Source organism: Spea bombifrons, chromosome 7, assembly GCF_027358695.1.
Source record: "Spea bombifrons isolate aSpeBom1 chromosome 7, aSpeBom1.2.pri, whole genome shotgun sequence".
NCBI lineage: Eukaryota > Metazoa > Chordata > Amphibia > Anura > Pelobatidae > Spea > Spea bombifrons.
Genome location: NC_071093.1, coordinates 29576466 through 29720644, shown reverse-complemented (window position 1 = coordinate 29720644; position 144179 = coordinate 29576466). Strand labels below are relative to the sequence as shown.

The window sequence follows — 144179 nt, the reverse complement described above, 5'->3', positions numbered from 1 at the left end:
GTTTCCTGTGGGCCATTTTGTCTCTACTGTAGATCACAATGCAACTGCACCTGATTACTTATTGCATTACAGACATTTATCATTATTTGATCATGCATTCATGCTTATTTACTTAAGTGTGCATAAAAATATAGGTGAAATAAATAATAATACTGCACTCACTAAAAAAACAAGCTATATTTCAATGTCTCTATGAATCTTAGAGTGGGTTAAAAAAATAGATTTACTTTTGGGAATGTGTTCATACATTGTAGTACTTTTTGTTATCACCATCGCTTATAGCGATGTGATGTAATTACCAGACTAACAGAATGTTCACAATCATCAACCGTAGTCTATAATTTGGGACAATGTTGATCATTATTTTTTTCCTACATTCATTTTAAATGATATCTCTTTTTAAGAGAAATATTAAATTTGGTTGGTTTGGCTGGCCGAGGCATTGTAATGATAGGACTACCTGAAATATATTTGAAGCACCAATAGGCGTGACCTAAGGCTGTGTCTAACTGTTGACACTACGGACTCTACACTAGCCATAGACCTCTGTAGAGTAGATGGACTGCTTACAAGGGAGATCACTGAGGCACTAGACATAGACATAGTCAACATAGACATAAGCCTAGTTAGCCTAGGCTAGTATATTCAGGGCACACATCCTGGGACAAATAGAGACCTAGGGGCAAGAAGTCACAATTTGGGGACTCACCAAAAACAGTGATACCCGATCACCCTGCTGTATATGGGTAAAGGAGATTGTACAGAAAATCAAAGCAGAAATCTCAATGGACAGAAGGAAAACAAAGCTGTTAAATACACCAACTAGGTCACAAATGGAAGGAAAGGAAACATCTGTCAGCAGATCTGCTAATGACATCTGCGTTTGCTGCCAGTTAAGCCTAACACGGATTCCGACAAAAGAGTTATTAAGGACATTGAAATTGTTACTTGCAGAACCCCCCCCCAAAAAAATCAGTAAGGCCTAATTTAATTATTGATTACTAAACATAAGTCATACAAACTTAGTGCATTAACACCTTAAAAATATGTATCTATACATCTCAGGAAAGCAACAGACATTAGGGGAAGTTTAAAAATGGCTTAGACATCTACATTACATACAGCATTTTCCAGACAATATGTCCGGAGTAAAGATGCAGCAGTGTTAGAGAAGTAATTATTCATCTATTTATATATTAACCTCTCCAAAATGGAGAATTGTATACAATGCCTGACCTTTTCAGACAAGGGCCTAGATGCCATTCCAGACAAAGTGACATTTGGGGATGTTAATAGCAATAATCACAATTATTCCATTATAGACATTCTTAAAAGCAGTTGCACACAAGAAAATGTAAGGGTGGCATTAATGAGTAAAGTTAAGTTATGCTAGACAAGTTGGTCTGACAAACTGACTGTTGGCTAACAAAGATGACCTTATCTAGGAGATCTCTCACACGCCAGGTGTTTGCGTGCCACCTAAACCTGCACGGTTCCACTCCATTTGTGAAGAGGCCATCATCATACCCCTGTGTCTGGCTAGCCTATTCCCCTCATACTGCCTCCAGTTCAATAATAAATTAGTTATCCACTAATACATTCCAGGTTTACAAATCTTTTGTCCATTTCACCAGGGAACTCCATATCCCTGGAAGGGGAAGCCGCCACATATGAAGGCATGCTGACATGCATGGTGCTGTGTAAATTGTTGGCGCTATATAAATAAAAGATAATAATAATAATAATAATAATAATAATAATAATACATTTATTCCTAAAATAATATGGCCCCTGTCATGACCGGGACATTGGATTCTGGGGCCCTTTCTTGCATACACTTACTAACATAGTAAAGATCCTGATGGCACGGCCCTCTACAAGAACAGCCCCTGAGCAGCTGCTCAGTTTGTCTCCATGGCAGAGGTGGACCTGTTCCTTATCAACATTCTGCTTTATTATCATGACAAATTCATCCATGAAAATGTAGGGCTGTCACAACCTAGAAGAGTTTATTTAAGTTTCCTGCACTTCCTGCTAATTTAAGTGTGTGATTTTTAATCATTTAACGGAAAACCTTTCATTAAAAAGGGCTTTATTTTTGTCTGGAATGGTTCTGGCAGAAAGTGTGAAATCCAAACATCATACGCCTAGGTATTGTACATAATACCTGGATAGCTTTAGGTAAAGCAAAAAAAAAAAAACTAAATGGAAGAACCCAATTGATAGTTTACCATATGATACTAGAGTAATAAGCAATTGATTTATTTATCACTATTTTGTTCCATTTCACACATTGCCTGCATTCTTTCAGGCATTCTATGTACTTCAGGCATTGTATACAAAATTATTAAAAATAAATAATAAGATCATGAAAATAGATACATATTTACATGCATGTGGGAGAATTAAAGCATGAAAATAAAGGTGTATATGATATTGGCACTTTTGTGAATAATTTGAGAATGTAGCTATATTTCTGTTGTCATACACTATGTACAAAATTCCTCATGGGCAGCAAAAAAAAATATAAACCCATCTGAGTGCCAGAGAGGTAAGTCATTGAATGTTTTCCTCACTAATCTGGCACAAAGAAAGGGTTAAACTAGTTTATTTCTTAAAATACATATGCATTTACAATATATACTTTAATAAAAGTGTATGTTTTTTGGTTTCAAGCATACAAACCTCAGATCACACTTGGGTTGTGCCAAAATTTCCTGCATGAACATGCTCAGTCTGCCATAATAATGTTTGCAAGAACAACGTGCCTACCCTACATGCTAGAAAAAGTGGGAGAATAAATATACATATATCTAAATATATCTACAGATATATAAAGATATATTTATATACATTTGATTTTTCCATACACATAAAGCTTTTGTTGTCAGAAAAACGTTCAGTTAATATGTTAAAGTCGCCTATTTTCATATGTACATATTTCTTAGTGTTCATATTCTATTTTCATATCATCTCTTAAAAAAAGCAGAGAAATCATGGCTTGGGTTTCAGAAGGAAGTGGCGTTCAGGGTTACAGCCGGCTTTGGCTCGGCGCTCGATGAGGATTTGAAGACAGATCGCGATGCACGGATGAAACCGATCTTCACGGAAGCTCCCTATTTATGTTCTTTGTTTTTTTCGTTTTCTATATCTGCTGCGTTTTTTTTTGTAATGGTTATTTCAATATATTTTTGTAGAATGTTTTTTGCAATTTGCCATGCAGTTTTATCCTTTGTAGAACAGAGTTTTTCATGCCAGCGGGTTGTTGGTTTTTCCCCCCTCATATTCTTTAGGAGAGGATAGGCTTCATGCTTGAGCCTGATGATGCTTATTGATTTCCACATTTGCTCTATCTTTGCTCAAAAAAGATATTGCATTTGAATTTCCTTTCAATTTCATATTTTCAATGGGATTTCGTGTAACCGTTTCAGCTGACAAATCTGTATTTCTGAGGAAAGAGCATATATTTGAAATCCCTGGTATTTCTTGAAATATATCTATTCTGAAAAACCCAAGCAATCAGTGTTTAAATATAGTTTTTGATTATTTTTATAGATGAGATAGAGATTTCCAGTGTCCCTGTACCAACAGTGCAGGAAGACAGTTTCCAAAATGTGCTACTTCATATTCCCGACTGAGATGGATCATATCGCCTCTTTTTGACGTTTCTTCCAGATTGCATTAAAGGAAAAGCATAAAACAATAGTTATATTTCATTAACAAATAACAATAGTTATGTTCATGACTAAGAGCTCAATTCACCAAGATGCAGTTTTAGGAAGCACCTGTTACAGTAATGCTTTCAAATGTGAATATAGTTGGTGATATCTTGCTTTATAAACTTGAAAATAGACATTCATCACATGTGTTGTGGATCCGTAGACCGGACAAAACACAGTGACCGCTTAAATAGAAAATGGAAACATGGAATCATAGAAGACTCCGCAGTGCTGCTTGGTGAACCTTACCCTGCCATGGAAAGAAAAAGGTCTTCTACTGAGAGAACATCATGGATAGCTTATACAAAGACAACGCACACCAAGGAGAATGGGATCAGGAAGGGGTTAGTAAGGTTTAATTGCAGTTATGTGTTTGGTTAATTGGTAAGTATGCAGTGCACTGAAGCCCATTCTCCTTATACAATATAACCTCATACTTTAATTTAGCAATACATTACAAGGCAACAACGAACATTGGGTGCAACCACCTCCCCATAATCTGGCTTTATGTGGGGCATCAAGCAAAGGGCTCATGCATTCAGTCTGGTAACACTTGGCATATGCACTGCTAGGGCCACCAAGTTGGCATGCAGAAACACAGAACGGTAGTTTCAAAATATGCATATGTGGCCTTGTGTTCTGTGAAATATTTGTGATTCGTTGAGGAAAAAAATATTTATTTTACTACAAGTCCTACTTTAAAGCTGATACAACAATACGAGTTGATTACGAGATAAATGTAGACATCACCTAGACACACTAGAAGTTACTGTTCAAGCCAGTCAATATTATAACACTTATTTTTAATATATCTTCAACTTTTATATAATGATGTATCATCTCCTATGGGTTATGAACACTGGAAACCATGCCTACATATCTGGATCTAACAGTACTGAACTTGTACAATAAGTCATATACTAATTTGGATTTCGCACATAAAGGAATGGTCTCTGTACAGAGTTCCCGACCCAGCTACGTATTTCGGCTTTGGTGACCTACACTTGTGCTGGGGAAAAAGATAACTAGATTATCTTATCTAGAAATATCTAGAAACCACTAACTTCCCTTGAAGTTACATAAATTGTTGTAGATAACACCAAGCCGAAATCAATCTGATGTAATTTATCCTTATTGGTCAAAACACAAACCTAGAATGAATTTCAAGTTTACCTGAAACGAATCTTAAGAATTGTGTTTATAAATGTAAGCAAGCAATATACAGGTTATTATATCCCATCTGCAAATTTACCGGTTAATAAACAACTAGGGTAAAAGAAGACTTTTTAAAAATACTTTTATTTATTAATTGACAATATTTAAAAAGAAATCTTATGGGCCAAAGAAAAAAATGTAACATTACCTAACATTAAAATAATATTAAATAAAATATGAATTATTAAATAATATTATAATAATAAAAGTAACTTTTTGTGATCATTTGTATTCTTGCTTTAGTAGTGAATGCACTGCTCTCAAAATATTTCCATTTGGCAGTGAATTACACATTTTAATAACTGTAAAAAATGTTATTATAATACATAAAACTCTTGTTTTTCTAACATTAATTTAAAAGTGGCATTTTGTCTGCTCAACACAAAACAGATGCATGAAGATAACATTCCTTTTGATACTTGTTTTGCAAATGTCAAATAAAAAATATACTAACCTGCTATAAATAAACTGAAAATGTATTTGCTATATAATGCCATTTTAGAGACTTTGGAAAACAAATTTGATTCCAGGTAAGCCTCACAAAGACTCCAGTCTTTTTAATCATCATGTATTTATTTACCTATTGATGAAAATCTAGGATTTGTAGGTATTTGGGTAGTAAGCTTTGACTTTTTTTATTGATTTAATAATTTAAAAATAAATACATTAATAATAAATCTTTTCTTGAAATCATGAATTTTGTCTGAAAACATACAGAAAATAACAAAATGTTGCTTCGATTGAATGAAATATACTGGACTGTCCATTGTGCTAAAAACCTAGATGTGAAAAAGAGTCACTAGGTCATGGAACAGAAAGAATTAGATCAGTAAATAACTTCAAAAAGTATTATCTCACTAAATATATCAAAAGTCAAAATTTGTTTTAGAACACCAATATAAAAACAATGTTTATTCATGTTTTACGTTTTAACTAACCATCTAAAATTGCTGTGGGTACAGTTCTAGATATACTTCTAAATTCACCACTCTAAATGCAGTGTTAGAAACATAATTCCTAGTATGTTCAAATCTTTCACAAAATAATTACTTAATCATGCAAAAGGGAATCTCTATAATGGACCCCTACCTAATACAGTCTCTGTGAACCACCCAGCCCCCAGCCACTGATCACAAATCAGGAAAACAGGACTGTAAAGAAGAGATCAGAGTGAGAAGAAGAGGAATCTGTTTCTCTACCTTCAAAAATGAAAAAAAACAATAAAAAGTAAAATAAAATATAAATAAGCATCAGTACCTTAGTGATGTCATTATGACATCATCAGGACTATCCTCTAGATCAGGCATGTCCAAACTTTTTTCGAAGAGTGCCAGATTTGATGAAGTGAACATGTGCGAGGGCCGACCATTTTGCGTGACATTTTCTGAACCATTAAAATTAAATGTAAATTAACTATTTTATGCAAAGTTTATTGAAAACCGCATACCACATCTATCCCTTTCTCACTATCTCCCCTCCCTACCCCCCCTTCTTATAATCTCCCCTCTCCCTTCCTACCCCCCTTCTCACAATCTCCCCTCTCCCTCCCTACCCCCCCTTCTCACAATCTCCCCTCTCCCTCCCTACCCCCCTTCTCACAATCTCCCCTCTCCCTCTCCCTACCCCCTCTTCTCACAATCTCCCCTCTCCCTCCCTCCCCCCTTCTCACAATCTCCCCTCTCCCTCCCTACCCCCCTTCTCACAATCTCCCCTCTCCCTCCCTACCCCCCCTTTTCACAATCTCCCCTCTCCCTCCCTACCCCCCCTTATCACAATCTCCCCTCTCCCTCCCTACCCCCCCTTCTCACAATCTCCCCTCTCCCTCCCTACCCCCCCTTCTCACAATCTCCCCTCTCCCTCCTTACCCCCTTCTCACAATCTCCCCTCTTCCTCCCTACCCCTCCTTCTCACACACTCCCCTCTTCCTCCCTACTCCTCCTTCTCACAATCTCCCCTCTCCCTCCCTACCCTTCTCACGATCTACCCTCTCCATCCCTACCCCCCCTTCTTATAATCTCCCCTCTCCCTTCCTACCCCCCTTCTCACAATCTCCCCTCTCCCTCCCTACCCCCCTTCTCACAATCTCCCCTCTCCCTCCCTACCCCCCTTCTCACAATCTCCCCTCTCCCTCTCCCTACCCCCTCTTCTCACAATCTCCCCTCTCCCTCCCTCCCCCCTTCTCACAATCTCCCCTCTCCCTCCCTCCCCCCTTCTCACAATCTCCCCTCTCCCTCCCTAACCCCCTTCTCACAATCTCCCCTCTCCCTCCCTCCCCCCCTTCTCACAATCTCCCCTCTCCCTCCCTACCCCCCTTCTCACAATCTCCCCTCTCCCTCCCTACCCCCCCTTCTCACAATCTCCCCTCTCCCTCCCTACCCCCCCTTCTCACAATCTCCCCTCTCCCTCCCTACCCCCCCTTCTCACAATCTCCCCTCTCCCTCCCTACCCCCCTTCTCAAAATCTCCCCACTCCCTCCCTACCCCCCTTCTCACAATCTCCCCTCTCCCTCCCTACCCCCCTTCTCACAATCTCCCCTCTTCCTCCCTACCCCTCCTTCTCACACACTCCCCTCTTCCTCCCTACTCCTCCTTCTCACAATCTCCCCTCTCCCTCCCTACCCTTCTCACGATCTACCCTCTCCCTCCCTACCCCCCTTCTAACGATCTACCCTCTCCCTCCCCCCTTCTCACGATCTACCCACTCCCTCCCTACTCCCCTTTGTAGGTCACTTACCGTCAACTCCTGTGTTGGGAGCGTGAGGCGTTTGTCTCGGGTGCCGGCGCTCAGCGTGAAGCGCCGGCACCCAAGACAAACGCCTCACGCTTCCAACACTGCACTCTGGGCAGTGCAGAGGCAGGCGGCGGCGGCAGCAGCGAGCAGAGGAGTCCTGGATTTCTGTCAGTCAGGGGGGCCCAAGAGGTGCCGAGTGGTCGTTTTCAGCAACCGCTCGGCACCCCTTGGGCCCCCCTGACTGGCAGAACTCCAGGGCCCAGTCGCAGTCGCGACCCCGGTAGTTCCGCCACTGCCTACAATGTCTTCATCAGATGCCCTTGTGGCTGTGTGTGCTGGCGCAGGGAGAAGGAAAGCCCAAATCTAGCGACGTCCGAGATCGCAAGATTTGGGCTTTCCTTCTCCCCGCGCCGGCCCACACAGCCACAAGGGCATCTGATGAAGAAATTGTGTAGGGGAGGGTTAGATTTCAACCCTCGTCTACAGTCAAACATGAACCCTTTTTAAAGTTACTGTAGACGAGGGTTGAAATCAAACCCTCCCCTACACAATTTCTTTATCATATGCCCTTGTGGCTGTGTGTGCCGGCGCAGGGAGAAGGAAAGCCCAAATCTCGCACTTTCTTTCTCCCTGCGCCGGCTGATGACGCCAAGTCCCGTGGCTCACTTGGGGGGCCGTATCAGTCCGGAACGTGGGCCGCAATTGGCATGCCTGCTCTAGATTCAAAAGAAAACCCTAAGGTCTAAAATAGAAAATGAAACAATATAAAAAATGAAAATATGAGTAAAATGGTCCTCCAACATCTCACCACTAAAGGTATAAAATAAAACGAAAAAACTTTGCTAATCTGCTAAAAAGATTTTAAAAACTGTAGTCAAAGGAGCTTTTTGGCTCTCAAAAAAAAGCCACATATAGCCTGTGTGGGTACACTAAAAATGGAAAAGGGGAATTGCGGTCAAATAAACATATGGTGAAAATTGCAAAAAAAAAAAAAGTTTCAGCATTTATATCAAATCCAAGTCATGAAGTAGATTCTACGGATGTGAGCCTGGAGGCTGTGAGGTTAGATATCACCTTTAGGATAATAAATTATTGGCACGGACACCAAACAAAGTTCTGCACAATAAGAAACCCATAATCTATGCGAAATCCACTAAACCTGATATGAAATGTTCCTAGATGATATATAGTAAATATTACAATGATAAGATGTTAAAGCCAATTCTGTTACCATGACAATGTGTGTTTTTATATGGTCATGGATATAGTACATTTACTATCAAAATGTACCTCCAATTCAACTTTAACCAGTTATGTTTGAGCAACCCATTGAATTTCTTCTTCTTTTTCTCATTCCTTGTTTTACTTCTTATTATGTGGATAGTTTATAATTACTCATACAGCTGCCTCTTTAGAAAAAAGAAAAAAAATACCCACTTTTTGAGATATTAAGCTCTGGCCCTTGAGCCACCTTCTCATGTTATGGGAAATCCATGTTTATTCAGAAGCATTTGTTTGTCATGCAAAAATGCCTCTAGGATGGATTTAATATGGAGCTTAATATCTCAGTATTGGGGCGGTGGACAATTGAGGAAAAACCTTGTTTGCTGGAATGTGGGGCATTTATAATACATAATATATATTCATAAAGTTAATGTTGCCTCCATCTTTCACGTATGAAATGTGACTGCATTTATGTAAAGATTTTGTTATTCATTCTCTTTAACACAGCTTTTTAGGTTTTGGGACTGTGGTAATAGAGTAAAAAGATGTACATAAATAACATTTTAGAACAGATTGTATTATAGTTGAATATAACTTGAATTGTAAGCTGACGATCTATATAAAACTTAAGTCGTAATTTATCACAAACACAAAATAACTTAGAACTCTGCTTCGTATCACTACATTTGGAGCTACTCTTCGGCGAGCCTAGCCGGCCTTCTACTTGAATGCTAAATTTAAGTATATTTTCAATTTGCCCATCCCTTCAAAGTAACATGCACTTCAAGCTGTGAGTTAGGCCACTTCAATGTGATTGAGGTTCTGCTACAGCATGTAAATAATGTATTCTATGGTTTCCCAACAAAAAGGATACGTTTTCTTTTAATATGATTACAACAGTCTACGTTATTTTACATTAAAGAAATAGTGACACATTGGATGAAGAGATAAGGTGATTACATGATATCCCAATTTTGAAAGATTCCTTTCCATCGAGTAACTTGTGGCGCTAATTTATTATTAAAACAAAGGATTGTGGAAGTAAGCAATTGTTTCCGGCACCACGGAAAAAGGTGGTGACAGAATCAATCAAAAGCAATACCGGTACATATCACATGTCCTATAAATAATGCAATAAAACAGAATTTTTATTTAATTCTGATAAATGTTTTAGGCTTGCACTTTATTTTCTGGAATATATTTACTCCATATCCATTTCAGTGCAGAACTGATTTAATGGTACTTTTCTCTTAAATTAATGTTTTAGGTATTACTGTATAAAGCAATAAATCTTATGTGCATAATAAAGTTGCAATAACTTTTCAAAATCATATAAATCAAATGCCATTTGGCAATTATAATTCAAGTATGGTGAATAATTGGTCTTTTTTTCCCATTACGCTTCTAATATATATCACTAAAAACATAAACCAAGAAATAACACTGATGAATAAATGGGATTGTGGGACAAATAGTTATTTTTAATAATGTATTTGTTCGTCATAATGTCCAAAACGCTCCTTTAACATTTAAGCTAAAAAACTCTTATGTAATTGTTTTATTTGCAGCTGTCTATATAATATATATATAATCATTAATTAATGAAGTAGTTTATTTGCCAAAGCTCAATTTTATTTTTAAATATATTAAACTCTATTTTTCATCCTTACCGTTATTCACAATATTCTGAGTCTGAGCAGCGGTTTGAAACTGGGATATATTTATCTTGTTCCTAATTCTTGTGGCTTTGATCAACAATGTTTATTCCTTGTTGCTTCCCTTATCTTTTCACCCATGTGACATATTTCCTTTTTTCTGATGTATAAATCTATTCAAATATTTTGCAAATTCCATAGGTATTTTCATTTTGTCAATGGAAGCTGTGGATTTAGAATTCTCTGTGACAAGAAACATGTAGCAGAAACTCAAAGCCTTGTGAGATACAGTAAGCAGAGTAAATTATGGCATAGCCATTGAAGAGAAGACATGCGTTGTTGCTTACTTAAAGCCCCATCCAGTCCCCCCAAGGACAATAGCTGCTACCAGGATGGCTCCAGCGATGGAGCCTATTATAAGATTGGTGGCACTAGGACCTGCGATAAAGCATTATTGGAAGAAAAACATAAGAACCAACCACAGAAGGGACAAAAAGAATACAAATCATATTGTAATGTGATCTAACACATAAAATAGTCTATATATTATACTGTATAAAATGGACTGCCTTGTAAATTCGTGGTGTTAGCTATTTATCATTTACCTAACTGATGCATTAAGCAATTGATTCTTCACTGAGACGGGAACACAGTTTGCAATAGTACTTGCTCTTACTAGCTGAATAAAAGATTAGTTTAATACACTATTTGTTACTATCTGTCTATTATATACTTTCCTAGATGATTTTCATAGGGGTATGGATACAATATATGGAGAGTGATGTGTTTCAAAATCCGGGCTATGGTCATCCATGCCACAAAATGGTATAGAGGGTCAACTAATAATTCAGGAACCCTAGGCCGTAAACACAAGACATTGCCAGTCACTGAATCTTCTTTTACTGTTGTTTATTGCTGGAGAGGTCAACAACATATTGAACTTGAGAAAGTAATTGGTAACTTATTTAAAACCCTTTTAATGTTGTTACCACTAATTGGCCCACTCACTTAAAATGCTTGTAGAGCCAATGGCATGATATCTTACACATCATTGCCTCTTCAGAGGCCCTTGGATTAATTTTTATTTATACATTTTAAAAGTTCAAAAGGGGTCTTGAAAAATTCAAAGGGATAATTAAAACATCTGAACACTTCACTCTCATCGGCAGATTCCACACATCAAAGACATCTCTTCGGGATACAAGTACTGTAACTATCAGATAGGTAAGGCATCCAGATTTGTGTAAGGGTGGCATAAGGAAAAATCCATCTGTGCAATTTTCTCTTAATACCACACAGGCCACTTGAATCAAAGTGAAGACCTCTCATTATTGTCAGCTCGAGACAGCATCTTGATGTTTTTTTCTGAAGCAGGACATTATTTTTGCAATTTCTTCTCATGATACTTTGTATCCATGGTCAACATTGTTTAGCACCCTCCCTTTTGTGTAACCCTTAACAAATGGACTGGTACATCACTCAAAAGTTTCAATGAAAAGGCTGACCAGAACAAAGATCAAGTTTTAATGTCTCACAAGGTCATACAATACGAGGTAGATTTAATGTCTTATAACCATGAAACGTAATAATATCCAACATATTGGATATTAAGAATAAGAATGCCATTTTTGGAATTTATGTCAATTTAGGAATACACATGATTAGAATTTCATTGCTCTCTAAGACACATGCAAAGAGCGTGGATCAAAAGTGCTCATGTTATATAGCAAGCTTGTGGTTTCCTAGTATAATAAAAAATCTTGCAGAACTTACCTGTTGAAGACATAGTTGGTTCAAACCAAAATACAGTCCAGTGTTAAATGTTGACTGAATGGTTCATTGTTTGGGGAAATCAATCACACATTATTCTTCATTGAGGTTTATAACAGGGCCAGTCAACCTCTGTAAGGATGGATGATAGAATGCATAGACCAAGAACGGCTACACTGCCATTGGGTCTCCAACATAAAGAAGCCAATATTCTAGTAATATAAATGTGGAGTTTGTTGATATCTCACTGGGGTTTGAAGGTTATTTCAGATCTCGCCATCAGACTAAATACAGCAATCTAAAATCAAGGCACTTCACTAGTACAGAGCTAAAGGTCTTTCGATACCTAACCTGCATATGTGTTTCACCTTTAGTGACTCAGAATTAGTAAAGTCCAAGACTCCTTTTATCTGCTTAAGGTAGAATTAATGCCCCAGTCCATGAACATCCGCGTCAGACAATAACAAGAACTCATCACTATATTCACAATGGACTATGAAAACCAAAACTACACTTATTAATTATACGCCATTTGTAATGCTACATAGAACAAGTAATAGCGTCTCCAACAGTGGCGGAATCAAGGTTACAAACATAAATAACTTGTAGGCAGACGACTCAAATTTAACAGCACAAAACATTGTTTTCACTAAATGATTTAAGAAACAAATATAAATAAACAAGCTGCCATGTTTTTCAGGGGATACATTTTTTGTATGATTTTATTGCTTCTATGTTCAGTTCTCAACTGGCATACAGGGAAATATATCTTTAATAGGAACCCTGTGGGTAACAGATGCTATCATTTGTAATTCCGTAAAGTATTTTAAGCCTCCAACAGGACAGTCTCAATCTAAGGATGCTTTGATGAAACAATGAAAATATTTTCAGATTAGTTTTTTTTTAAGAATAAAATAATGAATATATGAAAAATACCATTTACCTGTATTTTTAAGCAAAAACCATTGTGTGAAGGATGTATTTTAGTTAAAAATAATGGCCTTTAGGTTTTAAGATAAAAAAACAGAAAATACAAAGACGTCTAGTTCTCATTTGGTCAGGGAAATTTCACTGTATGCCCCACATTGTCCCAGACAGGAGAGGGTCAACACTGCATGAGCAAATCACATGACAAGGACACGTCAAAATCACATGACTGGTACGGTCATCACCACATGACACAAAGCCAATGGGACAAGTACACAGAAGGCTCAGACACAGTATATTACACCTTGCACACTGGGCACCAAACATGAATTTTTGAAAAAATGCTTACTCTATTCCCCACCCTGTGCCTCCAAAAATGACCCCCAGAGCCAGAATGGTCCCTGCCACTGCACCTATAAGTCTGTTAGTGGCCATGCTCACTGTATGGAGGGAAGACGGAGATTTTGACGAAATGAATAACTTTTCAATAAGGTTAACAAAGCACGATCAGAATTCCACGTACAACGGTGGCGCCCTAGACAGAGGGAATGGTTTACTTCTTTATTGACATTGGTGGCTACTTATAAAAACCCTATTTATTATCCACTAGCTGCAGCCACCAATGGAATACCTCTATTGACTCTTCTGCTTTTACAAATTTCCACCAGAATTGGGCTTAATTCTTAATATATGACATATAGATAATATGATTTGCAAGGTGAACGTATTCCAAAACACAACTTTGTTTTTAATTAATGAGTTCTAGAAAGGATTGGTTTATAATTTTGTTGTTATGATGAAAGGATTGGTTTATAATTTTGTTGTTATGATGTAAGGATTGGTCCATTATTTGTGTCCACTTTGTAGAAGTCACCTCGCAAACCCTCCTGCAGGAGGCTTATACTAGATTGGCATCTATAGCTTATTGGTATATATAACGTGTATAACACTAACCCATTGATTACCATTACATCAAGTACTTTATTTAGATAAAAAATAAACTTTTAAAATGTTTTCTGCAACTGTTATGGGGCATTCAATCAGAACATTAAGATTTCTACCAGGAGATCTACAGATCATTGACGTAGGATTGTAGTGGACCATAGTTCAGTACAAACAACTTATATCCCTAACTCTTAAAAGGTTCTCATTGATGAGAGCGCTAACCATTTTTTTTGTCTGGGCAGGAAGTGACATCTTTGACATGCGGTAATCATGGAGGCACCAGAAAGAGAACACCACTTAGTAGTAACACAAGCCAGTTTTTGTTATATCCAACTGAGTTTCAGCCAGGACCTTATTTGTCACTTTTATTGGATCTACAAAAAGTCTCACCACTGAAAGGCATTGTAAGCTATTGTGCTTCCCTAAAGGTCTCATGCATTTGAGTTAGTCATATACGACTTGATGTGAAGTTTAAAAAAACATTTTGTTTACTTGTCCAGTGGTTCCGTTTTATCCAGTGTATAATTATACTATTATTCTTCAAAAATGACTTAAAACACATTATTTATTGGCTGTCCGGTTGTACTTTTACTAACAGCACTCAGTAATGTTTTGCTATTTTCTGCTTTGTTTTATACATTTTAACTGGAGAGACATGGCGTTTTATACTACTGTGAATTAATAGATGTAGTTATTCTTCTAAAAATGTTTCCAAACAAAACAGATCATTTTTAGTACTATATATATATATATATATATATATACGCCAGTGGGTCTTCTGTTTCATCTTTAACAATGGGTATTTACAGTAATTAGCATTTAGCTAGTGAAGCCTAATAATGTATTTGGGAGTTTTTAAATAGCAAATGGTTGCTCAGAAGAGCAGGTAAACCATGTTGAAAATTGACCTCAGTGTAAGAGGAAAAACAGACGTCACCAATTAAGGTATTATGCGTAGGAAAGTAAGACGATAAACATATTCAAGCAGCTGCCTAGGGCCTATGTTATCATTTCTGCTTTAATGTATTTCTCTATTAACTCATTCTATTCTGGTTCCACGTTTGGTAGCTCCGTCTCAACATAAGTGAGAAACTATGCACTGGACCACTGCTGGTGTCCACCGGCTAGTCTGCCTTATCTTTAAGTATTTTCCTGTTTTGGGGGTCTTTCCTTCCCATCCGACCGAAAAATAAAACAGTGTATCTGCATGTCGGTGCGCTAACGCTCTAAAGCATGTGCTTATGTCAGATTTGAGATAACAAGACAAATATGTACTCTGTCATTGATTTAAAAAGGTCCTTGAGCCTTATTTAACCCTAAGCTCCAAACAATTATATGTACAAAAATAGATTAAATAGAAACATAGATACAGACATATATCTTTTAGTATATCTCACACAGAGGAATTGAATTCTGAGACAAAGGATTCTACCATTTAAGTTAAGGCGTGAATAGTAACTATTGCTTTATCTTTAAATTGACAAAATGTACATTTATTACTTAAAAGGGCCAATATCCTTCTTTTTACATCAGCAACCTTCAAAATTGAATATTTTGATTGTATCCTTCTTATCATCCTATCGCAACTACCTCAAGTTGGTACCTTGACACAACACACAGGTAATTAAAGAGAACAAACCCTTTGGTACGTCTTTCTTCTTGTTGTTGGACTCTTTCTTTGGGTCATAGATACTGCAGTCCGTTCCGGCCCAAGTGGAACTGCATATACAGGTAGCCTCACTGCTACAAACCTAGAATGGAAGCATAAGCCGCATGGGGTTATCACTAGTCAACCATTCTCAGAGCGTTTCTATTTTAAGGGGCAAGCTTTCAAACCACCACATGTGGAAAGGTAAGAATTCTGGTATTGTTAATTACCACAGCTGCCTGTGATGAGATACTGCTATACTTCTTTGCCTAAAATCACTTCCAGTGTTACTAATCCACTTACCCCGTGTCCGGAGCAAACTTTCCAGTTAGACCCCATGGGACAGCTGCTAATGTTTAGTGACTGAATTGGTAGACACTTTCTGTCTAAACACATCATTGATGGGCCACATGGAGTCCCATCTTCCACGTATCCCATATCAGTTTCGTCATCCAAAAGAACATGTGCACCGCTGTTGAATCAAAAACACAAATATAAAACAAACCCTTCTGCTGCAGAACAGGTTGGCATCCTAACAAAATCTGCAACGAGGACCTCTTACGCAGCTGACTCAAGTTTAGTTTATGTCGAAAGTCAAATGCTGATTCATTAATAAGGTCAGTATTAGTATTTGTTTTATCACACTATAGACGTACGTATGTATGTATGTATGTATACATTGTAAACAAATGCACAAAATCTATTTGGAGGATAATAAATAAGATAATGAAAGAAGGGTGCACCCAACAGTTACATAGATGATGGATGCTGATCTCTCTCATTTGACTCCTTTCTCTCTCTCTCTCTCCCACAAGAACAAACTTGCACTTACTTCATCACACTGTGAAACTGCACCAACACTTACATATACCCTAGAATTATACCTGGGAACTTCCAGGCTCCAGCTATCTGGAGCCCTTTCTCTTTGAGTAGGCCGATAATGTCAGTAGACATTAAAAGGAGACAGGGACAGGGGGACATTGCGAGTGGGACCCAGAGATTTCAGGGCCGTGGGCCAGAGACCCAGAGAAGCAGCACATTACCCGAAGTCTCCCAGTGAAATCCAGAAAGTTCCCAGTTACGCCCAGAACGCATTACAGACCCAATCTTCCATGGCAAGTATCCTACTCAATAACAATATGCATCAAAACTTTTACACAAACATCCACCACACACATTCACCAACACTACTTCAAACAGGATCAAATGCATCACTCCCTATTGCGTCCATATGTATACATTTAGTCCTTCCCTAATGGCCGATACTAATCAACCCAATGCAACTTAATTCTATTTATCATTTGTCATTCACATTGACAAAGTAGATGGAAAGACAGATCGGCAGATAGACAGACAAATAGATATACAGACAGATAGAGGCTGACCTAGTACATTTTTCTGGATTATGTTACCTGCAGTCTACCACTCTCCCTTGGTGATTAATATACGTAGGAGATATGTCGCTTTTTAACTGGCCAATACGTGGAATCTTGGATACATTTGTGCAAAGCAAAAACCCACAGAATACGTCACTGTAACATAAAAACAAAGAGAAGACATCACTAAAATGAAATCTTACATCCAAAAGCATATTATTATTATCTAATAAACTATGAGATAATAGTTATTTCAGAGTAAATTGGGATATAGTCTGAGAATGTATGAAGGGAAGCTACTGAAAGCATGCCGAGCACAAATAGCCATAAAACAGAATATGTGCTTTTTAAGGGGTTCAGCAGGAGGTAAAGAGAGGGGCATAGGGGTGGCCAAACCTACCAGGACACATGCCCAGTTTTTACCAAGGCCAACTCCCTTTCAGTCATCCTCCCAACCTCCCCTTTCTGTTTAATAGTGCCGTTCCCTTTAATTCCAACTTACTGTTTGCTGCACTGGATCCAGCGCTCCCCATCTTTCCCACAGTTGCCTTTCTCCGTGCCTTCTGTATTAAGCTTCTCGTAGCAGAACTTGTCTGAACCTGCAGCTTCTACAAGTTGGAAAAAGAAAAACAGAAAAGAGTTGTCTCATACCATGCTTTGTTCACCATGTTGTCCATGATACAATCCGACAACAAACTGTAATGGTACATCCAACAACTGTAAGGGTTCTCACAAACATACCAGATTTTTTGGCATTAAAACAGGTTCTAAGAGAAATAATAGAGGGCCTCCTAACTGCATTGCTTTTAAATGTGGAAAGGGGGTTTTCCTAGACTCCTACAAGATGTGAGACACCCATACTAACGTTAAACAGGACTTCACAAGCTTACCATGAATACACCCCACGCATAAACTAAATGCTCAATATATAAACCATACACATGACAGCCATGCAGTTCACATGGTTAGTTAGGGGTTTCATATGTGTCAATAGAATATTCTGTGCACATGGATTGCGTCTCTTTTAGAAATACCAAACTTGCCAACTTAAGGGTTTGCCAACTGGAATTGAAGGAATAGAGCAGGGAGAAATTGTAAAAATGCATTTGTAGGAGTCCCTACATTACATTAAGAATGGAAAGATAACTGAGTGAAATGTATAATTCCATTAAACTGTAACAATACAGTATGATATACTAAAGGTACATACATTTAACAGGGTGCATGACTTATTTTCTATGGCGATAATGTGTTTTTGATATATTACAAAGGTTTTGCTGGTTGTAAATGATCGAAATGGATTCGTTTGGTCATGTGCAGGCAGTACAGTTACATAGAATCGGTGTACTGATCATCTAAAGCCCAGGCAGGATAGGCTTGAGTTGTATACATTGGAGTCGATTAAAATAACATGCTGCGTGCAGATTATCAGCAACTGATAGAAAAAAACCTGTATGTATATTACACATCTGTACAACCAATGTCATATATGTATAAATGTCTCATAGCATTGGTTTCTTTTTAGTGAACAGCCCTGATTTTTAAAAATCATTGAAGACTGATATGCTTGGCCCGTGGCAGCTAATATCAGCATATACTGGAGAAATTGTGGTGCCCCAAATGTGCTCCAGGTTGCCTTAGGTGGCCCTAAGTATCTTATTGTTAAAATAACAAGAAATGGCAATTTGTTTCCACGTCTCAATCTTCATACATAAAATGCAATGCATTACTGACACCAAACAGTGATGACAATTCATAAAACGCACAAAAAAGAACAAAGTGTAAAACCTACTAGATCCCCAGATGTGTTTGCATTGATTGTCTCTTGTCTTGCATTCCCCGTTGTAACAGCGTCCCTACGATATAGTTAAATTATAGTTAGATGACACACAAAACGACATGATGTTTCAAATAGACCTAAAAGAACTTTTTGTTTAAAACTTAAAAAGTGATTTGCAATAAGGGGATGGGTCCTGAAGAGTTATTTTCAATTTTTTTAATTTTTTTTACATTTTTTAATACATTTTAAGACATCTCACTCTTAGCCTATGTTGGTGTACAACAAAAGATAGTAGCATATTATTCTAAGATTCTAAGAAACTGATAGAACGATAAGAGTAAGCAAATAGATGTCTTTGATCTTTAAGACACATAAAACACTACAGAGGTTAAAACTAATAATAAAAGCCAGAAACATGTATGTATGTGTATGTAACCCAAGCTGGGATGACTTCACCTGGTTGGAATCACAGGAGTATCCATCTTGTTTATGAAGGTTAGGCGGACACTAGAAATAAACCAACAGGACCACGTCAAAAGCAATCAACAATATAATTGTCCCTGTCACGTGGAAGGAATCATGTTTGACCATGTATAAAATGGGAAATCTATGGGGTTTTTTTATTTCTACCATATATTTTTCCACAAACTGTTCATGAGATCCAGTAAAACCTGTTTTTAGTAGAGTCATTTTATCAAGATTTTGTGTTTATTAAACCATAAAACAATGTAAAGCAAATTAAATGAGTGAATAAAAAACATAAATTAGATTTAAAATATCCTGTAAGCTTAATAAAAAGGGAAATGTATATTTTTATTGCCAGGAGCCATGGGGCTTTAAACTAGATACCCTGTATGGTAGGTTTTACAACTAACCATTACACCACAGAGTGGCTTTTGGATCGGTGGAGTCTCTGCCTTCCCATGGACACTGGATGCCTACCTGCACCCGTCACACCTGTCCCTCATTCTGGCAATTAATGGTCTATATAACTTGCGCATGCACCCAGCCTCTTTGCTACAGCATTGAACTTCCTGGCCTTGTGTGTTGATGGATTTTGATAACAGAGCTGATTCTCTGTTTGGACTCTGACAACGAACCTGGTTTCCTTTTGTACTGTGTTAATTCTGCCTACCTGTTATCTCCCCAGCTTGCCTACAGACCAACCCTGCCTTCTCCAGTCCTTTGACTTTGTCTCTGACCATGGTTATATATTGTATGTATATATATATATATATATATATATATATATATATATATATATATATTCTGATACTTCAGTGACTCGTGGGGCCTACCTGATACCCAAAGAATTCCACTTCTCTGTCTAGAGACATTTGTATCTATCTGCTCCTAAGCTGGACAGACAGCGGTGAAGACCCTTCACTATCCTGACTAGGTTCTACCTCCGCTTCTCTACACCCCATTGCCTTTTTTACAGACCCCACTGCCGTCTGCCTATACCTGGGAATCTCTTCCGACCCTCCCTGCTTCTACAGCAGACAGCTATCTGCAACTAGGCACTTTATCACCTTTCTGCCACCAGCTGAGTTCTGCCCCTGCACCGAGACTCCAATCTGACCCAGTACCCCCAGTTGTGACATTTATAGGCAGCAAACTAGTTTAATAAGAGGCCTTAACATGTTTTTGTTACTGAATAGTATACCTTATTTTAACATACACTACTAATTAAATTACTTCTTATCTCTATTATTAAAATATTAAAACAGAAAAAGTCCATAAAAGCAAACTTTTTAAAAGATTCTATGCTATTACAGGTAAAGTATGATAAAGTGCTAGTGAAATGACTATACTAAACCGTAATCATAGGTTTTCAGCAGTACCTGCCCTGAATCCCCGGTGCAGTACTCCGTAATATCGCAGTCATTCACCGCGTTGCGACAATCATACTCCCTCGGAAGGAACTGCAAAGCAGGCAGCATGTGAGACCTGAGAACAGAAATTCTCGTTCCTGCAGGATTTCTCATAATCAACATCATTTTAGTATGCACGGAAAAGGTTCACGGTATATGAAGGTGACGGCGAATGAACAGTAAACAAGATATTGCAGGATTATTTTCTGAAGGTCATTGACAAATTAGAAAGTAACATACAGTATATAAGATGAAAACTACTTTAAATGACATGAGTGCTGCTGCCCTGCTATCAGTTTGTGTGTATATATAATGTATATACATTAAACTGTTAGATAGGGTCAAATAAGATAAGGTGAATTTATTATTATTAAAGACCCAAAGTGTGCAATAGATAGAAAAGTTAGGGAGATAAAATGTTTCATCTATTTTAAGGATTTCAGTGGTCTTCCAAACCTGTCCTGTAGCAGATTGCATTTTAGGTTAAAACGCCTCTGTCTTCGGCACTTCTACTCACCAAGCATGATGTGTTACAGCAGGGTCCATCGCTACAATGAGCTCCATTAGACAGGGAGCATTTCTTACAGCAATCTCCAAAGCAATCCTGAGAGAATCCAAGAGGAAGACATTACATAGTGGGAATAATGTAGGGCACTTTATAGTATAGTTGGCAGTTTAAAGCTGCAGTTTCACTTATGCTCAGAATACATTGGAAATATTCTTTAAGAATTTTGTTTATCTACAGACCTCTTGGGTTGCCGTAGTTGGCAGCCATGTGATATCTTGGGTAACGTTCCTGCTCAAGTACCACACTGCCCTGATTCTTTACGGCAATGCTAAAGCAGTCCTGCTTAATTCTTCCCTCTATAGACTCTCACTAGTTAAGACTGAGCTATTCTATAACAGTTGAGTGGGCAAAGATAACAGAGCGGCACATGGCAAATATTTAGATGTGAAAAACTTTGCATTATGTCAAAACTAGAGAAAAAATATTTTAATGTTATACTAGTGATAAATTATTTTGGCAGGAGTTCTCCTTTGGACAAGTAGATCTGTACAAATCTGTAAGATCTGCAAAATCTGTAAATAAGAAAAATATTCAAACGATCAAAAAATTATTTCCACAAAAGGGTTTGAGTCTTTAATAAAAGAATGTAAAGTATTTCTTATAATTCAATGAGTACATAAAACAAAATTAAACATGGAGCCACCACTTTTGTTTTGATAAGCAGTGCTTTTATCTGAGACATCTCTAGTACAAAGCTGAATATACTGAAAAAACATTTGTTTAAAACCCACCAATTATGTAGGTAACGGAACTACCTGAATGCAGCACAACATTACGAAACCATACTGCAAATATCTGTGTGTAATATTTGATAAAATGAAATCAAGGACATGCCTAGTAGTATGTGCTTTGTTTATCCATCATGGGGACAGCTAGCACACAAACTGGCCTGGGATAGGTTTCACCTGGTCTTTCTATATAGTGGAGATCACTATTTGTTCCTATTTTCGTACCACGCCATGGTAACAATATATTGTTTTGCTTATAACAGAACCAAATCTCAGGGCCCAGCAGGATCATAGGGTTTGTAGAACAAAGTATTAGAATCACACCTGTTTGCAGACATAGCAATATTAGAATAGATTGGGATGATTCAACATTATAACATTCTAGTTGAGTTAATTGCACTTACTAATCGGAAACCGCAGTCACACTCTTCTCCTGCCTCCACATAACCATTTCCACATTCTGCCGTCTCAAACAGCTGATGGAGAGAAATATAAAAATATGTTAAAAACTGAATGGTGGTGCCATGGCGTGGCTGTTGGTGCCTCTTTAGATGGTTATTACTTGCACCTTTACCTCCAAACCTCCAAAATCATCATGGAAACTCTGCCATAGACAGGCCTAACTTGTTATTGGCCATAAATTAGACTTGGCCATCTGCTAATGATGGCTCATCTAGGACAATCGATTGTTTGTGGGAGCCACCTTGGCCGGATACCCTCAAACAAGTAATATGGGAATGAAGATATTACACGTTCCAAAGGTGTATTCTCCATTGTTTCTGAACTAATGTAAGTCATTGGATAAAATCTGCCATTCAAGAAATTGATTAGTTGCCATACTTTCCAAATGTGAAGTACGACATGCCATTTGTGCACTACGGAAGGCCATGTGACATGAAAAGTTAATAACTTTTCCATAAGTATATATTTATGCAAGAAACATGTAGTTACAATACAGATGATTATATACCTTAGTTGGTCTATTAAAAAGACAGGCTCCTCCACCACGGACGAGGAATTCTTTGTACTCAGCGATGCTACATTTTGAAAACTTTCGTGAATGGTACACTCTAAAAAGTAGAAAGAAAAAATGGGGTGAAACAAATAGATTATCATCTCTCGTATTATTACATGCATTGTGATTTGTATGTCCATCGCCAGCTGTGATAAGGATTATAGTGGACACAGAGCTATCCATGGAAATTCTATAACCTTGCTAAGGGCTCGGCCTTAAGTTCCCTGTTTAAGCCTTGATCATAGTTTGGACTGAATGAATACCACCTTATTTTAGAAGCACCTTGGACTTTTTATATACACAGTATTCATGTTTCACAACAAAGCCAAGATGGTGATCACTGCCATAGTATACAGCTTATGAAAGTAGTCACTTGTATTATGCTATAAAAAGTCTCCATAAACGTATAAATGCAAGGTTACGAAACACACCAAGTGCATACTATAGGAACGCTTTTCTCAGGAGGTCAGCAGATTCTTACCCTGTCTCCTCCATGATGCATCCCCCAAAGTTTTCTGTACAGTCACATTCTTCTAAAAGACCATTCACAACCAGAAGCATTAGAAAACAATAAAAAAAGAACAGTGAAAAAGAAGATAAGAAGGGTAAGTGAAAATCATGAAACTTGATGAATAAATAACTATTACATACATTGTATAGAGGAGGCAGAGTAAACTTAAACTATTGCCACCATGATTATGCTCTTTCATAGATTTGCTATAAAACACTCCAGACATGAATCTGGATTGAAAGTGTAATTTACTTTTAAGCAGGGTACAGATATCCCAAGCAGAGAGACAAAACCTCATTCGGCGGGAACCTTGTTGTCCAAAATAGAAGCTGCTGCCATGCATATGGAAAACCCCATAACCACATCTGAGAGCTACTGGTTCCAAGGGTAGACTGGCAAATTGCAAGCCCAACAAAATGTAGCGGACCAAAGAACATTTGCCACACAGGCAGTGACGTATTCTGGCCTAGGCCGACTAAGCGGCAGTCCCCCTGCTGTCAAACCGGGGGGCAAATCGCCCTTGTTCAATGGACCTGCCCATTTACCCTATGGTGGCAGTGTTGACTCAGCACAGCCCCCGTAGTCCTCATTAAAAGGCACTGTGCGGCTTTAAGAGGTTATGTCATATCCAGACGGGTCTTTTAAGGCAGTGCGTACTCGATGAGGTTGGGCCTAGGACAGCGCAGAAGGTAAATCAGGGTTTAGTACTGGACAAAAAGGCTGCTTAACAAACTGGCTGAAAGTGTTTCCAGAATGCAGCCTTGGTACAGGTAAAGAAGAACAGGTAGCATTGCCATATCACAGGAGCCTGATGAGTAATTGTCACCCCAAACTTCCTAATGTTAGGACCTATTTTACTAATCTGGCCATTCAGTTGCCAAAAGTTTTCCACTAGATTGGAATGGCCAATCTGAGTCAATCTGTTTCAAAATGTCCCCGCTTTAATTAGGTTGAAAAAGAAAAAAGTTCTGACCTCGTACTTACTTGGTTTCAGTTTTCGTGACGCTGGCTCCCACTGAATGCCAAGGTTTTGTGCTAGACTTTGGGCCAATTGTTGTGCCATTGACAACAGAATCCCATACTGTGGACAAAACAAAAAGGGCTAATGTTTTCCATAGCTTAGTAAGTACTGTTTAAAACAGCACGTAGCTAACTACCAATTAACTAACGGCATTATACTGAGCCATAATCACTACTGTGTATATAATTTACATGTATATCAATTAAATAGCTCGATAGCACACTAATCAATATAATACATACATGTTAACACTAGAATCGTAAACACAACAAGAGACAGAAAGAGAAAACAAGAACAAATAGTATTAAGATGAAATAAAACCCTCTACAACTTAATTTTTAAACATTTTCATGAAATCTTGCTCAAACAACTTCTAATAAAAAAATAAAACATTATAGGTCTTTAATTGTACTGTATATATACAAGGAAGATAGAACGCCAAAGTTTTGACAGTTTACTGTGAATATGTATCCTCTCTTATTCGATCAATAAATACATCACAATAACTAATCTTTGTTTTTGCTGTGCATTATATGGGCTATTCTACCAAATATTACATTCGTAGACAGCCATAATGCAAGAAACACATGCGACTTGGGCATTTATGTATTTAATTTTACTGGAGATAGTGGATTAATCTCAGTATCAGATTCATTTATTTTGGCAATTACCTCATTCACCCCAACTCCTCTGGAGATGGAGCATACTCCTCCAAAGTAGCTCATGCTGCTCCTTTTGTAATGAAATGTTCCGTTCCTTAACAGAAAGGGCAAGACACACTGATATTATAGCATTCTTGCAATAATAAAGGAATATGCACTGTAAGTAAACAAGACCGTGAATACATGTTACATTAGTAGAAAACGTGGCCATCATCATCATCCACAGAACATTAAAGGTCAGTAGGTACATACGACAAAAGATGCACAGCATCGGCGTGCTGTTTGATGTGGTTCTGTCGATATTTAGAGAAGTCACGTAGCATCTTCATAGGGTCAGGACCAATAGGGATACGATCCTTGTCTGTCCACGTTTCAACAGCAACCAAAACCACGCGTGTGTTCAACTGCTCCTTGTAAATCTGAAGGCACAGAAGGGGTGGGTATAGGAACAGAACACTGGGTGAAAATAACACAACTAATCCATTACTAATGGAGGAACAACAAACAGTGGGAAAAGCTAAAGGAATGGTAAGGAGAATGGGTGTGTATAATTGGTATAGAACAGGGTTACCCAAATTTAATAAAGATACATAAAAAGATAGGACGTGAGGATAGATTGAAGACCATAAATGAAGGGTCTAAATCCAGCTCTGGTCAATAACCCTTGTTTGCAATTTACAAGTACAAAGTGACAAGATCTTTCCCACATCTTCTAAATATTCCGTACTAGGTTTAAAAAATTGATAGTTCACAGCTTACGTTGTATGACATGGAAAGCATCTTATGAGATCTTTAATAATGGGGTTTGGGATGCAATCATTTCATAACACAATCATCATTAATCAATGCACTTGATCTCAGCGCATCCATCATTATTGTATCAAGGAACTTTCAGAGATAATGTCTATGTGTTACTCCAACTTCATGGTTTCATGGTGATTTTCACTCAGTTAAATGTACTCCTATAATAGACTGATGTGATAATATTTTATATATATATTTTAGATAATATGGGAGTCATTTCTGTGGGGGTCAGATTATCGTACTGCACTACGGAATATAACGGCACTATATAAATCAATAAATGATAACAATATAACTCCAAAGACGGAAGATTTTAGTAAGTAATGTTAAGTTAAGTTGGTTTCATTAATAAATGGCAGTAACCAAATAGACTATAAATACTACATTTATCACAACACATGTGCAAATTCACGTAAACATAGTTACTTTCATCAATACTCTTTGATAATATCAATTGCCCATAATAACCCTCATTTTAAATTGCTCTGAATTATCAAGAGTGGCCAACGCAGTTCTGAAGAACCAAATTATAAGCACAGAACATCAGTTTCATGAATCGAGAACAAGCACCCCATTATATTTATGGTATAATTACAGGAACTCTCTGCTTCAATGTCGTCGATAGATTTTCAGCTCTTAAAAACATAATTGGCCTATTCCTCTCTTCACTACTTTTAATAGTATGTTTTTTCTTTGACCCGGACAATAACATGACATCATTGTATTTGTTTTGCCCCACCAAATATGAATGTTGTATCGATAAAGAATTTAAGAAAAATACTTAAATACTGTATACAACACATTTTGAATAAACCCATAAAATCACAGTTGATGGGAACCCCCTTTTATTGTACAGTATGGGTGTTGATTTTTAGTATTGTAAATTCCTATCAGTCATGAAATTATATTTGATGAGCACTTAGAGAGAGAAAAAATACCGCTTTGGTGTGTGGCAGTATAGTGTCATGTCTGGCAGTATAGTGTCAAAGTGCATTAAAAAATCATTTTTATTAATATTTTTGCTTTGTGGAACTCTGAATCCAACTCAAAGCTGAACAATAAGACATATATTCGGGGTTAAATATAAAAAACAACCAATTGTACACTGGTCTTCTCAGCATTGCAACTAGTGAAATGTTCATGTATTTTATTTATACTCTGAACAAAAGCTCCAGACAAGTTAATTAGGGCATTTTGAAGGCATATACAATAAATGTATACATTCTCTGGACAATAAAGGAAAAAAAAGGAGACTAAGATTAAGATGGGCCAGAAAGGGATCAGATAATCGTACTTCACTACAGAATATAACAATATAGCACCAAAGATGGAAGATTGGACCATTCCATTAGTTCCTCTGGTGATAGCCCCATTTTTTAAACATAATTAACACACTCATGGTGCTGAGTTATCTGAATGCACCCTCCACATTGACAATTTATTTAACAAAAAGTTGAAGAGATATGGATGGGTTATCTGTGAGTTTTTAACCAAAATTTGCAAGAAAGAAGAGTATTAAAAACATTAAAACTTACCGAATCAACTAGATTTACTACTGATTTTGCAAAGTTGTTGGTATACATGTCATTGGAACGGTGCTTCTTGTACTGAAAAGGGAAATAAAACCAAAGTCAGCTTACAGTATATATTGTGGGCATTTAAAAACATCTGGCTCAGTACTAGTTACCAATAAAAAAAGATATTTAAGCTATTTGCTATGGATGTGTTGGCCTTCAATTACATTTGGAAAGATAGCTCTCAAAAGGTGTCCAGATCAGCCCAACTCAGCTGCCCCAAACATAGACTTTTTAAACATGTGTCCTTTAAGCTCAGGTCTGGAGATTTACCCCAAGTGAAACACCTGAGCCAACGCGTCTTTAACATTAACGAAGACTCACCTTAACTCACCATAAGCCAATCTCAGAAGATGACTTTGATACAGAACTTGTTGGTAATGGAATAGAACAGATGTAACAATAGCACATTATTTGTACTAGTTGTGTAAAAGTACAACCTTCCACCTCTAATGCCAGGAGAAAAATGATCATACGATAAAGACATGTTATTTAGCAGTCTTGTTTCTCACCCTTAATGATTTATGCAAATATTTTAGGGAGAGTATATTCTATCGTGTCACTTGGGTATAAACAGATCCATTTGATTTGGTTAAGAAACTTTATGCAGGAATTCATCCAATTAGTAAAGTGTTTTCTGCCGAACTTAAACAACCATTTAACTATTAGCTAGCACGTTTCTAGGCATGGCGTGTAAGCAAATAAATATGGTTATTTACAAAGTGCAGTTCTGATGCAAAGGATTGGAAAAATTGTCTAATCACCATGGAAACTAGTGTCCAATCATCAGCCTCTCTTACAAATAACCAGAACTTCATTGAGTGTCCACATCTGATGTTCCTCAACATGGCTATGATCTCATGACAAAAAATTCTCATTTCACTTGAATAACTAATCCAACAAATACCTTTTAAAGGCAGAGATCATGGCAACTGTGTATTCTTTCCTTTTAATTCACATATTAATAAATATAGGCCTTGGGGTACAATAATATTTGTAGTTGGATAGAAAACCAAGGGCGTGAGACACAATGGATCAGTTCACCCGGCTGAGGAGGTCTATAACATCGATGTAGTCTAATTGGTTTGAATGAGTTGAAGTGTAAGCTTAGACTGCCACCTACTGGTAAAGACAGAGTTTGTATGTATTTTTATTTAATCACACCAAATAATTAGAAACCTTTGGGACTTACGAGCAAAATCGGTGATTTCGAAAAAATGGCAACTCTAAAGACAATATTTTATTAACACGACAAAAGAAAGCAGTGTGCGTGCCAGAAGTAGCCAGATGTGCTTCTGAATGTGTTGGTTATGAACGATAGTAAACCTACGGCAATCCAGCTGTTCTAGGACAATAATAGGTGGAGGAGACTTGTAGTTTATCAAACCTGGAAAAAAATCGATAGATGCTACTGTATAGACAGTATTATTATAATTAGGGGGAGATTGAGACATACATAGCACATCTGAACGGCCAAAGTGGGTGTTAAAAAGCAAGACTTTCTCAGTCCTACTTTATATAATTGAGTAGGACATTTATAAGAATAAGAATCCAGTTTATTTTCACAATTTCATTTATAAACACATTTTCTGCTGTTTCTACACATATTGCTACTTTTAGGCTGAAGACTACTGTGATATTCTGATAACCATCAAACAACAAAGGAGGGACATCAGAAAGGCAGATAGACAGTGTCTATTCATTAAAACTATGTTATGGATGAAGTTAAAGGAGTCATGTTGTATTGGTGTGGCAAGGTGTTTCCAGTGCGCACATAATGTCTACATACTGCTGACAGCAAGTTCACCTCAAATGCTACTAAAAAAAATGGTAAACTCAACAGTCAGGCTGCTCGGCCCACAAAACCTGTGAAAATAAAATATTATTCCTAGGCCACAGGTTTCAATCCAATAATATTGTTTAGTTTTTTAATTCTAGACATATATTTGGTCTATTTCGTTAGATAAGTATAAAATATCCACTCCATAATGCTTACCATCTGATGGTCATTCACGATCATAAGCTCCACATACTTTGTCTCCTCAAATATTCCACGGTGTGCCTGCTGTGGAAACATATTGCGTTAAAACCAAAGAACCTTAAATTGGTAAAACAATCTAATTTTACATAACAGCTCCTTTGATTACTATAGATGGATTAAAAAGGGGTGTTTGGATTAATAAAATGGATTTAATTGTCCCTTTAATCTCATATGCATATGCACAAACATTTCACTACTGAATAACCCGATTTCCATACCTGGGAACTTTTCGGGTTTTTGCCCTAATCCTATTCTACTCTGCTGCGATATCATATGTAGTCATATGTAAGACTCCCAATTAGTGCTTTTGTTACCAGTATGTTATGGCTGATATCCCTGCTTGAATGCAGATGACTACATTTAGTATATCTTTAAATAATGGTTACCTCAAGGACAGCCATTAGGTTAACAAATTTGGCTAATAACTACATAAAATCGTCACAATGGGCTATCAAATGGTTAATATTTCAAGAGTCTCGTGGTCAGCTCATTTAGAAAGTTGGCGAGTTTCTTACATTTAGCGCTCTTTTCCTTCTTCGTCTTCTTAGCCATTGTGCTTGCTTAAAGGGTGTTTGCAGGATGCCAACTTGTCTTTCTGTATCTGAAATAAAGTGCGGGAGAGCAGTGACAGGACATTCCACTCAAGCGCTTGACTAATTTCCAAATGTATAATGGGTATTATAGCTCAGCAGCAGAAAAAACACAGATATATAATTTCATCCCTATTTCATTCATAGACAACAAAACGTACAACAACGCCAACGCTGCAGTGATATTATCATTAAGAGAGGAGGGTGGGCAACTCTTGGACCAAAAGTCAAGTCCAGCCAAGTGGCCTATTAGTAAAGTATCCCAAAACCCACGTGGCAGATTTACAGGAAGATAATGTATAGAAAAGGTTCCGAAAAGGCAGAAATGTCACTTGAAGGCCTCCTTAACCTAGACATCCTAGTGTCTGTATTAGGAATTCAACAAAAAGTTGCTATTGGGAGTTCCTATTGGTTAACTTTGACACCCAGCCAGCCAATAAGAAACTGAGCTCTCTTGCAGGGGTCCAAGGACCAGAAGGTGGTGAAGTTTATATTTTATACTTCTTGTGTCTCTTGTATAGGACTTCTTAAGAAGTTCTACACAAACAACAGAACTGTAACACATGTAAAGCATTAGATTGGTTTTACTTTCTTTTCAGAGAGAATCTTGATTTATTTGTCTAGCGGATGATCTAAAGTACTGAAAATGTTGGAAAACATTAATTTTAAATGTACTCAAAAGGTATCAGTTTTAATTCTTATTGGAACATGTAACCAAGGGTGATTTGTAGCCCACCCTGCAGCTTTGTCTTCTGTGTGCCAGTCAGCCTAGTAGGAAGTGTGCAGGTCCCAACCCGCCATCTTATTAAAAGAACAGCCATTTTGTTTTTTAATTAACTGTTTCATTAATTGAAATAACTTCCCAAGCCCCTCTTTTGGCTTATTGGCATAAGATCATTCAACAGACTAGTGCCCAACTTCACAGACGTCAGCAAGGGTCCCGAACTTATTATTAGCAGGAGCCCAAACTGTCAGAAAACCCATCAGAAGTACACATTTCATGCATCTAAACATTTTTTTAGAAATGTCAGTCTTTGTTGTGATATGGCCTAGAGAGTTACGATCATCCTTGGCATGGTCAACATACCTAAATTATTTGCTTGCGTGGAGATTTGGGACCCTGGAGTTCTCTCGATGATATGCGGTCGACTTGTGCTTTCCTGTAAACAGAAAGTACGGACTTGTGAACAAATTAAACCAATTCAGGTAGTTTGTACAGTGGATCATATAGCTTATTGTACAGTAAGTGGATATTAGCCTTTGCTGAACATAAATTCACAGGCCATTTTGTATTGGCCCTCTGAAACTGTATTGTGATCTTCTCAGAAAGTATTACTGAAGCCAACAGTTTTTTTAAAACAAGCTCAAATAAGTTATTTACTATGGAAACCTCTATGTTTAACTAAACTATTTTATATCAACATAATTGATCACATGTATTAAAATTCTGTGTTTTTGAACTGTTTTGACCAAATTGTTGTTTTATTGTTGTTATGTCTTCGTACTTTATGTTGGTACGTATAAAACTTTATAATGTGTCACATCTGGACCACAGGGACTGAATGTAGACCAGAGAGGTATGCCCTCCAGTAACTGGACCCATACCATGTGTAACGACATTGCAGTGTCGGTATAGTCGATAAACAACTCTTCCCACTACAACACTGATGCTTATATTTAATAAAAACAATTAGCTAGTAAGTATTTTAATAACACATATATTTTTGAATAATGGTTATTTACACAAGAGACCTAAAACATAATTTAGGGAACATTACCGGGAATATATAGAAATCAGGGACAAAATCTCAATCTGGAGACTGTCCCCTAAAGATGGGGACATCTGGTCACCCTACCCCTCAAGGAGGGTGACAACAGCTTGCTTGACTGGTACATCAGGCCTGAGTGGTGGTCTGGCACCCTGCAAAAATGCCTGGTGGGCCAGTGCACAACAGTGTAATGTGAGGTTGCATACCTGTGATTTATTGGCCGCTGGCCTTAAAGTACCAGGAGCGATTTTACCTCTCTAGTCCTTTACTACTGGGACACTACTGCGCCCCAAGTTTTGTTGATCGGTCCTATAAACATCCAGAGGAGTGTTTTGGGGCTGATGCGGTACTTTGTGAAAGTAACAATTTCTGTTTAATTGTTTATTCACGTGGGATTTTGGTTTTTATACTTTCTACTGGGACATTATCCCTGCATCCTTTGCGAGAAGATAGAGTTGCAAACCCAGTAGGAGAGAAACATTTGTTAATGTATGTTTGTATATAAAATGTAAGCCTATATGTATATTTGAAATTATATAATATTTTAGTATTTTATAAATAACCAATAATTAACTATACTAAAACTATACTAACTAGCGCTATTTATCTCCTTTGGTTCCAGATATGATTTATCCAATACAAAACAAATTCAGGGATCTGACGCATGGCTTTATCTTTAAATTAAATTATCCTCCCAGATGATAGTCTTTTTCATGTGAAAAGCATATAATGGCGAGTACATCCATGATTAATAAGATGTGTAAAGATTACATAGCAGCATAAGATTTGGTCCTAGGACCACAAGCAGCCTTTGATTCATTTTGCCTGCAATGGCATTCTGTAAGAAGCCATAAAATCCCATTTCATACGTGCGTATTACAATGTATGGTGTGAACGCGTGAACACCGGGCTCTGGAAGCAGAGTGGTTAATTTATACAGAATGAATGCTAAATTTAACCAGACACAGAACATTTAGCACTATGATCTATGTCGCTGTCAGTATGATTAATAACTTCAACCTAAAAATGTAGTAACAAAGGGACCAAATGTGTTGGGGTAATGAAGACTATTCATTTTTTAATGCTGATAAACAGAAAACTAGCACGTGTGCTTCCATGCAGAGAGCTCTACTTTTAAACACCTGGAAATCAGGGTCGGAGCTCAATGAGGATTTTTCTACATGTATAGATATGAATATATATATATATATAGATATAGATAGTTAGCTATATATGGATATATATATATACATATATATATATCCATATATATATATAGATAGATCTATATGTATATATATATATATATATATATATATATATATATATATATACATATATGATTTTCATTATCTGGACCCCAAGAATTTGGATTAAATAAGTCTAATTAAGTAAGTTAATAGGAAGCACCCCAGAAAAGGCTTGTGCTAAAAAGTGAGCTTTATTCGGTTTACCTAATTAAGAAACCTTTTATTGTAATTATTCTTTTATTAGAATTGGATTAGTAAGTGTGTTGCAGTTGACTTGTATAGTTGCCACCACTACCCCCTCTGTTAACATATGCGCTAGCACACACAATGACGGATTCAGGCCTAGACTGTCTAGGCCTAGACAGATGGTGGCAGGTTCAGTCATTTGCCTCAGAACTGAGGAGGGTCAGACCGGCCCCTGGTGTGTTCCATGGGCCATTAACCAGCACATTTACGCTGTGGCACAGGCTTCCATAGACACCGTTCAATACATGGCAAGGAAGCAGCATTTTTTTAATTATTTTCATAAGCACTCATTGTCCAGGGTTCCTTCAACTGTTCCTATATATTGTTCCTAGTATGTATCTCCAGCTTTGGATGAAGACACTTGTAGACAAAAAAACATATTTCTTTGCTTCCAAAGTTTCAAAAAACATATTTCTTTGCTTCCATTCTCAAGAGTTTCAATGAGTTTCAATCGACACAAGCAGAAAGAACGACCGGCTAACATAATTCTCACCAATGCCCTGATTGCCTTTAGACAAATTGTTTTTATTTGGCACCTTAAATGAAATGTAAAATCACACAACTGAAAATGTTTTCTGTTGGTACAGTTTTCTTTATTCTTTACGGATCTGTGGCAGAATAAAAACCTTTAGCTAAACATACGGATATACTTACAGTACTGTGAGCTATGTCCACAGGATAAATGGAGTAAGTGTTGATGCCATCGTCAAATATGCCACTGTAAAAGAGAGACATAAGAATTAGGACTCCCACATACGGTTTGTTACACATGCCGCATAAGACTAGATGTCTAAGGGTCCCAGGTCAATTACATTTACATAGTTGGCCATTTTGAAATGGTCGGAGGCATTATGTCCAGTCTTGTTTACATCAATTCAATATATTAAGTAACTTTCACCTGTCATGTGAACTGGTAAAGACAAACCAAATATAATTTTTGTGTCCCAGCGGATTCTTACAAAACGTAATTTTAATAACAACTCAGTTCATTTGGCCCAATTATGATAAACTAATGAGCAATGCTATTAATAATTCATGCTAGAATTACATAGCACAATAGTAGGAAAGACATTAAGTTCAATAGTAATATACGCAATAGCATCGGCGTCTATGAAATTGCATGAATAATTAAATGAGGATCAAGCAAGTCGTGAGAAGAGGAAGCTGGGATGGGGGCTCCATGCTAAACATGGATAAAGCCCAGAGCGTTGTGCTCACATTCGCTTGATCACACAGCACGTGTCCCTCTTTAATATGGACCATCCATTTTAGAGCCCCAAGTCCTCTTTCAACAACCAATGTTTCTTTTATCGTAGGAACTCAAAATGTTTGTTCTATAGCCTCTTTAACAGCCTCACTAAGTTAGATAGCCATACACTTATAACAAAATATCTCTCTTTTTCTATTTAAAAGCTTGATAGCTGCATAAAGATCTCTCCAAAAGAGGTCCAAACAGCACAGACGGACATCGGGCCAACGAATGTGGTCCTCAGAAAAACAATTCATTTAATCTACAAAGACTGATCATATATGAAATTTTTTTAAAGTGTTAATTTCTATTTGGATTTGTGAAAATGATAAGCAAGTATTCCAGGAGATCAATGGCTATCTGTCCATAGAAAAAATACTGTATTAGCTAGACGTCTTGCTTCTTCAACGTCCTTGAGCATTGAGGTCATGTAGTAAAATGTATCTGGGGATACTCAAGTTGAATGCCTAGTGAGATACAATTTCCTGTCTGGAACAGCTCAAGCAGGGTGCTCTGAAAGCTATTATTTCCAAACAATCACAATGAAACATTATTGTGTCGAAATACAGTAATTCCAACAACTTGATTCAAATAATTTCAATACATTTATCCGGTCACTTTTATAACTATATGTACGTTTTACCAGTCAATGGAAATCATGCTTGTTTTGAAATAATAAAGTGTACTTCTCATCTTGTACATTTATCAATCAAATGTATAATTTGCAAATACACAAAACATAACGGTGTCCCTCTAACATAGTAATAACATTTTATAAACAAAAATATTTCAACCGGAGCCCTAGAAATCTTCTGCTGAAATGAATGTTATGTGCTATAGAAACCTATTTGGTATGCCTAATATATTTCATATTTAATATTTAAATGAAACAATGTGGTCATATACCTACCTGACCCCAAAATATCCACATATTGCTAATATAACTGGCTCCTGAATCCTGCCTAGAACACTAAATGAACTGATAATTATTGTTCAGGAAAGTACCAAATGTCTCTTTTTAAACAGGACAGCCCCCCTTGGACAACAAACACCCCATAAACACCCCAAAGCGTCCCTCTTTTCTAGGGGAGTGGAAAGTATTGCCTTAAAAGTCACAATAATATAATTAAGAAGTTGTTTAAACACAATATATTTTATTGTTCATGTTAATACCAAAGACAAAACAAATTGTTTTGTTCTAAATTTGGCGGAAACCACTGAGTTTTTTTCAGTAAATGCTTTCTGGTTTTTTTTACTGATTGTTCCTTTTGTATTATTAGAATTGCTACCGTTTTGATTGTACACGGTGTCCAAGGAGTCTTAGGGAAAACACTTTGTTCAAAGCGCTTTCTGATTAGTGGGTAACAGAGTAACATAGCAGGAAGTCAGAAGAGCAGTGAAAATTGCTTTTTTCCCTCCAATACATTCTATTGCAAATACCTCACATCTTGTAGTTCTGTGACCCTGCAGTGCAAACAGTTATTACAAAAGGCTCAGAACAAGGTAAAGGGGTAAGGAACTGAGTGAGCGAGGGAGTATGTATGTATATATGTATGTTACAGTGAGTGTGTATGCATAAGTGGGTGTGTTAACATGAGTGTGTATGTGTAAGTGTGTGTTAGCATAACTGTGTGTACGTTTGAGAGTGTGTGTATAAATATTATGCCAGAATATATTTCAGTTGATGGAAGGGAACAATGGGACCACTTGGCTTTACTTGCCTGAAAGGCAAAAAGGTGCCAGCTCCCCCTGTCAGTGTCTGATAATAAATTCTATGAGGTTTTAGTTAACCAAGAGCCAACATTTTCTTGGTCACAATGTGGAATATAAGGTTTATTAAACCTAATAAAAAAGGAAGGCAGTACTGATAATTTACTTCAGTATAGGTAAAACTAAAGGCAACATTTAAAACACAAGTGGAGTTGCTGCACATTGATATGGTATGAGTGGTGGTCTCACTCCTCTACTCTTCATGTGCCAGATGCAAGCCCATGCCAGCTCGCCAAGCTGTACTTCACCATCCTATCTCCTGATAAATAGGACCCTGACCCAAAAACTTCACAATCAACTACAATTTTGTTTTCTCTGGGTCAAATCTGAAAATTCAGAGGTATTAGAGATTGCATTTATTACTGTATTCCACCGCAATGTGCTATTAATTATATTTTAAATTGTATTAAAGACAAATTTAACGCATCGCAACAATTCAAAGTCCTGTTCTAGCTCCATGGCTACTTCTATCTTGTTTTGTTTGATTTGACCCTATATTACCGGTATATCAGCTGTGTATTCTGTAAGTTTGACATCAATGCTTTTGAAATAATGCTGAATCTATGGTATTATCTGATAAAGTTAAAGAAACTTTCTCCTTACTGTAAACCATTGCATGTAGAAATAGCCACTCTTGAGTTCTGGACACCTCTGATCGTTCCATGATAGTAACAATGTTCTCCTCCCTGTGGAATAAGAGACAGACTTGTTAAAAAAAACTTGTAAAAGTACTTAATTCTGCCTTTTTAAAAAGAAAAATCTAAATGTTTTGAACTTTGTTTCAACAGAAATCAATCACAAGATACATTGTGAATAGAAGGATGTGAGTCTGTTACTGCTTCCCATACCCTTGACCTTAAACATCCTTATCAACTAGACAATATCGACAAAGGGAGAAAAGGCCATAAATAAACACAAAAGGCAGACAATGGAGGAAATATATTACTATGGGAGAAGGAAAATAACAGACACACGGAGGAAAAATCTCAAGGTATTTGGGTGTAAATATTCGATAATGATGTTTCCCAACAAAATAAAACTACCGTATTTGTTCGATTATAAGACAAGGTTTTCTTCAGAGCAAATGCTCTGAAAAATACCCCTCGTCTTATAATTGGGGTTGTCTTATAATCAGACCTCAAATAGGTCTGACTATGAGACGACTAAGATCCAGATCCCCCGCAGCTGCAGGGGACCTGGATCCTCCTGCCCCCCCCCGCCCCACTTACCGGTGCTTCTGAGTCTCCGGTGTGTAGCTGGGGCAGCGTGTAGATGTCTACGCGATTCGCGTAGACAACTTACGCTGCAGCCAGAAGGAGGTGTGGCTAGTAGCGGGGGTTGTCTGCGTCCATCGCGCAGACCTTCCCCGGCTGTCAGAGATCAGAGTTCCCGGCACCGGCACCGGTGCGGGGAATTCTCTCTGACAGTCGGGGAAGGTCTGCGCGATGGACGCAGACAACCCCCGCTGCTAGCCACACCTCCTTCCGGCTGCAGCGTAAGCGTAAGACATCTACACGCTGCCCTGGCTACATGACAGGGGACTCAGAAGCACCGGTAAATTTGGAGTAGGGAGGGGGAGGGAGTGTTAAATGGGGGTATAAGGCATTTCTGGAGGCAGAGTGCTCTATGAAATGCCTTTTAACCCCCTTAATGCCACTCTGCCTACAGAAATGCCTTTTTAACTCTCTATACGCCACTCTGCCTCCTGAAATGCCTTAAACCTCCCTATATGCCACTCTGCCCCATAATATACCTTTTAACCCCCTTAATGCCAGAGTGACATATAGGGGTATAAGGCTTTTCTGGAGGCAGAGTAGCACATAGGGGGTCAAAAGGCATATCATGGGGCACAGTGGCATATAGGGTTAAAAGGCATATCATGGGGCACAGTGGCATATAGGGGGTATAAGGCATTTCTGGGGCAGATGTGCATAACTGGGGGGGCATGTTGGAAAATAGAAGGAAATAAAACCAAAATATTTTTCTCAATCATAGCTTTTATTAAAAAAAATAGTTTACATGAATTAACATTTACTGGTAAAACTTTTTTCCTATAGGGTCATCTGATGTTCAGGCTTTTTCTTTTTTTCCTAAATTAATATTCAGATTTGGGGGGTCGTCTTATAATCAGGGTCGTCTTATAATAGAGCAAATACGGTATTATTAATATTATTACTTGCATGACAGAGTTTAAATGAAGCAAATCTTCTTTAAATACTACGTTCCGCACGCAGACCTTTGGTGATCATCTTATGTTAGTCACAGGATGAGTAATGGTATTCACTTTTAACAATGATATATCTTAATGGCTTTCATTGTATGAAACAAAAAATGACGCTTCATTCTACACAGCCAGTAAGGCTAAACGGTGGTCATTATAAGTGTATTAGGCTTTATGCTGTAGCATGCAAGTTACAGATAGTGGTTTGGAATAGAACTAGAAAAAGCTTTTACACACAGCAATAAATCAAAACCCTTACCTGGAATGACTTCTTCTAATGTGTCTGACGTAAGTAGCTTCGTCTTGAGTGATTTACTATATTAAACATACCTATATAGGGCTATTATATGTTATCTTAATCCTATGCTGAAAGTAGTTTTGTGTTCTAATTGTACATGAATACAGAATGTTCATGTAATGATTGACATTGGTAATAATATAACATAGGCTGGATTCACTAGTGAGGACAGAAGTATTGGGCTGTCATATCATATCTTCATAACTCTTTTTTGAACTCCTTTAGTTCCATGATTTTCTGTAGCATTGTTTCAACCATATGTATATGTTATTGTCATAATACTTTCAGTGTCTCACTTTGAGTTTAAATTTAAATACAGCCGCTGCCCTTACCGCGTTCAGTCTCTGAACTAAGAGTGCTACATTGCATTGTGGTTTGGTTATCTTGCTTATCTGCTCTCCGTTGCTGTCTGTACCATTGGGGGAGTGGAACTGTCATCTCATTAGATAAAATCGCAATTACACCCGTCATAAACTTGTGTCTGCGAATTTATAATGAACTACCGAAATGTACCATATTACAGATTTTAGTGATTACTAACATAATGGATTACACATGTCACTTCTCTTAAAATCTATGATTTACGGGCTTTTGTAAAAACCTTGACACATCATAAACAATGCAGCAACAATGATGCTTTTAACACATTAGCTTCTTATCGCAGGAAACCGAGTTGGCGTCACATGGATCTCACGTAATCTATCACGTTTATTCATGATTCAGCAGCCGCGATGCCCGTGCTGTAGCAGGCTGCGTCCGACCCACACCATACACTGCGATAACATCGCGTTCTGCTTTATTTAGCCATTCTACCTGTTCCCAGCAGTGCAGAACGTTCACAAGACGTAATTAAGAACGCTCCTTGTGTACTTGTTTGCTTCTTGCTGTACTGTTTAAAACAAACCCCAAGGGAAAAAAACAACAATTTAATGCACTGCAGTCAATGTGTTGTGTAAACCCCGTTCCTGCTGTTCTGTTTTAGTTAGGATGACCACGTCAGCATTTTTGGTTTTTACCTTTGGCTTTAATTGGGGTCCAACGACAGCTTTGAAGGCAAATTATAACCAGATTCGGAAGTCTTAATCAGGGAACCGACAACTTCCCTGAATCCTTGTTCTGTTTGATTCGCTGAGTATCATTATAATTCTTGTGTCCGCATTGTTAACTAACAATTGTTTAATTACATTTTTAAAAAGTCACTAGTATGCTGTATTTTGAATCTGCACATATGCCTTAGGTATTTCTTGTAAATTTTAGAAAAAAACAATGACTGTTAGTATATCTGTGTGAGTTTGTGTAATATATTACCTTGCTCTGTTTTGGCTTTCCTTCTTGGTATTTAATCTCCGTGTAATCTGACGACAACAGGTCACTGTAAGAAATCAATAGCATTTAATATGATTAATTAAAAAGATATGACACAAAGCCACAAAATGTGCTCAGAAAATTTTAGTTTTCATTGAAGTCTCACAGGCAGAGGGAAATTAGTTAACTCTCAAAGACTCAGGTTAGTGTTTCTTTTTCTAAAATCATCTTAATATTTTGTATCATCCTAGATGGCATACGTCTGTAAAAATGCACGCGATAACTAGACTCTGAAGGGGACATACCAAAACATTTTGGACAATGCTATGCTTCTAAATGTGGTAACAGTTTGGGGAAGACCCTTTTCTATTCCACCATGTCTGTGCCCCAGTGCACAAAGCAAGGTCAATAAAGACATGGTTGGATGAGTTTGACCGATACACACAGACCCCAGACCTCAATCCCATCAAACACCTTTGGGATGAACTGAAACGGAGATTGCGAGCCAGGCCTTCTCAACCAACATCAGTGCCGGACCTCACAAATGCTCTACTGGCTGAATGGGCAAAACCTCCCACAGAAACACCCCCAAAATCTCGTGGACAGCCTTCCCAGAAGAGTGGAAGCTGTTATAGCTGCAGGGGGGGGGGGCAACTACATATTAATGTCTATGTACTTAGAATAGGATGTCATAAAAGTCCCTGTTGATATGATGGTCAGGAGTCCCAATACTTTTGCACATATAATGTATATAAAGAAGATTAAACAACCATGTATTCTTTTGCGATCATGAGTATTTGCGTATATGTTATTTAGTGAAAAAGGGGCAACAACTAAAGAGAGAATATTGTATAGAGTGATAGATGTTTTGATAAATCTATAGGTAAAGAGAGTTAAAAAGGAATAACGATAAGACAGAAAAGTTTACGCTTTTTCCCTTTCTACAAAAACAACTTATCAGTGCGTGTTTTTATGTCACATGACAATTAATTGTTTCCAGTAAAAATTGTACATGATTAAAGAATTATTTTTGGAAAATGACTGAACATTTGACAGTACTGGCAATGATCTTTCTAATACTGTATCTGGCACAAAAGTGTCAACAGAGTGAGTGGAACAGTATCTTTAAACTTTGTTACGTCAAAGGAGGGGGGTTTCTCAATTTAAAATTGGCTTTGTTCCCGGCTTGGACAACTGCTGAAGTGAAAACTTAATCATTTATAGCATCTCGGGCCCATCTTATTTTAATGCTTGCAATTATGGAAATGTAACATGGGTTGATTCAGTGAGAAAGCTTTTATAAATCTATAACACTTAAATAATAAAGCATCTTTTTTGTTTTAGCAAATGTTTCATAAAGTGTGGAACCGGCTGAAAAGCCACCTGACTTTATCAATGGGACTGTACAAAAAGGATGGGTATAGAGAGAACAGCAGTCCCGGTTATCATTTTACCATCAATTCTAATTTATTAGTGGACAACTATGATAGCAATACATTAGGAAAGGATCACTGCTCATATTGTTCACCTCCTGGACATAGAGCTTAGAAGAGTCCTAAAGAATGAACAAGTGTATGGAACGAGCTAAACAGGGTCCAGAACTACTTCATGGAAGTCATTTAAAGTTTCTGATGCAACTGTTGCTTTATATTAGATCACCCCCAAGCCTCTACCTTCTGAGTAAGCTGCTTGGCTCAGCCCTTTGAGACTAATGGCATGTTAGCTTTTTCTAGCAGACATATATAAACTGCTTTCAGGTGCTAAACAATGCCACAAGGGAAGGAGCATTGGGAACATGCAAATGTACACCTCAATGTCTGTGCAAGGAGGCAGCAACAGCTGCCGGTAAACTAAACGAGAGCTGGTCCATTGAAACACCAATCTTCCAATGGTCGGAAGGAGATCGGTGACTCAAGCATTGCTTACAGAGTTTTCCTCTCCTTACTGTTTGAATTAGGGCAATAGGGTAAGCACCTGCTGGGCATACGGAGAAGGATCTTAGAAGATCTTAGATTATTCACAATGTTTAAGAACATTGAATGAATAAAGAAGCCTCCAACATGCTTTATTCATGTTAATGTAATTGGTCACTTTGTGTTGGTTTTATCAGACAACAAACAAGAAAAGTCAGGGAAATCGAAAAAGCCAAATCCTCAAGTGTCCTTATGTGGTCATTACTTTAAATAACATTAGCTAAATCACATCTACATAAACACTTGAAATAGATTATTGTGCCTTTTTTTCTAGCTCGAGAAGCAGGCTTGTCATAATTACTAGTGCTTGAAGGATTAAAATAGACACTTACGCCACCAGCAACAAATGGAAGGAACTCCGCTTGAAGCTTTTTTAATCATTCAGCTGTGTTCCATTTTTTATGAGTGCGGTATATTAGTGCCAGAGTGCTTTAATACTATTGGCACTAGTTATAAGATATCTATTTCATGTACACATCCCCAGGAAAACCATAGTGTATCTCTGCTCTATGGAACCTTTAACATTCAGGTCCCAAATAATAGTTATTGTATGAGATGAGGGTCAATAAGAAATGTTTCAATAATTTTTTGTCAGCTTCTGCCTGCTTTGATTCTTGAACTCCTCACTTGACCTCTTCGACCTGCTATGGCCTAAAGGCCACTTTGTGAAAAAGAATGCAAACTAACTTGGTGATTCAAGGCACTACAACCATGGTCTACAGACCAGATCAAAATAGAAACCACTCATGTCTTAGAATCTCAAACAGCTGAGTTAATTGGGCAGGTCCCAGGCACTTTAGAGTATATTCATCTTCTCCGGCTTTGATATTGTCTTCAAAAGCATTACCTACTTTATCAATACAGAAGCAGGTACGTGAAAATGTATTTTTAGGATTCCATATCTGCAAAGGCAATCCAGATTAAGAAAAAACGAATAGAGAATGAAAGGTGGAAAAAAGTATTGCACACCCTAAATTATGTATATTTGTAGACATGTTGGTCACTGAATGACCATTTACTATGTAGATTACTAGTAATCTATTGCATATGAGTTACCCACTTCGTGGTTTTTGATGTAGAAAAGCATATGATATACCGTATTTGCTTGATTATAAGACACAGTTTTTTCCACAAAAATACCCCTCGTCTTATATTCGAGGCCGTCTTATAAGAAGACCTCAAATACATCCAGATCCCCCGCAGCGCTGCAGAGGACCTGGATCCTCCTCTCTGGTAACCTCCGCTGCTGCAGGCACTTCCTCTGGGGGCTTCTATCACGGAGCGCCAGGGTGATGTGACCTTCCGGTGCTCCATCATAGAAGCCCCGGCAGGCAGCAGATGTTGTCTGCGCGATGCACCCTGGCGGAACTAACGGGCAGCAGAGGTTGTCTACGCGCACTGCACAGACGTCCTCCAGCTGCCCCCACTAGACACCAGGGAGTCTGAAGCACAAGGAACAAGTCTGGAGAAGCATTGGTAAGTCGGGTTGAGTGGCATATGGGGGGATATAAGGCATTCCTCTAGCCAGAGTGGCATATAGGTAGGTATAAGGCATATCTGGGGGGGCAGAGTGGCATATAGGGGTGTAAGGCATATCTGGGGGGCAGAGTAGCAAGCTGTGGGGCAGATGTGCATAACTGGGGGGGGCAGTAAAGGAAATAAAAACAAAAAAAAATCATTTTTCTCAATTATAGTTTTTATTAAATATGAAAAATAGTTCACATGTGAATTAATATTTACCAATAAAAAATTTTTCCTAAACAGTAGTCTTATTTTCAGGCTTTTTATTTTTTCCTAAATTAATATTCAAATTTGGGGGGGGGGTTGTCTTATAATTGAGCAAATACTGTATTCTAGAGGTTTTCAAATTTAAACAATTGGATCTAAAGATCTGACCCTCTAGTTTTAGACTATCACCTCTAGTTTTAACATTTCTCCTCCCTTTTAATATTCTAAATCCCTTTAACTATTGAACTGTTTCTATCAGATCTTCCATCTCTCTTCTTTCATCCAAGATATACACATTGAGCTCCCATAGTCTTTCAGGGTATTTTTTATCCTCCAAACCATTCACTATTTTTGTAGCCGTCTTCCGAATGTCTCCCCAAAATGTCTCTGGACATGAGATCATCTCTCATAATTCTGATTGCCTGTAACACTATAATATATAGTCTTTCCAAACCAAAGGGGGCAGAAATTTAATATCTTAAGAAATGATCCATACCTAATCTGGGAGTGAAGAGTTAACTTGAAAGAAATTTAAATACTTTACACAGGAGCGGGGAACATCTGCACTGTTTTCCCAGCTCATCTCCTTGGTGTTAGCAGCTTTGCCCCATGGAACCCAATAGGATAGATTAATTGCTTTGCAACACAGCAAAACACTAATGTTGTTACCCTGGCAGTGAGGAACTGTGCACCTGCTTCTACCATCTGCGTGACGGGAACATGCAGAGCTCATATACCCAGCGTGACTGACCTTCAACCACATTTGGCTCTTACAAGTAATGCCTGCCAGATACAGAGGGGAATCACTATTCTTTTAGAATCTAGAAAATGAAATTTGAGTCCTGTGACTGATTTCATAGTTAATCACTCCCTAAACATGTCACTCACTAGACATGTTAGTCCATACCTTACTTCCAGACCCCCCCAAGAAAAAGCCTGAATATAAGAGTACCCTATGAGAAAAAAGTTTTACGAGTAAATATTAATTCACTTGTAAAAAAAAAGTTCATATTTAATAAAAACTATGATTGCGAAAAATGTATTTTTTGCTTTTATTTCCTTTTATTTGCCAACCTGCCCCCAGTTATGCACATCTGCCCCCCAGATATGCCTTATACACCCCTATATGCCACTCTGCCTCCCTGATATGCCACTCTGCCACCAGATATGTCTTACACCCCCAATATGCCACTCTGCCCCCCCAGATATGCTTTATACCCCCTATATGCCACTCTGCCTGATATTCATTTTAACCCCCTATTTGCTGCTGCTAGCACCGGGGCTTCTATGAATGAGCACCAGAAGGTCATGTGATGCCGGCACTCCGTTATAGAAGCCCCAGAGGAAATATCGGCAGCAGCGGAGGTTGTCTGTGCGCATCACACAGACCTCCACCAGCTGCCAGAGAGGAGGGTCTGGGTCCCCTGCAGCGCTGCGGGGAACCTGAATCTTAGTCTTGTAGTCAGACCTTTATTTGAGGTCTGATTAGAAGACGACGGCAAATGCTCTGAAATATACCTTGTCTTATGATCGATCAAATATGGTACTTGTTTATCTTACCTTAAACCAAAATGTTTGATACAGTAGGTGGATTTAAGCATGTATGGGATAGGCATATGATGCGTTTTTCCATTAGGAAAAATGGGCAGAATAGGTGTATGTCGTCTTTAGTTTAGTTTTTATACTTTGCCCATAGCTGCTCATGCACTGCATCCACTATCCAAGATCTAGTATGAAAGACATGTTACCTACAATGGCCAGGAATTGTGTACAATGCTAAAACCAGTAAATTATATGGTTGCAACTAGACTTGTGCATTCGTATTTGGTCGAACATGAAAACAAACACGAAGGGTGTGTTTTCGCTCTTTAGCCCAAATACCAAACATAAGAACATGGAGGCGGCAAAAGGTATACGAAGACTCACAACACGAACAATCTTTATGTTCGTCTTTGTTTACTAATCTCCCTGGTCCCTTCCCCATCTAGCCTACCTTATCTATGCCGTGCGAACAGTTCTATTGGTCGCCTGCAGGGGACTCCTCTGGCATCAACCAATTGGTTCATGCTAGGGGAGGCCCCTGCCTGCAAGCAATAAAGTCGTTCTTATGGCCCTTTAACTCGTGACGGCGAACCTACGGATTTCTGCTCCTGTTAACCCGTGCGATGCTGCGTAGATAACAGGAGCGAAAATCCGTAGGTTCGACGTCACGAGTTAAAGACCTTAAACTCTTGGAGCGGGGAGATAGGCCAAGTTCCCCGTCAGGAGTTCAAAAACCATGCAGGTGAGTCTATTGGTCGCCTGCAGGGGCCTTTTCTGGCATCAACCAATTAATGGTTGATTGAATTGATGGATGCCCCCTGCAGACGGAACTTGGCCTGGGAAGACCATGGTCTCCCCATTCCAAGAGTTAAAGGTCTGTACAAGCGACTCCATTGGTTGTTCGTATGGACCTTTAACTCTTGGAGTGGGGAGACCAGTGGTCTCTCCCGTCCAAGTTGCGGCACCAGAATTTTAAAAGTCTCTACGAGCGACTCTATTGGTCACCAACAGGGGGCTCATCTGCCATCAACCAATAAAGTACAGTTGCACTTCATTGGTTGATGGCATCTGCCCGCAACCAATAGAGTTTTTTGCACGGACATTTAAAATCCTGGCGCCAAAGCGTGCCGTTACCCCATATTAACCCCTTCTACAAAAAAAAGGCAAAAAACAAAGAAAAAAATGAACATGAAGAATGTATACGAATATTCGCCCGAACCGAACACAGGAACGGGCGAATATTCGTGGAATATGATACCGCCATAGGCATTTGCCCATTCTCCCAGCTTTTTACATGCAGGTATTCAGCCTTGCAAGTGATAAACTTACTGCTAGTCAGCTCTGCCTCTGGGTACACTGCTGCCTATTCAGAGCCCCATGCACATCCGCAGCAAGCGCTCCCAGTTTCTTCAAGCAGTAAATCAGTGGCAAGAGGAGGAGGAGGAGGGCAGTGGCAGTAACATGGCTGCAAGTGTTTTATTTGCATATTTACATCCACACAATTTTAATATGCATTCTTCTTCAATGGCTTGTCATGGACATTAAACTGTCCCTTTAAGAGGTTTAGTTATTGCCCAACTTAACACTTGATGCATGACCAAAGCGATTTTGACCATGGTATGATTAGTGGTATCAGGAACGATGGATAGAAATTGCTGGTCTCCTGGGATTTTCAAACATTTCAATCTCCAGAGTTAACAGAGAATGATGCAATAAACAAACAACATCCAGTGCTAGCAGCGGTGTGGATGAAACACTTTGTTGTTGAGAGGAGTCAGAGGGGAATGGATAGGCTTGTTCGAGACAGAATGGCAAGAAATACTCAACCACTCTTTCCACAATGATGTACAGAAGGGCATCTCTGACATGTCAATCGTCAAAGTGGATGATGTAAATTACATAAGTGTACCTAATAAAGGGTGGTGCTGGGTAAATGCCCCAAATAATGGATCTGGAAAATTTCTGGTTTTCACCCAGAGTGTCCAAGTGAAGTCTATAGGTAATTTTCTTCTTTCTTCATGTAGGAGAGCTGTGTTTGATCATGCATACTCTCTGTCCGCTTTCACCCTACTCCTTGCCCACTCTCCTGCCCACCCAGCCAAGGGCTGGTCTTCGACTGACATTGCCCCTATGTGCAGCTAGCCCTGCCTCTGCAAGCAATTAACACCACCACAAAGCCAATACCCAGAAGAGGGAAAACTCTTGGGTAGGCTACTCTGGGAGGTTCCTTGATGTGTAAATTACACAATATTCCAAACAAGGATACCGTGTACTGTGACCATCAAAAACAGGCAGCACACTTTTTCAGAACCTTATCTGCAGCAACGTATACCGGCCTGGGCCAACTAGGCTTGACGCAGCAGATCCAATATGTGCAATGGTGCAGATAACGTTATAAAAAAACATCTAGGATAGAGGAAGGAAGGCTGCTACAATTCCCTGGTTAGCTCTTAAAAAGAAACAACACTCATGAGCCACATGTTTATTTCCTGTGATGGACACAGATGTAGAGCAATTCCACAGGGGAGAATAAGTCAAAGATACTTCACGTGTGTTGTAAATCAAAATCCACTGTCAGGATAGACGTTTGCATAAAATGTGTACATATTTGTTTTGTATTTGCTAAAAAAAAAAACAATTTTCCAAAAATCCACAACATAGACATTTACTACCACCTTTTAAACCTTCTTGATTTATTTAGTCCAACACATCTTAATAGTCTAGTCAGGGGTGTTGGAATATCATTATCTCACACTACTCTATTTTAAGACTATCCACTGGATAAGAATGCTAAATCATTTAAATTATATATCAAAGTCCTGGAGAACAAAACTAAAAAGTTTTTTAACCAAATTGGCTTAGCCATCTGGCACACTGTGCTACTGTCCGGCAGGCTGCTGGCTGATATCGCATCATACTCACACTGTATATTATATTTCTATACACTATATAAATGTATGTAACAGTGTACAGATTAAAAGAAGCACCTTCGTACGTATAAGGGAAGGTATCTTAACTAGCTCTTCTCATGAAGCACATCATTGTTTCTCCCCTGTTACATTGCTGGTAGTCGTTCTGGCAGCTTCTGTAAAGCAGGAACGAGGAGAGTACTTCATGACCATTGATTAGATTACTCTGGCTCTGCTACTCTGAGGCGCAGCTTCCACAAAGTTAACATTTAAAAGAAATATGTCCAAAACAATTACGCTGATTGTCAAAACAAAAACAATGTGGCTTCTCTGGTACTCCAACACAGTGAAAGATGCTGGACTTGTGCTGCGGGTCACATAATGTGGTCCCACTGAGCATCCACTCCACCCTCAGCTTCAGAAACCCGGACAGTGGGGTTATCACTATTTGTCTGGTGGTGGAACCTTAGCACATACCAAGTTGCGGCACCAGGATTTTAAAAGTCTGTACGAGCAACTCTATTGGTCTATTGAAGTACAGATGCACTTTATTGGTTGATGGCAGAGGAGGCCCCTGCCGGCGACCAATAGAGTTCCTATTATGCATGTGCACTGTGACATGTACGGTTAACATATTCATTTAGCTATAATACAAGCTGTAACAGTTATCCCTTAACAGAGTTGATTAGTAAATTAGTTATATGCCAGATTCGGTCCTAGCCAGTTTAATGAATTCCGTAAAACAGATGAGCTGATTTTGTCACATTGTATAACCTTTTTTTTCTCCACTGCCAACTCAACTCAGGCTGAATTTATTTGAATAGACCAGTTCCTACGCTTTACATCTGGCAGTCAAGTCGATTTTCGAGTTGGCACTTGACTTTAATCTAGATGGACAGACTGAAACATTTGTGAATAGACTCAACAGTTTAGTTTATAAATGCCAGGGCTCTTTGACTGCATTCAGTAAAGTCAACTCATAGAACATACAGCTGATCTGTGCGTATTCAAAGCTACGCTGTGCCTTTTTCATATACTGGCTATCACTTGTATATTCTATAATTGTATTAGCCTCTAGAACATCTCTTAGACACGGTGTTCCATTTGCTTTACTCACCCTTTTGGCAATGAAAGTTAACACAGTCTCAGCTCTATTAAACAATTCAATTAACATAATTCTATGCTACCTTTTGTATAACACAAAATGCAGCTTTCCTGTGATCTTAAACATCCACTTTTGCTGAATCACTTTTTTTATTATAACATGCTGAAACAGGAGAGTGAGAGCAGAGTCAGCACAATGGTTCTGTTCTGCAAGAGCAGCAAGCACAATAAATAAATAAAAATGTACGGTATTACATTTATTTATTTATTTTAATCTGACTGGTCCCAAAAATAGAATCCCCATCATCTGAATCAGCCAGGGCAACAATATTTGCATTGATACAGTTGGAACACCTTTATGTGTGATATACTTTATCCGTAAACCAAAATGTTGATTGTTAATACCGAACCACTTTTAGAACGTATATTATACATATACACACATGCTACCGTTCAACAAGTTTGGGGTCACTTCGCTGTTTTCATGTAACATACTTGTAAAAGGGGTTTCTAATGATCAATTAGCCATTTAAACGTAAACCTGAATTAGCTAACACAACGTGCTATTGGAATACAGAGTGATGGCTGCTGATAAAGGTCCTCTGTACGCCTATGAAGATACTCCATTAAACACAACCGCTTTCCTACAATAGTTATTTACATCATTAACAATATCTACACCGTATTCCTGACCCATTATAATTTGCCATTCTATGCCATGTCTGGACAAGCGAGGAACCAGTTAGTCGTGATGTCCTAACCCTGTGCAATCACTGTGTGAGAGGCCTCTGTGTAAGCAGAGATTAGAGATCCTCCTGCCCGCCAACATAGACATCATGGGTCACATGTAGTGTACAAGCGCACACCACCCTGATGACTACAGTTGCACCACAGATGAGGGATAGCTTCTCCACAATATGTATCAGCAAGAATGAGTATGTCTTATTATTTGTTTTAAACATTTAAGCATTTTATTAAACTTTGCCCTGATGACTGGTAACCTCTAAAAGCTACAGAGGTAGAAAGTCTGTGAAATACACCTCTGTGCCATAATTCCTGTTATCAACATTACCAGTCTTTATAATACCGTCAACTTCTATTTATAAAATAATTCCTCAAATTTCTGCCAAATTCTCACCCTCCTACTCCTATCCACATACTCCTCCGGTTTCCATAATAAAAAATCTTTGGATTCTTTGGATTTAAATATCTAGTTACACAACTTAATAGTAATGCCTGATTATGAAGAGTCACTACGACGCACATATATTATCTGACTGGGGAAAAACACTTTTTCCAAAATGCTCTGTTTTTCACTTAGCAAGGAGCTGATGATTCCAACTTCCTGTTTGAAAGGCGTGTGGCTGCAATGAACTTCCTGATTGTCAGTGCTGCCCTCTAATGCACGTACATTACAACAGCATTTTGAGTTTTACTTTGGAGCTTTCGAATGTGCTCAGTATCTTCGTTGGGACACTGCTGCCTAGCTTTCTGGCAAATTATTCCAGGGCAACATTTAGTACCAAAGTTAGTACCACTGATAAAGCATTATTTTTAAATTTTAAAACCCACATTGAAAAGTGCTTTCCTTTTTTCAACAGCGACAGGCATACATGATAGTACGGTAGATGTTTATCACGCCAGTACTGAGAATTTACATTTGGTGTTGAAACTTATTTTCAAGAAAAGAAGAAGTGTCACAACCCTCCTCAAACAGAATTAGTAAAAATAGTTACAGAAGAATACTAAAGCATGTCTCTAACTCAGGGAACTATATATGAATATACTTACTTGTTCAATGTTAGGTCAAGGATAAACGTGGTGCCAAATGCCTCTATCTGGAAGCTCGTCTGAGCAAGATGCACAGCCTGAAAATAAGAAAAGATACAGTGAAACTGGGCCTCTCTTTTTGAAACATCAAAGAGGAGCTTGGTGATAGCTCCAACCATTTATGTCTACATACCAGTGTAAGTATGTGTGTTAGCATGAGTGTGTAAGTTTCTATAAGTGTGTGTACTGGGGCGGGGTACAGAAGGTGACATATAATGAGTGTTCTTAGAATGACTGTTGCATATTTCATGGTTATTTACACCATGAGGAACTCTGGAAATAAGACTGTGATTCTCTAAAACCTTGATATTAGCTTTATGACATAAGTTGTATATGTTTCCCAAAGACCTGGTAGGCGAGGCTGCTCACTGACAGTACAGGTCACTATCTATTGGGAAATTGGGTCCCACCTAAGCACCAATTTCATAAATGCATTCCATTAAATAGCATGAAATAACTCCTCTGTGGGTTTTTTTTTTGCTGGAAGCGCTAAACTGATTGGTCAACAAAATCTGATTTCATTCTCAACCCTCCCAGGTTACATCAACAATTATGGTCCTTGACTGTCTTCCAAGATCACTCACAGCTACTTTATCACTTTATCAAAGTCTTCTTAATATAATAAGATCTCTTGATAAACAGCCAGGTTTTTCCTGCTTATTAAAAAATGTAGAGATTTCCCAGAAAGGCAACAAGATGTAATAACTTTATTTTGTTAGCTATTGAATGTTCCCTAATTAACAATATACTAGGTTCCCTCATATTTTAGTCGCTATCTGAGTCACAAACTCAGTTGTCTCCTATCACCCATGTTTGATGTAGCCAGAGAAGAAAAATGGATCAAGAACGATGCCCCTTCCCCTTTTTAAGAATTTTCTAAATTTTGTTACATTTTTAATTTCTTTCTCCTTTTTTCTCCTTTTTTGGCACTCCGGTAATCATATGTGTTTTAATACATATGATAGCTGAGAGGTACCTTACAACTTGCAAATGCCTGGGGTTCAGCAGGATTTCAATGGGGGTGCTTTCCTGTCACTGATTGGCTGCGTCAAGCTTTTTTAAAAACATTTTGAACAACGCATACACTTACAAAGTCCTTTCATATTCATTGATTGATTAGGGACCTCCTCGGATGCTGAAATGTCATTTTAAGAGATCCCCATATCTTCAAAGCTAGAGGGGAACCTCTGGTGGCATCCCCAGAGAGGTCCATTTAAAAAAGTATTATTGTTATTGAGGTATTATTGCAATTAAATTGTCCCTTAGCAGGCTCAATTCACCAAAGAGATTCTGGGGTATAGTTCCCCTTGGGGCAACTCGGTCAACATAAAGATCCTACCTATTCAATGAAAAAGAAAGTTGAAATCTGCTACTTGCACAACGTATACATCTGGCTGCTGCCTACAGAAACTGGCAATTCACACATAATGCAATGTGGGCCACAGCTGACAACATAAGGCCATTCATACGTACAGTGTAATGGTGCAAGGATGAGAACCCAAAACTGGCACCTTGTCTAGGGCTATTTGGAGTCTATCTTTGCATTTACAGGATTATTAATCTATGATCAGTCCTGTAAATTAGTCTTGCAACTTGTTTATGTTCATTAGGACAATGCCAGGTGAAAAAACAAAAAGGGGCCCAGACACCATATGGGGCCCCAAAGGTGGACTCAAACACCAGATGTCATATAGGATTAGGTTCAGACTAGCCCTTCTGTCTTGCTTTTAAATATATAAAATGCAGACAGTACACAATACTTGAAACCGTGCCCCATATGAATAAAAGGGATACCTTCTGTAATGTAGTAGGAAACCTATTATTGGTGTTTATTTTATAAATATACTTGATTTCTATGACTCAAACCTCTTCTTCACCCTTAACATTTGGTCCCTCGTCAGATCCTCAACCTCTCGCATCCGCTCATTCCACACCAAAGAAGCCACAAAACGTATTTTACTCCTTTATCATTTCCCGTCTTTACTATTACAATACTCTTCTGGACGACATTTTCAACTCCTTCCTCTGCAATCTATCCAAAATGCTGCTGTTAGGTTTATCTTCCGAACTTTCTTCATCCCATTCTCCACTCTGTGGAACCCTCCACTGGCTTTATATTACCTCAATAATTAAATTTAAAATACTTTGACTAACATATAAAGCCATCGATTACACTGTTCCTCCATACATTTTTACCCTCGTAACAAAATACTCCCCTACTCAACCTTTATATTCTTGCCATGGGCTAAGGCTTTCCTCCTCGCTTGTCACCTCTTCCTTTTCCCGTCTACAAGACTCCCCTGTTGCTGCCCCAAACCTATAAACCTCTAAATTCACTTCCACTTCATCTCCAGCTTCCACCCTCCCTCCCAACATTAAAGAGACAACCCACTTCTTCAGAGAAGAGTACCATCTCAGTAGCTACACCTGCCATTAATACAACCCCACACTACCTTTCTCCATACCTAATGTTTCTCCTCACCCCATTCCCTCTAGTTTGTTAGCTTGCAAGCAGTGCCCCTTTACCTAATGTATCTTTTTTTCCCTTGAATATATGTAAGAATCACAGGGTAAGTTGTTAGGACTACATAAGTAAAAAATAATAATATATAATAATAATAATAATAATAATAATAATAATGTGTGACATCATTGTAAGGTATGTGTAATACCAGTAGAATATTAGGGTACAAAAAGAAAAAGAGTCATATGAGAGAGCGGAACGGTATTCTAAACAACTTTTTGAAGAGTCATGTAAGGTAAGATTATTATATAAAAGGCTTTTAGGCAACTGTGTATATGCAATAGGTTTGTGTTCTAGCCAAACGTACAAGGCAACAACCCTGACTTTATCATATTTCCTTGTGGTGAACAATAGAATTGTAATAACCCTGAGGAACCCTCCACCTCATGAAAGATCTGTGGAAGAAAGGACCTCATTAGCATTGCTATAAAGAATCAGCTCATGGGAAAGTCACCCATAATATCACGCGACCTGAAGGTAAAAGAGGTTTATAGAAAAATAAATAAAGAATACTTTTCCTCAATGTTCACAGTAAAATATATATTTTTACGAGACTTCTCATTAAAGAGGTTTCACAAACTCAAAATCCGCATTGCTATTTATTTACTTAATAATGGTACCTGCAACTTTCATAAATGTTTGGGGACATTAGTTATCCAAGGCAACGTTCTTGGTAATAAAATAATATTTTTAGCATTCGTTACCTGACTTACATCTATGGTAAGGCATTTAAAGAAAAGATAGCAGAAATGTTATATACATGGCATACATCAAAAAAAGTTAAAAAAAAATAAAACCATGACATTGTGTAAGTCTTGGACAGCTCGGTTAACCAGTTAACAGAAATCCTACTGCTTAATAACCGGCAGACACGGGTTTACTCCGAGGGCTAAAAAGCTTTAGAGCACTCCTGGGGAGAGAGCGAGCACTGAAACATGCAACGCAGCAAAAACCTCTCTCCTGTCTGCCGGGAAGCAGGCGGATACTACATAATAGATACTAAAAATGTCTACTACAGCAAGACTGTGATGAGATGGGCTCGATCTAAGTGATGGTCAACTCGACTCTGTTAAAGGAAAATTTATTGATAAATGATTTGTATAAATTTCAAATGATTTCAAGAGTAGCAACTGCTATTGCTACGAGAAATGCTCTAGAGATCCTTATTCTCCTCATTCCCCTGACATAAATACCCAAGGTACATGCAAAACATGTAACGTATATGGCTATAATACCAAAATGCTTCTTAGATATAATCATTTTATATTATTTTTTTTTACATTACAAAAAGGGTGGTATACAGTGTACTGTAAAACAACCTCCCACCAGAATCATTACAGGAAATGTAAAAATGGTATGGTTATATGGCTATATCGAAGAGACTTAGGACTGAATAGGGTTAGAGAAAGAATGGGCAGACTAGATTGGCCATCAGTTCTTATCTTAGCCGTCAAATTCTATGTTTCACCATTTCTATGTCTCTATTTTATTTATGGAGCAAAAGCCTGGCCATCAGACAAACCAGGCAAATGTACTGTGGGTTGGGGTCCAATGGTCCCTCACATGTACGTTTATTTTAAGCTTGTGCGTCAGATCCCGTTGCTTTAGTATGCGGCCACTAGCTGGATGCGGCAAAATGGTAATAGCGTATGGTGCAGCCATGTTTATCTAGCAGGGGATGTATTGGTATTTATAAAGTTATAAAGGGACACAATATGTATATAGGTTGAACTTGATGGACTTTGGTCTTTTTTCAACCTTATGAACTATGTTACTATGTTCTATAAGGTAGGCTACGTTTAGCCAAAATAGTGGTCAGATTTAGATCTGTACGAAAGTGTTCGCTGCTAACTCATCCCTTGCTACATTGGTGTTAATAATAGAATACTTGGGTGCTGCCAGCATGATCTCTGTACAGGTGGATTGTGTATTTGAGTCATCAACCACCTTGATGACCTACAAGACAACAGCATTTCAATAAATCAAATCAGTGATCAGCGGAAGGTCACTAGGACAGTCAATGGATGTGCAATTCTGCAGAGCTGGTAAATGAAATCATGCATGGTTTGCACACAAAAGACCTTGAAATTACCTTGGAGCTAGTCAATCCCCCTGAAATATCTGTCATTTTAATGAGTGGAAATCATTTTTCATGTGATCTGTTTTTTTATGTTATTTATCTCTCTTTCTTCATCACATCAACACTGAAGGTACATGAGATGTTCAGCTGAAGGTCACCATGATTTTTTCTAGGACAATTCATTAGAATATTATATCAAGAAAGGAAAAGTATATACAGCACTATATGATAATATATGCCAAATTTACTAAATTAAATGAAAAGGAAAGCTAAGTATATAAGTTAAATGTTTCTTAATGGGGGAGTGATGGCTGGGTATTGGCTGGGTATTTGCTACATTCCATGTTCCTTTTGGATAAATCTACATCTGTAGGCTTGACTCTTCTTGATTTAATGTGATTCATTCTAACACATTTCTATGATTTGTGTATTACAGATCTATACTTCTGATTTAATTTTTAGGTAGAGATTTAGGAGTAGAGTTTGGATTGAGGCTATGTTGTTCTGTTTTGTTCTGGCAATTTGAGCCATATTTTTGGTTTTTTTCTCTAATTTTGCATAGGGTGTGATTGATTTGCAAAATACTTTTTACTTTACTGATAAAAGTTTCCTTTCTCATGTTCTCTGTATTTTATGATTAACAAGAGAACCAGGATATATGGGCGTGAGAAGAATTTGAGATGGGAGAAGTAAGGCGATAGGGTTTGAGGGAAGAATGAGATGAAATAAGACCACCACTTGAAGAAGGTCTACCACGAGCGCTAAAATAAATTCATGCCTAGTGCAGTGAGAGGGGTTTTACAGGCTGTATTCACAGTCATCTCGCCCATTTAGACTATACATTAGGACTGTCTGTGGATAGTGTAAGTGCAAAAAACACAATCATGAGCCTCAAGCCTAATTTCCAGTCCAGTTCTGTATTGACACTTGCAAAGTCAGCAATATATTCCTTTTAAGAACAACTAGCTTTGTAAACTGTCGTAAAAAAACACTGTACAGAAGAGAGGTCCATTTGTAACTCAATCATTTCAACAACTGCCATATGGATTACTCTGGGGTGAGAAGAGTGTCTTACATCTTGTTGCTTGTTAATGTGGAGTCTGCTTGGCTTACCCTTTCACTTACAGTAATACCAATCGGTAGATATCCTATTATCACCAAGACACAAGGCTTCCTGATCCCGTTATTATTCAACAATAACTGAATGTTTCAACACAAAATGTGCCGCTACAGCCCTGGCATTCTCTTGTTCATTATGTTAAAAAATCAAATCAGCATTTTTTAAAGTAGAAAATGTGACCTCGAGAGTGATCAGGACAGGTATACACAGCATAAATCTGTAATTTCAGCAGCCTGGACTCTTATAAGGAACAGTCATTTATTTTTGTGCCTGGAAGCCAGGTTTACTACCCAAGATCTATTTTCTAATGTTAGGAAAAGGTAGAATTGCTGGAGGCAGAGTGAGCTAAAAGTGGAAGGGTGGTCAGAGGGAGGTGAGCGGAGAAGGAGGTGGAATCAGCCGTAAAGCCAGTGGAACAAGGCATGGTGTAGACAGGGACAGATATCGGCCCCTCCATCTGACAGATACCATTCTACAGGCCACTATTCCATCCCAAATCAGTATCTGACACATATTCCTTCTTATGCTGTGGTTAATGGCAAACCAGTACATTTAATTTATATCATCAGTACTGATTAATAATTGATGAAGGGAGGAGGCACCTCACAAAAGTTCACCCAAAATGTAGAAAAAGAATTCTTAAGTGCTAACTGGCAAAAGTACAGATAAAGTGAAAAATGGGATTGAATTCTGAATTCAAATTATTTGTCATACTGAAGAATAACTGATTTACATGTATTAGCATCAAAGTTGCTGTGACAATGTCACACACAAGGCCAATCAAGCAAATGTATGATCATTAATATTCTCAAAATAAAATGTAAAAATATACCTTTCTCTAAAAAAACAATCGATAATTAGTTAATAAGTTAATATTTACCTATTAAATTAATTTTAGGCAAAATCACTAGCCAACTTTGTGCTTCAAAATGTTATTAAAATCCTCTAGCTGAACTGTATCTGAACATCTGATTGATTTCCAAAATGTAATAATACGGCATAATTTTGAAATTAATGATTTGTTTAGAATGTACTCAATATCATAAAATGGATTTGTTTTATTTTTTTTTTATTTATATTTATTATAGCCACTATTTAAACAGAATTCTCAGATGCCAAAATGGCATAATGCTCTTGGCCAGCGCTCATTAAAACTGTGCTTAGTAGGGTAGGGACATAGTGCATGTGTCTGCAAGATACACTAACTGGAATATTTGCTGTTGGCATTAAATGTCATTCATGATCCAAAGCATACGGCATAAGTGACAGGAGCAGAATCTGATGGCAATGTCTGCTGGGAGCACAAGGGGACTGTAGGGAAAACACCAAATGTTCGATTTAACAATTAAAATCAACTCAGCCATTTGTATAAAAGCTCAGTCTCTGGTTCACAGGATGTCTTAGTACAGCGTGGACTTGCATCTTGTCCATTGTGATTGTTCTATACTTAAATGTTTGTTCCTAAATCATCCTTTCTTAATATGACTCAGTATTTTATGGTATGTACTTGTATAAAGAGAACTCTCACCAAATTGTAGTACTAGTATTACTAGTACCAGATTGGGGGGGGGCATTTATTTTTTTAAGCAGGTCTGATCATTTTTTCCAGACAGAAACATTATACAATTGCAGAAGAGGCATTTGCGTTTGTTTTAGCTGTTTGAGGCTTATCATACTGCCTTGTAGTAAACAACAGAATGGCTCAGTCTCAATCACACACTCTGACTAACTGAAATATATGGAGAAAAGGTCTTCATTAAGGTCGCTATAAAGAATCAGCTCAGTGTGATGTTGATGATGATGATCAGCAAAAGCCATTCAAACTATCAAATGCCTGACCACAATGGCAACCCCGAGGTGTTGATATTGAATGGTATTCGCTGGGTATGCTCAGAATTCTTGCTTTGTTTCTTGTACTTATTGTAATTATTATTCTAGCAGTAACCTGGTAATCTAAATGTGTATGTCTTTTTAGTTTGTGCTCTATGCTTTTCTGTATGTTTTGTGTTGTGCATAGTTGCAGGTTCTGACCAAACCTTAGGGGTGCACAGCCCCTCCTGCCACAAAGTCGCCTCACTAATGGTGTCCAGAGAAGGCTTTACATTGCATGAAAGTCTCATTGGATTCAAATGTAATCTAATTCAGCTCCTTGGTAAGCAATATAGCCATGAAACATTAGATAGAACTTGCCAAACTTGGGGTACTTTGACTTGTGGCGGTCTAGCAATATATGGCCATTTAGTGTGACAGAATCCCCAATATTGATGCCTTAGATTAGGTTTTTTTGAATGGTATTCACTGGGTTTGCGTTGAATTCTTGCTTTGTTTTATTATGGTCACTGTAAATGGGGCATTCATTCATCTCACTGATTATCTGCCTTTGTTCACGGAAGCGTTACCACAGCAGAGTATGGCGTATTTCAATTATTTGCTCATTCCACTTAAGTATGCAACTAATTAATTTTGCTATAGAACTGCCTGGTGTTCCTTTTCCCCACAAAGTGCTTTCAGGTTTCAGGTTTACTTGATATGTGTTACAAATTGAATTTGGCTTGATTAAAAAAAAAAACGACTTCTCTGAACAAATTACACCACAGTGGAATGGCCTGATCAGATTTGAACTTTCAAAACTGTAACTTTTGAAAGTTCAAATCTGTAACTTTTTCATTAGTGTGTTGGACAGGGCTGGCTCTTGTCCCTTGTGCCCTCACCTGGCCCTGTTATACATACATTACTGTGTCATCGTTCATCGTCATCGTCCATATCGCCGCTCTGCTCCTAAATAACTCAAATTATGTAAATTCAGTACTACTCTGCTTGTACACCTTCAACGCAGAGTAAGGAAGATGAACCACAACATATCAATTGTATAAAGTTAATGAGTGACTATGTATCGGCATCCCGCGTTTATCAACTTCATCAGCCACTTATGCAGTTTGAGTGAAAGTTAACAGTAAAAAGAATATCCTCACATCTACCTGCGCATAGGATAGCCATATAATATTTTGCATAATATCGCCAAAAAATGAAAAAGTATGTATATATTCCATTAATTTATATTGCCACATATCTACAGAATTTATAATCGAGGACATGATGAAATATGTGATTTGATAATGAAGGCAATCATAAATCTAAATTGATAATTACAGGGGAAATCAATTAACAAAAATTATAATAAATATACAGCATGGCACAAACTCTGATTTTGAACAAAATCTGAAAAGTAATTTGGAGAAAGTTAAGGATCAAATTAAAGATCGTAAGCTCAGATAGATCTAAGCGTTCAACCAACATGGCGAAAATCCTACATCCAGAAGGCAGAAATAAAGGATACTTAGACCATAAATCTTTTGGGGGAATCATTAAATAAAAATCATGTTGCCATTTTTAAGAAGGGTTATCATTCATCGGTACATCTAAATTTGATTGTTTTCAATGGGTCAAAGATATTAATCTTTCTACTAGGAAATTGGCCCTATATAAGTTCTTTGAAAATAAACGATATAAGAGAAGCAAAACAAATCGGACTTTCAAAGGCCGATTATCTCTGTCTCAGGGACTTATGGGTTTTGGAAAAAGAGTCTGAAGGTAACCCAGAGACATTTTCTCTATATATATATATATATATATATATATATATTTGTTAAAACTAAAGTTTTATTCAGGTGTTGTATTTATATTTTTCCTTCAGTGGAATTATTTCTTCAGTGGAATAAGTTCAAGCATATTTGCAGTGAGGCTTTTTCTTTTTGTGCTGTAAAACATTCTCATCAACAAAATGTGGTAAAGTAAAGGTAAAAGTTAATAAAGTTCTCCTTCAGCATACCAAGACATTTTGGACAATGCTCTGCTTCCAACTTTGTGTGTCAGTTTGGCTGATGGCCCTTATTTATTCGAGCATGTCTGTGCCCCAGCGCACAAAGCAAGGTCCATAAGACATGGTTGGATGAGTTTGATGCGGAAGAACGTGACCTCAGTTCTTCCCCCACAGAAACACTCAAAAATCATATGGAAAACCTTTCCCAGAAGGGAAGCTGCAAGGGTTGAACCAACTGCATATTAATGTCTATGTAGTTAGAATGCAATGTCATCAAAGTCCCTGCTGATGTAACAGTTAGGTGTCCCAATATTTTGGTCCATATATTGTATATACTAAAAAAATTGCTAAACAATTACGATTCACTAACAAAAAAGCAAAAGATACAGGTAGTTTCAATATATGAATTTAGTTTCCTTTTAAGGACTACCACTGATTCCTTGTCAGCGGATTCCATATGTTTACTGCCATCACTAATACAACCATTTCCTTTATATATATATATATATATATATATATATATATATATATATATATATATATATATATATATATATAATCAGCTCAATCAATGTATTAGCTGATATATGTATCTATTTGTAAGTATCAGGTTGGATTATTTCCTGTTTGTCTGTAAATAGTCACATGCATTTTACGAGGTGCTTATCTGGTGCTTTTTAAAGCAGCTGTATAACAGTTCCATTTTCTATTTACAACTGCTCAGACTTCCATTTTTCATTTGCAAATGCTTACTTGTGGTGACCTAAAAACACACTTAAGGATCAATGTGACTTGTTAAAGCACCTGCGAAAATCACTGCTCAACATCAGCTAATGAAAGCCATAACCAAATAGTGAATCAAATATAATAGGAGATACAATAAGTTGCAACTGTTACTTTAAGAAAGCAGTTACACGAGAGGAAATATTGAAAATCACATCTGCGAGTTTCACCTGCTTCTCAGTTAACTCTTGAAATACCAATAACAAAAGTTATGGTGGGTAAAGGTGATGAAAAACCCTTCCACTTAAAATTAAGGGGTAGTAGAAGCATTATTAAACACTCGTCTACAGACACCAGACAAGCCAGAAGGCTTGTTTTTTCCCTCAAGGTGATCATTGTTGACCTTATTTGCATGCGCCTACCCAGAATCCCTTGTGTTGTGGCAGCACCATGGGATTTGAGGGAAAAAACAAGCCTTCTGGCTTGTCTGGTGTCTGGAGTTAACTCCTGAGCAGAAACACACAATTTTCACCTACCATTGTCAAGCCACATGGCACACTTACTGGTGTTGTGTCCCCATGGGCAGCCGTGACACCTAGCATGTGGCAATAAGACTGAGGTGACTCACCTGGACGTTAGCAAGACCCCAGTTTTCACCTGAATTCACCACAATACAAATATGAAAATAAAGTGACTTAGACAGTGTGCAAATATATATTAATTTATTAGGAAGGATGTCTTGGGTTTATCAACTCAGAACACCATCCTAATTCACCAATATTCCTCATCCTAGTGGCAGATCTAATCACTGTTTTGTTCCAACTAGAACTCTATCCGTTGTTACCCTCGAGTATTCACGTGATTTACCTTTTATAAAATAGGATTAATTCTTCTGTTGAAATAAGTGAATTGAGTTGGCAAAATGACAATCGCAGATCATGCCAGGCAAGGAATCACTGGTTAATCTGTTATTCTGATGCCATTTCACAGTCTTACCTTATTATGCTTTTGCTGATCCCTTGCTCTGGTATCCAACACATGATGTGGACTTTCGGATTCTTTGTTAATATAATAGACAAGTCTCGAGGGCAATGTGATTTCTTTGTGCACTCCATTGTTCATACTGTGGTTACCGCTATCACTACTGCTGCTTCTGTGTTGAGACGGCTGTTCATCATCTGCCAGTGTGCCAGCGGTGCCTCCCGCAGTCTCATTGCAGTGTGGAGCTGACGGAGAGCAAAAAACAGCATAAAGCACATGCAGCACTGATGTAGGAAAGCAGAGGTGTTAACTGGTAGCTGCAGGCTGATTTAGTCTGATGATATCTATAGTGCAGCATTAGCTACAGTGATACCGAGGGCATTTATCAGTAATAAGCCATTAAGCTAAAAAGGGGCCTGAGAAGGACTGCAGTGCAGGTTACTGCTTCCCGAAACTAGTCACTGCAAGATTTCAAGACATTATTAAGTAAAACAAATGTGTCACTATCTTCTAACTGGGATGGTAGCCTAATGCACATACAAGTATACCTTCACAACTTCCTATTATAGAGGTAAGGGATCAAAAGAATACAGTTCTCTATACTCACACCACAGCACCAAGACAAGAGGCTACAGGGGTTGTAGATGACACCTCCTACCGAGGAAAGCGGTACAAGAGTATGTTGGCTGATTTGTACTCAATACTGTGTATTGCTATAAGGCATCTGTTCCATACTTTGCAGCAATCTGCCCCGCCATCACCTTGCTTCTCTTTACTTTCCTACGTGACACATACATCTCAATCTCATCTTTACTGACCAATCAAAACAGGACTCATTCTCCTTTTAACCAAAATAGAACATCATCAAGCAGGCAAACCAGACACAACCATATTTTGTAAATGTCTACAAACAGTGAGTGTGTGTGTGTATATGTGTGTCTGTTATTTTTTAATTATCATGAGTACAGAGAATACTAGGTAACTAAAGTTTGACATCATGGTCAATAGGGTTTTAGTCTTTAGTGAGAGGATGATACTTCTGCATATGTAGAACTTGGGGCCTAAAGAAAATATTAGGAGCCTGCTTAATTTTCTAGTGTAGGAAATGATTCATCCATGGGGACACAATAAATGAGTAGAAGGACACTGGTGTCCCGTCGCGATATTGAATACTATGCATTCGTAGAAAACAGTAGAAGGTGCCACAAATGGTTACACTACCTGGTATTTCTCAGGTCCTGTGTTTAGATATAACATGCTGCGTGATCAAATTCTATAATGTGATACACACCCACCGACGGACAGCTTTTGTGAGCTAAGGAGAGGATTAAAGCCTGAGAAAATATTTGGACTGGTGTTCTCTTAAGATATCAGCATAAATATCACTGTATTCTCTCAAGGTTGAGATGACTTGTGTTAGATTTAATGGATCAGTTTGTGTATTCACTAAATTAAGTAGAAAAGGGTTCAAACTTAATAAAGAAATTAACTCAACTCCTAAGTAGAAAGTATAAAGACCCTGAAAGTGGTCAAACGTTTAATACATTAAACATTCTTCTATAATGGAATAGTTCTTATGATAAAAATATTTTTTTTACTTAATTCTGCCTACATGTATGGCCACATTAAAATAGCTGTACTTCCAATCATCTTCTCCACATATGAAGTGCATGTGCTCATCAGAAGACAGGGCTGTCCATTCTGGATGTGGGTCTGCTGAATACCCACTGAGTGAGATTGTAAAATATCCATCGCCATGTTGATTATTAGAATTATTCCTTTTTATCTGTTATATTTACTCAGTTTTAGTTCAGTTCATGTCTTGCAGTTGTTTTGAATGCGACTAATCCACTTAAGCACCAACTTGTCTAACCAACTAACCTAGCGCAACTCAACATAACTTTATGAGAGACTGGAAATTACAAACCCAACAGTGCCTGATGCATTTCTACTTGAATCAATAACTCAACTTGCAGCAAATAGTCAAGTTGTTCTATAAGTCCATTTGGCGAGTGCAACTCAAAACATTAGATTTTTTTGGTTAGTTATTACTCACACTTTCTAGCTGATGGATTTCAGGTTATATAGTTAAAATACAAGTGAATTAATTTTATATATATATATTCATCTTGTTCGAGCTTGACATGAGGTTAGATTGAAGATGACTTATAAATGGTGACTGCATAAAATATTTAAGACATGCTATATGGAAGTTAACAAGAAGACAGTTTTTTTTGTTTGTTTTTTTTTATCAAGAACAGCATAAACACCATTAATAATAAATTATAAGCATTCACATAAATAGTTATCCATTCAGTTGTCTGAAATTGAACATATTCCAGAACTTAAGAACTGGTTTGTCCCGAGACTCTTACAACAGTTCTTCACGAAGACCGTTCCATCACAGGAGCAGCCAAGTACCACTGTGGAATTAATGTTCCTGTGATACTCAAATATCTTTCTTTTACTATACTGTTTCAGTACTTGTAGTTCATAATAGCCATATGGCTTCCAGTTGGCTACCACTGTTCCCGAGTGACTTGAAGTTCACTTGCACACCCTGATATGGAAAAAAAAATTCAAACTCAAGATGGACAACCTTATGGTTTCTATATACTTGCATACTACAACCTACAATAACTGAATTTATATCTTGTGTAATACTTTATCTAATATGAATACTATATAATAATAGAATTTCTTGATGAGAAAAAAGAACATTCAATAAGACACCGCATCTAAAGGCTTGGTGGGTTGCCTGTTCATTCCTAGACACATCCTAATTCATTTTACAAACAAAAATGACAAGTTAGACTCCAGCTCTTAACATCTTCTATCATCTTCGTATTCAGCTCTGCAGCAAATCCTTTGATGCATAAAATTATACACATCCAAGGAGAACATGAAGTAATTTAAATGCATGGATGTCTTTTTGTGTGTCAGGATAGAATGTCTGCTGGTTAAATAAATTTAAAGTGTAACAGATAGAGAAGAGGTTTAAAAAGAAGAACAATGAAGCCCTGAAATCAACCAAGGGAGCAAGAAGTAGACATAATATATGCAATAGAGCATATGTTTATTACTTGCAAATACTATTTACATTAATATATGTATAGAGCAGGGATGATTTTCAGCAGGTCCATTCCAGATTGACAATATGCATAAAATAAATGAAATCAAACCGAGAACCGAGTGTGACTGCCCAAAATCAAGTAAACTGGTCTTGTTCTACAAAATCATGCTCTTTTATATACACACGGATGTGCACATACCAACAATGTAAATCCAAACCAAAATCGTACGCAGATTTATGTTATTATGAATACTCTAGTATATACTACGGTAGCAGGGTGGGCCTGTCCCAACGCTAAGCTAAGACATCTCCCTTTGCCCCAAACCTAAGAGGTTTCCTATCTGAACCAAGCTAAGCCGAGCATTGACATGTATGTGACAGCACTAACAGGGAGTTACTGAATCACTTGTATACGGCCCATAATGTCTAGGCTCTAGTGTCACATACGCGAGTACAAGAGTCCCCAGCTTGTTTTATATACAAACTGCAGACTTACAGGAAATGTCCATTGCAGGTCCGTGTCAAGGTCTAGCGTTGCTTTTCTAAGTTTTTTAACTTACTTAACCATACATAAAGGTTACAAAGTTTGTTTTGTTTGTACAGTGAAACACATATCATATATATATATATATATATATATATATATATATATATATATATATATATATATATATATATATATACATATATCATCACAAGCCCAACATATATCAATAGGCCCTTAATAAAAAAATATTTTTAGCACCAAAAAAGCAATCCTGTCATTCTCAGTTTCACAGATGACAAACATTTGGAGTCAAAGAACCTTTTCCGTTAAAAAAGGATGGGACAGACAGTTCTGCACTAGTTATTTGTGTTTATATAGGATATTAGTAGAAAAAAGGCATATTTTAATAAAGGTAAAAACCTAATAGTTTTCTATATAAAAAAAACACATACTTTACAATGCATTGCAGTAGGCCCCTTAGAATTTAAGAGCACTTAGTTCAAGTGCAGCCTTGTGCAAATTGTAATACCCTGACCTACAGATCAATGCAAAATGTACAGCAAAGGATGCCGCTAACCTCAGCTGTGTTAAGTCATCTATACTTGCACCGAATCAGGAGGTGCCGTTCATTAACCTATTCAAGGACAGGACAGCAGGTCATTGAAGTCATTCAATGCACTGCAGGTGGTAGCAAATAGGTTTAAGAAAAATATCAATGTTCTCTAATGCTGCAGTGGAGTACATGGAGTAGAATGACTGTGTGACATAAATGGCAGGGGACATCCTGCAATGATTTTCTCTGATCCAATCCACATTATACTTACTGCAGTGATTTCCCTATGCAAAATCAATCAGACACTGTTAGGAAGTTCGCTTGTCACAATTCTATATTTAGGACTTGATTGTGCAGCTGTTGTACCTTCCATAATTTTGGACGGTGTACAAGAACTAATGCACTGTATTTTGCCTGTCTGGATGTTGACTGTCTGGTGGCGGGGGGGAAGAAGGACCCCCCCATGAGCCACAACCAGTCCGATGAGGGTTATGGTCCCACAAAAAACAGTGAGGCTGATATCTATCCAAGTAGTAACCAGGGGTCACTGGATGCAGTCATGGCAGAGGATCCATCACCTATAAGAGGTCATGTTATCTAAGGACAATCCCAAAGCAGAAATACACATAAGGTCCTTTAATTCTAAGACCCTCTATATATTAAACAGCACAAAAGCTAAGATCATCATTTATCATTTACAAGTTACCAAGCAGGCCTGTGAAGTTTGATTCATTATTTAATGGCATAATACTGATGTAAGCAGTGCATGGCATTCATTCACAGTCCTCGGGGCACTGCAGGGCTGTTACCTGCAGAGGAATATGCTGACAATGCTGTGATAATGATGATCACCGAGTCCTGGCTGCAGAAGAGAGTTCCTTACCTGTCTGTGATACTGCAGCTGCCCAAGGAGGGGCACAGGAGAGAAGCAGCAGGCAGAAGAGGTGTAAGAGAGCAGGGCAGGAGAGGTGGGCAGGTAGCAGGGTAGTGGGTGAAGATGGTCGGGGATGCCGCAGGGAGCTGCCTGCCTCCTCCATAGCTCATAGCTCTGCAGATCTGGGATACAGCACACACAGCAAGACTCAGTCTTTATCTTGTACCAACGATCTGGTCATTTGCATACTCCTCTCCTTAAGCAGCAAGGGGGGTCAAAACCCCACTAGGGGTTATCTGGCTCCCATTTGGATTTTCTCTTAATGTACAGCTGCTACTGCAGCACTCGCATCCTCCTTCAAGGAGTATCCACCCGTCTGGCTCTCCCTCCTAGATTTTCTGCACTTTGCACCTCCTCCCCCCACCCCTTCCTTAGCGCATGACAGAGGAATAAGGCAGCCTCCTCCCCCAGTTACTACTCAATGCAACACAAGCTGCTGCCTCTCCCTCCCCGGGGCTGGTGCTGATGCTGATGCTTCTGTTGCTAGGAGAGAAGGATGCTAGAGCACATGCGTGCTGCAGTGCTACAGGAGGATCCCTAAAGGATGCAGTACACCAACCTGGGGAGCAAATAAGCATCCTCACTACTATACCATACACAGCTCCACATAGATATACATGGACCACTCACTGGTTATTAAAAAATGCCATTAACATTCCATTGATACTTAGAATCCAATATAAACACTGGCATTCCTGTGTAAAGTATTTTAGAATATGGCTTAAGGCTGGTACTCATTAAGGTTACGGTCCAGCTCATTAAGAAGTTGTCTCCAGCTCTCTGCCACCATATTTCAGACAGTTCATGCTAAAGTGGTGGACATCTTATTAAACCATGCGGGTCTCAAAAATGGAAAAATGGAAATAATTTCTACAAGAAAACGTTCTTGCTGGTACCATGAAAGATACTTTAAATAGCCCTAATAATATAAGAACACAGGAAATAAGAAGATGAAGATATCTGGTACATAATGGAATGTAAAATTATTTTGTAGTGGTAACACAACAGACGGTTTGGTGGATATATAGATACTGTAGAGGTATTACCTAGGTTATAGATCCCTTTTAAGAACTTCTCAAATGACTAAAGTTGGCTCGGTTATTTCAGACAAGATTCCCACTTTAATAAATGACTTGTTTGGGTACATTTGGCTAATTTTACAATGAACATATAGTAATTATAAAGTGATCATAATGATAACTTTTTTTTTTTATATCATATTATTTTTATATTTGCATCATGACATAGTACAATGGGTTTCATATAACTAGCTTACATCCTGTACTAGATATGAAGTCATTTTCTTTAGCAGTAATAGACTATCTTTTTTTCTTTTCATTCAATATGACATTTTACATGACCTAGAACATATTATGCTGTTGATGTAGCTAGAACACAAATTAAACTGTCTTCTCTTGAAGTCCTTCACCAGTTGTATCCCACATCGCACAGATTTATAACTACCCGGAACCTAGTCATATGGACATGGTGTGGTCCATGTTTGCAGAGATTATGATGAAGCCTGCCATCAAGCTTGTGTAACCAGTATTCGTGTATGGGGCCTGGGCAAACACGTGTCCCCCTTCATTGGCCACCTGCCTGTGTCTTGGCCCATGTGGGATTTGGGGCCCAGATTGCATCTTACCAGGCACTGGAGCCTGGTGGACCCTTTCCAGGCTCTAGGGGCCTACTGGCCCCATTCCGAGTATGGGCTAGGACAGTAGGAGGAGAATGGAGCAGCAGAAGGCGCATAAGATTTGGGGGGAGGGCAGCCTTCACGTATGTACTTGGCCCTACAATTTCTAATGGCAGCCCTTATTATGATATAGGAAAGCTAAGCAGAAGATTCAGTTGTGGAAAACTGATTTTTTTTTAAATATGCCTTAATATGCCTGTTTTGTGCAACGTTTTATCCAATGTAAAAAAAATGTTTAATGAATCTTAACATGTTACAGGTTGTAGAAGTATTTTAAAACAAGACTGCATCAGCCAAAGAAAACACATAGGTACATCCTTCCAACTGCTAAATTGTTATCTGTCTAATAGAGGTTTTGTATAAAAAGTGGGGCTATCTCTGAGATCCTTTAGTGTAATGTTTACATGAAAAACAAAATTGGAACAATTACAACTTTTTTCTCACAATGGTTTTCAGCCTGAAGCACAAATAACACACTGATAATGCAATACAGATTTCTAGCACACTAAAGACAGCTACAAAATGGTGCACATTTGCAACTTTTTGTATACATAATCTGCAATACAATTATTAACTTTGAATTAGATCATTTTCCTCTACAGACAAGATAAAACTGGGTTTTGGGGGAAAAACAGGCACCAATTCTAATGTATCACATATTAATATATGATTTTGTGCTCCTGGTTTATGTAACCAGCAGCAGTGCCATTTTTCATGGGGCTTTCACTAAGCTAACCCATTATTTACCAAGGATCTTACTACTTATTTAGAGTATAATGTAGAATGTTTGGTCTCTGAGGACAAATCTACACCATATGGACAAAAGTATTGGGACACACCACATAATTATTGAATTCAGGCGTTTCAATCAATTTCATTGCCACAGGTATATACAATCTATCAGCTAGACATGCAGTCTGCACTTACATGTGAAAAAATTGGTTCGTTCTGAAGAGCTCAGTGAATTCAAGCGTAGTAGTGTGATAGGAAGCCACCTTTGCAATAAGTCCGTTCGTGAAATTTCATCCCTGCTAGATATTCCACGGTCAGCTGTAAGTGGTATTATTGGAAGGGTTTAGGAACAGTAGCAACTGAGCCTTGAAGCAGAAGAACCTCTTAAGAGGTTTCTGGTGGCTCTGCCAACAATCTTTTCACCATAGTGTGTTTACACATATCCCATACAAATCCTATTCTAATCCTAATCCACGCTGAGCCCTCCTTCTGTCATGACTTGCTTTTTTTATGGTTAATGTCCCATGAGATGAAAAATCAGGATCAGATCTTTCATGTCATTCATTGAACTCTTGCATATAGTACCGTCTATGGTAGCTGCAAAGAATAGGTGGGTGTAGTAAATGGTAGCGGTGCACCTTAAAATGTGTATGCTCCACTCATACTCCATCCATTTTGTCTTTAATATTAGAGTTTATGCCAAAACGTCCCTGACAATTACGATTAGGTTTTTGACCCAAGAACATTTCAATACACCTTATATAATAAATTATGCTAATGTGTTCCTTAATAAAATTCATGTTGCCTTATATTAGAATGTTGCCAATGTACATCTGGATATTAGTGAACCTATGTACATGGAATGAAAAGCTAGAGTAAAATATGCTGCATACAGTTGAATGGTAATTGTGCCTTGGTTGTTTTACAGGGTATAATTTCCAATTAGGAAAGAGGCGGATTACCATTAATCAATTTTTACAGCTGTTTTAAAATAACTTTTGGTGGAGAGATGTTTCCTCCCCTCCACTAAATATATCTGGCTTTGTTAATCCATGAAATCATTAATGAGTAGCCATATGAAATTGAATATAAACAGCTGATTGTGGCAATGAGAACATCTATGTAGTGATTGTATGACGGTATTTGGTGATGTTGCATGATGCTGTGTGAGACTGCATCATGAAATGCAATAATGAATACTACTAACAACAAAACTGCAGCATCTTCAGGAAAGGCTCACAGCTGAATGATATTTTATGTATAGGGAAGGATGGTCTGGCTAAAAGAACACATCAACCAGAGCTGACACAGGAGTTCTCTAATGGTTTTAAGAGTCTCCCAGTGATGGATTAAAACTGCATGAGTTGTATGGTATATGTGGATGGAAGGCTTTAGCAGGGCATCGGGTCCTGATTTAGTGGGGGTTTTCTGTAGGGGTGTAGGAAACATATTGCCCTGAGATTCTGGATAATTTAGCACAGTCTTAAATTCTGGAAGGAGGAACGAGGCCCATCACTGTCCTTCCAGAATTTAAGACTTTGCAAGTCTGTGGTCAGTGAAGAAGAATCAAAGAAAACCAATATCTCCTACACCATCCGCTTGTCACCTGGGATGCAATTAGAGTTCTCCCATGCCCCCTTCAGCACTGCAAGGTATGCTGATGCATTCAGATTTTGAGGTTACAGGGAAGCCCCAAGGTATAGCTGCTCATGGTGGCCCCCAACATCGGTCATCTACTGGTTAGACATCCTTTGTTTAAGCTTTGAAGATCACTAAATGCCATGTGCAGCATTTCTGATGCTACAGGGTACGAAATCGTCAAAAAGTAAAACAACTTTAAGGTAAATGGCCCCACTCTACCTTTTAAGCAATTCTTCAATGTATAAGTATAATGTATATGTTTAAATACCTGCTCTAGTTTTTGGTGTATGATCTCTCCATTATACAATAGTTCTGCAGATATTGAAACCTTAGTGCTAAAATGGCAGTGCAGTACATTTAAACCAATACATCAATCTACATTTGGCTTGAATTGGATGTCAACTTAAAGTTATTTATAGTACATTTAATGTCTTAATGAAAGAACTATGCTTATCCAAATAATATGATGCATGCACATGTAACAAATCATAGAAATATGATGCCATATACAAATTTTACACGAAGACTGGAATTTGCCGAGCATCACACAGCAGCACTGTCCTAGTTTCTGGATAACACATGGCTCTTACGAACGGTTGTTCTTTATACTCACAAGTCAGAAGCAATAAGCTGTGAGTTTCCTGAGTTTAGTTATTATTATATTAGAATCTGTAATTTCGGCAAAATCATAATGCTATACAAGTGGTGTTTGGGTATGTTGATCTATGTTAAACTAAGCCTATGTACTGCTGTACCGGCCGTCAACTATGCATATGGGTTAAATCTGAATGATACATCTCTTTGGCTGGAAAAGACATGAAGCTAGTGGACACATGAATGAACGTTACATAGATAGTCTTTTCCTAAGCAGATGGCATGTCATCTGCTCCCATCTGTTACCATAAACATTTCCAGGCATGAATATGAGACAAGCCTCTTTCCCAAACTGGTCTCTGTACATTGCTAACGGTGACATTTAGTGCCACTGACATCACCATAAGCCATTTTAAGAAAATGAACCGTTGTGCAGACATGCAGATGGTTGACTCTTTTGAGGACCGTTTCCTGACTAACTCTTGTTGGCAGAGAAATATACACCCTTCTGGCACTCAAAGAGTTAGGATAGAAGCTTGTATCAGCTCAGTCTATCGTAACCAAGTTAACATTCTGCTGATGAGACAACACGGCTCCTTATCTGAAAATCGACATCTTGCATTATGTTACCCTTGCTGTCATTTTTTTAGTAATTGTTTTGGCCTTCACTTGGAGCGTAATGATTAAGCCCTCATCCTTACTGCATCTAACTGAATGCCCTGGGAAAACTCCTCCATGTGTTGTTTCCTCCACCCACATAACCATCATCCAAATGTCTGTAAAATAGGATCCCGTAGGATCTGTATACCAATAACAAAAGTTATGGTGGGTAAAGGTGATGGAAAACACTTCCACTTAAATTAAGGGGGTAGTAGAAGCATTATTAAAAAAATAATCTACATCCAACAGGCAAGCCAGAAGGCTTGTCCCTCAGAAAATGCCACAACCACAAGGGATTCTGGGTTGGCGCATGCAAATAAGGTCAACTATTATACATGGATCCCTTGAAAATAAATGCCCGCTGTACAAGATAGCCTTTAGACAAAACTCGGGAAAGAGGTGCAGTAGCCAGGTCACCACTCATGGAAGTCTTGTGCAGAAACACAAATGCATCTGGTAATGTTATAAATGCTGCATAAACCCTTTGTAACTGAACCATCATAATGGCTGTGTAGACAACTCGCATGTACAACTGACACAAACATGTATAATCTGCATCCTGCTTTCTGACCCTTGCTCTAAAAGCCCCAAGTCTTCAAAATCGCCTATCACACAAATACAGTTGTCATACAAAGACTTTTAATGGATATATTTCCATAAGTAGGCTAACAAAAGAAGTAAACCAAGAGACATGGTTGTCTACTGGGAAGTGGTCCCAGTATACATATTGTCTACTGGGAAGTGGTCATATATATTACCACTGCATTTGCTGAAGGCACCTTATATAATCCACAGAATCAAAAATGTGTTGATCATGGGTCTGTAAATAAGTTACTATTGTTTTAAAAGAAAGGTCTTTAAAGAAAGAGTGGGAACCGTTGTCTTGAGATAAAAGGTTAATGCACTGATATACGTAATACAGTGTTAAAGCATAAATTACTCTATTTAGCTATGAATTATTTCATGTACCATGTAGTATAGAAAAAAAAAGTAAAATAGCTAAAGATGTGAAGAAACAGGAATAAAAATTTGACTTAGTCCTCAAGGACTTCCAGCATGAAGGTTAGATACACAAATATAAAGTAGACTACACAAGTAATTTTCATGTACCGGCAATGTTCACATCTGCATATTTCTATCTCGTGATAGATGAGATGGGATCAAACAAGGTTCAAGGAGGCTCATATGTCCTAACTAGTATTTATAATTATTTATTATATAATGTTCCACGGTACATTTAGTAGGCACACCCCATGCAGTCCAGTCTTGTGCAGAAACACAAATGCATCTGGTAATGTTAGAAATGCTACATAAGCCATACATCATAATGGCTGTGTAGACAACTCAGCATGTACAACTGACACAAACATTTCCGGCAGTGGCCCCAAATCAGCTCTCATTGGAATTGCCCCCTTCTTTCACACCCACCTTAGCAACTCTCATTTGCCCTTCTAAAGGCTATTTTGGGAAACAAACGATCTCTCACCACACACAAAGGACACCCAAGATTAATGTCAGTATTGGAATTGGAAAACCCATTACCTATTTCCTACCTTGAGTAATTAACACGTCTTAGTCCAGAAGGATACATCCTTGTTGTCTTAATAAACTGGTGTGGTCATCAATCATGTTCTCCCGGTGTGTAATTGTTGGTAATTAAAAGTACAGAGCCTCCTGGCCCTTGAAAAACAAGTACACTTCAACACGAAGCTGAAACATAGAATTTGACGGCAGACAACGGCCATTTTTCTACCCAGTGTGACATCAAACCATGACACATAGTAATACACACAGCAACACAGCTTACACTCACAAACAGTAACACACTTACACACACAGTACGGATAATATGCTGGTGAACTAAACAGTAGATAGAAATCTAAAATATGTCTCTGATTTAATCCAAATGTTGTTGCTGTGCTTTTGTAATATAGAAAGCCACAAAATAAAGAAAAGCCAAAGCTTTTCCTACAATTTTCCCTATGGGTTTGTATAGGGAGTCCTAGAGCCAAACTATGGAGAGCTCTCGGTCATTAACTGGACAACAATGGGTTAAAACAATAGAACATGCATACTACTTTTTCCCGAGGTATGACCAGTTAAAGCCCCGCCATGCTAGATTTTTTTTCCATTTTTTCTTGTTAAAGCCACACCCACTTTAACTCATAAAGGTCAGTGTGTTATAATGGCTGAAGTAGCCGAGATATATAAGCTTTTCCATATAAGGCTTATCAGAGCCTCACCCACATTACATCATAACGCTTGGCCGTGTCATAACAGGTCGGAGCTATAAAAGCAGGAGTCGCCAGTGTTTAGAGCTCAGAGGTAGATAGAGAATCTTGAGCTATTTAGGCCATCAACGTTTTTAGTGTCAGGGTTTGGGGATCTCTCCGTTCTTCGCACTCGGGCGGCACAACACATTATCAGTTCTTGATTAATGTTTGTGTGGATCTATGATTCCTCTTCTATCCAGGGAGTAGTAACCGATCCCCTATTCAAGGGGTCTTGGAATACAGTGACAGCCTTTTTTGTCATCCAAGTTTTTTCTCCTTCCTCTGGATCACTAGGTAGGGAGTTTAGGATCAAACTATAAGGGCTGTTTAATTGCCCAAAAATGTTTTCTCTTATAATGTAAATAAAATGTTTTCTTGTTTTCAAAAATGTAAACTCTTGTGTGTTTTCATTTGAATCTGTCCTTAACATCAATGATGTGTGATGTCATAGGCCAATGTTCATAACAAACGTATGCCTCTCCCTGACACATGTTTAAATGACCACATTGTATTAATCTGTGTCTACCACCATCTTAGTCAAGATATACCTAAGACTATGTTGAAAAAACTGACTTCTTTCTTTAATTTAAATGCTTCTAGCATATCTTCTGTCTCTGTCTTCTTTACTCCAAACTTCAAATGTTGAATAATTAATATTGATGGTGAATAGTTAAAAATTAGAAAATTGAATATAATTGATATATGTGCTCTTATTTTAAATTATTTCATAATTTTTAGCATTTTCTAAATACTAAATTTCATCTTAGATGCTACCAGTCTATACTACAAATATTCAAGTCATTTATAAGTGTATTGAGATTGTACATTGAAATAAATGATTATTGGTTATATACAGTCATGAAAATGAAGACAGACTGTAGGGAAAATGTGTACAGATATTTAAATCTATGTTAATATATGCCAAAAAAAACACATATATGCAAATTAGTACAGACATGTAGATTTACAAAACGCATTGTACTTCCAGGATGAAAACAAGGTCTTATTGGAGTTGGTGGTAGAGGTTGAGGATAATTAATTGCATTTCAGCTGCCATGTCAAAAGAAACAGAGAAAATGCAATTGTCTGATTGGTGGACTGCAAAACCTTCTGACCTAGAACAGTTCTAATTCACGGGGAATCTGAAATGACTTTAGTGCTGTCTATGAAGTGTATCATGTATTACTGATGTCCCTTCAGAGACGCATAGGCAACTCTTATGAAGTCACAGAAGACTATTCTAAGTGATGTGTCTGATCATGGATCGCATGCTGGATCATTAATAATATTTCTGACTATTATTCAGTATATTTGAGAACACTTATGCTCAGTATTTATACCTGCATTTATCCCTTTGCAATTTACTGATGATAAACTCAAGTAAGGAGGGGAAGCTCCTGGAAAAATAAATATTTTTAAAAAAGAATTTTAATTAATTAATATAATAAACGTTTAAGCATTATCTGCAGGCCTGGAGGCTGCCATTGTTTTCAGTCATGTGATATTGTGTGTGTATTTCCCTACTTAAACGCAACACTGAGCTGATTTAAAAAGATGGCACTTTTATTAGTCTGAGTGCCCGTGTCTGTGTATTAATGATTGAGCCGTTGTGTTGTTTAACAGGAGGCTGGGTGTTTGTCTCAAAACATAGCTAGTACCATACCCGGGAACTCTCTGGGTTTGAACCGGAGATTGCCGGGTGATCGCTGCTCCTCCGGTTCTCCGGGTCAAGACCCGAATCCTCTGGGCCGCGGGGTCTTGACACACCCCGCCCATTTTTCCCTTGAAATGGGGGTGTTTCCCGCTGCCGTCAGCGGGACCACCCACCTACCGCAGCGGGACTGCCCACCAACATCAGTGGGACCGTCAGTGTGCAGTCCTAGCCAGGTATGGCTAGTACACATAAATGATATGCAGCTGTCTGATGGCCGGACTAGTCCTGGTCTCAATCATAAGTATTCTGAAACTTTTGAAAGTCTCACTAGAAAAGGAATAATTGACAAGTGGCTTCGCTGAGGAGTTTCAAGCATGCTATATCTGCTTTTGGACTCGAAGCACTGTGGTTTGGCCCAAAGCCTTTATGACATTTTTGTCTGAACTGATCACAAACCAAGATGTAAGCAATATCTGCAAAACCCAAGCAAGTGTACACTTTCATTTTTACAGTAAAACACATCTCTTCTACAATGTTTATGAACCCTCCACTACACAATAAGTTGGATACTGTCAGAAAAACTGCTCATGTTTATTGTTTTATTGCTCTAAAACATTTAAAGGAAAGGATGCAAAAAAGCTATTTACATGAAGCTATGAGGCAACCAATTTTATTATTTTTTTCAAGAATGTGAATACACCACAGCATTGATAGAAATGTGATTTAAAGAAAACCTAATCAGTAGTTGAGATGGATCACCAAGGTAAGCAGCCATCTGTCCAGGCATTTACAGTTTCACATTCAGTAAGGGCACACAACCTTATAGTATGCATTTAAACCAATGGATCTTAAAATATATGACTCAAGTACTACATATATGGGATACTGACGTTGTTACGGCAACCAAGGATACAATGACAAGATAATGATTGTATAACAAAACATAGAATGTGGTTCACAGGTACTGCATGTAAGTATATATAAGTGAGTGTGTGTGTATATATATATATATATATATATCTATATATATATATATATATATATATATATATATAGATATAGATATATATATATATATATATATATATATATATATATATATATATGGCCGCCATTGGGGGGCTCACCCATTAATTGTATACCATTGTATAGTAGCCAATGCACTCAGCGAGGTCACATAATGTACAGGCAGTGGTGCTACAGAAAGCGCGAGCTGCCCTGAATTCAGGTAAAAGGGAGAGGAAGTTTTGTGCGTGTGTGCATAGTGTAAGTCTGTGCGTGATTCGATGTGCATATTGTTAGTGTTGCGTTTGTCTGTGTTTTTGTGCATATTCTCTATGCATGTGTAGTGAATGTGTATGTATAGAGTTAGAGTCAGTGTGTGTGCATGTGTATAAGAGTTTAGTTTGGGCATGTATGAAGGTATGGTGTTGTATATTAATGTATGGCATTAGCTTGTGTGTGTATGTCAGTATAAAATGTTAGAACATTTGTATACATGTATAGTGTTAGTATGAATGTGCATGACTGTACAGTGTTAGTGTGTGTGTCTTACTGTAAGCTGTTGGTATTTGTAAGCATACAATGTTATCATGTCTGTTACTGTATGGTGTTAGAATGAGTGTGTGGGCATCAACATATGGCCTTAGAGTGTGTAAAAGTGTATATTATTGTATTTGGTGCAAGCATGTGTATATGGGTGGAGGTCAGCGTACTATGTTCAAGGGTAAGTGAGCTTAGGGATAGTGGCACCTGGGAGATGGAGAGGCGGATCAAGAGAAAGAATACGTGTGTATATAAGTGTATGGTGTTAGAGTGATTAGATGTTAGAATGAGTTTGCATGTTAGTATGTATGCTTATTAGTTATGGGGGTCCAACTCGTAGGCTCCACTAACACTAGGCTTGCCTTTGCTCTGATAAAGTGTATTTATGGAAGGCTCATAAGGCTTGGGTAGGAAAGTGGTGTTGACATGGGGCATGTTGATGTGAGGGGCTTATGGGTCTAGGCTTTAAGTCTGTACTGGGCCCAAAGATTTCTGACGGTGGCCATGTACACATTCATACTTACCTGAATGTGGTCAGTGCCAGTTCCTGGGGTACCATGGCCTTTACAGAATTGTGTGACGTAGCAGAGAGGATTTTGCAAGCAGCCCACCCAGCAGCCATGTTTGCTGTTTTTATCCCTTTGCAAGCTTATTGCCAACACACTAATAATGGGGGGGGTTATATAATCGTTCTCCTGTACATTTCCTAGCCTACTGTTTAGCGCAGTGTTTAGGTGAAATGTTACCCCTACAGAGTGGCACCTTGTAATTTTTCAATGACAGGTGCACTTTATGCATTCGATTTTAAGCAACTCGCCAGGTTAAGAGCACATTGACCAGTCTGTGAAACAAACAGCAGTAAAGGAGTGGAGATTTGTTGATCACGCTCCATTTATAATATGTAAGTTCATCAATTATTGAAAGCTATATGGGTTTTTCTCTTTCCATCAATCAATTTCTGAAGCCATGAAATATATAAATGCATATTCCCAGAACCAGGCAAAAGGCCTCAAGGACAGATTTTGACAACATTAAAAGTTCTAGGAATTATCAAAAGAAAAGTAATCTTTATTAACTATATATACAGTATATATATATATATATATATATATATATATATATATATATATATATATATATATATATATATATATATATATACACGTAGGAGATTAAGGGGATCATTTCCCCATGAACATTGATTAATTCAGTGGAATCAAGTGTATTTTTACATAGTGGGCATAGTGGACATAGTACTGATTTTAAAGGGAATGGATAATGGGAGAAAGGCGAGTCCTATAATCCAATGTTTTAAGAGGGTGATATCGTCGATTTCAGAAAATGCACATAAAGATGAATTTTAAATTTTATACTTACAAAATACGCTGCATTGGGTGGCTTAAATTACCAAGGAGCCTCAAGTCCCTGATGTCCAGTGTGTAGGAAGAGAGCACATAATACTAGTGATTGGCAAATAGAAGCACTGGATATGAGGTAACATCCTATACTTCTATTGATCACAATACAAAAAGGATATGATGATGAGGTCAAGGAAGATCCCTCAGATAAGATCACTTGATGTGTGGGGCAGAAGCCAGCAGCGCTCTGCCCTGTTGCCAGCTCTTCAGCTGGGTGGGAGCTAGCGGAGACCGCAGTCCCATCCACTACCCCCAGAAAACTTTCTTCCTTTCCCTGGGAAGGAAAGCCAATTGCAAGCCCTCCCGGACCAACATCCTCAAATGTAAAATCAATTAGATCCACAATCTCTGGATCCGGTTGTGGTGTAAAGTCACATAGCTCTGGTATCGAATCTGGATTAGCTGCCCAGTATCCCTGTGACTCAGGGGTGGAGACCGCAGTCCCATCCACCCCGCCTGGGTTAACATCCTCATATGACCACTCAATAACAGCCACAAAATCCCTGGACACTGGGGCATTCTGTTGAACACGGTCAAACAGTTTTATACGCCTTCTCCAGTTCCCACTCCTGCGTAATTAAAAAGTCTAAATCACCTTTAAGTCCTAGTGCATCTGGGAGGTCCCAGTCCCTGAAATCCCGGATGTCCTCAATCCGCTACTCCGCTGTACTTCCGAAGTCCGGATCCTCCTAAAGACTATCCCATAATAATCCGGGGCCACCAAAGTCATAGTCCTCTGGAGAACATTCTTTCGCAGTTCCCCAATATGCTTGCTCGGTATACCACTGCAGAGCCCTATAGTGATCTTCCAGCTCTACCTCCTATTGGACCAGCTTGTCCAATTCGGATACCCATTGCTCCTGGGGTTGCTGTCCCAGGAATGACATCCGTAGTTCCCGCTGGTCTCTAATCTTTTGTTCGGAGCTTGGAAGACACTGACCCCGGCATATAACAGCCCTCTGCCATAGTGACCGTCGAACCAGTTGCCTCAGATTCTGGTATTGTTCTGCTAGTGATGTAACAGGAGAGGATGACCCGCAGTAGCCCCTGGAATTCTGATACCACATCCATGTCCTCGTCAAGACGACCAAAGCCTGCCGTCCTGTCGGTCAATCCCGGTAAAAAGGAAGTGTGCCTCAGACTAAGAAGCAATCCCGCCACTGTCACCAATGTCACGGAGCTGGCTAGTCCGACCGACTACCTCCGCTGTCTTGTGCTCCCTTAGCCTGGGACAACACACTTTCCCCGGTTCCCCAGTCACTAGCCGAGACTCAGTGTAGGTAGACTGATTTATTTTGGACACACAGAGCTGGATATATCCATCAAAACACACATTAACATAAAACAAGATATTGGGACACAAACCGCCCCCTTAATCTGCCTCCCAGAGACAACAGGGGTAGTAACAATATTAACAATACAATAGGGGGGAGACTGATTTATACAACATTTAACTGAAAGAATGGTGGTCACTCCCTGGTGGCAGATCCTGGCTGTCTGCTGGAGATAATCCCCTCAGCCAGTGATGAGATGATACTGCTGGGGGTAGCCACAGAGGCCTTTACAAACCCAGGGCCCATAGTCAATAGGGAGGAGGCTGGCAGTCAGGCCTCTCCAGTGGTCCCAGTGATGGAGGCTTCCATCACAATACACAAAAATGTGTGTCACCTATGACGTGAGAGCCTGAGGAAGCCAGTCACAATAGATACTATGGCAGCGAGGGATTCCTCCATTAGCATCCCTACTGCATTTACTTTTCAGTGGGGGAAGGGGGAGCGGAGGGCTCTCTGGGGGCTGTTAGTCCCCAGTGGCCCAGCTGATGGCCAGGAGATATGTGTCTCCACCAGCAATAGCTGTGCTTTCTGTATTCGTTGCAAGGTTTCAAGAGCAGGAAAAGAAGATATTGTCATAATTTAAAATGCTTGTAAGAAAATATTGTAGAATTGGGATTGAGTGCCTGATGGATTCCATTGGGGAAAACATTATAAAGAAGGAAAATTTGTAATCCCCAACTTTGCAAAGCATAGCAAATTGTAGGCATGTGCATGGCAGGGACTGACAGCAGTTCTGCCCAAATGTCATTTAACAAAATAGAAAGTTAGTGAACAGAAGAAAAATCAAATCAATATATATTGATTTGATTTAGATATATATATTTGCACAGTACTGTAGGTGTAGTCAATCACTTATACGCATAATTTATATTAAAAAAGAGGGAAACTGAAAGCTAGGATTACTTACACATAGGCAACTGCCAATAAAAATAATAAGCATTCCACCCAACTGCCCTCGCAAAAAAATAGCTGTGTACAAAAGACATAGAAGCAATGAATTTCATATTACATAAATGACTTGTGTGGGTACACTAAATGAGAAAGAGGTTGCAAACAACCATGCAAGCAAATTGCAGAAGTGGGAGAAATACAAAGAAGAGGATACTTTTTCTTTGGATAATATAAAAATAGGAATATAATTTTCCAAATAAACAAGATCATTGGATGCTTTAAAAGGTTTATTGCTGAGTAAGCTAACTCTTTAGTTTTATCATTATTGGGACCAAGTTTTTTTAAGTGCCTTAGAGATTTTTTGTTTTAATCAATAAATAAGCAAAACAGGGAAGCAAGAAGATAGATCTACCTAAACGCTTTGGAACATCTTAAAACATATCAAAACACTTAAGAGTATATAACAAAAGGAAAATTGTTTATGATTTCCTGCTATTGACTTTTTGGGTGGGTTGCTACTGAAACCCATCAAATATTTATGCATGGAATGCGCTACCCATTTATTAGTTGACGTTACTATTGTATTCCTGAAAACTTTGATACAAAACAATTTTTACATCGATGCAAATTTCCATGTTTTATACCTGCTAAATCTTTATATATCACTCCCTTTTTTTTAGATTAATAACAAAATATTGTTTTGTTGGAAGTCTGAATAAAAGTTTCACCAATGCATTTGTATCATAACCATCCTATTTAATTCTTTGACACAATATAATATTTTTTTAGGATAGCTCCACAATTTAAAAAGACCCTTTACAGCTTTTATTCTACATTATTTAGAACCACACAATTCAATTAGGATCCCTAAAATAAAATGTGCCGTTTCCCCTAGATGTTTTCCCAAATAATTATTATGAAGTAATAATGTTAGATAAACGTATTACTGTTTTAAAATAATGTACCATTCATCTGTAGTGTATGAATGTGCTCTCTCTGCCTGCCTGCCTGCCTGCCTGTCTGACATCACAGGATAGTTTGCTTGAAGATCTTGATGGGTTAAAAGGGGACTTGAAGTTGAAGGTCAGGCTGCTTTGATATAATACATAAATGAGGACTTTGGATAAATGACAGGACTAAGGCTAAGCAATCCTAGTATCTGAATCAACATTTCAATGCAGTTTTTAAGTGACAAGGAGCATTGAAGAGAAAACCAAATAGGCTAGGGTTCCATTGATAGGGTTCTTTTACTTATCTTTACATAAAACAGCACTTGTGATATTTTATGAGGCTCACTATAGTAGAACAGCACCTTTAACACTTTCAAGTTTGAAATACAAAGTTTGCACTGTTGAGTCCTGAAATAAAACTTGGGCTATGGCTTCCTCTTTATATTAGATTCTCTCCAAATTCTTTAATAAATAAATATGATCCAAGTGTAGTGATTTCCCTTAACATGGATGGTTACATTTAATAAAAACCCAAATAAAACATGGATCCCTTACATGGATCCAATCCCACAAGGTCTTTTACTTGATATGCTGTGCTTTTCCAATCGTGGGGACAGACATGGACTATTTAGCTGGGAGCTTATCTGCTCATCGTCTCTTTCTGAACCCAAGAAGAGGCAAGATTGCAATGCATGAAATTACCAGCAGTTTGCAAAACGAAGGAATACATCAACAGCTTGAGAATTAGGCTTCTTTTAAATTTGCCTAGGTTGCATCCCAAAACTGCCGACTGGGTGAATTTCAATACCCGTAACTAAATCTCTTACAAAAAGCTTTCCCAAAATACGGACATAATGAAACTCTATAAGGTACATCGGTGTTATCATGCTGGTCCGATAAAATTGCAAGCAACCTTGAAAAATATGTTATTCCTCAGTACTATGAAGAAGAATTAGTAGATTGTATCGGTTTTTATTTGCTTGAAGTATTATTAAGGTATTAAAATAGCAAAAGGTGAGCTTAATTTTATCCACCAAACAAAAAACATTTTGCTTAAATATTAAAAATGTAGATTATCATTTCTTTAAAGAGGTTAGCGCAAATGACACTACGAAGAGGATGGTTTATAAAACAACGATTCTCCTGTGATAACAGTACTAATGTATTTCTTTGCATGTCTGATATAAAAATACTTCAAAACAGGGCCATCATCAGAAATCTTCAGGCCCAGTCAACCTTTTGCCCTGTTCCATCCCACTCCAACTGCATAGCCCCACTCTCGCAATGGGGCCACTAGGCCCTAAAGCTCACAATGGGGCCACTAGGCCCTAAAGCTCACAATGAGGCCACTAGGCCTCAAAGCCAATGAGGGCTTAGGTACAGGTGGCAGGCTGCAAGGGACAAAGGGGGGCTGTGACAGATCAAGATGCCTAAGCCCCCTGCTTGCCTGGTAACCATCCATGAGCACTGGTTGTAGCCCATGAAGGCAGTCCTTCTTTCAGCCATCATTAAAGGTTCCGCTTTAATGCATGATAACTGCATTACATTATTTCACCCAAAAGCATAGAGGGATTCATCAGAATCTTGTCTTTGCTTTTGCCACACAGGAGATGCGTTCAATTAATCATTAAGGGTTCTAGCAAGACCCTCCAGACAAATTCGCGATTGGTGCTACCAGTAGTTTCCATTGAGCTGCCAGAATCACTGAGGTAAAAAAAATACGTTACCTAAAGTCACCTAAAGAAGTATAGAAAATACTTTCAAACACTGTTTTATTACCAATTTTAAAACTATTGCTTTGAAACATACAGTACAAAAATAGCTTTATATTGTTCCCTAATGTAAAAAGATATTTAATATATATTCTAATATATAGCCTGTGTTATATTTTCTCTAAGAACAACAGTAATTTACAAAATAGTAAGACAACACACACTAAGTTACACATTTTTTTTTAAGAAAAATCCTCACACTTATTTACACTTTAATATCTGCATTAACTAAAAAGAGTGAAATGGCTCCTATTTACAGTAGGTTTAGTAATATGGTTCTCTTCAATAAAGAGGCTTTTCCCAATAAAGAAAAAAAATACACTGGTAACAAATTTAAAATGGAAATACATTTGTATTATTTTGGAGAATTAATGCATTTTGGATATAACCATACCTGGGAAGTCCAGGTCATGGCAGAAGCATTGCAGGATGCCCCAACAATCCCCCCCCCATTAAAAATAGCGTGTCCCACAACATCAGCAGGACTGCCCACCTGTGTCAGCGGGACTTCCTACCCACATCCTGCAAAGGGGGGGGGTGCTCCAGGTAGCTGTAGCCAAAAAATTCCCAGGGATCTATATTTATTATATATTCCCAAGCATATAAGGTGGCAAAGAAATGTACCACGTATGAAATTAGACCTTCTCAAAGCATCACAAAATCTTTTAGGAAGTGTAACCGCCACTGACAGTGGAATGGCTGTAAGCTGAAATCCTGGTACACTTAGGTCCGGACTGTCTGGCTGCTGTAATGCCGTAGAAATGCACTTACAGGAACATCCTTTTATCCCCAGCTATGGATTTTAATATGTAAGGGCAAGAAAAGGCCATCTAAAGATCTAGATCCATTGAGCTTGAGTAAAATGATCTAAAAGTATAACTGTCTTAAATACTTATATATGCACAGAATCTGAAGATTCAATTTATCCTTAAAGAAGCTCACAAATTAGAGGTATTTGGACCTGACTAACAATCATGAAGTAAACTGATCTAACAAAATAAAAAAACTGGAGCCCCACGTTATAAAAAAAATGTAGGAAGGGCCTAGCAAAGATTGGTCAAAGAACTTTGGAGGAACAGGTTGTGCTCCCATTAAGCCCCACCAATTCACCTCCCGCAGCACCTCTAAAACATGGCGCCACTGGCATAGTCCTAGTCTCCATAGGGATCATTCTGGTTAAAACAAAAATATCAGACAAAAAACTGTAATTGTTAATCTAAATGCAGCCGCTGGAGATTCTCAGCTCAAGTACAGCCTCAGATTTAGCTTTTACTCTAACATGCAGATGCAAACCTTCCCACAATTAAATACTTCACTTAGAACAATATCATACTGTTGTCATACTTGATAAAAAATATGATTTTAAAGAGTTATGAAATCCTCATGACAAGAATACCTACAATTATCTAGGGATGGGCTACTCCCCAAAGAAACAGACTGCTTTTTCAACTACAACTGTTTCCAGTGGAAAATTTTGGCCTAGACCAGGGGTGATCCCCAATGGGCCACAGCTCAAAGGGCTAGATGGTGACCTCTCTTGTAAAGGGCTACTTGCACCATGGGGGTCTGTACTTTAGTTGCCACAAAACTTCTTAGTATCTCTTAATCTATATGAGCTTGTTGAGGTGGAGACATTATGTACCAAGGATGATATGTGGCACATATGCCAGAGTGGGGCCCCCTCTGTAAGGCAATGTTATATTCACAATTATAACAAGGACATTTAGCCTATGGGACTGTAATAAAATATAAGATTTAACATAGCTCTCCCTGTATTTCTATATTTCTAAAATAACTCGTGGTTTGTTAGTGCTGTTTTCTGGCATTTGCTATTCTCCCATTTATGATATCAAATAAAAACAGTAATTCTATAGAGTATCAGGATGTATAAAATATTTGACATAATAGCTCCCAAGAAATATAAAATGTGTAAAAAAACATATGATACCCGTTCTCTAGGACACAGTGTTTTAAATATAGTTTATATAGTTTATTATTTTTCTTTAAAAAAGTTATAGCACAGTGGAACTTAATAGCAGCCTCATCTGACTCTCTTTCTTGATGTTATATTATTGTCAGCTGTTGTAAGAGTAGACTGTACTTTTAGTCCTGCCTTGCCCATTTTATGAGGCAGAGATTCAGGTGAAAATGATTTTGCGGCTTTACTTCGAGTTCTAATGATATTTCTGCCCCTTGTGTTCTTGTATGGTTGGTCAAATGACCTACTTTGAGCAGAATTTCTCAGTAGTGGCTTACAAATGCTTGACTTTTTCTTGGAAGGCTTGAGTGAAATATATTGTGATTGTTCATGGGTATTAACATGCTGTTGGCCAGACACTTCATTCCTCTGACATGTCTTCCTTTTTCTTAGCCTTTGTTGATGCGCTTGAACAAAAGGAACAGCTGATTTCAGAAATTTCATGGAAGGGTTTTTTAACGATTGTGTCCTTGTATTAGATACCTTGCCTTGTGCTATTTGTCCTGCAGTTCCCTTCTTTTTGCGTAGATTACGTCTGGACCTTTTACAGCATTTTGGTTCTTTCACTGGATTCATATTTTTCGGTGGTGGCTTTGTATTTTTTCTCTTGCATAGACCATTAGGCTCTTCTCCTGTGTCCTTTTTTCTAGATCTACTGGTTGACTGTGTGAAATGTGTATCATCCTGGCTTTTAGAATGACTGGGGTTGTAGGAGGATACAGAAAAGTTTGCATTTGGCTTGTCCAGATGATCTAGACATTCTGTTGTAATAGAGGATCCATTTGCTTGATGACTAAAATTTAAATCTTTTCCTTTGGTCGAATTTAAGCATTCAGAACCAAAAGAACAACTACTTGAGGACTTTTTAGAGGAAGCAGATCCTTTCAGTTCAAACTGTAATTTATCAACATTGACATCACTACTTAGGCTCCTAAACAGCTTCCGAACACAGGGGCTTTTTATACCCAGGCCCCTTACTGAACTTCTAGGAGGGGTTTTAATGATTCTATTAGTTAATGCATCATAATACTTTAGCGGAGATTGCTTATATGTATAATTCACAGAGTCCCTACTGTCGGTGGAGAACTGGTTTCGACCTCGTCTTGAAATGCAAGCTGGTTTACCATTGCCAAGCTTTGCATCTGGATGGGAAAGAACATAGACCATTGTCTTCGGCTGTAAAGGGCTTAAAATTTTAGTGTAGGATTCCGGCAGCTTCAAAGCACACATTCTAGTTTTCATGTCTGGAGTCCGCTCCTCCTTAAAACCATTTATAAAACATTGTCCTGAATCCAGCCCAGGTTCAGTTTTAATTACTTTTTTCTTAACTACTGGGTAATTGACCAAGCTTGTTTGAGTACCATGACTGACCTTCACTATTTGGCATCTTGAAGCAAGTCTCCAAGTCCTTCGGCCAGGTTTAAATTCTCTCCTTAATATTTTCTCAGATTTAACAGAGAGAATTTCAGAATCATTGTCTGGGCAAGGCATATCACTAAACACTGGTAACATACGATCATTATCTGGCTCTTTGTAGTCGTTACTTTGAAGTCCAATCTTTCTTTCAATTTCTTCACTTTTAAGTCTTCTTTTTTTCTTCCTGTCAACATCCGCTAAAGCTCCACTTTCAAAGTAGCAATGAAATTTTCCCTTTCTGAACTGCCTAACAAGAGCTTCAATTTTTAAATCATCCTCATAATTGATTTGGGACCATGTTTTGCCAACAAAAGATGGAGGCACATGAGGCAGTGCTGGAATAATTTTGTCTTCACTTTCAACTTTTACGTCATCTGTCTCTTTGTCTGGACAAACGTCAAGAACACATTTTAGCTTTGACTTATAGTCTTCATCAAGGTTAACATTAGTTTCTGTGAGCACATCCAAGTTTTTCAAGACTGACTTGGATGGATTATCTTCAGAGTTCACTGGTACATCCCAGTCAAAGCTTAGGCTGGAATCTTCAGATTTGCCAATAATCGTGTGGATGTTTAATGATGAAACACTGCTTTCATCGTTACCCGTGGATTTTTTATATGAATTTCCATAGCAGTGTTTCCAAACTACCTCTTCGATGGTTTCAACTATACATTTATAACCACCACACAAACATACACCTTTGTCTCGAAGCTGGTTGGCTTCAGTATCTTTATGGAGTTTGCCATTTTTCAAGTGGTTGTCCACAACATGATTCCTGAGAGCATCATCCACCTTTCCCTGAGATTTCATATCACTTTGTATGCCATGTCCTACACCTGATGTCAGGTTATAACAGCTACCTGGGGAAGTAAAAGGTCTCTTCTGTAAACCTTTCAGGGGCCTTGTGGTCACTGTAGCACCAGAGCCTTCATTTTTTTCTGACATTTTGTTTTTCTTCGACCTTAGACTTAACACCGGTTGTAGGGTTTCAGAGCAAGAAAATGTTTTTACATTTAGCTGACTAGAATAATTAAGAGTTACACATGGAGAACTCTGAGGTAATGTATCTACTGAATTGTTACAATTAATGTATCGTTGCTGAGGCTTTCCTTCTGTTGATGATTGTCCTTTTTCAAGATTTTCATTGTGCGGTGGCTTCAAAGCAACCTTCTTGGAGTTGTAAATGAATGCGAGTGAGTTAATATTACACGTCTCAGAATTCTTTTCAGAATTTATAACAAGCATTCCTCTTTTAGAAGGAGCTGGTTGTTTTCCTTGAGCTTGTGGCAGAGCAGGAGAACCATTTTGTGGAAAGCTTGAATGTAACGTAACCTCAGGAATGTCATCATACGTTGGTCTGCAAAAGGAAAGGAATATGTATATTGAATATGTGTATATATATATATATATATATATATATATATAGACAACATTTACTTGTCTACTGCAATGGCAATTAATTCTAAGCAAACAAACTTGTGTACAATAACTCAACTAACTAACAAACTTCAAGCATTGAAACTCACATGTAACTCTAATTTAAGTAGCCATATGTATGTTGTAGCTTTAGTCAAAGTCAAACATAATAGAAGAACAGACAACCGTCCCATCAAGAGTAGAGCGATTGACAAAGCTCTTATTCAGAGCCACTTGGCTGATAAAGTCACAGTGACTTGCACTCGTTACAGCAACATCCCCTAGTTCATCTATACAGGACTTTGATAAATATACAGATAGAAATACAGAAACTTAATTGTCCTAAAGTGGGCCCTTTATTTTCTATTATAAAAAATATGGTGGGGGCTTTTGTTACCCTAGAAAACATTAATATAAAAAGGAATTGGCTAAATACATGACACAAGATGATAACATCAGCATTTAACAATGATAATGGTCAGCATAAAAAAAAAAAAAATTCAGCAAAATATACCCAACTAAAATAAAACAATATTTTTTCCATTCCAAAAAAAGTAACATCAGAAGTTGTCCTTTTAAAAAAATCCCAATTGTGTTTCATAGATAAAAAAAAAAGGCTAGTGTTGCTAGGTTATGTCCAAATTGATCGCCTCTTTGTTTTTAGTTTTAATTATGAATACGAGCAGACAAGGACATAAAATAGTATATGAAAACTGTTCACAGCTTACTTTAAAACGTCAACAGATACAGTCTAAAAATGTGTAAAGATGAAACAGGGAAGGAAGTTATGTGTGTATATAAAATGACATTATAATGTGTACTTTAATTGGTGTTGATGTACCATACATTTAACCTTTTATCTTTAAACTCCCAAAGGTACTTGTGAACTGTGTGTATTAGATGTGGGTTTGTTGATGAACACATGAACAGTTATTATAACTTGAGACTTATGCATCACGTAGTGTGTATATTTATTTTTGGTACAATATAATCTACAATGAAGTTTTGAAATGCCGAGGGAACTTCCGATGTGAATGGAATAAATATGTTTCTATATATAGATATAGATAGAGAGAGACCCAATACTATGTGTCTTATAGACTCCCTGGCCACTTTATCAGGTACACCTTGTTAGTAAATTATACCCATTCATTCAGAGAAATTAGGGGAATTAATTTACACTAACTGGACACCAGCTGCTTGCATTATTCTCCCAGTACAAAGATTTATTTTCTTAATGTACAAGTTGTCTGCGGTGATGTTAGAATAGGTCCCTCTTTACACTTTTCATATGCAGGGATGTTGCGGCATCAAAGCAGGAGTTGCCGGGAGTTTTTACTTTTGTTTCTCACACCTCAGGAACCTCCCTTCTCGCAAGTCTCTGGGATAATGTCTCACGCAGCAGCCTAGGAAGCCGGTCACAAAAACTAAAACCATCAACAAACTTTAATAAACCTAAATGATTCTCATATCTGAGTGCTGTATGTACTTCCCCCAGGTATAATTTTCTAGGCTTCTTCGCCTGAAGTTTTTAAATAAAAAAAATAATAATAATACACAACGAGGAAATGTCTTTACCTGGTATCATGATAATTCTGAGGATGATAAAGGTGAACGTCCTGTAGGAAACGCTCCATCATAATGTTGGAGTTGAACAAGCTCTTGTTATAAGTGGACATTTGCTTGTGCTGCTCACAGGCAAGATGCTATACAAGAGAAACATCATATATTAAGAAATGCAGGCTGTATATTTATGGTCCAATGTGATAGAAAGAAATGGTAATATGGAGGAACAGATATAAATTCTAAGTGTTTATATATTCCTACTATTGCCATGTAATTATCATATGTATCATATCAGTTATAAATGCCTAAACGCTGTCATTTTATTTACATGTTCCTTGTGTTTCTAGGTTTCCTTGATTTCTTCTCAAATCAGGGGGAAAGTTTCAAGGACGGGTAATCAAGAAGCTGTTCTGAGACATTGGTAACTCGGTATAATAAAAGTCTTGATTTGTGCAATAATTGCCTGTATTGTACACCTAATGATCTGATCAGCAGAGCAAATTAAGCAGGGCCATAAAGATAACATCTGAAGTCTTGCTGTAATTTAAAGGGTGCATCTGCAACCCACATGACCATGACGCTGTATGTCAGCATGTACAAAGAGATTCTATTAAGATTTTATAAAGAGAGAGAGACTGGCAATTAAACAGGAATGATATTTTATTTACTTTTAGCTCATTGTGTTGAAAAATAATACTACTTGCCTATTCTTGTTAGCACAATGACATCAGTATCTCATCATCTAAAAACCACAAGCATCAGAACCAACCACAAGTAATACAACAACAAAAAAATAAAGGCAAGCAGAGCACAGCCTTCATAAACACCACTTAAATACACAGAAGAAAAGGAGCTTACACATTTCACATCCCGTTCTGTATAAATTAGATCATTTTATCTTAAATGGGAATTGTCATCGAATTTCTTATTACTATATTTACATTTTTTTTAAATCCTGTTTTTGTATAACGTAATGCTTTAGACAGCTGTATATTATGTATATGTATGAGTTTTAGCTTTGTTGTCCTAGCCCAATACACTAGACAACACTCTGGCCATTATTATACTGCCTTGTGGGGAACAATAGAGTGACTCGGTCTTAAGCACCCAGCCTGACAATCTGACTTATGAAAGTCTATAAAGGAAAGGATTTCATTAGACAAACGGGACTTTGTTAGCACTATCATAAAGACAAGGTTTTTTCAGAGCAAATGCTCTTAAAAACACCCCTAGTCTTATATTCGAGGTCGTCTTATAATCAGATCTCACATAGAGGTCTGACTACAAGACTAAGATCCATGTCGCCCGCAGCAATGCAGTGGACCTGGATCCTCAGCGGGTGAACTTCTACACGATGCGCGCAGACAACCTCCGCTGCTACTCTGCACTTCTGCCAGGGCTTTCTTGACGGAGCACCGGTGTGACATGACCTTTCGATGCTCCACCATAGAAGCTCCTGCGGAAGTGCCGACCAGCAGCAGCGGAGGTTGTCTAAGCGAATCGTGCAGACGTTCACTGGCTGCCAGAAAGAAGGATCCCCTGCAACTCTGCAGAGGAGCCAGCATGAAATGACCTTCTGGTGCTCAGTCATACCAGACAGCAGGGAGTCTGGAGCAAGGGGGACAAGTCTGGGGATGTATTGCTAAGTCGGGGGAGGGGGGCAGAGTGGCATATCAGGGAGGCAGAGTGGCATATAGGGGTATAAGGCATATATGGGGGCAGATGTACGTAATTGGGGGCAAGTTGGCAAAGAAAAGGATATAAAAACAAGAAATGCATTGTTCTCAATCACAGTTTTTATTAAATATGAAAAAATAGTTTACATGAATTAATATTTACTATTAAAACTTTTTTCCTATAGGGTAGTCTTATATTCAGGCTTTTTCTTTTTTTCCTAAATTATATTAAAATTTTGTGGGGTCGTCTTATAATCGAGCAAACACGGTAATTGGCAAAGTGTGGTATTTTGAGCAGGGAAAGTCACACACAATATCACATGACTGGCAACAATGGCATAAAATCTGCAGATGAGGACAGTTTAATGAAAAAAAATGAAGTAAAACAAAAACACTGGTGTGCGGTATCCCTCTCTGCTGGTTGTTCACAGCTCTAGCAGTTTAGTGTGATAAAGTGAAGATAGAATCATACCTTTTCTAGGTTGATATAATGTACTTGGCAGCAATTGCAGTATCCTTGTCTGTAATACCCTGGGGGTAAACCATTTGCAGAGAGTTCCGGGACTTGACTAAAATAAAAAGATGATTATATATTATCATGAAAGTGTTTAAAGGAACCATGAACAATATAAGAAACTAAACACTCAATCTAGGATTTAAGTATCTAGAATATCTTTTCAAATATAAATAACACAATTTCTTACTATGTTATAGACAGAGGTGGGGCTGGCACAGGACATACACCAGAGGACCGCTTGCAGAGGCAGGGCTCAATGGGGTCTGAAGGCAGTCTGAAGCTTCTCAGGGTAAGAGAGTTGCATGTCTGGGTATGTTATAGTGTGCGTGTTTGTGTCAGGCCATCTGGTTGTGTTAATGTGAGTGCCTGGTCGTGTTAGTGTCTAGCTGTGTTAGCGTAAGTGTGTGTGGTTATGTTAGTGTGTGCGTCTCGGTTTGGATATGTTTGTCTGTGTGGATGCCTAGATGTGTGTGTTAGTCTGTGTGTCTGAGTATGTTGGTGTATGTGTGTGTGTTCGTGTGTGGTTATCTTAGTCTGTGTGTCTGTGCCTGTCTGTGTATATTAGTGTGTGTGTGTATGTCTGTGTATGCAAGTGTGTATGTGTCTGAGCGTGTTAGCGTGTGTGTATGAGTGCATGTGTTGCAGTGTGTTAGTGTTGCGTGTCGGTGTTTATATGTGTGTGTTTTAATGTGAGCGCCCCTCCTGAGGTCAAGCTTTGGATCCCCCCTGCTTGAAACAACCCAAACTACACTATAGGAGGTCTATGCCAAAAAATACCCAGAATAATCTTACGCACCCGAGCACATCATTAAAAGGTGGCAATATCTTGGGGAAGGGAGTGCTGCTTACAAACACAACTGCCTACAATCTAAGCAGAATGAGACTCCTATGCAAAAAATATGTCTGGGAATGAAAGGGCTTTGTACAAAGATTGTACCTTTTTGTTGTCTTTCTGAAACTAAAAATGACTTCAAGTCGCTCTGGACAGTAGTGTCTTGTCAAGTTGTATTATTTAATAAAAGTCATACCATTTATGATAAATAGGTTTGGATGCAGGGCATGTATCATAACTTTATTATGTCTATTATTCAATTTCATGCAGACATCTCTTGTTAAAAAAAAACATAATGTACTGATTGATACCCTTGATAATGGAACAATGCTGCACAAAAACAGAGGTGGAAAGAATATTTCAGCACTTAGTACCCATTTAAACCTAGCATTGGTGAATAGGTATCATCTTTACATTTCGAGCACTGTTAATACTAATAAAAATAAATGATCAATCGCTTACCTGCTGGGGCTCTCCATCTTCACATTTTCCTCATTCGTTTGCTTTCCACAAGTGCCTGAATGAAAAAGAAAATATAAAACATGAAACACAAGGTCTCTACATGCAGAGTAAAGTTGAAGTAAAAGAACCATAGGTTCTGAAAGAGAAACAAGTGGAAAGCATACCCTATAAGTTATTCTCTTTTTAGTTTTGCAACTTAAGGGTGTTGTTCCACTTAGAAAAAACATTAATTGTACTCTCTAGTAAGCCAAGTATTTCCCCTGAGGGTTTAATTGCATAATAAATAACAACACACACAAACCTTTAAGGCGTTTATTCTGTTTCCACCGTAACAAACTATCAATGCTGATATTTGTGATACACGACACATTCTTGGGCAAAAATTATGAATGAGGCAAAATCGAAGTGAAGAATTAATTCTGGGAAAGGTGAGCTCATTCAACAGTACAAGAAATGACGTTTTCAATGTTGTTTCTTTAGAAATGCCTTAAATCCAATAAAGTAGGTATTGGGAAGACCAGTGTTTATAAATAGTAGTATATATACGTATGCTGCAATTTCTGTACACATGAGCTCTATCGTATCCACTGGTAGGTTCACTAAGGTCTGATGATGGATATCAAAATTCAACACTACCATACATCACAATGTTTGCAAAGGTACTTAAAATGTAGTTTCCGTGACTACAGAAGAATGTTGAACACATCTCCTGCCGGGCACTTAGCTAGGGGTCTCGTAATCAATAGAATGCATATGATGTTTGAAGTGTCCCTTTAAACTCCATCCTTCCGTTCTTTTGATAACAGGGTTACCTTGTGGTGGGGTAGATGAACACTCATCAGATGACTTTCTCTTTTCAAACATCTGCGTAAGAAAACAGAAACAAAATAATCACAGCTTTGTGCAGGTTACACATATCAAACTTTTTTGAAGGTTAAATCACATAGTAACAACTTTTACAAATCCTTTTCAATGCCAATGGTAACAACCTGTGCCTGCTTTGTATTCCATGACAACCAAGGTAAAAATCATAAATGTGACATTTATGATTAAATCATTATTTCTGGGAAGGGAGTTTCTAATGCTGGACTTAAATTCAGCACACTTTTGTAATTAGAGCCGTCAACCTTGTTGCTTTGGGGGTAATTAAGCTACTGGGGGAAAATAAGTGTGTGATGTATCCTAACATGAATACAAGTGATGTTATCCTTTTCATCAGTTTTACTGAGGTGCCTATATTCTAGCAGGGATACCCAAAGATCCTGGCCTGTTGGGGCTTGGAGTTTATCACCTCTTGTAGGAACTCATCTAAAAATGCTTGTGATCATTTATTATAATGTTACAAATACTTCAGCACCCCAGCCTCTTCAACAAAGGAAACGCATCAAAGTACTTCGTAAGTACAGTACTGTGATATGCACTCACTAAAGTTGATGGGGAAAAATAATTATCATATTTGCTTGATTATAAGACATGGTTTTTTCAGAGCCCTCGTCTTATATTCGAGGTCGTCTTCTAATCAGACCTCAAATAGAGGTCTGATTACAAGACTAAGATCCAGATCCCCCGCAGCGCTGCAGGGGACCCGGATCCTCTTCTTCCTCTGGGGGCTTCTATGACGGAGCGCCAGCATCACATGACCTTCCAGTGCTCCACCATAGAAGCTCCGACGGAAGTGCCGGCAGCAGCGGCGGTTGTTGTTTGTGCGCGTCCCGCTGCCGGTGAACGTTTGCAGGATGCACACAGACAACTGTGACTGAACGTCAAGCAGCCATTTGGTGGCAAGAATCGTTGGACCATTGAAGAGAGAAGCTGCAGAGCTGCAGATTCTACCTGAGATAAGTGGGTTTTTTTCTTTTTTGAAGAATGCTTATTAAAGTTCTACATGCAAATCAATGCAGGATTCTTTAGTTACTGGGGTTTGAAAATGAGACTTCTGTGTCATATAACTGTGGAAGCAGAATGCATATGTAAGTGATTGAAATAAATGGGAGTAGCAGCAGCCAGTCATATATACAAGCTGAAACAAATGCATTTTTCGCTCACAGACACCTACCTTGGATCGCTTTGACAAGGCTTCTTTCTGTGAACAGGTTTTCACTCTGTCACTGTGTTTGGCAGAAGTCAAGCAATCCAAGCCTTGGGATAACTATCATGTCTGAGGGGTACCTGTGACACAAGAGAAAGGGGGATATGATTCTTTTCAACCTGTGAAACTGCATAAAGTAAGAGGTGACAGACAGAATTGTGTTTATATTGTTTTTAAAATTGTTTTATTTAAGGTCAGGTTAAAATGGGATTTGACAATCCACTAAAACGCATCACTATTTATTTTCTGACAATAAGGAAATTGCAATTTTCTTGTGAAGTCAAATAATAATCTTCCTTATTACATGGCAGGTAAGCCTGCATTCGTTTTTTGATGCTGCAAAGTTAGTTTCTCCTCTTTGAACAACCCGAAGAAGCAACCCAAGGCTTGAAGAAGGCCATATTTTTATGACTGTACTGGGTTATTTCCAAACCTGAGACAAAGTTATCTTCAAAGAGTTCAAAAACGACATGTATCTCTCAAGCTGTTTGTTTATATATTTGACGAAAATACACCTAAATGATAATACATAATAAGAGGAGTACCACTGATGAGTTTGCACATGGTAAATGCAGAGTAAAAATGTACACTAAACTAAACTTTAAACTAACTTGGTATTTGAAAAACCGTGACTTGGTGCCTTTTCTTACGTTAAAATGGTTCAACTAATGATAAACTCATTACCACTTCAGGTGTGGAAAAAGGAGGAGACCAGATGGTGAATCGGTTTTCTCCAGAGAAGAAGGAGCCAATTGCATTTTTTGCAAAACACCCCTGAGTTTTGAGTTCCAAGCTATGGCCTTAATGCATTGGGTTTGGGGATGGTTGGTATCCTTATCTGCCTAGGAGTAAAAATGCTGGACATTCATAAGCTATATATAGATAGCAATGCCAGCCCGGTAATGATGATAGAGATGTTGATGATATGCATTCAGAACGACCCGATTTTACACGGGCATGATGATAACTAGATTACCTTTGGTGAATTTAAGTCTTTTTCTGAAGCAGCTTTTGTGCATGCCATGTAAAGATTAGACATAGGGCTCAATTTGTGCTGCAAAGAAAAAAGTTGTCAGGTCGTATTAATTATTCAAAGGCTGGATTTGCCCTTCTTGGAAGAGAAACTTGCTGCTCTCTTGCATTTAGACTGGTGAAGGGCTCATTGCAGCACCGGAGGCAACATGAGAAGGTATTCTACAGTTAGCACTTAACAAATAAATGTATAACGCCACTACAAGTATGTGTTACAGCAAATAATATAACAGGCAGAAGCAACTTTTTGTAGTTGATCTGCAATCTGATATAATGAAGATCTGGTTTGTAGTTTCATCGTTTTTCATCATTAGTCTTTTGAGATGAGAATAAGCAAATGATCCCATTTAAATAATATGAGAACCTTTATATAGAGGTAAATTGGGGCGCTCAAAAAGTATATTTTCACACTATTAATATTTGAATTTAAAGATTTAGCTAATTTAGTAATCACTTGCTCCAGATGCTGGGCTCCTTGGGCACCCACTTACATTGAACGATTCCACAAAGGAGCTGTCCCGTCAGCTCTGCTGAATTTGACACTTGTAAACATGTGGAAAGTCCAAACCCTCTACATAACTAAGGCACCTTAATGCATATACCTGAGAGGTCCCTTTAAATGTTCCGCTAGCAAATGCAAGTGGAAAATTCTACACAATACCTTCATATGCATTTGCCTCCGGCCCCCAGCTATCTTCCATGCAGGAGATGTTTTCGTTAAATCCAGAATTTTATATATATATATATATATATATTAGTTTTTTGTTCTTTCTTTTTTTTTTTAGAACACAGGCTATGCTTAGAGCAACTTTTTTAACTGATAAAAATAATCAAACCAGTGTCGCTTTAAATAGAGTATAAATAAAGACTCAGAATAGTCCAAGCCACATGGATATTTGTTTTCATTCATCACTACTGATAAATTGCCTTTAGCAAAATAAGATTGCAAATGATTTAACAAAAGACTTTAGACAAATGTTACTGCAAGGTATTGCTTAATTGTATGCGTATTTACCACTCCTGTTTGACTTCAGTGTTTTATATATTGTTGGTATGGAGAGCTTGAGGCTCCAGTGAATGATCTACACAAACGAAAAACTGAAGGAGCTGTCCTCATAAGGCAGCCGATTTTAAATAAACAGGACCATAATAAAACTTTACCTCAAAGAACATAACTGTATGTTTCGAAATGAGAAGTTTTATGGGAAAAAGATTAAAATAAAATTAATGGGGAAAAAGAAGAGATAAACACGTTCTTTATGTAGATAATTTTATTTCAATTGCTTTTCTTGCAAAACAACATTTTGGGGAAACAATTTTTCTCATACAGGAGTATATAATTACCATACAATTACAGGCCCCATTCAGTGTGTAGCAATACTTAATATAGATTTCTGTCTTTATATATATGTATTAAAACGTAGCTTTTTTTAAAATATATAAATATATATGCGCAAGTGCTCGACATGTATGCCACATAATTTAAATGAATAAACGGATGGTTGTCTTGATTTTTGCTCTTTATAATGAATTACTGATGACGTATAGACATAGCTAATGGCTCTCTGCTATACAATAGTAATGGTGGTAGACGTTTAACCTTTTTCAAAGCAGAAATAGATTATGTGCATGCATCACAGAGAAATCTGACTGCCATTTTGGGGTCAAGAAGGATTTTTTTCCCTGGTTAGTGCAAAATTGGGAAGAGCGAAAGCGGGGTTTTTTTGCCTTCTTTTGGATCAACAGCAACAAATTAACAGATATAGGAAAGGCTGAACTTGATGGACGCATGTCTTTTTTCAGCCTATGTAACTATATAACTATGTAAATACTTGAACTGAGTGGCCGCCATGAAACAAAACAATCTGGCATTAGTTGGTCGACATAAGGATACTCCGAGAGCCAGGGTCCTAGGGGTCTCTGGTGACCCAGCACATTTTGGGTCTTCCTGGCTACACGGGCTTCTTTATTATATCTGCGGATCCTTTGCAATCGACCAGCTGCCTTGGAGAACTGATTAGTAACATCCTAAATTGTTTTCCAATACAGAAGTAAAAGTGGTTGTTTAATATAAGGATTTGCAATGTCAGCCACATTAAACACATATGTAAATCGTATAGCCGTGTTCAAAGAAGAAATCCTGTTGTGCAGCGATGAAGGCGCTATATCATGCAATAAGTAATATTAACAGTAAAAAACATGATTGTGGCATCTCAATGAACCTCCATTACAATTATTTGACACGTCCGGTACATAACAGATATTATGTTGCTATCTGTATATGATACAGCGCTGCGGAATAGGCCAGCGCTATATAGAGGGTAAATAATAATGGTGTATGAGTGTGTTATATATAAATATAAACACACACAAAACACCCAGAACTTCCTTCAAATGAACTTTGCCCCGTTACGAGACACAGAGCGCCGACCCCGGCTTTACGTGCTTCCGTTATGCCGCGCCCCCCATTTTTAAACTTTCTTTAGCAGGAAATCCCGATATTTTCATTTGTTAAATCCCCCTCACCTACTTTCCTTCCAGGCTTTCCAACGGTTCCGGAAATAATAGTTTCCGCTTCCGCTGTAAGTTCACACCATAGAGTTCGCGTCCTGTCCGGTGGATAGAACGGAGGTGTTTTCTTTCCTGCGGATCGGCGGCACATCTTTCGTAGAACTATCTTATACGTATTTCTATTAAAGGGAATAACCTAGTCATGTTGTGAGGATTATGGCTATAAAATGTGGGGATAACCAGTGCAGCCTTTACATAAACATTATTTATATAAAAAAAATAAGGGAAAACAAAACTAATGTGCCTACACTTAGTGTGTGAAATACCCCCCAAGTGTCCCTATTTCGTAGGGATAGTTCCTCTTTGCAATCTATAATCCCTGCCTCCTTGTCCCTCTTTCTTAAGAGCTCGTAATGTTTTGTCTGTATCGGTGTCAGTGTCTAGAGTCCTAAAAGTTATGCATATAGAGACTGAAAAATATATGACTATCAATGAAAACAAATAAAATACATTCTGCTTTTTTACCACCCTATGTAAGTAAATAAGAACTGATATGTATTAAAGTCACATGAAACCACTTGGGTAAAACCCTGTAATTCACAGCCAAGGCTCTCATTGGAACAGAATGAAGACATTACTAAATCTTGCGATTTTAGTGTTCCATGAGGACTGGGTTTGGAACTACTGGCATAGACGTGCCTCTGTTAGCAGCAAAAAGAAAAGTGGCAACTTAAAAAAGATACGGGATAGGGTTCACAACAAATCAATATTTAAACATGTAAAAAAAATCACATTAAGATGTCGCCACCAAATAGGGTTGTCATATAAGCACTGATTCTCTGGGTCGCCACGCAGAAAGTCGGAGGTTGCGGTAGCGTCTTTGTGGCTTTCCCCAGTTCCCCCTCCAACTACTGTGTTTCCAGCGCACTGGGCTAGCTGAAAAGGGTAGCCCAGCCATAACATTATTACCACTGACAGGTGAAGTAAGTAACACTGATCTTGTTATCATGTCATGTGTCAGTGATGTGTTAGAAGCAGGAAAAATGGTTAACCGTGAGGATCTGAGCGACTTTGACAAAGGCCATATTGCGATGACTAGAGAACTAGGTCGGAGCTGGAGCTCTTGTAGGGTGTTCTCGGTCTGCAGTGGTCCAAGGAAGGAAAATCGATGAACCGGCATCCAGGCCATGGGCGCCCAAGTCTCATTGATGCACGTGGGGGTAGAAGGCTAGCCATTGTGGTGGAATCCAACAGATAGGCTACTGTAGCTCAAATTGCTGAAGAAGTTAATGCTTGTTCTGATAGAAAGGTGTCAGAACACACAGTGCATCACAGATGGTTGCATATGCCTCTGCGTAGCTGCAGACCAGTCAGGGTGTACCTACAATGGGCTCATGACCATAAGAACTTTACCAATGGAAGAAGGGGGCCTGGTCTGGTGAATCACGTTTTCTTTTACATCACATGGACGTCCCGGGGAGCCTGTGTCACTTACCTGGAGGATACATGGCACCAGGATGCATCCATGGAGGCCCAACCTCACAACTTACAGGACTTTAAGGATCTGCTGCTAACGTCTTGGTGCCAGATACCACAGCACACCTTCAGAGGTCTAGTGGAGTCCATGCCTCGACCGGTCAGGACTGTTTTGACAGCATAAGGGGGACCTATGCAATATTAGGCAGGTGGTCAAAATGTTATGGCTCATCAAGCGTACATTCACTATGCAACATATTGACCCCTGTTGTTTCTACCTTGGAAATTTGATTTCAAGAGAAGATCTAACCATTTAAATCATAACCATACAGCATCAACCCTCAATCAAAAAGGGACTCTTTTCCTAATCTTGTCATGAAGGCTGCGGGGTCATCAGTCATGGTTTAACGGCTTTTGTCTTGATTTATGAATGAACTTCCATAATACATAGCGAAAACATTTGTTCAAAGAACTAAGTATCCAACTTGGCCATTCTCATTTGGAAGCCCTATTAGGGATCAACCTTGTTGGTAATTGGTCTTTTGTATTCTTACATAGAAAAAATAATATGACAGACTCCACTGCACACGAATAATAATTGACAACATCAATTAGTACTTGAAGGGGTTGGTAAACTCTATATGGTTCTATACCCTGAATATTGTGCACACATATAGAGTAATAAGAAAACCTACAAAAATGCACAGGGAGAACATGGTGTTACAACTTCCAATGTTGGATGATAAGATGATTCCAAATCAATCTTTAAGAAGGATCCTGGCTATAAGGGACATGCTGCATAAAGTCCTGTAAATATGCATTTGGTAGCAGCAGATGTAACGTCAGAGCCAGAAAATATCAATAAATAAAATAAAATCAAAATAAAAAAGTGGTATATTTTTCCAGTGCTGAATCCACTTATGGTTTTTAACTAAGATTTGTCAGTTAATATATAGTTCACAAAAAATTGCTTTTGTTCTTAAAAAGGTTATAGTTTCTCATATAGACTGTTTATGTGACAGCATTGATCACAAACAATGGCAATGGACCAAACTACAAGGCATTAAGCATGGCTCTCCTCCATGTGTCAGCAGGCTTCTTCGCCATCTCTGAAGTTTCATCACTGGGCTGGCTTATGCTTACCCACATGCTTCCAATTAGCAATTTCCTTTCCATTTGACCTATTTGCTAAATTAGAACAGCATCTCTAGGGCCACAATCTAATCATACTGGCAGCAGACAAATGATGCTGTGTATGCCCATATTGTGTGGCTGCCTTTGGACCACCTACAGCATCTCACCAGATGCTGGACTTTAGGAAGTTATAAAGAAATTGAAGTTTATTTTGGAAAACCAGGAACAAGCACAATTAGCTTTTCTGTAGCCAAAATATATGTAAATCCAAGAGACAAGGGGTATATATGCAACAAGTCCATGCAACATAAATATTCACAAATTGAGATTCAGAAACCTTGCTCATCAAGCAGGAGCTTACTGTAGCTTTGACAACTGAACATTATCTGAAGATCATCAGAGTTGTAGTTCGGAGAACATCTGGAGTTTTACCTATTAAATGTATATAATTTAGGTTCAGGCTAAGATCTTAGGTTTACTTACTAACTTGAGGATGCTACAAGTCTGATCGGGTAAATTCAGTTGGATACAAATAATACTATAACAGTTGTTTACAACAGCATACATTGCTACCAAAGCCACATTGAAACCAATATTAATGTTCTCCCAGGTGAGGTTAAGTGTTTTTCTTGCAACCTGGCTCAGCAGCCCAGCGTTTTTCCAGCATTGTTCCTCTTCAGTTTATTAACATTATTCTTGTATCGTTAATATATAGAGCAAAAGTATTGAGGCTAGTGTTTGCTAGACAGGACCAGCTAGCCTGCATTGAAGTCGTTGGATTGCCAAATATGTGGTTTAGGGAATTCATATAGTACAGGGATGTCCAACCTGCGGCCCTCCAGCTGCTGCAGGACTACATCTCCCATAATGCTCTTTCAGCTAAGGAGCTGGCTGAGGAGTATGGGAGATGTAGTCCTGCAGCAGCTGGTGGGCCACCGGTTGGACACCCCTGATATAGTATATTTAAGAAATAAGTAGGAATGAGATGAAACATCATGTGACAGGGATGCCCATCCCATTCCCCAAAGGCCACAAAAACACAGTTTTAGAACAAAAACAACCCACACTGCATAGTACGGTAATTGCTTCATTGGAGAAACCTCAAAGTTCTACCAGGGCTGGACACCTGCCATCATGGGGGAAATGACAGAAGTCAAAACTTACATCATATCAATGACTTCTTGTTTACAGCTTAGTGTGTAACGTGAAAAACTGCATGCACATTTCAAGGTTTTCACTGATCGTTTTCCAGATGTGGTCACTGATTCATGGGATGATTCAGATGTTCCATTCCTTAGTCTTCATAACAAGCGTGCCCCCTTATCTGGACAAACAAAACAATGTTATGCAATGTTCAAAGTTTACATAGACAGTTAACAAGTGTGTTGATATTAGCAAAGGAATGTCTTAAAAATCATTCCAATCCTTTTACATCCTTGTGATTGTCGACATGCTAGAATCACTCCACACGTGTAGTACACAACTATTAATAAAATTCTTTCTCTAGAATTATAATATAATATGGTAAATATATTTTTAAACATAAATTAGTTCTTATGTCTTGAAAACAAGTACATGAGGGGGCAGAATTAAAGTTTGGAAAATTGTTTTATTACCATACCCAATAATGGAATGGTCCAATCAGCAGAAACATTCAAAGTCTTGCTATGGTTATAAGACCTTTTTAAACTTTGCATCAGGATTTTGTGGAGGAGAAAATTCCTGAAGGACCCATGATGGATCCAATGTGCAGTGGGGCTTTGACTTCCCGTGGCAGGCTACCTTCAGTTCTTCCGCTTCTAAGGGACTGGCTTCACTCGGAGGTGGGACTGGCCACATTTAGGGCATTGTAAGCTGCTAACAAGTGTATGCTAGCTCCAAATAGCTTTAAATGGATTGCACATAGGCAGAGAATTGGGCAAGTGGGCATGACCAAACCCCAAACCTGAAGACCAATGTTACAATAAATGTAACTGTGACTATTTCTTAGGTGCCAGAGAAATATTTCCATGGAAATTGTGGAAGAGTAGTTTCTTGTGAGTAGACTTCTAAGTGCTTTGCTCAATAATAAAGTTATCAGTGTCACAACTGTAACGGAGCAACAGACTTCTCTGCTAACACTTACCGCCTGCTGTTGGGCACCGGGGTGTGACCCACTTATCCAAAGCATGGGTACATAGGAAGCATAAGGAGACTTCTTTGCCGGACGGTGCCCAGACCTCCACTGGCACATGCTGGCTGTTGAGGAGGCCCAAAACCCAATGGGCCCTAAAATAAGTCTGAGCCCATTTTTTTCTGAATTTCTGAATGAAATGTGTCTCTTATAGGCCATTTGAACTGTTCGAGATACAAGATCATAAGGGGATAAAACCCTTCATAGCCAGGGGCTGCATTGGCTGTGTAGAGCGGAGTAAATCTTCATGATAACCAGCTACACATTGATCATCCAATAAAAAATCAGCTTGCTAACAAAGAACAGTCATTGCTGAACAATTTCATTATTCTGTCTTCCTGAGTAACTTCAAAGGCTCTTTGATCTTTACCCTTTTTTATTTTCATTGGATAATTTCATGTTCTAAGGCTAAAGTTTTTCAGTTATAGGCATTTTCACCTTGGTTCCATATAACACCTCATCTTTCTTCTTCTTCTAATGTCTTTCAGTAACATGTGTTACAACATTTCAAAGAATCTCTTAAAGGAGAATAAAAACATATTTTCTGCAGGTCACACACTGCAGCATGCTGCACCACCATGGTTGCAGAGGCTTATGTTATACCTCGGCAGTGATCATTTAGGAAGATATCCCTCCAATTACACTTTTTTTTTATTTGTTATATGTTTGTCAGCTTCAAAGATGACTTCCATTACCCAGTAACCAGTGCCCCTGCAAACCCTTAAGCCCCTACACCTCCTTGTGCCTCCCTTCGCTTCTGGAATTGGATGTGATATAAGCCAAGGGTGCAACCTCTAACCTTGCCCCAGGGGCCAAAATCAGCTACAAAAAAATCCATTCTATTTATAACCCCTAAAAAAGCAGAACCAAAAACTAGATCAATGCTGCAGATCTGAGTCACATTATGATTAGTCACAATTGGGAAACGACCTTATTAACCTTTTGCCACACATTTACCCTAAGAAACAACCTCAAACCATGAGAGCGTCTCAGAAGTCCAGAAAGAGTCAACAAAACGAAGCTCCCTTTTTAAAGTAGACTTATCTTTGAATTTCTTCACATGTAAGGAGGGTTATTAAACTGTAAAATGTCTCATTCTGAAATATTATATATAGACAAACTAACCATTAGAGTCTTTCCAAAACTCTGGTCCAGTGAGACATCCTGTTTGAAATATGTCCAAGCAGCCAAACCCTTAAACCAGCCCCTCCGTCTCCGGGTGGGAGTTCTGTGTAAAAACAATTTTCAATGGTGTTCTTTAATCCCGTTTGTTTGTCCTCCCCGTCAGCCTGTCAGTAACTGCACGTTAGCATTCTGAGCACATAGTAACCTCAGCTACCATTTACAACACACTGCGCTGCGAGACATGCCACATCCTTGATCTGGCAAACAAGCTGGGAATGACATCCTGAGCAAGAGAGACCTCCGTGTGTGACACTGATAAATAATCTCCCATCTACGTCCGGCGTAACTATCCTGGGTGATTATCCAGCTAGGGAGGTAAGTTCTATATTTACAAACTATCAGGGAATTGCTATTCCAATAACATTGCAATCGATATTTCGAAATCATACTTTGCGATCCAAAAGAGAATTATTGGCTCAATGTCAGGTCAACAAAATGAAAAAGAAATTAGTGTATAAAAAAAGATTTTTTAGACCCTTTGATGAACAGAGTAACCGATTCTCTGCCAGATGGGAGTCTGCGTTTCTTTCCTATGAAATACTTTACAGAAAGCTATTTTTTTTGTGGTTGACAAAAATTTGCTATTTTCTTCTGATGCTTCTGATTACTTTAGATTCAAGTTGCAATTCATTACAGGTATCAAAGACAATCTTAGAAAGCAGTGGAATATGAAAATTATAACAGTATGATGTGTTCTTATGCGTGTGTTTTATACTAAGTTCAGGTACAGTTAGGAACAGTCGTTTCAAACAATTTGACTGTAGATTTGTCATGCATCATGTATATCGTAGCATAATATCAGTCTTTCATAGATGCTTATGTATTCTGCATGTATGCAAACATGTGATTATGCTTACAAAACAGAACATGTGATGCATGTAGTGCTGTGTAATGTTGTAACAGGCTGTACTGGCATTCTTCTGCGTGTCTTAATTGTAAGTATATTACTAGTTGTAGATGATGATAGCTATGTATCAAAACTACTCAAATAGCATACTGCCCAACTCGGCGTACCCTCGGCGTATCGGGACGCAGGGGAACAGAACTTATAAGGCAGAATGTCACTCAAATTGGCATCACTACTGTGCGTACACACAACCCACTGTCCACCATTACCCCCCCCAACTGATGCTTGGCATTGAGCATAGTAATTATTGCCTTGTGTGCAGTTGCGTTACCATGGAAACCCATTTTGCTCTTGATGCCAAGTACTTGTGCTGGTGTTGTTTTGGACGCAGTTTGGAAGTCTGTAGTGAGGGATGCTACAGAGCATAGACATTTGTACAGCACTGAGTGTCTAGAGTTTTGAGGCTGATTTTGTTACTCCTAGACACTTCTACTGCAATAATAGGGCTTACAATAGATCAGGGCACAACTAACAGAGCAGAAATGTGCATAAATTTACTTGTGGCAAAATGTGGCATCCTATGACAGTGCCATGTTTAAAGTGACTGACCCCTTCTACCGCTAATGTTTGTCTATGGAGATGGCTGCCTATGTGGCTGATTGGATAGACCTGTTAGCAATGGGTGTCGCTGAAGCACCGGAACTCAACAAGGGTGTCTCCGTACATTTGGTCATAGAGTGTATTCACTGTATTTGCTGTCTTTTTTGTGATCAGAATATTGATTTCTTAATTGGCTATGGCTAAAAAGTTAATTCTCAATAAAATATAAAATTAATAGTTCCTGGATTTTATTTTCTTGGTAAAAGGTTTTGGTTATAGATAGGCAAAAGCTTTTAATAAATAAACAGACACAAAACATGGTGATGGGTAACATTTTAAACCAGTTTAATGGCGACTTAACAAATTCCCAAAAAACATAATAAATAGAACATACATGACTTCCTTGGATCATTTTTAATATATTGACCACTGCAGACCTGGAACGACCCACAAGAGCTGCAGTTTTGGCCCTTGTGGGCCATCATGTAGCCTGACTGTAAATATGTGCTTTGTAAGCAAATGTTATATTATAACAGAATAATGTACTATAATAGAAGTGAAAGCATTTGTTCCCAGTAATGGGGAAGTGTTTGTTCTCAATAATGTTGATTCTTTGAGTCACTCTTGACTTCTCTTCATTCCTTCCTCTTTAAGTACACATCTCTCTCTGTATTAATGTTTTCTGGAGACCATGTAGACATGATAAATTGTAAAGTCTTTAAAACAGCATTTATATTTAGAATAGCTACATTATGAGGTCTAGTGCTAGTGTCTAGTGAAGGAAGAAGGGATATAACCTGTGTGGAAGCCAATGCTGTGATGAATTTGTGGTGTCCCACCTAAATGGCTGGTTGTTCAATTGACTTTGTTTCAAAATTCGGAGAATGTAACAAATGTAACCACGCAATAAATATCTCTCTTGACAGTTTTTTTTTTGTCAGAATTGAATCATTGTTCCCAAGGTTTTTAGTATCTTAATTTCTGATAGCAGTCAAGACATTCCACGCACATCAGCTACTAACCCCAGTACCTCAAACTCAAAAATGAATGTATTTGCTCTTCTCGATTTATTGTACACTATATGGACAAAAGTAATGGGACACCGGACCATTATACCAAGAGGTCCATCTAGGGCAGGGGTGTCCAAACTGCGGCCCTCCAGCTGCTTCAGGACTACATCTCCCATAATGCTCTTTCAGCGAAGGGGCTGGCTGAGGAGTATGGGAGATGTAGTCCTGCAGCAGCTGGAGGGCCACAGTTTGGACACCCCTGATCTAGGGTCATGCCACAGTATTTCAATCAGATTCAGGTCAGGACTTTCACTGGGCAACGCCAAAACCTTCATTTTGCTTTGTTTGACCCATTCAGAGGTGGACTTGCTTGTTTGCCACAGATCATTGTCCTGGTGCATAACCCTACTGCACTTGAGCTTTATGTGACGACTGATAGGCTCTAGGGGGGCACAAAGTCTGTTACCAGTAGGCTGTGGCAACAACCATGTTATCCCTTCCCTTTAATCTGCACACTGACATTGCCCAGGGGCCCAAATGTTAGCTACTGTGGCCCATCAAGGTACTCCTTTCCCCAGGGCAGATGCACCTTTTACCCTATGGTAATGACAGCCCTGTTTTTATTTGTATATTTGAGATAATATACTATAAATGCATTCATAATAACGTTATAATATTTTTATTTCACTAGCACAATCCAATACTCTCACAGTATTGAAAACTAATAAGTGAATAAAAGAAAATATATAATAGGATTTTTTGGTAGGGAGCTGAATTCACAGTCCCATCAATGATGGCAAGTCGCCCAGGTCCTGATGTAGCAAAACATCACATTACCACCACCGTGTTTGACTGTTGATATGTGTGGAATGCTATGTTAGCTTTACGCTAGATGTAATTGGACCCATGTCTTCCTAAAACTTTCACTTTTTACTCATCAATCCACAGAAAATTACCAATTTTTAAATTGGGGGTCATCAAGATCCTTTTTTTTGCAAATGTGAAACGAGCCTTTGTGTTCTTTTTAGTCATCATTGGTTTTCGCCTTGCAACTTCCCCCATGGATACCATTTTTGCGCATCATTTCAAGTGAGGCCTGCTGTTCTTCACATGCTAGTCTTGCGTTCTTTTGTTGACCTCCTGGATTATTTGTCGATTTCTGTGAGGAATTTATGTGGGCCACTGTTCCAGGTTTTCTCCATTTGTAGATAATGGCTCTCTTCGTGGTACGCTGGAATGGCTTTCTAACCCTTTCCAGACTGATACATTTTATAGATTGTGTTTCTCATCTCTTTTTGAATTTCTTTAGATTGTGGAATCATGCGCTGCTTTTTGAGACCTTTTAGCACACTTCCTTTTACAAGACAGTTCCCATGAATTAATGTTTAGGCAGGGCTGACAGTAATGATGCCTGGGTGTGCCTAGTGAAATTTAACCCAATTATCAATGCAATTTGGTTAATCGGTTGATTTAGTGACCAAGGGGTAATTACTTTTCACAGGGTTACATAGCTTGTATACATGAATTCACCATTTAAACACTGCATTTGTGTTTACTTGAGTTATCTTTGTCTATTATTAAAATTAGTTTGATAATCTGAACAATTGTGACAAATCTGCAGAAACAGATGAAATTGGGAAGGGGCATATACTTTTTTCACAGAACTGTACATTCATTAAATACATATTTATACCAAGAAAATCTTAGGTATTAATGTTCGATGGGGACCAGCTCTGACTCTCCTGCTGCCAGATTGGTCCATGAGAGTGATCATGCAGCTTTAACCCCTTCAATATCACAATTTTGGCATTTTAGGGGTTCATTTTTGTGTCAAGTCTGTGGGGACAAAACTACAAAATTACAGTCCTACGGAGCACCAACATTGATGTGTAAAAATGTCTTCACCTGAAAGTCAAGGTTCTTCCGGGTCAATTGCTGCCAGACTCTGCAGCAGGTTAAACTGCTTCAGAGCCAGTCAGGAGTGAACTGATGATTGTGACAGACCAGTTGATGTTCTTCTCCCATAAGTGACGGCTGTCACAGAGAGGAGTCATCCAAGCTAAAAAAAAAACACAGAAAATTATGATCATACCTGGGAACTCTCCTGAGTGTTCCTAGGTATTAAAAGTATTAAAAAAAAATATTTGTAGAGTGTAGAATACAATTTTAGGGCACTGACATTGGTTGGTGTGATCAATCAATAATTATTGCAACCTGATTATTTATTAGTGACACTTTAGGTCACTCATTAATGATTGATCACACCAACCAATGTCAGTGCCCTAAAATTGTATTCTACACTCTGCATATTAATAATACTGCATATTGTTGTGAATTTTGGGAAGACTGAGCCATATACACGGCCAACACATACACATACATTTCCATTTAAATGGTCCACTACTGAGAAAACAAACAAGTTCTGTAAAAAAAACCTAGGCTTTTATTCCAATATGTGGAATGCCAGAAAGCTATGCCTGGGGCCACCAGGTTCATTTCTGATCCCACTGCTGTAGGAAGTAAAGGGAGACAAAGGGCAGGATTTCCAGTGCAGTACATTGAGTGTTGTTTTTTAGAACAATACCTAATCCCTGACGTTGGTGAATTATCAGACTTTTCACACAGTCATACGTTTATGCTCAATTTGAATGCAAGCCAAGGATCAACTAGGGTGTGAAGTTTTAAAGCATAGGAAAGTAAAATTCAATGAACAAACACCAGAAAAGTCAACACACTCTGGTTGCACTATGCACCGCTTATCTGCTATAGCATTCCATCAGTCCATGTTTTTATAAAAGCTAAGGAAATTACAATATTTGAGTAATGGTTCAGACAATAACCTTGAGTCGACCACGTTTCGCCTTGGTATGACTATATAGAGGTTTGGCAACAGTCCATGAGTACCCAGGGAAATCAGGCTTGGCTTTGTTGGTGGGAAGCGGCTTGTAAATAATATCAGAATTTTGAATAGATGGCATTCTTTGGAGCCTTGATTTGAAATGCACAACTTGTTTAGGCAAGAAAAACAGCCTTCTTTAGAACTTAAGACGTTTAAGTAGCTCTAAATTAAATAAACAAGCAGCAAGTGGTACCATGCTGACATTAAAATGTAAAACACAGTGTAAATATGCATTTATTTCAGGACAATCTTTAATAATTATGGGCTCTAGGGGGCCCCAAAGTCTGTTGCCAGTAGGCTGTGGCAACAACCATGTTATCCCTCCCCTTAAAGCAGCACACTGACATTGCCCAGGGGCCCAAAGGTTAGCTACTGTGGGCCATCAAGGTACTCCTTTCCCCAGGGCAAATGCACCTTTTACCCTATCGTAATGACAGCCCTGTTTTTATTTGTATGTTGGAGATAATATACTATATATGCATTCATAATAACCTTATAATATTTTTATTTTACTAAAGCAATCCAGCAGAAAATTATATAGCGACACTCACAGTATTGTAATAAGTGAATAAAAGAAAATATATAATGAAGTGAAGAGATAATAAAAATATCTTAATACAGACTCAAAAGAATCTTGTAACGGATACTGCATACAAAATGAGAGCATCAAATCCATCAGTAGATAGAAAGGCCAGCTGGTTCCTTCCCATGTAAGACAATGTAGAAAATAGTTAAAAAAAAAAAAACCTTTTGTAGTGGTTACTACATGTTATACTAAGTAAGAGTCTCAGATCAGACTTCAGATGTTTAACCCCTTGACAACAACTGACCTGCCAGGCACGTCATGGAAACGCATGCAGTTCGTGACTATTGACATGCCAACGATTGCTTTCTCCGCTCAGCCAGTGATGTTGCAATGCCTTGCTAATGAGGCATTTAGCAACACCCAAAAAAATGTAACCCCTTCAATTGAAATAAGTCAGAAAAAGTGCCCTTGCCCTGAAAAAAAATAAATAAATGTGGGTATTTCCACATTTAACAAATTAACCTTAATTATCCCCTTAACGGGTTGTCTTTAAACCCATTAATGACAATGCATTGTGAGCTCGTACATGTCTTTGTCAATAATTTACAAATCATGGCAATAATGAGAGACAAATTTAAAGAAATCTACAAATGTGCAGCTTTGTTTTACAAATGTGCAGCTTTTTAATATCAATAACAAGGTCTGTAAAAGAGCTGGCCTTAACGGTAGCGCGAGTTTCTGGAATAATTAATGCGATACAGTAACACATTTGTACGGGAAAAGTATCTCTGAAAGTCCCTGATCCCGTATAGTTTCAGGAAGGAAATATTTAACAAAAAAGCCTTGTATTTAATAACAATGTAAATTCTAACAACGCTGGAGACTATCTGAAACTTCCCCATTTCCCTGTTAAAAGACGTGAAGGTATTCAGTAGCATATAGAGACCTTGTGTTTAAAGGGCCACAAAACAAGTGAGCAACGTTGTCAGATTTATTTAGATTGCTTTTGAGGAAGAGGTCAGCATCAGATAAAATCATTACAGCAAACCGATCCGTGGCCAACCACGTGTTCTTCACACGCATAGACATAGCAAGGGATGCAAAGGAAACATTTTAGCCAAAGCCACTTGCATCTTAATGTTTTCAATCAACAAGCATTTGATGTCTTTGATTACAGAGGAAGAGCACCAAGAGATTTACTAAGCATCGGGCATGAATAAATACGTATAAAATTAAAAGGATTACAGGACCCCTGAAACAGAAAAGCCAAGTCTTTTCCAAGAGAATAGGGCTTTTATACATTTGTGCCCATGGATTAGTTTAACTGACTGCCGTAAGGGCCACGTGGTTAAGGGTGGGAATGCTTTTGTGTTAATTTGACAGCAGAAGAGAACCATTTTGGTCTACAGACTGTTGGCCATGTAGCGTGAGTGTGTATATATATATATATATATATATATATATTAGGGCTGCAACAACTAATCGATAAAATCGATAATAATCGATAATGAAAATCGTTGACAACGATTTTTATTATCGATTAATCAAATCGATTTTTATCGATTATTAAAAAGAGTTTTTTTCAGAGCAAATGCTCTGAAAAACTCCTATCCTTATATAATCCGACCTCAAACAGAGATTGGATTATAACACTAGAATCCAGATCCCCCGCAACGCTGCAGGGGACCTGGATTCCCCTCACTATCGGCCAGTGGGTGTCCGTGTGATGCGCACAGACAACTTCCGCCTCTCCCCTCCACTTCCGCTGGGGCTTCTACGATGCAGTGCCAGGATCACATGATGTAGAAGCCCCAGATGTAGAATCAAGGTCTCCTGCAGAGGATCATCCTCTCTGTCAGCTGGTGGGGGTCTGCGCGATGCGCACAGACAGCCTCCGTTACTGCCCTTCACTTACGCTGAGGCTTCTATTAAGCTGCAGTGAAAGTGCCTGTCAGCAACGGAGGTTCACAAAACACCAGGGAGTCGGGAGAGAGGCAGAGCGGTGAATTAGAGGGGGGAGGAGTCAGAGGGGTGTATGGGAGCCACCCTCCCATACACCACTCTGGCTCCTCCCCCTCCCAAACACCACTCTGCAGAGTGATGTATGGGAGGGGGAGAGAGGCAGAGTGATGTATGGGAGGGGGGGAGAGAGGCAGAATGGTGAATGGGAGGGGAGGAGGCAGAGTTGTGAATGGGAGGGGGAGGAGGCAGAGTTGTGAATGGGAGGGGGGAGGAGGCAGAGTGGTGAATGGGAGGGGAGGAGGCAGAGTTGTGAATGGGAGGGGGAGGAGGCAGAGTGGTGTATGGGTGATTTCAGGGTAGCACAGTGGTGTATGGGGGTGTAATGAATTTCAGGGAGACAAAGTGGCGTATCTGGGGGAGTTAGAGTGGTGTATAGAGGAAGGTAGAGTGGTGTATGGGGGGTTTAATGAATTTCAGAGTGGCATATCTGGGGGAGGCAGAGTGGTGAATCAGGGAGTATAATGAATTTCAGGGTGGTGCAGGGCATTTATGGGGGGCGGAGTGGCATATCAGGGTGCACAGTGGCATACAGGGAGGTATAAGGCATAAATGGGGGCGAGTGGCATATTGGAAGTTATAAGGCATATCAGGGGGCATGGTGGCCTATAGGGGGTATAGGGCATATCGATATTAGGCATATCAGGGAGGCATAAGACATATCTGGGGGTAAAAGGTATATCAGGGGCTCAGTTGCATATCACTGGCACATAAGGAGTATAAGGCATATCGGGGGCACAGTGGCATATCAGGGGACACAGTGGAATCTCTGGCATATAAGAGGTATAAGGCATATCTGGGGGCAGAGTGGCAAGCTGGGGGTAAATAAAAGAAAATATAAACAAGGCTTTTTTCTCATAGTTTTTATTAAATATTTTTTTTAGTTTTTATTAAATATGAAAATATGAATTTATATTTACTAATAACTTTGTATTAAAAACTAGTTTGAGAAACACTGTGTTTGGGTTCTTGTAGTTTTTATTATTATGTCAGTTAAATAAGAAGGTGAATAGAGAGAGGCCATTGTGATAAAGAGATGAAAGTGTAAATTGTAAGTTTTTTATTACATTATTTTAAATTAAAAAAAAATTGCATTTTTTTATCCGATTAATCGACTAATCGAAAATCGATTATTAAAATAATCATTAGTTGCAGCCCTAATATATATATATATATACATATAAATATATATATATATATATATATATATATATATTAGACTTGTCCATTCGTTTTTGGGCGAACATGAAAACGAAGGGTGCGTTTTCGTTGTTCAGCCCGAATCTTCGTGTTCGTCTTCATCTTTGTTAGTATCTCCTAACTAATCGGGTCCCTTCCCCTTCTAGCTTACCTTATCTACGCAGCATCGCAGGGGTTAATGGGAGCAGGAATAAGTAGGAACGCGCAAGGAGTTAAAAGTCTGTGCGTGCGACTCTATTGGTTGCCTGCAGGGGCCTCCTCTGGCATCAACCAATTGGTTGATGCTAGAGGAGGCCACTGCTGGCGACCATAGAGTCGCTTTTACGGACCTTTAACTCCTGTTCCCTCCCCAGGCCAAGTTTCGGCGTCAGGAGCTAAAGGTCGATGCGAGCGACTCTAAAGCAGCTGTCCTTTATTGGTTGATGCCAAAGGAAGCCTCTGCAGGCGACCAATAGAGTCTCTTGTACGGACCTTTAACTTCTGAAACCTCCCCAGGCCGAGTTTCGCTGTCAGAAGTTAAAAGACCCAAACCTGAAGAATGTACACGACTATTCACACGAACCGAACGCAGGAACTGGCGAACATTCATGGAACACCAAGATTATTTTCCCGAACACGAAGAGTTGTCCAGCGCACAAATCTCATATATATAAATCTCCTATAATATATATATATATATATATATATATAGCCTGTACAACAGAACCAAATGCAAAAGAGAAGGCACTATCCCGTATATTCTTCCTCTACTGCCCCCTGTATCCATAAACATGTCTACGTACAACCAAGATTCTGTCTGTACAAGGAATCCACTGTTTAGTTCTTTCAATGCCTCTCTTTCACGACAACAGGAGTGTGCTTTTCCTGCTCATTAGTCTTCTTGGCCCCAAATATTCGGGTCAGTGCTACTTTTAGCTTGTTTTGAGTATAATGTTGAAATATTTTCTTTGCCTTCATCAGAACTTGATGACAACGGTTTGCTTTCAAATATGTTTAATTAAATGCTGCTCCTCAACATGCCCATTGCCCAAACGTAGGGTAAACAGGAAAAATGAACCTTTCAAGTTTTTTGGCAAAGAGTACAAAATCTTGCAGGTATAAATATATACATATATATATCAGATAATAAAGCCTGCGGTACCACGGGCACAGTGGACAAGACGATAATTCTTACAAAAATCTCTTTATAAACAACATTTAGGGTATAAACTAGTTTACTTAAGGATACTGTGACGGAGACCCATACACAGACTGAGTAGCTCCGCCATAGAGATCTTCCGTGCTGCTGAAAGCTTAATTGCTCAAAGGATTAACCCTTCATATTCCCCCAAACACTAGCCGAGACTTAGTGTAGGGTACAAACAGAACTGAGTTTATTGAAGACAGCACAGATATTTATACACAAACATGATAGGATTAGGGGTATAATCTCATCAACCACCAGACAGCCCGGCACCTCCATACAGTTCTATGGCCAGCAATGCCCACCCAACAAAGAGTCACTATTTCTGGGTGACAGATAGCAATTAACCCTAGAAGCCACTCTGACCAGGAATTCTCCCACTCCGCTCTCCGGGACACCGGCAGTGGTCGCGGAGTCCTCGTTGCTTCTTTGGCTCCGCCTTGCATTAGCCCTGTAAAAAAAATAATACATAAGAAAACACCCTTTTAACCTTTGTTACCTGTGTTGTGATGTCATGAGTTATTGCTTAGAACTATTGCTTAGAACTCTCCCCCCAACCGGTCCATATACACTACGTAAGACTGCTGGGCTGACACAGCTTCCATAGACTGCATAGACTGTACTGAACATAAAAATAAAATAATTGGGAAGAAGTGACAGATACCCTTTAAATGTCAGCCCGAAAATGAATATTTACCAATATATATATAGGCTTAGATATTAGATAGACAATCAGCCAGCAGGACAAGTCCTTTGACCAGGGCTGTCTTAACCTTATCATAATACATTAAATTAAGTTATATAGCACCAGCAGATTCCATACCGCTCTTACAAATAACGATAGTGAAAATATATGACAATGTTAAACAATATAATACTTCCCACCTTACCTGAGTATTGGGGGGGGGCATGTGGAAGCTACAACAGAAGTCTGTGCTCCAATAGCACATGTCTTGGCTGGACGGGGAGATAAGAGGATCTCCGCAACTGGCCCTTGATGCATATTGCCCTTGGGAAAATGGAACAGTGGGGTAGCTACGCTGGACAGAGGGGCAGTGATTTACTATCAGGACTGTCCTGTTTAAATCAGGACACTTGGGAGGTATGGTCATGCACTGCGAACTTGATTTCAATGTTTTCCTAGATCTGAAGCTAAAGTCTTTGGGTCAGAAGATAGAACCTCTCTGCATATCATAAAGTTCATTTTATTCCTCTTTTTTTTTTAACCAGTTTAACCACTGGTCGGTTAATTGTATGCGCAGTCATCTATGGGTGTTGTACTCAACATGATTTCTATGTAATTAGAGAGCAGGGAGGGATCTACAACATGAAGCTTTTTCTTGTCCCTCTTGCCTTTACGGTTACACCCAGCTTGAGTTTTAAAGAATGCTTGCTGGTAAGTTATGTTCCATTTTTTCATATTTTCCTCCTGCAAAAATGATTATTTAGTCATTCTTTGTGTGTTGTTTTAGTAACGATATCCACAACAGATTTCTCTCTTACATGGGAAGGGAAGGAAAGGATCTCTGTGGGGGGGGGAGCTGTGCATTGGTACCTTTTGATCAATTCCTTATGTAAATATGTGTTACCGTAGGGTGACCAGATTTTCAGCTTGACTGTGAGACATATGGAAAGGATATAGTGAGGCTGCGTTGAAATCCAAATGGTCATTGTGTCCGCTTATGCTTACATAATGCACAGAAGAAGCAGTAAAGATCAATAGGTTTCCCTTTGTTGGTTTAATGCTCTGCTATCTGAACAGGGCTATCTAAACTGCAATCTGCCAGCCTGGAAAGGGTGAATACGTTGATGTAGTAGAACTGGAAACAAAATGTATAAGAGCCTCATAAATCAAGATGAAAAGTATAAATGTGCTGTTCCTGCATTATAAGATATACCAAACCTCATATAAAGGAGAAAATTGACAGGTTAACAAAACGAGTGAAAGGAGAAAAGTGAACAAGGAATAACTAGATTAAAGGCGAATGAATGGAGTTAAATAAACGAGGATACAGATCTAGTTGATCTAGCTGTCTAAATAATTACTTCTGTTCAGTTTTTTTTTTTTTTACAGAGGAAGGTCAAGGGATGGGGCCTCCATTAGAAAGAAGAAATAGAGAAACATGTAAAACATGTGTGCTTTTCAGAGGAAGAGCTTCTAATTGAAGTAAAAACAGACAAGTCCATGGGACCCGATGGCATATACCAAAAGTTATTAAAGGAGCTTCAGGGTATCCTGGAAAACCATTGGTAGAATTATTTAGCTAGTGATTTAAGTAAATTAGAAGAATGTTTAAGAGTGCGGCAGCAGCAGTTTAATGTTGATAAATGTAAAATAATGCACTTGGGATGTGAAAATCCCAATACAGAATATAGCCTTGGGGGCATCACAAGAAAACAAGCAGGGTGATGGGTTGTATAGTTAGCGGCATTAGTAGTAGAATAAAGGAGGTGGTTCTGCCAGTTTATAGATCTCTGGTGAGACCTCACCTACGGTATTGTGTACCATTCTGGTGACCCCATCTCCAGAAGGATATTGGCATTCTGGAGATAATTCTCCAGAGGGCTACTAAAATGGTATAGGGTTTGCAGGGTAAGAAGTATCAGGAACGACCAAGGGATCTTAATATGTATAGCTTGGAGGAAAGAATTAGAAAGAGAGGAGATACTTAAATACTTATACAACACATTAAGAGAGGGAGACCGATTAACTGAATAAGGACTTTATACCGGGAAAAACGGCCAGACTAGATGGACCAAATGGTTCTTATGTGCTGTCACATAATTTTTCTATACCTCATTTATGACACTTTCAATCTTATATAAATTAACTCTTCTGAAGTTTATTTTCATACGGTACCTCACATGATGTCATAAATGAGGGAAAACAAATGAAATCCCATTTATTAATTGACCTATACTGGTGCTTAAAGTTTAGGTTGACTATAAGAATAACCATAAAAATAGCATGGCATTAGGGAATTTTCGGGGGGAGAGATGCCCCCTCTTGCCTCCTACTGTAGGTGCCCATGATCAATATCTACTGGTTTTTGCACCAGGGTAAATTCAACTTTTGTTTGCAAAGCCCTCCCAGTCTAAGTAACGTTAGGGGAGCATGATGTCACACTGCCTTCATTTACTTTACAAAGGGAATGTTTACTAAAACCTAATTTGACAATTTGACCATATCAATGTCATATTCTGCCCCCACAACGCATCAAAGAATATTTGCATTCCCGAAGCTATAGTTCGTAGCAGCTGGAGTCCCTAAAGATGCCTTTCCAAGTTCATAACATCTGCTTCCTGATTCATAAAGCATGAGCCGATTTCTTTTTAGACAGCTATCCAGCTTGCTTTCGAGCTGTTGGCAAATGTGCCACAACTATCCGCACTTCGCAGCACAAATCAGAAACAACGCAGATGTGTCCAAAGTGGCTTTTTTGTCAGAGGTTGGTTATTCAGCACAGAAGTCTCCGGCAGTTTGGGATCAGTGGGTATTTTTGGTATGCCACGTCTTTACAAGAAGTGTTGTTGCAGATGTTACTTGTCCCCCTAGGAAATGACTCAAATGGGTGTATTTGTCTCTTCTTCCAGGAAAAGAAGATCACAGCTGAGCTAAGGAAGAAAAACACTCTCACCCACTGTCTGTAAGTTTGAAAATGCTGCGAGTGGCATACTGATAACATGATAAATAGTCTTCCAAATGTAAACAACACTCAGTCGTGGCTTTCCAAATGCGATAGGAACTACACTGCGCTGTTATTCTTTTAGCACGAGGGAAACAGGAATATGATTGCACATATCTAACCAAAACTCTTAAGACCCAAATCCAAATTAGCAAAGGCCTCTAATAGGACCATTGCGCTTAGTGTAACCACAAAAATGTGTACATTGAGAAATGTATACAAGGAAATTTGGTTGTCCCGCCAAGGAGAGGAGGTGTAGTTACCTAATAATCATCAGGTTAACCCTCCCCCAACATGAGTTCTGTTAGTCCTGGCCAATGCAAATAGATGTGTCTCCATACTGACAACACAGGAACATGCACAAACTGGTCATTCTACTGGTAAAGTCAAAAGGTCCGTACGCCAAGTTGTGTGGCTGGTAGGTTTTCAGTAATAAATGAATGATTGTTGACACAGCTACAATTTGAAATGTTGACTTCTTTCAAAGAGGAGCCGTTAGTGTTATATTTTACTGTGCTGTCGAACGGCACCATCTTGTGGAATTGTGGCAAACAGCAAACATAAACCAACATGCCACATATGCATTCCAGTGTGCGTAGAGACTGGGCCGGACTGGAAATAAAATTTGTTAAGATCCTCTTAAAACTGGCAGGCAGACAGACGGCCTACTGGTAGATTTCCCAGCCACTCGAGCCCTACATAGGGCCTTTGCTGAAATAAATTTATAGATAAACAAAGTACACGGTAGGAACGACCTTTAACTATTTTTACATTATTACTTGTTGATTTATATTGCCATCATTTCCACAGTGCTGTACAATGGGTGTTTTGTTATTGACAGAAATTAAGAAAATTTATTTTTAAAGTCCAAAGTGATGCACGACTTCTTAAGTTCTGTTTGTCCATTGTAGAGCGCTACAGGATATGATGGCACCATATAGCTCCCTAATAACGTTAAGATCAGTATACATAATGTTTGTATATTTTTTTAATATGTTTTTTTTTGTGTTACCATATATTCTGTACCCAGATCTCTGCAATTTGAAGCTTAAATGGAGGAAGCAGACCAGCCGTTTTATTCTTCCTTGGACGTATTTGACAACTACTCCTATACATACGAGTATTATGATTTGGAGGAATCCCCTCATGATGGTGAACAACCTCACGTGCTCCACATTGTGTCTATTGTCATTTACTCCCTGGCCTTTTTATTAGGCGTGCCTGGTAATGCCATTGTGATTTGGTTCACCGGTTTCAAATGGGATAAGACAGTCAGCACCCTGTGGTTTCTCAATCTGGCCATTGCGGATTTCATTTTTGTCCTTTTCCTTCCACTACATATCACTTATGTGGCCACCAACTTCCACTGGCCTTTCGGGAAATTCCTGTGCAAGATCAACTCTTTCATTGCAGTTCTTAACATGTTTGCCAGCGTCTTCTTCCTGACAGTTATAAGCTTGGACAGATTCCTGTTCCTGGCCCGTCCCAGCTTCTCGCTGACACATAGGACCCTAAAAAAATTCACGATTGTTAGTGGCATTATCTGGATACTCGCCGCCATTATCGCTAGCCCTGCGTTGTATTTCCGAGATACAACCGAGATAAGCAAAACGGTATTCATCTGCTTCAACAACTTCCATGAACATGACCGTACAATCATCCTTAAAACACACACATGGCTGGTCATGATCAGGTTCTTCATCGGATACCTCTTTCCACTGCTAACCATGATTATATGCTACACGTTCCTTGCTAAACGGATGGAGAAAACCACCCAGCCATCCAATAAATTCTTCTGGACTGTCCTGGCCATCATTGTAGCATTTTTTGTCTGCTGGACTCCATATCATATATTTAGTTTACTTGAACTGAAAGTCCATCATAGCGGAGTATACCAAGAATGGCTTAGAATTGGAATGCCCATTTCAACCAGCTTGGCTTTCATTAACAGCTGCATCAACCCAATACTATATGTTCTAATAAGCAAGATATTCAGGAAGCAGCTGGGAACATCTGTAGCTGAAATATTTAAACATACGCTCAGAGATATAAGTCAGACTGGTATTAAAAGTGAACAGTTGATGGATTCTGAAAATAACCCAACCAGATGTGAGGTTCTGGATCTTGAACAGATTAAGGGGAAAATATAAAGTCTTTCTTTTAAATACAAACAAAAAAAATCATAGTATTGACATATGTTTGTATATGATTCTATACTGTAACAGAACTTTTAATATATTTGATTGTTTAGCATTTTTGTGCATTATAAGGCAACTTTATATTGATTTTCTGAGAATTGTGCCTACCAAGCCCAGGACCCAGACATATTGTACAGTCAAACTATGGTAACTGTTAATACCATAGAAGCTTGTTTTTGGGGGAAATAGCTGCAATTTTTACCAGTGTTATGAAACAGTAGTTTACAGGATACACTGACATCCTTCTGAGTCCATACTTCACTGGAGTGTAAGTGTATTGCCGAAGTATAGATCCGAGCAGCTTGCCAATTGGGTCACTCGGCCATTGTGCAGAAGAAAGCCCAGCTTGAGATACACCCTAGCCTCGAGTTATGGATAATTCCGGTGGAAACTGAACTTAGCTGACAAAATGAAATTGTTGCTGTAAATTAAGTCTTTAGTCAGAAGCGATAGGATGGCTCTATCTTAAGACTGCCGAGATCCCAGAGCTTTATCAGATTCTTCACCTTTCTGTACGGCAGGCTATAAGGTAACACTACCATTTTTTAGCAAAATGTATCGATATCAATTTCATGGTTATAGTGGTAAGTGGGAAAGTAGCACTGTTTCGAGCTCTTAAGTTTAAAAATTTTTACATTCATGGATTCTTGCTTTATTTGGTAAAAACACTAGCTAGTGTAGAACGACCAAAGTATGGCCAAAGAGGTTGCCTTTGGAAGACCAAGCTTCCTCCCTACGGACGGAAAGATACTAAGTTCAGAAAACAGCTATAACACAAAAAAAGATTGTTAAATGAAATTCAGACAGGGTCCAGTAAACTTTTCCTAGCACCTTAGATTTCAATGTACAATACTGCAAAAGACCGTTGGAACAAGAAATAAATTTATAAGATTGTACTGCTACTTAAAAGCTTCACCCCCAAATGTTTCAAAACAGTATTTTGATAGAGCGGCACAGAGCAGCTTGGGGAGACAGATTTAAATCCATGTTTGCACTATGCACTTGCCTTTAAATGTTAGCAGAAAGTATAAATCACTTACTCTAGATAGTTTCAGTGTATATCTATCACCTTCAGAGTTCTATATTGTGATGTAAACATAATCTCAAAACTTATCCTGCAGTAAACACTTTGATTTCAAGCCGAGACATGAAGGTTGGCAGGTATGCAGACTCGCAAGCGCTTGTTATTTGCACATAATTTATGTCTGCACTTATGTGAATAGTAAAGAAAGCTTACGGAACACATTTCAATAAAAATCTTATCTCACAAAAGCTGTATCAATTTAAAGGGTAAACATGAGATCTACTGAACAGATCAAATTCAGCTGCAATTTCTTAAAGGACACATACTTGAACCTCAATAAAGAGTATGTTGAATACCCTGATCAGAAGTATGGCCCATGAAGTGAGATACAAGCTCATCCCCTGTATGCAAAATATTCAGGGGCAGTGGCAGACTCATGGGGCACTCTGCTGAATAGTTCCTTGAAAAGTGCCTACGCAGCCATCATGTGCATGGGATTACTAGAGTGCCAGCCTTAAAAGTTCTGTAGTTATTCAACATGTTCACTACCGTATGGACACAGACTTACATCTATAGGCGAGGCAAGATGTGCCATTAAGACACTCTTAAGTCCCTGTAAAATAAAGTCTGCTGCTGCACCGAGTATGGAAAACACCAACCAGCAGAAGACAGCATGGCAGGCTACGGATTGCGTGTAATCAGTACAGAGCTATGCCAGGGATGCCCAATTATATATGCAGTGGTAAATAAGTACTTTATAAAACATTGATATCCTCATGCAATCACAAAAAAGGTGAAAATCCCATTCATTTAATTGTAAAGCAACAAACCTGGAAACCATTAGCTGTCAGTTAACTTATGGTTCATGCTGCATATGAAGCGTAAAGTGATTTCTGTTTGTAGCCACATCTGTGGCTTCTGCCCCATCTTCTGTGAAAGAAGACACCCATTACATGATTCCATCAACGTCTTACACAAGTAATCGTTGAGGTGGATGCCACGCTACGTGTCTTGAGATTAGTATGCTAAAGCAAAAAACAGTTACAGAAGACACAAGCCAGAAAGTCTTAAGTGATGCAACGTTTTATTGAAGTGCTGTGTGAAAGTGCTGGAACTGGATTTAGATCTTGTTGAAAGCGGCAACATCCATGGACTGAACAAAGTCTTCAAATGCCGTGATCTTTTCCTCCAGAACATCTGTGCCCACTTTATCATCTTCTACCACACATGTGATCTGCAGCTTTTTAATGCCATAACCCACTGGAACAAGCTTTGCTGTAGACAGAAGAGAGCCAAGGTAAACTACAGGGCTTACAGCGGCAATCATGAGAAGAGCGGCCTATCTTAACCTAGACATACACAAATGTCTGCTGTATTATAGCAAAGCATCCCATAATTAAGGGGAGTGTGCCTTCATTTAGCAAGGATGCATACCACTATGGCATGTAGCAGCAGATTACTTAAATGCAAGTCAAACGGCTGAGGCTATTGTGAAGGGCAGCACATTTGCCAATTGCTACAGTATACACCCAATTAACAATACTGGTTGGTGCAAGTCCATTCCCTGTTGAACTACAAAAATGCATTAGATATTCCATTCTCCAAAGCGCATGTCCACTTTTAGTGCCAGTCAGAATAGAAACTAATCCATCATTATGTATCAGCCGAAAGATGGTGATAAGTTTCAATCATCATTACAGCACAGTTACCTGCCAAATCAAAATGAGGATTTATAGAGAACTTACATGCTCCCCACACCAAGCCATCCATCTGGATACTTCGTACACATTCTTCTAGTTTGGCCATGTCTGTTTCATCATCCCATGGCTTCACATCGAGGAGAAGAGATGATTTGGCAATAAGTGCTGGTTCTATTGAAAAGAAAAACAAAGGTAAAACTTAATTTGTGTGTCACAGCAACATCCATACAAACCATCTTAATGGGAAGAACACAAATTATAGTTTATTATGAGCCCTGCATTACTAGGTAATTTTAGCATCTTTATGTGCTACGCACCAAAACAAATCACAGCCAACATGCAAGAAAGGCCAGCCCTAAAACTGATCTCTGCTTCTTAAATTCTTAAGGCTTCTGGAGTTACCATTCAATTTTTGTAAGGGCTACCAACTTGTAGCTGACTGTCTAGAGCAGTCAACGTGCAACAAATTACCATTGGATTGTATCTAGGAATTCTATACAAAGTAGAGCCTACATGCAAAGCCAAAGTGCTACATTGAGACTGTGGCAGAAGCTTTCCATTCCTCTAGAACATATTTGAACCAATAAGCCATCCACTCTGGTATTAGATGTGAAAACAGTAAAGCCCCTTAAACTTTTGGGACCACAAATGTCTCCAGATGTAGAAATTATCTACCTGTGTCAGAAGTTGGCATTTTCCCCTCAGATTCCACAACAGAATCCAAGACCTTAAAATATTTGATCCCAAGACGGTAAGGCTAGGAGACATCAGTCTCATTATATGTATAAGATTCAGGTCAATTCTGTATACAGATTCTGCACTGTCTAACAAAACCCTGAAAGACTGGACACTGTTTGAGACACAGCCAATGCCTTCAGAAAGTCTGTAAAGCAACAAGGCTGCAAATCGTATTACTGTACCACAGGAGGAATGCTGGAACTGCTACAGGGAACAGCAGTTTCAGACCAGTATTTGTGGACAGGGAATTTTATACCCAACTCTATCCGGTATGTTTCGGCAAGGTTTGTCACGTTACTTTTATTTAGTTGTAGGACATGGTGGACTTACTTTTAGATTTCTTTGATTCATACTGGGCCAGACGCTCCTCCCTGATTCTCTTTGCGTCTTCGCTTTCCTAAAAGGAAGTAAAAATCTTTAAACACAAGCCAATGAGATGGTGCTTTGTATACACTCAGTATAGACTGGTACAGTCAGAAGAGAACATATACATCAGTAATCAGCCGAAAGATGGTGATTTAGTTCATTCATCACATGACCAGTCTAACAAAACCCACTGACAGTGAATGGTATCGGAGCGGTTTTGGGTGCACTGTTGGCTCAGGGAGCAAAAACGTGATAGAATATTCTTAAGCTGCAACTAAAACTTTTTTTGGGGGGGGGTAGGAACTAGCCCCATGTTGAATCCTTACGATAAAAATGTACAACTCGTCAGCCAAGGAAAAACTGCAGATAACAGTGGCCTCATTTTAGGGGATAGATACTAGCATTGCTCTCATGTCAATACACCTTTTATCTAAGCCCCTGCGGCTACGTTGTGCAAGCTTGTACCCAGCCGACTGTTCAAACTAAGCCTGATCTACCAGCAAGGTAACTGTGCAACTTTGTCGTGAAAATAGTTTAACAATCCTGCAGTAATTAAGCTCTCACCTCCTCCTCATCAGAGCCAAACAGATCAATGTCATCGTCATCATCCTCTTTAGTCTCCTTAGCAGCGCTGTCTGTTGTGTCCTCAATATTTACAGGGCCATATTTGCCCAAAGGCTTCTTCACTCCAGGAAGGCTGTTAGAAAAAAAAAAAACTTAAGTGTAACAGTGGACAACCAAGAGCACACAATTAATGTTACATACTGCCAGAACTATTTATACTGAAGACTCCTTACCTGGCTGCTTGCTTCTCATAAGATTTGATGTGGTTGAACCACCTTAATGCATGAAAGAGTTCAGCAGGGGGAGCACCAGAGAGAGCCTCGAATACAGCAACGTCAGCTTGGGAGGGAACATACCTAAAGGAGAGAATCGAACATATTACACGCGGGACAGTCAATTAGCAGCCAGACATACCATACAGAGATTGACTGTGGTCACATATACTACAGCTAAACTCTAGCGCTCCAAAAATCAAACAGCGACATGTCTCTGTATAGCGACATATATCTGGACACCTGGTGGCCTCTGGTATGATATTTACACACATTCCACCACGTTTTGCATAAATCTGCGATGAACTTGTGTTTTTCTACAGCTCTTATTTTTTTTTTTCTCCTACGGCTTTACCGGAAGTAAACCTCGACAACTAGGCCTCACGCCACGTGTTCGTGCCCATTCATTCAGCACCGGAAGTGCAGTCGCAGCGATGACTTGCGCATACAAGCCGCTTCACACCGGTGACAGACATTATGCACGCAGACAGCAATCTGATACAGTTACTTTTTCTAAACGACAGGCGGGACATAACTTATCATACATTCAGCGGACAGAATATAACAATGGCGCAGCAAATATTACATTATAAGCCATTAGAAATCATTGAAATAGTACAATATTTTAATAAATACACATTAAATGCATCGATTGGGTTCCAGCGACACAGACACACAAATTGCTTCCCAAACCTACCCCTGTAACCAAATAATAAGGATTTACTTCTTCCACTGACCCCTCGATATAGCTCTTGTCGGCCAGGAACTCATTGAGGACCTTCAGGCCAGCATTGGATTTGAGATCTCCGAAGCCCATCGCGGCGTCTGCTGCTCTAGTTCTATGTCACGCAGAGGAAGAGAAGAAAGAGGCAGTGAGCCGGCGACCTCGACTTTTATCCTCTGACGTCTCCAGGCCGCCTATAACCGGGCGGAGCTACTCTGCGAGGAGTTCTACGTACTAGAGAAAGCATTCTTTACGGGTCTTTGTCACCCGTCAAGGCCTAGATCGCGGTTCCCTATTTATCTCCTAAGAGCGTTCGTTCTTTTTGTGTGTTATAGCTAAGATGCTTCTATGCACGTCTTATTTATTCTGAGGAGAAACATAATTAAAGAAAAAGAACAATAAATCCAACAATGACTTACCTGGGAGTTTATTTTCAAGGCTCTCATATAATAAAAGGGACATTCCGGGCATCATTTTCTTGGTGCTGATTTTGTAAATGCATGGAGGATTCTGCACAGTCCCCCCTTATATGTGTGTCCCTTCCCCTGCTCTCCTTATATTGTGTGCCTCACACATCTCCCTGCAATACATACTGAACGCCTGCCAACTGTCCTGCTTCATGTGGCACAGTCCTGATTTTGCCATTCTGTCCTGCTGAGCTCTAACTCAGTCCCATTTTTCAGGACAGAGGTAAAGCTCTGCAGGGTTTGGGAACGCAATCCTGCAGTCCTCATTTTATTCTCCAGCTTGGAAAGCGCTTCTGTGAAGGGCTTTGAAAGTAAGAGTTAGGATCTTAAAATGATTCCTGAAGCGCACGGGCAGCCAGTAAAGAGACTGACAGTTAGTAAAACAATGGGAGAGGAAGACAAGTCTGGCAGCAGCATTCATGGTGGATTATAGAGAGGTGAGACGGTTAAGAGGGAGACCAGCTAAAACAGAGTTACAATAATCAAGGCGGGAGATAATAAGGGCATGGACGAGAGCCTTGGTGGCATGCTGTGGTTAGGAAGGGATGGATGCGGGCAATGTTTTAAAGATGGAGACAGCAGTTTTTAGAGAGAGACTGAATGTGGGGGGTGAACGAAAGGTCAGAGTCAAGGGTGACACCAAGACAGCGGGCATGAGTAAACGGGGAGATGATGGCACCATTGATATTGAGGGAAACTGATGGGGGAATCTTAGCATTGGAGGGAGGGAAGATGAGAAGTTCGGTAAAAACATTGGGTATTTCTAAACTCAGGACAAATAGTACAATCTAAATAACGTGCTTTTTTTCATTATTTTATAGATGAGTAAAAGAGTTTTTAGGCAAAAGTCCGAAAGAATCCTTTTTTTCTCCATATTTTATACTTGTTTTATAGTAATAATTATATGATATAATCAAAATAATCCACAGAAAGCCCCCCTTGTCCAGAAAAATAAATACATAATATATATAACTAATGTGTGTTCAGTAAATGGGTAAGAAGAAAATTACAGCTTAACAGGAGGACTTCAGAAATGCTAAAACTGCCATTGCCACGAATGGTGCAAAAAATAAAATACCGTATTTGCTCGATTATAAGACGAGGTTTTTTCAGAGCAAATGCTCTGAAAAATACCCCTCGTCTTATAATCGGGGTCGTCTTCTAATCAGACCTCAAATAGAGGTCTGATTAGGAGACTAAGATCCAGATCCCCCGCACCGCTGCAGGGGACCTGGATCCTCCTATCGTCGCCCCCCCCACACACACACTTACCGGTGCTTCCGGAGGTGAAGTTGGCAGCGGGGGTTTGTATGCGTCCGTCGCAAATACCTTCCCCGACTGTCAGAGATCAGAGTTCCAGAGTTCCTGATCTCTGACAGCCGGGGAAGGTATTTGCGACGGACGCATACAAACCCCCGCTGCCAACTCCACCTCCTTCCGGCTGCCGCGGAATGAGACGTCAACCCGCTGCCCCGGCAATACAGCAGGAAATTGGAAGCACCGGTCGGTAAGTAAGTAAGTAAGTAAGTGTGTGTGTGTGTGTGTGTGTGTGTAGGGCATTTCTGGAATGCCTTACACCCCTATATGCCACTCTGGCACTTAGGGGGTTAAAAGGCATATTATGGGGCAGAGTGGCATATAGGGAGGTATAAGGCATTTCAGGAGGCAGAGTGGCGTTAAGGGGGCATTTAATAGTGCACTCTGCCTCCTGAAATGCCTTATACCTCCATATATGCCACTCTGCCCCATAATATGCCTTTTAACCCCCTAAATGCCAGAGTGGCATATAGGGGTATAAGGCATTTCTGGAGGCAGAGTGCTCTATATAATGCCTTTTAACTCCCTTAATGCCACTCTGCCTCCTGGAATGCCTTATACCTCCCTATATGCCACTCTGCCCCATAATATGCATTTTAACCCCCTAAATGCCAGAATGGGATATAGGGGTATAAGGCATTTCTGGAGGCAGAGTGGCACATAGGGGGTCAAAAGGCATACCATGGGGCACAGTGGCATATAGAGGGTTAAAAGGCATATCATGGGCCACAGTGCCATATTGGTGTGGCAAGCCTGGGGGCAGATGTGCGTAACTGGGGGACAGGTTGGAAAATACAAGAAATAAAAACCAAAAAAAAATATTTTTCTCAATCATAGCTTTTATTAAAAAAAATAGTTTACATGAATTAACATTTACTGGTAAAACTTTTTTCCTTTGGGGTTGTCTTATATTCAGGCTTTTTCTTTTTTTCCTAAGTTAATATTCAGATTTTGGGGGGTCGTCTTATAATCAGGGTCGTCTTATAATCGTCCCTTGGTTATGGAAACCCCCAGTGCTGAAGGGGTTAATTATTGACTGGTATCAAAGCTTATACCTCTTGCTTACGCCAGCTGCACACCTTTAAATGGTAACTTTCCGGGCAACTACCTACGCTGATTACGAAGCGTTTACACGTTTACGCTTGCGATACGTCTAATAATATTATAACAAGTCACAGCGTGGCCCGACTACGCACGTTACGTGACGGAAATTGCCGAAGTGTTTGCCCTCTCAGCTAGTCTTCGAAAACGCCTGCCCCATTTTCCGTAAACACCCGAGCTGTTTTCGTCATCTTCTCCGGAGTTTGCCGATTCCGCCATATTCGCCAAGAGCTAAGACTGCGTTGTTGTGGTCGTGAAGGCCAAATCGGCGAACGGCCCGAGGGGAAGTAAGCCGGGTAAGTGAGGGAGACTGAGGGGTGTTATCTGTCGCCAAGCTGTGCGTTTCAATACACCGGGATACGGGTAGCCGGTGCTGGCTGCGCATACGGCGTGCTGGGTCACTGTCATGCCCTTGACAGGTCTTTCTGCAGAGCACCGTCCTTCCTTTGCATTAGTAGAAAATTAGGACTAGACTTCTCTCTGTGGGCAGTGAATATTATTTGTTTATTGTTTTTATTTACTTGTTTAATTAAATACGTCCGTTTTATTCTGTGTGTGAGACTTCATTGAAGTCCTACCACTACAGTTGGTAATTTGGATATGTATAAATTAGAATGTTTGTATAATTTATATTTATTACATGCGTTACAGAATAAATAATTAAAGTTTTCAAGTAAAACCGTTTCCTCTCATTCCTGAGAGTGAAAATCTGGACATTCTTTCCAGTGTTCTGTATAATGCCCAAAGAGGCACCAAAAAGATGATTAAATGGAAAATGTAGGCTTAACTTACTTTTTAATAATGGAAGCAAAAAAGTGTTTTATATTTTATAGGTTTTTTTTTCATAACTTAAAATCTTACTTTATTAAAACCAGAATTTGTGTTATTTACACGTGAACAACAATGTAGGTTTTTATGTATAGTTTTCCTGGGATAAAATAAATTTTTTTTATGCAATGGTTAAATGTGTTATTTTGCTTCCATAGCAAGAAGTTACATCAACAAAATGAACAATCAAAAATACTTTAATGATTGTATATATTTGTAAAAGTTAATTTCCTAGATTATGTAAATTTAAGAAAGATACTGTATCGGTATGATTTCATATATGGTTTAATATATATATATTTTCTATGATTTCAGCACCATGCTGCGATTTCCTTCGGTCTGCAGGTCTCTGGCGAGTGTAGCGCAGTCCACCAAGAATAATGGTAAGTGTCTTCTCACCGAGGAGATGTCTGGGCTCTGTTTACTAAAGTGCAAGCTGTCGTTAGAGTTGTGCCCTCGCTTTGCTGTCCATTATGGCCAACATTGGCAGGTTTGTTCATATTAATGGCTGAACAGGTCCTGTATAATACAATACTTAACTGGTGAGGCTTAAGCTAAGTAAGGTATAGCTAAAGCTATACGTTATACGGGGCTGGTATTAAATCGTGTAGTTAAACCCACAGCTCCTCCTGAACGGACCTCTCTGTTTTCGGGTTACCAGGTTTAGGTGGAGGACGCTCATAAAAAGTGCGTAATACCGGGTGACGTTGGTTTTAATCGCGCTCTGCAGTATAGGTCCGTGGTTAAAGAAGTCCTCAGCATAGACTCTGACACGGATTTAGCTTTCACGGTTGTGTGTGAAGGCCGCTAAGCAGTATATACAGTTCTGCCTGTAAAGTGCATTCCCGTGAAAGCGCTACAATATGTGTAATTGGTAGTACACGCTTGTCTAAAGTGTTTTTTCCATGTACATGTTTGTTCTTGAAGTCAAGATGTCCACTTCAATGCTTGTGGACGTATGCACTGCTTTCCCAGAACACAGAGCCGATTTGCCATGTAGCCCGCTGAGGAGTTATTTTGTTTTTGTGTGACGACTGCATACAGCTGTATACAGATTTGCCTTCCATATCTATATACTTTCTTTTTTATGCGTTTAGCTTTTTTACTCTACAAAGCTCCACCGTGCCTTTTTAATGTGTCTGCCCCCACTGGTAGTTCTTGTACATTACCCTTCATTTCTGACTTCAGAACTTTATACTGTGTCGTAGCTTAAATTGGTTTGACATATCTGTTGCCGAGTGTCCATTTTGTCCTTCTTTTGTCTGTCAGACGTGCCAAATTGTCTATTTATATTGTTGTTTACCATTTACTCTGCAAGAAGGTGGCATCCTTTTATCAGCTCCAATTAGCAGATCTAGTCATATAATGTTTGTACTCCAGCCAAAAGTAAATGCCAAAATCCATTCAGAATAGTTTATTACATAATGTGCTTCTCTGTTTCAGTCCGGACAACAGCAACAGCTGCAAGTAACCTGCTTGAGGTGTTTGTGGATGGCAATCCAGTGATGGTTGAACCCGGTACCACTGTGCTACAGGTAAAGAGTATCCCAGCATTCATCAGCGCCCACCCGCTGTATTCCTACTGCTTGGTCAGCTGTTATCCCATAGCATAGCTTCTCATAGTAGCCATAGGTGTCTAGAAGCCATTGGCAACTTCCAATTCCTATCGTAACCAAGTAACAGGTGAACCCCTTAGATCCATTAGTGTTAATTACCTAACTGGTGTTTTAATGGTATAATGGTAGAAATGTATCATAGGTTGAATAATATTTTTTTCCTTATTTTTAGGCCTGTGAAAAAGTGGGTGTGCAGATTCCTCGCTTTTGTTACCATGACCGCTTATCTGTTGCTGGGAACTGCCGCATGTGTCTTGTGGAAATTGAAAAAGCTCCCAAGGTCTGTAGAATCTCATTGTGGGCTGCATTATGATTTACAAGCAGTTGTGGGGACCTCTTGTAGAAATTGAATTTTTTAATTGCACATTTAGTAGACCAGTGTTAATGTTTGTTTACCGTTTGCAGTTGGCTTAATGTTTTTTTTTTTTGTTGTTTTTTTTTCCTTCCTTAAATCCTGCAATAGTTGGCTGAGAATAATAACCTGTCTACATGTTGACTTTTATACGATCAATGGGCACTTTTCAAGTTAATACATTTGAATAAGCTTGACCTGTAATCCACTACGCAACCAATATGTTTGCGATTCTGCGCCGCTTTTAAAATAAAGTTTATTTAGCAAACCCGAAACTGAGTAATCATCCATGTATATAGCGGGTTTGTTGATTCATTTAAAGTTAGCGTCCTAAAAGTGACCGCATGTTTCTCTATTTTTTGTTTTGTTATGTCTTTACAGCCCGTGGCTGCTTGCGCGATGCCTGTAATGAAGGGATGGAATATCCTGACAAACTCGGACAAAACTAGGAAAGCAAGGTAAACTGATGGCACCGTCATAATGAGTTTACAAGGTTTTAATGTAATGTGATAAGACTCTAGGGATATCCTCTCCTCATAAACCAAAAACAAAAGTCAGGACTACAGATTTAATCATCTTCCCTGTGAAGTCAAATGACTGCTCCCTGTAAGAAACCGCTGATGAACGGCATACAGTAGCTCTGTGATTGTCCAATTACTGCTGCCCTGCATTAGAACATTGAGAAGTTTCCACTGTTCATGTAGAGATGTCTCTCTTCTGACCTGCTCAGGACTCCAAAGGGTGCTCTTATAACAAATTGATTGTGTGCCGCAAAATGCGTTCCTGAGGGCGAGGCTTTCTCAACTAGCCCTTGCAACTAACATTTTAATAATAATGTTTGTAAACCCTTGTCTTGTGTCTTTTAATAAGACATCTGGTGGGCACATGGTTAATTGTATATTTTTTTAATAACTGCTTCCCCTGTATGATGCATTGTTGAAATCAGTTTCTAAGTCTGCTTGCACAATTAATTATATGGGAAATCACACTCTCTCTCTTGCAGACTCTCCTGTCAACCTTTTAGAGAATAGATCCCAGTAAGAATTTATGGGGTATCCAAGATGCACAACTAGTGGCTTAAATGAAATGAGTAAATCTGTGATTGTATTCCCTTATTACTCTGACATGTAGCCCATGATGGGTACGATCTAATCTAACCATGTCCTTTCTCTGGTCACCAGGGAAGGTGTAATGGAGTTCTTGCTAGCAAACCATCCACTGGACTGTCCTATTTGTGACCAGGGAGGGGAATGTGATCTGCAGGTAAAAATAATAAAGTGCCAATGTGTTTATCTTTTTACTTCATTTGTAGCAATTGCAATTTAGAAAGAGCTCACAAATAAATGGTTTGTTTGGTCCTTAAGCAAGCTTCATGTTTGAGCTGCATAGAACTAATGGTGTCATCCCAACCTCTTGTCTCCATTGCCTTGATGATGTCCAGAGTTTTTGCCATAAATATAACTCTAACTTGAAGAAAAAAACAAAAGTATGAGATGGTTATGAAAATGGGCATATTAGATGGACCAACTGTGAATTTATTCTGAAATTGTACATGTGGTGTTTTTATATTGCTTGTTTTCACCGGCTGCTATCTCCTCTAGGATCAGTCAATGATGTTTGGAAGTGATAGGAGTCGATTTTTGGAGGGAAAGCGTGCTGTGGAGGACAAGAACATTGGCCCTCTAGTGAAGACTATTATGACTCGCTGTATACAGTGCACAAGATGCATACGGTAAATATATTTTCAATAACGCTGCATGAAATATTTAGGAGCTAGCAGTGCTGTTAGTTCTTTATTAACGCCTGAAGGACCAGGGCTGTTTCATGCTACATGACCAGAGAAATATATATATTTTTTTTTTGTTTCAATCATTATTGCGCTTTTTCTCATTTAGTGTACCCGCACAAATTAAATATACAAAAAGTCGATTTTCAGTCGATTTTAATTCAGTTTTACAGGTATATACATTACAACTAGTATGACCACCCTATATTCCTTTGATTTTCATTCATTTTATGTTTTCTAAAAAGTTAACCCCCCATTCAACACCTACCTAACTCCATCTAATCCCCACTAACTAATTTTCAACCACACTACTCAATATTAACACTTTAGGGACAAGTTATGAAAAATATATATTTTATATTAAGTTGGTTCTTTGGACCCAGGGGAACACTGTTTCTTACTGTTGTCTCTCCAGTTCACAATCACAGTGAGGCAAAGACCTAGGAACAAACGCGGTGCTTACAAGCATTGCCTTGGTCATGTGACTGTATCTGCGCATGTGATTGGCAGTAGAAGCAATCACATGTCCGGAAGTGCAAGAGAGCTGCTGTAGACTGACTGCTCAGGTCATGGAGTGTTCTGTAGGGTGTCCCCGCAATCCCAGCCATGTGGGAGTGTTTCTAACCAATGACATACCAGGTATGTCATAGGCCCTGTAGGGATAGCCTTTTCATTAAGGGGTTAAGTATGCAAAAACATGGCTTCTTGGTAAAACTGCATATACAGGTTTGTCAGTGATCTTCATCAGAGGTAGCTAACCCTTAGCTCTGATGCTGTTGTAAAACTACTCTCATTCCTTCACAACAGTTGGTGGTCTTACCTTTTGGGTACCTGTATTGTTCACATGGTTTGTAATAAGTGGTAAATCTTCAACATATAGACGTTGGAATCCACGTTTTCCACCTTTTAAAACATGCATGGTATTGTAACATTAGTTGTGTTTAAACGTGTGCTATGTCATGTAAGGCCTGACTATTCCATTCTGAAGTGTACGCTGGTGAGCTTTTGTTATTTAAGCTATTACTGTTACTACTTTTCCAGGTTTGCAAGTGAAATTGCTGGGGTGGATGATTTGGGAACTACTGGAAGAGGAAACGAAATGCAAGTTGGCACTTACATAGAGAAAATGTTCATGTCTGAGCTCTCCGGCAACGTCATAGATCTTTGTCCAGTCGGGGCATTAACTTCCAAGCCATATGCGTTTACATCACGTCCTTGGGAAACAAGGTATTGGCACTCCATATTACATGCATGCCTACTGCTTCTTGAAAATAAAGGAATTCCATCAGGACTCATCGGAAAGCTTTCCAATGTATAGAACTGTGTATTCTGTTGTCCTGTTACTTTTTGCTGTCCTATTAACTTTTGTGCAGTTGGTGAACAAAGCACATTTGATAGGGCAGTTCTGTACAGCTCATATGAGTCATTAAGTTAAAAGAAATTTTTACTTATACATTATTGTTCATGCACTTGTATGGCATTAACTATAATGTGCTTGTTTCTTTTCTTTTACTGCACAGGAAGACAGAAACTGTTGATGTTCTGGATGCTCTTGGTAGTAACATTGTGGTTAGTACCAGAGGTGGAGAGGTAATGAGAATCCTACCTAAGATGAATGAGGAAATCAATGAGGAATGGATCTCTGACAAAACGAGGTATAACGTTTGATGCCTTATTCATTTTACATCTTAGTTGTATTTCGTGATTTAATGCTGGATGAGATTGTGGGCTTGAGACAAATGCCTGGCTTATCCTGATTGGGTTTGAGGACTGATCCTCCCTCTTTGTCATTGCATCCTTACGTGTGTCCAGAAGGATGTTCAGAAATACCTGCATTTCTGGAAGTGGGCCATCTTCGGCAACCCAGACGGCTGTCTGGCTTGGCACGTGCTTCTGGATGGAACCTTGCCAATTTTAATTAAGGATTATACCATTATCTATCTGTATGCTGCTAGGTATATGTGGGGCGGATTTGTAGAGATTTGAGAACAGTTAAAATCCATTCCCTGCAAATTAAAGAATATTAACACAATATCCAAAGTCCCAATACTTACCTTTTGAACTCAACAGATTTGCTTATGACGGTTTGAAACGCCAGAGACTGACCCAGCCGATGGTTAGGGATGAAAATGGTCAGTTTATTCATGCATCATGGGAAGATGCTCTTACCCGGGTGGCTGGTGTGGTAAGTGTTTTGCTTTTTTTTTATTCGTCCCCCTTCATCGGAGCTGATAATTGATCCATGCATGTAAGTTTAGGAAGTCAGCCATGAGCCTATTCACCTGTCTTTGCAAATGTCAGCAGCTGAAGAGTCCTATGGGAGTATTGTAGACAGGCAATTTTTATGGCACTTCTTTTGAGTATCTTGAAAAATATGGCACACGTATGTGATGTGAACATAAGGCCAGCACGTTTTCATTATAACGCTACACGTCTGTATAAAATATACAGCGGAGGTGTGTTTTAGTGACACATTTCCTCTTGCTATGTTAAAATGCATAATGTTAGGCCAGTCTGGCTCTCGATTATCATTATTGCGATGTGATGAAATCTTTGAATCCAGTGTTTAGTGAATAAACTTCAGTAGATTTTGTTATATATGTGTAATTAAAAAAAAATTGTTTTCAAGCATGATAGATCTTGGACAAAGAATTAAATGCATGCATTTTTTCAGTTTTTAATTCATTCTGTGCATTATTCGTATTCAAACAATGAACTTTTCTATCCTGTAATTTGGTGGCCCCTCTACCTAATGATTGTGAAATGCTCCCAATTCAGCTGCAGAGTGTGCAGGGTGCAGATGTTGCCGCCATTGCTGGAGGACTAGTAGACGCAGAGGCACTTATTGCCCTTAAAGACTTGCTGAACAGGGTGAATTCAGACAACTTGTGCACAGAGGAAGTCTTCCCCAACTCCGGAGCAGGGTATGTTTTCCAATCTGTCATAGACATCAGGATGCTTTTATTATTTGATGCAAGAAGTTGCCAGGGGCAGACAGTTTACAGGGTTATTGAGATGAATGCCAATGTTTGAGGAGGCTTATAATGAGATTACAGGTCTACTTAACCCTCTGGACCATGTCTCTCACAACCATCTAACATGATCTCACACACGGGCACGCATACATGCTGAGGTATACCTCAATTTCCTTTACCCAAAGAGTGATGTTTGTAGAACATAAATTACGTGGTCCAGATAGTTTATTGCATGTAAGTATATAATTTATGTGAGGCTTCTCCTGTACTTTACCTTTGCTACATTATACACTGTTAAATAAAAAAGAATGTTTCCCTATTGCGAAGCTGATTTGTCCTAGAAACATACATAAATGTTTTTTCTTATCGGGATGCCTTACTATGTTTATTGCAGCACTGATCTGCGTTCAAGTTATCTGCTGAATTCAAAGATCTCCGGTGTCGAGGAAGCTGACCTCTTGCTGTTGATCGGTACAAACCCTCGATACGAAGCCCCTCTGTTTAATACAAGGATTCGCAAAAGGTTTGTGTTTCTTACATTTAGTTACCTCCGAAAACTAGTGTAGGGTACCATATGCGTCTCATTCGTTAGATGTTGTCATCTTCAGCCAAAACCGCCTGTGACGATGTATTCTACAGCTGATGTGACTGCTGGGCATATATTTCATTCATGTTGCGTTCAGTATAAAACTGCTGTTTTCACTCTCCTTACATCAGCTGACTGGTCAGCGGTTCAGAGAATGAACACAGCCAGGACAGCTATAACCCAGGGTTTCACGTAATTACCCCTAGATGTGTCAGTGTGTGTGATCTGTGTTTTTTTTGTTTGTTTTTTTTACGTTGGTTGTTAATTGTAACCTTTTAAAGGGAATTGTGATAAAAGTTCTCAATGTCAAGTTGCCAGAATGGATTATCTGCTCTTTCTTTACAGCTGGCTTCACAATGAGCTACAGGTGGCCGTGGTGGGAAGTGCCGTAGACTTGACTTACACCTATGACCACTTGGGAGAATCTCCTCATATACTCCGTGATATTGCATCAGGAAAACACCCCTTTAGCAAGGTGTGTAACAACAAGTACTATTTTTTTTTTTATATATTTACTTTCACACCATCAGTGTAATGTTCTACAGCAGGTATATTACTTAACTTGCCACATAGTTTTATTAGTGCTGCACAACTGTTTTAAACGTGTATGTAGTTGTAGTTTTATTTTCCTTTGTAGCTACGTTATCCGGCATGCATTTGATGTTTTATAGTCCAGTTAGAAAGATGGCGTAAAAGGTGGAAAAGAACCATTCCATACATTGAATAATGATGTATTTATTTTCCATCACCATGAACAATGTAACATGGACTAATGGAAAAAATCAGCCTAATCTTGGACTGTTACTATCCAATAATTTTAAAATCCTGGAAAGACATTCATAATTACAATAAACAAAAGTTAATGATACCATAAAACTAGTTAATCACAGTAGTGTTGATTAAAAAAACAGTGAGTACCTCATAGCATTGTGGTTACACAAACAGTAGAGAATTATATTTATAATGTATATACAAAGTATGGCACAGTTGGAACAAAAATACATATATAATGAGTAAGAATGCTGGTACCGGCTTGTGAGTTTGCATGTAGTTATGAAATATGCTGAGATTGCACAGTTTGCTTGTAGGTTTTGAGCCAAGCCAAGAAGCCCATGGTGGTAGTTGGTAGCAGTGCTTTACAACGCAAAGATGGGGCAGCTATTCATGCCGCTGTTTCAGCCATCGCACAAAATGCCAGGGTCAGCAGTGGAGTTGGTGAGGATTGGAAAGTGCTCAATATCCTACACAGGTAAGCTGTTGTGGGTATTTTTTGCCTGTATGTGCTGGCTGTGGCCTAGGTCTAAATCGAAAAACAGTTTGTTTTTTTGTTTTTGTTTTTTTAGAACCATTTGTTCAATCATATTTTTCTTAAAAAGCTGTAAATGTCACTTTTCTTTTCCCCAAAGTATTTATTATAGTTCTTCCATTACATCTGCTATTTATATTTGCAGAGTTGCAAGTCAGGTTGCTGCTCTAGATCTTGGATACAAGCCTGGAGTAGATGCCATACGAAAGACCCCTCCAAAGGTCCTCTTCCTGCTTGGAGCTGACGCTGGCAGTATTACACGCCAGGATTTGCCAAAAGACTGCTTCATCATCTATCAAGGTGTGTGTGTCTGTGTCTCTAGCAGGTCAAACTCCAAAGTGTTATGAATGTCCTGTCCGTCACTGGAACATATAGGGGTATTTTTGAACAAAGGTCTTATGGATAACAGTACTTTAGAAAGGGGTACATGTCCATTTTGTCTTCCATAACACAATGTTATCTCTGGTGGGGAGACATCATGTACTTTGGTGCTTCTACACCACAATTGCCAGTTAATTCAAGTAACATATATGTGGATTGCAGCCTGCCACTTAATATTTACCAGTCACTATAAGCAATTATTTCAAATGTTTGGTAATCTTTTCTTCATTAATTTGGTGATATTTTCTAGAGGTTTTGTCAGCATTACAATTTCTAGCTTTAGATTACAGTTTTTCATTGACATACTTATTTTCAGGTCATCATGGAGATGTGGGAGCGCCCATGGCAGATGTGATTTTTCCAGGAGCTGCCTACACAGAGAAATCTGCTACCTATGTAAATACAGAAGGTAGAGCCCAACGGACATTTGTGGCTGTGACTCCACCTGACCTAGCGAGAGAGGACTGGAGAATTATCCGTGCCCTTTCAGAGGTACTTTGTGACATTGCGTTCATGTAAATATGGAGCTGTGTCCCCCCCATGTTGATCCTTTTCAACTCTGCCAAAGGAGGTTGCGTCGTGTTAATGCGATGGAATGAAAGGCCTGTGATTTACGTTGTGTTCCTTTTTAAAAGGTGGCAGGTATGACCCTCCCCTATGATGATAACAGTGGAGTTAATAAAAGGTTAGAGGAAGTATCGCCAAACCTGGTGCGATATGACGAGGTGGAAGAAGCAAATTATTTCAAGCAAGCAACAGAGTTATCAAAGGTATGGTGATTATTGGCAATTCATGATCTGATGGTTTCCTTGAAAATCCACCACATTTATCTGAACACCATGAATCTTGTTCTTGTTCCAGCTTGTTAACCAGCAGTTGCTTGCTGATCCTCTGGTAGCCCCGCAGTTGACAATTAAAGATTTCTACATGACCGGTTAGTAATGCCAGAGTGGCCATTTTACACCTTTTTAATGTTTTAAATGCGCCTACATAAATAAAACCTGTACTTCTTCACATTCATCTCTTTAAAACTTTCTACAGATCCCATCACCAGGGCATCACAGACGATGGCTAAGTGTGTTAAAGCTGTAACTGAAGGAGCGCAAGCAGTAGATGAACCATCCATTTGCTGAAGTGTTTTGCAATCACAACTGTGGAGTAAGCCTTGTCTTCTGATGGCTCTACAGCTTTCAAAAACTGAAGTGTTCTTGTGAGGCTCTGGGACCGTTACTGGAGCAGTGTAGGATTCCAGCTTTGCATCTGTGCTTGTTTTGAAAGCACCTGGAGACACACTATATATCCAAAATCAAATGGCGTGTGTACAAACTACTTATAATCTTATTAAAAGGGTTTATTAAATACATAGTTGTGTTTTTTTTTTTTGTCCCCCCCCCCCCACAAAAATATAACTGCACAGCGCATAGTAATGCCCATAGCTGGGAACTGTACACACTGGGCCAGATATACCAACTAACAAAATATTTTAAAGAGACCTAGATAATTTGGTTCATGGTGATTACCACATCTTAAAAAGACGGTAAAGTGTCCCTGATACCCATACTATAGAATAATGCATATTAAAGTCCTCTGTGAGTACTCCTGCTGGGGAGTGGGGAAATAGGCAAACCCGTTTGAATTAATTCTGTTGAATCCCCCAATACATTTGCAAAACAGACCACACAAAAATGTAAAGGGACTACGTACCTATCATATGCATTAAAGTGCATATGACATCCGGAGTGTCTCTTTAACATTCTTACATTCAGCACTAAATAATCTGTTGCATGAAAGGAATAGTCCAACAGGTTTAAGAAGGGTTCTAAATTAATCCGACCATCTGGGAGTCTCACACATTTATAGTAAAGGATTGTTGGCTGCTTATTTGTTCTCCCAGAGGAAACAGGTATAACTGCCTTTAAATATCGTTGCATGTTTACACGTGCTTTTGCCATTGATTTCTAAAATAAAGCATAGGAAATAGGAGGATTTTCCAGAGAATCAATCTTTTTTTTTTTCTTGATTCCCACGATTTCATGGGTGCCAAACTATTTCTCAGATATGTTTAAAGTCTGACTGGGAGGTGCACTTAGAATTCATGCACCCCAGTTATACGTATGCATCGATATCCTACCGTTTATACACGACCATATGATAGCCAAGCGAGTCCATTGCTGTTAAATCCTCTCAGTAGTCCTCCTCACTGAATTATTAAATCATTTTCTTATGATCCTAAAGGTAATTGTTTTCGTGCTACTCTCTCCTTCGGTCTACGGTTTTGGTCACTAGCTACAGTCTCACAACTCGCCGTTCATCATCTGAACTGTTCAATCCGCTTCAATTTGGGCAGATGCTGCAAATTGCACTTCTGTACACATAATTATTGATACCTCTCAAATCATTCCTTAAGACTGATGCCGTAACTTACTTTAGAAACCCCATTCCTACTTGGATCACGTTGGTTATTGTACACTATTCCCAGAAAAGGTAGAATGCAGTACGAGCAGATGGCCCTGTACTCCCCTCACACTCGGTTGGACCTCGGGACACAACCATACCTGCTGATGGACACCTAAAAGTCTCCAACCTGAAAAGTTACCTCATGGAGCATTGTCTTGTCTTATAAGGTTTTTGACACCTTCACAATGATACTATCATACTAGTGAAGTAAACTATGAAGGATGTACGGTTACTTCCTCTACCCGGCAAGGAGCATCAATCCTCTGTATTAGAAACCATGCAGGGTCTGTAAAGATCCTCCCGGAGTACCGACTGACGCCCTCTCACCTTTGGTCACGCATACTATGAGCGATATTAATGCTAAAGTCCTTACATATAATTTACAAGAGAGAATTTCCTTAATTACTAAAACTGATGCAGACAGCTGGCTACTGGCTGCACAGAGTTATGTAACAAATCTATCGCCATTAAAGTTTTTATATTTTAGAACAAAAAACTGCTTCAACACCGTAATAATGTCTGCTTGCATTGGGTTACTAGCAGACGTAAACATCGTTTCCCACAATTCCAAGCATTACACCACACCTCACTGTATATCACGTGATTAACTGTTTACACTGTAATATCATCATCCAATCAAAATCACGTATGGTCTGCCCTTACTATTACATCACTGCTCGGCTTCATCTCTGCTCGTACAATTACAGAATGAATGGTAATATTTGTAAGCTGGATAGTTCTATGTGAAAGGTACAGGGAGAAAAAGTTTCATGATGGCAATATTCCCCGGAGAAATGTTTCTATTTCATTCATGTACTTTCTTCAAGCACCAATTTACTGTTTAGCTCCTCTTACATACACACACTTAACATACATACACATACTTATACGCACACACTACCCTTTGATTGCTCAGGAGGTCTAATCTGCCGACCGGTGGCAGCACTTCTGCTCCCTGGTGT

The 144179-nt window shown here is 38.8% G+C and overlaps 5 protein-coding genes, 1 long non-coding RNA gene and 2 other non-coding genes across 9 annotated transcripts; 2 read left to right on the top strand and 6 right to left on the bottom strand.

Annotated features, from left to right (window-relative positions):
- Positions 1 to 3518: 3518 nt before the first annotated feature.
- ADAM23 (ADAM metallopeptidase domain 23) lies at positions 3519 to 68178 on the bottom strand. Its single transcript, XM_053470911.1, has 26 exons — positions 67816 to 68178; positions 62835 to 63064; positions 51533 to 51609; positions 40489 to 40552; positions 37265 to 37347; positions 34297 to 34360; positions 31465 to 31537; positions 30303 to 30388; positions 29743 to 29811; positions 27708 to 27779; positions 25621 to 25787; positions 25378 to 25462; positions 24670 to 24766; positions 23656 to 23707; positions 23130 to 23229; positions 22564 to 22635; positions 21381 to 21467; positions 20834 to 20914; positions 19446 to 19496; positions 19002 to 19065; positions 17712 to 17817; positions 17246 to 17365; positions 16137 to 16305; positions 15825 to 15936; positions 10891 to 10981; positions 3519 to 3668 (listed from the first exon to the last, which is right to left on the bottom strand). The coding sequence occupies exons 1-26, from the start codon at positions 67967 to 67969 to the stop codon at positions 3623 to 3625; spliced, it is 2472 nt and encodes an 823-aa protein (XP_053326886.1). The 5' UTR covers positions 67970 to 68178; the 3' UTR covers positions 3519 to 3622.
- Positions 68179 to 86994: 18816 nt separating this feature from the next.
- Positions 86995 to 93643, bottom strand: ZDBF2 (zinc finger DBF-type containing 2). Its single transcript, XM_053471541.1, has 3 exons — positions 93551 to 93643; positions 91415 to 91542; positions 86995 to 89777 (listed from the first exon to the last, which is right to left on the bottom strand). Exons 2-3 carry the CDS (start codon positions 91513 to 91515, stop codon positions 87068 to 87070), a joined length of 2811 nt encoding a protein of 936 aa, XP_053327516.1. The 5' UTR covers positions 91516 to 91542; positions 93551 to 93643; the 3' UTR covers positions 86995 to 87067.
- Positions 93644 to 94889: 1246 nt separating this feature from the next.
- Positions 94890 to 100576, bottom strand: LOC128501987 (uncharacterized). 2 transcript variants are annotated; one of them, XR_008355076.1, is made up of 4 exons: positions 100537 to 100576; positions 96946 to 97058; positions 95702 to 95753; positions 94890 to 94944 (listed from the first exon to the last, which is right to left on the bottom strand). It is a non-coding gene; the product is annotated as an uncharacterized LOC128501987 (long non-coding RNA). The 2 variants fall into 2 exon arrangements; XR_008355075.1 differs by lacking the exon at positions 100537 to 100576 and having other exon boundaries at positions 96946 to 97180.
- Positions 100577 to 106550: 5974 nt separating this feature from the next.
- CMKLR2 (chemerin chemokine-like receptor 2) lies at positions 106551 to 122834 on the top strand. The gene is made up of 3 exons (XM_053471659.1): positions 106551 to 106804; positions 120368 to 120420; positions 121490 to 122834. The coding sequence occupies exon 3, from the start codon at positions 121512 to 121514 to the stop codon at positions 122607 to 122609; it is 1098 nt and encodes a 365-aa protein (XP_053327634.1). The 5' UTR covers positions 106551 to 106804; positions 120368 to 120420; positions 121490 to 121511; the 3' UTR covers positions 122610 to 122834.
- Positions 122835 to 124748: 1914 nt separating this feature from the next.
- EEF1B2 (eukaryotic translation elongation factor 1 beta 2) lies at positions 124749 to 128211 on the bottom strand. The gene is made up of 6 exons (XM_053470959.1): positions 128059 to 128211; positions 127283 to 127405; positions 127050 to 127182; positions 126450 to 126516; positions 125427 to 125552; positions 124749 to 124956 (listed from the first exon to the last, which is right to left on the bottom strand). Exons 1-6 carry the CDS (start codon positions 128136 to 128138, stop codon positions 124802 to 124804), a joined length of 684 nt encoding a protein of 227 aa, XP_053326934.1. The 5' UTR covers positions 128139 to 128211; the 3' UTR covers positions 124749 to 124801.
- On the bottom strand, positions 125309 to 125381 carry LOC128502495 (small nucleolar RNA Me28S-Am982). Its single transcript, XR_008355128.1, has one exon. It is a non-coding gene; the product is annotated as a small nucleolar RNA Me28S-Am982 (small nucleolar RNA).
- Positions 126584 to 126661, bottom strand: LOC128502493 (small nucleolar RNA SNORD51). Its single transcript, XR_008355126.1, has one exon. It is a non-coding gene; the product is annotated as a small nucleolar RNA SNORD51 (small nucleolar RNA).
- Positions 128212 to 131076: 2865 nt separating the features above from the next.
- Positions 131077 to 142123, top strand: NDUFS1 (NADH:ubiquinone oxidoreductase core subunit S1). Its single transcript, XM_053471053.1, has 19 exons — positions 131077 to 131226; positions 132074 to 132141; positions 133202 to 133293; positions 133547 to 133654; positions 134108 to 134184; positions 134908 to 134989; positions 135328 to 135458; positions 136554 to 136739; positions 137033 to 137167; positions 137583 to 137697; positions 138291 to 138436; positions 138882 to 139010; positions 139419 to 139548; positions 140162 to 140322; positions 140525 to 140679; positions 141077 to 141252; positions 141396 to 141530; positions 141622 to 141694; positions 141802 to 142123. Exons 2-19 carry the CDS (start codon positions 132078 to 132080, stop codon positions 141891 to 141893), a joined length of 2187 nt encoding a protein of 728 aa, XP_053327028.1. The 5' UTR covers positions 131077 to 131226; positions 132074 to 132077; the 3' UTR covers positions 141894 to 142123.
- Positions 142124 to 144179: the final 2056 nt, after the last annotated feature.

Bases quoted from the DNA above. Each gene is read 5' to 3' on its own strand.
- ADAM23 (XM_053470911.1), bottom strand. From the start codon at position 67,969: ATGGAGGAGGCAGGCAGCTCCCTGCGGCATCCCCGACCATCTTCACCC. The intron at 40,553-51,532 runs GTAAGTATATTC...GATTTCTTACAG, and splicing joins CTTGACCTAACATTGAACAA to TGACCTGTTGTCGTCAGATT. The intron at 17,818-19,001 runs GTAGGTTTTACA...TCCAACTTGTAG, and splicing joins CAAACACATCTGGGGATCTA to AAGCTGCAGGTTCAGACAAG.
- ZDBF2 (XM_053471541.1), bottom strand. From the start codon at position 91,515: ATGTCCACTTATAACAAGAGCTTGTTCAACTCCAACATTATGATGGAG. The intron at 89,778-91,414 runs GTAAAGACATTT...TTCCTTTTGCAG, and splicing joins CAGAATTATCATGATACCAG to ACCAACGTATGATGACATTC.
- CMKLR2 (XM_053471659.1), top strand. From the start codon at position 121,512: ATGGAGGAAGCAGACCAGCCGTTTTATTCTTCCTTGGACGTATTTGAC.
- EEF1B2 (XM_053470959.1), bottom strand. From the start codon at position 128,138: ATGGGCTTCGGAGATCTCAAATCCAATGCTGGCCTGAAGGTCCTCAAT. The intron at 125,553-126,449 runs GTAAGTCCACCA...TCTTTTCAATAG, and splicing joins TGAATCAAAGAAATCTAAAA to AACCAGCACTTATTGCCAAA. The intron at 124,957-125,426 runs GTAAGTTCTCTA...TTCTGTCTACAG, and splicing joins TGGCTTGGTGTGGGGAGCAT to CAAAGCTTGTTCCAGTGGGT.
- NDUFS1 (XM_053471053.1), top strand. From the start codon at position 132,078: ATGCTGCGATTTCCTTCGGTCTGCAGGTCTCTGGCGAGTGTAGCGCAG. The intron at 136,740-137,032 runs GTATTGGCACTC...TTTACTGCACAG, and splicing joins TCACGTCCTTGGGAAACAAG to GAAGACAGAAACTGTTGATG. The intron at 140,323-140,524 runs GTAAGCTGTTGT...TTATATTTGCAG, and splicing joins GTGCTCAATATCCTACACAG to AGTTGCAAGTCAGGTTGCTG.